Here is a 104,422-nt window from a genome sequence, read left to right as displayed (position 1 = left end):
CTCCTGTTTACCTGGCATCAGAAGCTTTAGGCAACAAATTATGCAGTCTGAGCAAAATAAAATGGCTAAAGCTCTGGCTATAAAATTTTAAAAACAAAACATTTATGTAATACAGTAACAAAAAAGAACCCAAACCACAGATTTGTCAATACTTTTAGCACTGTTTCCACAAAATGAAGCAGTCTCCTTGGCTGCAGGGAACCTTTATGGCTGGTCGGTACCAGTAGCATCCAGAAGAGTTGGCTGGTTATCTGAAAATCCTGAACATCTGAAATACGGGCATATTGCTTCCATTCACTTCTAAGATACTAGTTTTAAAATATCCTAACTTAAGCCACATAAATTTTATCAGACAAACCCCATACTTTTATTTTATATACTCTACACTGGCAATTCCCTACTTTCCTACCCTTTCTGAAACTCTGCACCTTTCTGATTATTATAGCCATAGCAGCTTATTTATTCAACATGCTTAGTTTGTGCCTTTGTTTTGTTTTTAAACATGCTTGGGGACTAAGGGAACCAGGCAAGAGGTTAGAGGGTGAGCACTGTCATGCTCTCTATTCCTGACAGTTTGAATGTCTTGTGGTTGCCCCTGTTTATCTTCTAGCTCCCATTTTCAATGGAAGTTAAGATAATCTTTAATTAGAAAATGAAAACTAATAATCCAAAAAGTAAATTCAGGCTATTGGTTTAAGTCTCTATTGCTTCATTAATAAATGCATATATAATATCTATCTACTAGTCACCACATAACACTGGACATTTTCAATCATGCATTAGAATATTAGTACTCTAAAATCAGAATTCTGGGCCTGCCACTATTTCTTGCACTTTCATTCAGACCCAGTTTTAATAAACATGCAGAAAAGACCCCCTGATTCAGAGGAATTAGGGGAAATAACAAGGATGCATACAGTTTCAACTGAAAATGTGGGTTAATAAAGTGATTGCTTAGAAATGCAGGCAGGGCAGGTGCTCCACATCACAATGCTGCTTCAGAATAGAGGTACAAAGTCACACACAAAAAGGTGAAAATCAGGACCACTACTTAGTTACAAAAGGCTTAATTGCGAATCCTGGCCCTTTTGGGTAGAGAATGATGTGAAAACTCTGGGAAAAGAAAGAGAATTGAAAGATGTACAGTCTTTTGGAGCAGTTAAGTTTTCTTGGCCATTTATTGACAGCTATAGCATAGAAGAGCATACGTGTATAGATGGTGAAGATGCTCTTAGGCAGAATGGTTGGATTCACATTAATGAACTTTATCTGCACAGCCCCCTGGGGAAAAGGAGTTTATGAACAGCAGAGCTGATATAATGTAAACTCAAAATCAATGCCCTGAAATTTAGCATAGATTTGTACTTTGAAAACTATCAGCCAAGGAATTCTTCCAAATAGGGTATGGTTAATAGCCAAGCAATGTTCTGAATAAACTAGAAGCAATTTGCTTGCACCAGCAGCACCATGAGAATGTAAACTCCTGGAGGCCAAGGGTCTCTTCATATTTTGCATATCACAGGTACACAGAGTAAACATGAGACCACAACAACATTGAAAAGTAATAACCACATACCTAGAGACTACAAAAACTTGTAGCACATTTTAGCATTTACAACTATTAACGTGGCTGTTAAGGGTAGTCTTTGTTTTAAGTAACTAAATTGTTGACATCACTATAATACACAGCGGTGTCCTCATGATCGTGCAGATGACTAAATATTGCTTGGTTATTCCAATGTCTCTAGCACCAAATGACGGCGTAGGACATTTAAAGAGGAGCTATAATCAATTTAATATAATAGCCTTCTCCCTATCCTCTGGAGTTACCATATAAGAAATATTCAAGAGGCACTATTTTCTTAAATCCGCTCCACTTTTAGTTTTTTCCCTGGGAAAACAAGGGAACATAGACCCAATCTTTTCAGGGACCTTCAAGGTGCTAAATGGCCAAAATGAACACAAGGTAAAAGGGAGTAAGAAGTCAGCTTCCATTCCTCTATTATATCCTGATGTGAGGTGTGAGATCCCTCAGATCAAGAAACTAGTTTGCTGGGCTCTTATTAAAGAGTCACATGCCGGGGCGCCTGGGTGGCTCAGTCGTTAAGCGTCTGCCTTCGGCTCAGGTCGTGATCCCAGGGTCCTGGGATCGAGCCCCGCATCGGGCTCCCTGCTCTGCGGGAAGCCTGCTTCTCCCTCTCCCACTCCCCCTGCTTGTGTTCCCTCTCTCGCTGTGTCTCTCTCTGTCAAATAAATAAATAAAATCTTTAAAAAAAAAAAAAAAGAGTCACATGCCAAAGTCCTCAACACATGTACATCAGACAAGGTTTATAAAACCAACATGCTGTCTTTGGCTATTCCCTTCAATCCTTTGCTTTACATCTTTAAATTCTAACTCCCCTAAACTAACCAGAGGCATAACGAAAAGCCAGCTATCCAAGTTCTTGGTTTGTTTTTAACCCAAACACACACACACACACACACACACACACTTTTCCATTCTTAAAATGCACCCAGAGAATGAAAGGAGAAAAGAAAAGGTGACAGAGCACAAAGTCGCCTATTCTATAAATGCCTGTTGCTGAAAAGAACATCAGAAGCAAAATCCCCACCTGATGGCTTCAGTGGGGCTACATCGGTAGGAGTACATTTGTTTCCTGGTTAACCACTAGAAAAATTTCATTCATTGGCTCTACCCCTCTGCTTTAGGAAACAAATAGGGTCTCTAACCTTTACACCTACACAAAAGTTGCTATTTCTCACACATGATTTATTCATATACATTCAGCTTTTAAAGTACCTTTTATATGTTCTTTGCCTAAAACATCTTCCTTTGGTGCAACTCTGTTCATCACCAGAGCTTCACCAACTCAAGTAGTAATATTTTTTCTATTGTACAACTTTGCTAATACAATTTACTATACATGCAAAACTGTTATTGCTACAAAGATTCTACCTCTTGAAAATTATTATTTGTTTTATGGCTTTTATTTATTTATTTTTGCAATAGGAAATATCCTTTCCTATGTACTGTGCTATTTTGCATTCATTCATTACCTTTTCAGAGGTATTTTTAAAAATATTTAAATGCTTTTTGGAAATAGATTATCCCAGGCACTAAACTACTAGAGCCAAGAGTACAACTGCTTTAAAAAGTACACTCTGAGAATCTAAACCTGGGTCCCTGGATATCTGCTGCTACAGAATCTATTTGTTTAAGCTTGCTTGTGTACTGGAGACACACCACATTCCTTTTGCATTTCATATCATGGTAACTGTAAAATCTGTGTCAAAAAGTCCTGAACTCTCCTAATACTGAGACTTAAAAATCACCTCCGAAAACTGCCCTTTCCAAGTTCTCAAGGCAGCTTTTAGAGGTAGGAGTTTCTTTTCCACAGAAAGCTATCTTATGCTTTCAGAACAAAATCATTTATTTTTACAAGCAGAAAAAAGTGAAAGCTGTCTGAGGTGGCTTACTATAACCAAGCAAAAGAGATAGTTATTACATGGCAACCTGCTTAGGCTCCATCTAGCTACACTCCAATTCTTGTGGAAAGGTCTGGAATGCCATCAACACGCAATTCAGACTGTGAAATAGGAAAAGCCTGTGACAAATTAATGTAGGACACTGAACTACTGACCAGTGTTCTTCCATAACAATTAGCATGCTGCAGACAGGAAATGTAAATGGTCTGCAGATTAGAAAAGCACTTGACTAAGATAGCATTTCAGTAAGACATGCAAAATAAAAAAGTAATTTCTTGATGCAAAGGAGTGGATTAAATAATAAACCTACAAGACACACTGTGTGAAAACAGCATAAGAACAATCTCATCTCAAACTAAGAGAACAAAGCAGAATCATGAAATGGGGCCTCATTTTGATTTGAGATTTCATAAGACACAAAGGCAGCTGGTTTCCAGCTACCTCAGGAAAAGCTTAAATATCCTCAAACACAGTATTTCACACTGTAATCCCACAGTTCTATTCATAAATGAGTCTTTTTGGCCTTAATCTCCTTTCCCCAGGGAGAATATCATGATTCCGATATTTATGAAAAAAGAAAAGGTCTCGATTTTCCACTCATTTTACACTATTGGTTATTATCAATAATTCATCCTGAAGTTTAAATTATTACTAGGCTCATGCACTAACCCCTAACATGGCACTACAATATGCTACCAAGCACTAATGCTTACAAAACTATACACATCTCAAAATGGAAGACATTGGTGATTTTGTTGTTCTTAAACAACTTGTAACATTTGTCCACAAGTATTAAAATATACATATATATATATTTCTATTGCACATATCCCGTTTTTGTTTAACTTTTTAAAAGAAAAACTGCCAGCTGACATGATGAGCAGAGAAGGAAGTAGGCACAGCTACTGATCAAGGTGTAGTCCTGCCTAAAATTACAGCTTTTCCCATCAAGAAGGGGACAAAATAGCCCAGGGGGAAAAATGTAGGCATATTAAGCAAACACTGGGCTAGTACACTGGCATAGACCCATTTTGTTAGATACTATCTGGTGACAACCACTAAAGATGCAAAGAACAACTTGAACGAGAGCATTCAACAGTGGTTCCTTTAGCTATGAAATAAATACAAAGCAACTGGAGAAGATGAGTCTGATACATACTCAAACAAATGGGCCAGAGATGGTTTCACTTGGTGCTGATGGTATAAAGTCCCTATCCCCTGCCAAATGGTCCTACCCAAAACACTGCAAAAAGGACATGGGGAAGATGGGTAACAGACAACTAAAGATATAAATTCTCAACATACCAATGGAACTCAGTTCTGTCTTTAACAATTCCAAAATAATTAAAGAAAATATCAGGAAGTTGGCTGAGAAGTTACTTAGAGAAACATTTAAGTTACCTTTATCCAAAGTTACTTCTATGTTTCACCACTCAGTATTTGCCCTCAAAGGAAATTATATTTTATCTATATTACGTAATTATTTTACTAAAAAGCTTTCTTATGTCAATTCAAAGAGGTTGACCAATTTAACTAATCATTAAGAGTGCTCAACAATTCCCATTTTTGGCCATTTCTATCACTGCTAAATTTTGGTAAATCTGCCCTAAGTTTTTAGCATCACAGCATGTATGACCCTAGGCAAATTCCCTAAATCACAGATATGATCTAGGACAATTTGTTCTTAATTGCATCTAAGAAGTTTCAAATTCTTTCTCACAAAGACTCATAGCTTCCTTCTTCTTATATAAAGACCTGACAATTCATACAGTGGTCCTCTGTAGATTTGGAAGCAAGAATAGCTTTACATTATAGTCTGTTCATCACATGGTATAAGTTTTAAGGAGAAGAAGAAAGATCCATATTTTTGTTGAACTATTTTTCTTGTTTGAGTTTTTTTCCAGACCCCGAATTTCTTCTAAATCAACCACAAATTTGGGAACATTGCTACTGAAGTCCATTCTCTGATCACAGTTTGGTTACAACCAGGGAAAGTTACCTGAGCCCCAGCCTTTACAGCCTAACATTACACCTCACCTAAAAAAATAAACCAAACATCTGAATACCCATCTTGGATCAAAGGAACAAAGTTATTTATGTTTTTAGAAAACTGGAGCTACAGAACGTAAGATGCCATAAAGTTAGATGGAGCTGCATAAGGCATTTTTGCTTCCTTTTCGCAGGAGAAAGGAATTATCTGCAAACTCTTTTGTTTTCCCCATTCCTTCATGCCCAAAGTTGAAGGCAGGTCATACTAGAGGATCTGCCATATCTTCTGAACAGAAAAACCACTTAAGCCACTTGTTCCTGCCTTAGCAGCAGGGAAAACCAAGTCTCAAGTGCTATGTTAAGAGTCCACAAAAAAGAATGAAGTAATTTGCAATATAGGAGCCTCTCATCTGAGGGAGGTGAAAAGGGTTCCACCAGTGGACTTGAAGCTATTTTGTTTCCTTTTCCAACCTTTCAGTAAACTCAAGCATGCATTCATAGGGTTAGCAAATGTACAATGTGATCTTTCCTTAGAAAAATGAAAAATCATTTAAAAATACGAAATGTCCAAAGACTTCTGAGACAGAAGCCAACAAAAACTTCCTGCTCTAGGAGAAAAATCCCTCTTCACATCCAAACTGTAGATTTACACATGTAAAGATGTGTATTTTACAGAGACTTTGTTAACCTTGCATCCTCTTGTCTTCATGCTTCTTTATCACATCAAAGGTTTTATTGCAAAATTGGATCTTTGTTCTTTTCCAGCAAATGTACTTCAAAGGATGAGTCAGGATTTAGATATTTAATATCTGTAGTTTTTAAGCATATCTTTCATTTCATATTAGAACACATATTTGGAATTTATTCCTTGCAGATTCAACTGTGCTTATGACAGTGGCTGAAACTGGAAGACATTTAAAAAAAAAAAAAAACCTGATGTCATCCATACTTGCTATTTATTTAGTCTTCTTGTTTGGAACAAAAGGTAAAGAATTCACAAACACCAACATCTAAGCACCTGTTTCAAATTAAACATCAGCCTCAGCTTCCAAAATAACTTCTTTATAATTAAGCAAAAAGCAGAACATGCATGTCAGTTGCTTCTTTCTTCCTGGAGAAGTTGGCAAGACAACTGCATCCTAGGAGCTTCTCAATGTTGAATCTGAGAAGTGGAACAAAAAGAAAAGCAGCCTTTTCCGATCCAAATCATGGAGGTAAAATGTGTAGAGAAGAGATATCCACATTTCAGGAATAGGGAAAGTGGCTGGATAAAAGGACTACCTACTCCAGGAGACAACACAGAATACCTGGAAATAAAAAATAAATTAAAAACAGGGAGGTTAAGGCAGGTACTTCTGCATGAGCTCATGTTTAAAAATGATATTTAAAAACACATAGAAAGAAAATACATTTTAGATTACACACTGTCTAAAAGAAAATGTCCAACGATAACACCAAATTCAGTATTGTCATCAGAAAAGCAGCAAGTCAAAAAAATATATAAGCATAATACAAAAAAGTTAGATTTATGTAAAAACTAAAAAAAAAAACTAAAAAAAAAAAAAAAGAGATAGACATGTCCAAGGGTTCCTGGTTCCTCAGTCGGTTAGGGCATCTGACTCTTGATTACAGCTCCAGTCATGATCTCAGGATCGTGAGATACAGCCCTGTGTCAGGCTCAGCACTGAGTCTGCTTGAGATTCTCTCTCTCCCTCTCCCCCTCACCTGCTCGCAGGTGCTCTCTCTCTCTCAAATATATAAATCTTTAAAAAAAAAAATACTACAAAGCTGTAGGTAATCAAAACAGTATGGTACTGGCACAAAACCAGACACATAGATCAAGAGAATAGAATAGAAAATCCAGAAATAAACCCACAATTATATAGTCAATTAATCTTCAAAAAAGCAGGAAAGGGGTGCCTGGGTGGCTCAGATGGTTAAGCATCTGCCTTCGGCTCAGGTCATGATCCCAGGGTCCTGGGATCGAGTCCCGCATCGGGCTCCCTGCTCCTTGGGAGCCTGCTTCTCCCTCTGCTTCTCTCTCTCTCTCTCTCTGTCTCTCATGAATAAATAAATAAAATCTTTAAAAAAAAAAAAAAAAAAGCAGGAAAGAATGTCCAATAGGGAAAAGATGGTCTCTTCAATAAATGGTGTTGGGAAAACTGGACAGCTATGTGCAAAAGAAGAACTGGACCACTTTCTTACAGTATTAACAAAAATAAACTCAAAATGTATTAAAGACCTAAATATGAGAACTGAAACCATAAAAATCCTAGAAGAGATCACAGACAGTAGTGTCTCTGACATCAGCCACAGTAACATTTTTCTAGATAGGTCTCCTACAGCAAGGGAAATAAAAGCAAAAATAAATTATTGGGACTACATCCATATAAAAAGCTTCTGTACAGTGAAGGAAACAATCAACAAAACTAAAAGGCAACCTACTGAATGGGAGAATATATTTACAAATGACATACCCAATAAAGGGTTAGTATCCAAAATATATAAAGAACTGATACAATTCAACACCAAAAAACCCCCAAAATCCAATTAAAAAATGGGCAGAAGACATGAACAGACATTTCGCCAAAGACGACAGATGGCCAAAAGACACATGAAAAGATGCTCAACATCACTCATCATCAGAGAAATGCAAATCAAAACTACAATGAGGTATCACCTCAAACCTGTCAGAATGGCTAAAATAAAAAACAAGTGTTGGCGAGGATGTGGAGAAAAAGGAACCCTCTTGCATTATTGGTGGGAATGCGAACGGGTGCAGCCACTGTGCAAAACAGTATGAAGGTTCCTCAAAAGTTAAAAATGAGGGGCACCTGAGTGGCTCAGTCGTTAAGCATCTGCCTTCGGCTCAGGTCATGATCCCGGGGTCCTGGGATTGAGCCCTGCGTGGAGCTCCCTGCTCGGCGGGAAGCCTGCTTCTCCCTCTCCCACTCCCCCTGCTTGTGTTCCCTCTCTCGCTGTATCTCTCTCTGTCAAATAAATAAATAAAATCTTAAAAAAAAAAAAAAGTTAAAAATGAAACTACCCTACAATCCAGTAATTGCACTACTGGATTATCTACAAAAAAAAAAAATACAAACACACTAATTCAAAGGGACACATGCACCCCTATGTTTATAACAACATTACATACAATAGCCAAATTAGGAAGCAGCTTAAGTGTTCACTGATAGGTGAATGGATAAAGAAGATGTGGTATATATACATACACAATGGAGTATTATTCGGCTATAAGCTGAATGAAAGTCGAAAGGCCAAAAAGCTGAACAAGCCAAAAAGAATGAAATCTTGCCATCTGCAACAACATGGATGGAGCAAAAGAGTACAATGCTAAGTGAAATAAATCAGAGAAAGAGAAATACCTTATTATTTCACTCACATGTGGAATTTAAACAAAACAAATGAGCAAAGGAAAAAGAAAGAAACCAAGAAACAAGATTCTTTTTTTTTAAGATTTTATTTATTTATTCGACAGACAGACAGCGAGAGAGGGAACACAAGCAGGGGGAGTAGGAGAGGGAGAAGCAGGCTTCCCGTGGAGCAGGGAGCCCGATGCGAGGCTCCATCCCAGGACCCCGAGATCATGACCTGAGCCAAAGGCAGACGCTTAACGACTGAGCCACCCAGGGGCACCAAGAAACAGATTATTAACTATAGAGAACAAACTGATGCTTACCAGAGGGGAGGTGGGTGGCAGGATGGGTGAAATAGGTGATGGGGATTAAGGAGGACATCTGCTGTGATGAGCACTGGGTGAGGTATGGAATTGCTGAATCACTGTATTGTGCATCTGAAACTAATATAACACTGCATGTTAACTATACTGGAATTAAAGGCAAATGTAAATTAATTCAGAATCAAATCAGGAGGAAGAGAATTATAGAATTTGCATTTGTTGCAAAAGCAGCAAAAGTAAGAGTAAAAAAATAGAGAATATCACAGAAGGGCCTTTAGAACACCATGGGCAACAGAGCTGTTTCATTATATAAGCTTACTCAGGCCAATTCAAAGCTTACACCAGCCATTAGACTGTTCTGTAGTTCAATTATTATTATTATTTTTTAGGATTTTACTTATTTATTTGAGAGAGAGACAGAGAGAGCAAGAGAGGATAAGCAGGGGGGAGCAGCAGAGGGAAAGGGAGAAGCAGGCTCCTTGCTGAGACTAGAGCCTAGGACCCTGGGATCATGACCTGAGCTGAAGGCAGACGCTTAACTGACTGAGCCACCCGAGCACCACCTGCAGTTCAATTCTAATGGCAAGATAACTGGTAGTAATGTTGAGGGGGAAAGAAGATACAAGCTAGTTCCTTCCAGGAGGAACTATGCTAAAAGAATTCTATGTAAACCAAATAAGCATCAAAGATGAGCACCTTTTCCTAACAGGGAACCTATCTAGACTGTCTTATAAACAAATTCCTTCAGCAATACTTACTAATAAAAATACATACATTCATCATATATAAACTCCACCTCCCCCCCATCTATATCTTTATATCAGGCAATAATGCTAGAATATCATAAGCCTGTTCTCTCTTCAAAAGACCCAATTTCGGGCTCCTGGATGACTCAGTTGGTTAAGCATCTGCCTTTGGCTCAGCTCATGATCTCAGGGTCCTGGGATCAAGTCCCGCATCAGGCTCCCTGCTCAGCAAGGAGCCTGCTTCTCCCTCTCCCTCTTCCACTTCCCCTGCTCATCCCCCCCCCAAAATAAATAAATAAAATCTTTAAAAAACAAACAAAAAACCCATAATACCCAATTTCACATTCACTCAGTCACCATTCATTTTATTCACTCTAAACACAAATATGGATCACAAACTATAGGACCTACTAAAAAGTGAATGAGTAGTAGTAGCTTAGTATGAAAGCCATAGTTCTGACCATGACCTACAATTCCCCCTAAGGTCTACACCACCTTCCACCATATCTCTTCTGACCCCAACTCTATTTCTTTCTTTTTTTTTCTTTTAAGATTTTATTTATTTATTTGACATAGAGAGACACAGCGAGAGAGGAAACACAAGCAGGGGGAGTGGGAGAGGGAGAAGCAGGCTTCCCACGGAGCAGGGAGCCTGACGCAGAGCTCCATCCCAGGACCCTGGGACCATGACCTGAGCCAAAGGCAGACGCTTAATGACTGAGCCACCCAGGTGCCCCCCAACTCTATCTCCTCCTCCATCATGTGCTCCAACCACACTGGACTCCTTGCTCTTCCTGGAATGTCAGGCATACTCCACCCTTATAGCCTTTGTACTGGCTATTCCCTTTGTGAGAGGACCCTTCCCCAGGTATCCACATAGCTAGTCCTCTCACCTCTTTACTTAAATGTCATTTTCTCAATGAGGCCTACTTTGAGCCAGTTTAAGATTATACTATCCCTCCATCCCATCCACAGACACACTTCTACCATTCCCCTTTACCCTATCTACTTTTCCTTTTATCCATAGCCTGTAACACTATCTAAGTTACTTCATAAGGTATTTATTATGTTTCTTCATTTACCGTCCTGTCTAAAATGTAAGCTCCAGGGGTGCCTGGGTGGCTCAGTCGTTAAGCGTCTGCCTTCGGCTCAGGTCATGTCGAGCCCTGCATTGGGCTCCCTGCTCAGCGGGGAGTCTGCTTCTCCTTCTCCAGCTCCCCCTGCTTGTGTTCCCTCTTTCTCTGACAAATAAATAAATAAAATCTTAAAAAAAAAATGAAAATAAATAAAATAAAATAATAAGCTCCAGGGGTGCCTGTCTGGCATGGTCAGTGGAGCATGCAACTCTTAATCTCAGGGTTGTAAGTTTGAGCCCCACACTGGGTGTAGAGATTACTTAAAAATAAAATATTTAATACATAACATAACATAACATAACATGTAAGCTCCATCAGGAAGGAAACTGTTTTGTTTACCAATGAATCCCAAACATCCAGACTAGCATGTGACCCAGGTAACCACTTGATAAAAATTTGCTGAATGAATGAAGAGCAGGGCTGTTAAATACATTTAGCCAACATGAGTTAAAATGTAAATAGGTTCTAGAGTTAAGTGAGGAAACCAAAACTATACACACTGATCTACAAAATCTTCAAATACATCCCTATAAAGTTGATGACTTACTAGGCACTTCTAGGTCTTTGAGGTCACTTGTTTAGTGCTATTGATTATACAAATAAAGTAACTTTGTATTTGACTTTCTGGGAGGACAGAAGGGGAAATCAGAATTTTTAATGTAGTACTTGGGCTAGCCAGACCTGCCTCAAATGACTCTGGGTGCAGTCAGCTTCTAAGATGGGCCCCAGTTATCGTTGCCTCCCGGTATTCACACCCTCCTACAGTCTCCTCTAACAATGAATGAGGGTATGATAAAGAATTTGGCCTTTGTCCTGGGAGAGAAACTCTAAATCCTTGGAATTTACAGTAAATGAGCCAGAAGAAATTACACAACAGAGTCCTAAATAATTAATGGGTCAAAGAAAAAATGACAAGGGAAATTAGGAAATACCTTGAGATAAATGAAAACAACAACAAACCAAAAATTATGGGATGCAGTAAAGCAGTGCTAAGAGGGAAATTTATAGATCTAAATGCTTACATTAAAAAAGAAAGATCTCATGGGGCGCCTGGGTGGCTCAGTCGTTAAGCGTCTGCCTTCGGCTCAGGTCATGATCCCAGGGTCCTGGGATCGAGCCCTGCATTGGGCTCCCTGCTTCGTGGGAAGCCTGCTTCTCCCTCTCCAACTCCCCCTGCTTGTGTTCCCTCTCTCGCTGTGTCTCTCTCTGTCAAATAAATAAATAAAATCTTAAAAAAAAAAAACTCAAATCAGCAACCTAACTTTACACCTTAAGGAACTAGAGAAAGAATAAACTAAACCCAAAGCTAGCAAGAACGAAGGAAAAAATAAATATCAGAGCAGAGATAAATAAAAGAGGGAATAGAAAAACAGAGAAAACCAACGAAACCAAAATTCGGTTCTGACAGGGTTGTGAGAATCCCTGAATTTGCAGCCAATTGATCAGAAGTGCAGGTTGCCTGGGAATCCTCCTAAGTGTGGCTGCCTTTTAAAGTGAGGGCAATCTTGGGGTACCTGGCTGGCTCAGTACATACAGCATGCGACTCTTAATCTCAGGGTCATGAGTTCAAGCATTATGCTGGGCATGGAGCCTACTTAAAAAAACCCAAAAAACCACCACCACCACCACCACAAAACCCACAAAGATTAAAGTGAGGGCAGTCTTGTTGGGAACAGGGCCTCTGACTTGTAGGGTCTGCATTAACTCTGGATGGTTAGTGTCAGAACTATATTGCAGTACACTAGTTGGTCTCAAAAGAGTGACCAAGTGAATGAGGAGAAAGTGATGATGAGTGACTTCTGAGACAATAGATGGAGCTGTGACTTCTGCACTGTTCTCTTGGACTGCTTATTCTGGGAGAAGCCAGATGTTGTACATGAAGACATTCAAGCAGCCTTGGAAGAGGCCGACACTGGAAGGAACAAAGGCTTTCCACCACCAGCATGAATTTATCAGCCACGTGAAGGAGGCACCATGGAATTAGGTAACTGCCACCCCAGCCAATCTTGACTGCAACCTTAGAAGAGAATCCAAGCCAGAAAGCCCCAGTGTTAAACTGCTCTGTAACTCCTGACCCACATAAACTGTAAGAGATAATACATGTTTACTGTTGTTTTAATCCACTAAATTTTGGATAATCTGTTATGCATCACTGAATAAGTAATACACTTTGCTTCCTTGAAGGACAGAAAGAATGATATATCATGGGAGTTAATTACTCCTTTCTTAAAAAATAAAAATTCGGGGGCACCTGGGTGGCTCAGTCGTTAAGTGTCTGCCTTCAACTCGGGTCATGATCCCAGGGTCCTGGAACTGAGACCAGCATCAGGCTCCCTGCTCAGCGGGAAGCCTGCTTCTCCCTCTCCCTCTCCCACTCCCCCTGCTTGTGTTCCCTCTCTCGCTGTCTCTCTCTCTCTCTCTCTGTCAAATAAATAAATAAATAAAAACTTTAGAAAATAAAATAAAAATAATAAAAATTCGGTTTGCTCCCGGGTTTCAGCATCAAAAAAAAAAAATCTCCTTTCTTACTTTGCTATGTAAATTCAGAACACATTTTACAAAACACAATGGCTATCCTTATCATTCCAGTTAAGTTTTTAAGTGTCTTATTAAAATAGTGCTGGGTCAGGGCACCTGGGTGACTCAGTCAGTTAAGTGGCTGCCTTTGGCTCGGGTCGTGATCCCAGGGTCCTGGGGATCGAGTCCCACGTGGGGCTCCCTGCTTAGTGGGGAGCCTGCTTCTTCCTCTCCCTCTGCCCCTCCCCACCGCTCATGCTCTCTCTCAAATAAATAAACAAAATCTTGAAAGAAAAAAAAAAATAGTGCTGGGTCTGATGGACAGTTTCTGCCCCCAGATATGGATAGGCTCTACTAATGTAAAATCACTGCCTGAGCAAAAATTTAACTTCTCAGTCATTCAACATTACTGAGTGCTTCCTTTCTTTGAAAATTTTAAATTATTTACTTGAATAGGTAACAAAAGCACTAACAGGAAAAGGTACAATAGGATATCCAATGTTTTTTCCATATCCATTTATTTATCTATTTTTATTTAAATTAAATTAGCCAACATATAGTACATCATTAACAGATGTACATATGTACATCGTAACATTTCAGATGTAGAGTTCAGTGATTCATCAGTTGCTTATAACATCCAATGCTCATCACATCACCTGCCCTCCTTAATGCCCATCACCCAATTCCATATCCTTTTAGATATCCTATGGCTACATAACATCTGTGTAAGTAGATTTATTTTCTCCCCACAAATGAAAGTATACTATATACCATGTTCTGCACCTTGCTTTTCCCTTTAATGTATATTAGTGATCATTCCATATCAGAATTAAAGCTACCTTTTTTTTTTTTTAAAGATTTTATTTATTTGAGAGAGAGCATGTGAGAAAGTATGAGTGGGGGAGGGGCAGAGCGAGAGGGAGAAGCAGACTCCCCACTGAGCAGGGAGCCCAACGTGAGGCTCAATCCCAGGACCCCGGGATCATGACCTGAGCCGAAGGCAGATCTTTTTTTTTTTTTTTTTTTTTCCGAAGGCAGATCTTAACCGACTGAGCCACCCAGGTGCCCCAAAGCTACCCTTTAAGTACAGAAGCACCTACATTTATTTACATCAATTCCCTGCAGATAGATATTTAGATGTTACTAATATTGGGCTATACCAATGTCAAGTTTCTATTACTATCTACCTGGATTTATTTATTTTTTTAAAAAGATTTATTTATTTGAGAGAGAGTGTGTGTGTGTGCACACAGCACGCACAAACGGGGGAGAGGGAGAATCCCAATCAGCACAGTGCCCAAAGTGGGGTTCAATCTCAGGACCTGAGATCAGGACCTGAGCCAAAACTGAAACCAAGAGTTGGACACTTAACCAACTGCACCACCCAGGCGCCCTCTATCTACCTGGATTTAATTAAGGTTCTAAATTCAAGCAATAAAGCCTCTGTTCTAAAAGCATATGATAAACACTCTATCACCTAAATTTGTCCCAGCCGTTTTTATTTCTTTTCTTTTTCTTTTATTCCTTTCCTTTTTTTTTTTTTTAAAGTTTTTTTTTTTTTTTTTTGGAAAAAGAGGATGGGGGGGGGGGGGGGGTCAGAGGGAGAAACAGACTGCGGGACTCGATCCAGGAACTCCAGGATCATGACCTGAGCCGAAGGCAGCTGCTTAACCGACTGAGCCACCCAGGCGCCCTATTCCTTTCCTTTTGTACATTGTAATACAGATCTTCCTTATGATCTGATAAACCCAACCTAAGCTGAAAATATCCTAAGTCAAAAATGCATTTAATACACCTAACTTACCAAACCTCATAGCTTAGCCTAGCCTACCTTAAATGTGTTTCGAACAGTTATATTAGCCTACAGTTGAGCAAAATCATCTAACCCAAAGCCTATTTTATAATAAATTATTGAATATCTCATATCTCATATAATTTATTGAATACTGTACTGAAAATGAAAAACAGTTGTATGTGTTTACCCTTGTGGATCACGTGGCTGATTTACAGCTGTGGTTTGCTGCCAGTGTCCAGCACCATAAAAGCATCACACCACATATTACTATCCAGGGAAAAGATCAAAATTTAAAAACTGGGGGCGCCTGGGTGGCTCAGTCGTTAAGCGTCTGCCTTTGGCCCAGGTCATGCAGGGTCCTGGTTTCGAGCCCCACACTGGGCTCCGTGCTCCGCGGGAAGCCTGCTTCTCCCTCTCCCACTCCCCCTGCTTGTGTTCCCTCTCTTGCTGTGTCTCTCTCTGTCAAATAAATAAATAAAATCGTAAAAAAAAAAAAAAAAATTAAAAACCAAAGTATGGTTTCTACTGAATGTGTACTGCTGTCACACCATCAAAAAGGCAAAAAATCGTTCAGGCGAACAATCATTAAGTCAGGGACTGTCTGTATAGCTGGAATTTTTTTACTTACCTTTTTTTAAAATTTGTTTTTATTGTGGTAAAATACACATAATATAAAATTTATCATCTTCACCCTTTTTAAGTGTTCGGTTCAGTGGTATTAAGTACATTCATATTGTTGTGCAAGCATCACCACCTTCCACCTCCAGAACTTTTTTCATTTACAAAACTGAAACTCTGCCCCCATTAAATAATAACTCCCAATTTTCCCTTCCTGAAGCCCCTGGCAACCACCATCCTACTTTCTGTCTCTATGATTTTCACTATTCTTTTTTTTTTTTTTTTTTTTAAAGATTTTATTTATTTGACAGGGAGAGACACAGCAACAGAGGGAACACAAGCAGGGGGAGTGGGAGAGGGAGAAGCAGGCTTCCTGCGGAGCAGGGAGCCTGATGTGGGGCTTGATCCCAGGACCCTGGGATCATGACCTGAGCCGAAGGCAGACGCTTAACGACTGAGCCACCCAGGCGCCCCTTCACTATTCTTAAGTACCTTTATAAGTGGTATACAATATTTTAATCCTTAAAGCAGCTGTAATTGAATGATTTCCATGTAATACAATCAATGTATATGACTAAGTAGATGTTATGAGTTGAACTGTGTCCTCCCCAAATTCATAAATTGGAAGTCTACTCCCTAGTACCTCAAAATGTGACCTTATTTGAAAATAGTCAATACAGTCATTGCAGATATAATTAGTTAAAATGAGGTCATACTGGAGTAGGGTGGGCCCCTAATCTAACATGACTGGTGTCCCCATAGAACTTAGGACACAGACACAGGGAGAATGCCATGTGAAGACTGGAGTCATGCTGCCACGAGCCAAGGAACTACCAAAAGTTAGAAGAAAGGCCTGAAACACATCCTTCCCTAGTACCTTCAAGGTTGATTTTGGATGTTTGATCTCCAAAGCTGTGAGACAATATATTTCTGTTGTTCTAAGTCACCTAGTTTGTTACAGCAGCCCTAGGAAACCCTGTTTTACAGATAAAGTTGTCAATTATTAAAGCACATATCACTTTTTGCTCTTTGAGCAATAGAACATACTTACATCTGTGGTAAATTCAGAAGATAGCAACACTATGGCTAGACTCATACCTAGAAATATTAATGGTGTAGTGAAAAGCTTTAGAAATTAAAGATTAGGGCGCCTGGGTGGCTCAGTTGGTTAAGTGACTGCCTTCGGCTCAGGTCATGATCCTGGAGTCCCAGGATCGAGTCCCGCCATCGGGCTCCCTGCTCAGCAGGGAGTCTGCTTTTCCCTCTGATCCTCCTCCCTCTCATGCTCTCTGTCTCTCATTCTCTGTGTCTCTCATTCTCTCTCGCAAATAAATAAAATCTTAAACAAACGAGGGCGGAGGTAAAAAAAAAAAAAAAAAAAAAATGAAAAACAACAAAAGAAATTAAAGATTAAAATATCAGTATTTATCTATAATTAAAACAAGTGAATATATCCTAAAATTTGCCTAGTAGCACTTATATTTTATCATTTGATCTTCAATCTAATTAAAGCTGTATCTTTCTTCTTTATCCAATAAAAATTACTGGTTTGGGCAAATGATCAAGTTTTTCTTTTTTATACTTGATACACTGCTTTTGTTGAAAATACAAGATTTAGCTTAAATATAAGTAATTTCTAGTCAATGGGGCGCCTGGGTGGCTCAGTCGGTTAAGCGTCTGCCTTTGGCTCAGGTCATGACCCCAGGGTCCTGGGATCTAGTCCCACGTTGGGCTCCCTGCTCAGCGGGGAGCCTTCTTCTCCCTCTGCCTTTGCCCCCTACTCATGCTTGCTCTCTCTCTCTAGTGCTTGCTCTCTCTCTCAAACAAATAAAATCTTAAAAATTTCTAGTCATTTTTGATGTTCATTTTCTGTTGAAGCTTATTGTTCTACTTCTATCTAGCTATTTTTCAAGCTGCTTAAACAGTATCTGGAAGCATTAGCGACTATTACTCACTTGCCAAATCCTGAGTTCTGATTTTTGCTTTCTTCTCAAGATGAATATAAAAGCACCTGGAAGCCAAAGAAAATGTTCTTCCTGTGATAAGGAAAAATAAAAACAACATTATAGTAAGGATACAGCCCTCACTTGTGCTATGTGCTTCTTTGTGCAAAACTATTCAAATGAAAAAAAAAAAAAAACTATTCAAATGAACCAAGCTATTTTTAAAAACATCACGATGGGGCGCCTGGATGGCTCTGTCATTTAAGTGTCCAACTCTTGGTTTCCACTCAGGTCATGATCTCATGGGTCTTGGGATCTAGTCCCAGGTAGGGCTCCAACCTCAGTCAGAGGTAGGTGTGTGTGTGTGTGTGTGTCTCTGCTTGCAAGATTCTTTCCCTCTGCCCCTGCCCCCACCCGCAATCTCTCTGACTCTCTCCCTCTCTAAAATAATCTTTAAAAAAATCATTATCAAAAACTATTCAAAAGGAATAGTCAGAAAGAAGTTACTCTCTACCTGCACTGGCACTAATTTTATAAAGGTATCAAAACTCTTGAATAAGTGGTTCTCAAGTTTTTATGGTACTCTCTTCCCACTAAGAACCTGATGATGCTGTGGTCCCTCTTCTCACAAAAGACCTTTGCTTTAATATAGATGACCACACCCCTCTGTTGTAAGGTAGGAATAATATTCTGTTTCTTTCCTCTGCCCTACATATCTTGTTTCTTCTTCTAGATGAAACTGAAAAAAATACTCCTGACAAAAGAGAAAGGTCTTATTTATAAGGAAGCTATTCTTTACGCGGTATTTCCAGCTTTGCTAAATCAAGGACCAGCAAAGAGCACACCAGAAATATTCATTCCTATTATGACATATCAGTGGAACTGCACCCAACTAACATGCCAATTCTAAACAGGCTTCACTAATTCAGAAACCTAGTAACAGGAAACTTTCCAAGAATTTAACTGAAACACCGAATCAGGGGTTATAAAAATCCAATTTATAAAAAGAAACCCCATATACAAGAACCGAATACAAATGACTTGACAGTATTATACTTGACAACCCCACCACATTATACAAATTACGTTCTAATAATATTTCCCCAAACTCTTTCTCATTATCTCTATAAATGATAAATAAAAATTGTACACTGGCTCTTTTAATTCTGGAAAACAACAACGGTGAATTCTACCGGGACCTACAGTCAGTCGAAATTAATGCGCCATTAAGCAATTACCAAGTCATACAAGGACAAAGATGCTTACTCGGACCTTAAAAGTTTGAGGGGTGGGAGGGGGAAATGAATGAATAGGTAGCAAGAGAACGTGAACGATACAAATTAAAATCCCGGGGGGAGAACCTATTAAACCAAATCTCAAGGTCAACGGACCAGGGACACAAATTACTCAGGGCCCCAGTAGGCCTCGATTGATACCGGAGACTCAGGCAAAACAGCGAACACGAAGCCGTGAGGTGAGGAATATAAATAAATCAATAAAATAAAGGTATTCTTTAAAAAATAAACCGCTGGACGACGCAGCGGCTGGCAGATACACACCCGCGTGGGTGCAATCACCGGGGAACAAGCCGAAAGCACAAAGGCAGCAAAAAAAGGCACTGAGAAGGACAGAGGCGGGTAGAAGACGAAGTGTTGGTGCGACACACCCCGCAAGGTTTGTACGGCCGCCCGAGGCTGCTCGGAAGGAAGCCCGCGCCAGGCCGAGGCCCGCGCCCGCCGCAGGCAGGGCTCCGCGCGCTCCCGTCCCCCGGCCGGGCTGGGCCGCGCCACCTCCTGCTAGTTCCCCGTCGCCCGCCTTCTCGGCTTACCTCGCACCGACCAGGAGAAGCACTGGACACTCCGGGGGCCTTCCCGCCCCCGGCCCAACGGCCGGCTCCCACCCGCACGCCTCACTCCGCCATCTTCGCTCCTTCCCAAGTCCGCCAACCCTGCGGCAGCCGTTTCCACAAGCCCCGCCTCCGCTTCTGCCGCGGAGTCCTGACTGGTTAACGACTTGCGCAAGCGCATTGTCTTCCCGCTGTCGGCTGGTTGGAATGTACGTCTGTCAATAGTGCTGACCCCACTCTTTTCGATCATTTTTTTGTGGGATTGGGTCCCAGGGTTGAGGTAACGGGGGAAAAACGTTTTTGTAATTCACTTGTTAGGAATGTAAAATTATTTCCGCGTAGAACTTGTGTCACTTCGTGGAAAGGTAGTCTGGCTAGGCCGCATGACAGTTTTATAAGACACCGTTAGGTTCAACTATACTGCTGATAATTTCATTCTCGGACCGGGAGCTTTTAACCCCGGACATAATACCACACCTAGGCAGACAATTTAATAGCTCCAATTTGTATCTCATTCTCTCTGATTCGTTTCCATTCGTAAGGGGCCCAAACGTCAGACCGCTGTTTCCAGCTCTGGTCAATACAGGAGAGCAAATTCGTTTCTTTCGTTTAAGGATTCTTCTGGAAAATGTCAGACCGTTATAACTGACAATTTTGTTGCTTCCTACACTCAGCTGTAGGGCTCTTGGGATCCTATCTAAAGGGATTGTTTCAGGGGCGCCTGGGTGGCTCAGATGGTTAAGCGTCTGCCTTTGGCTCAGGTCATGATCCCGGGATCCTGGGATCGAGCCCCGCATCAGGCTCCCTGCTCAAGTGGGGAGCCTGCTTCTCCCTCTCCCTCTGCCATTCTCTCCACTTGTGCTCTCTCGCTCTATCTGTCAAATAAATAAATAAAATCTTAAAAAAAAAAAAAAATAAAGGTATTGTTCCAGGAGAGGCAAGTAGGGTAATTAGAAGTTGCTATTACACGGTGCCAATGGTGGCTCCCAGGTATGAGATGTAGGTCCTCAAACACCAGTAAGGCTCTCAAATGGGCTGCTTCCTAGAAATATGGATTCCTAAGGCTGCACCTCCCTGAGATCCAATTCCCAAAGTCCTCAGATGAAGCTAAGGAGTTTTATTTTTACAGAAGCTAATGATAAAGGGCAACTAAGGGAAAACCTTCACTTAAAATGGGGGAGCCTGCCTTGCTCAGTCAGAAGAGCATACATACTACTCTTTATCTCAGGGTCGTGATTCAAGTCCCACTTTGGGCATGGAACCTACTTAAAAAAAAAAAAAATCATACTTAATGGTGAGCCTTCATACTTTCCCTTTAAGATCAGAAACCAAGCAAGGACACAGGCTCTCTTCACCTCTATTCAACATTGTACTGGAGGGTGTAGTCAGTGCAAAAAGGCAAACAAAAGGCATCCAGATTGGAAGAAACAAAACTGCCTTTATTTGCAGGTGACACGATCCTCTGTTGAAAATCATAAGGAGCACGCACAGAGCAAAAACAAAAGTACTGGAATTTCTATGTTTAGTGAGGTTGCAGAATACAAGATAAGTATACAAAAATCAACTATTTCTCTACACTAATATAAAAATTGAAATTAACAACTGCATTCATAATAGCATCAAAAAGAATAAAATACTTAGGAAAAAGTTTAATAAAACAAATCCAAGATTTATACACCAAAAATATAAAACATACTGAGAGAAATGAAGATCTAAAGTAAAGAGACGTTCCATGTTCATGGTTTGTTAGACTCAATACTAAGATTGCAATTCTCAAATTGATTAGAGTCAATGCAATACCTAACAAAATCCTAGCACGGTGTGTGGTAGAAATTGACAAGCTGATCCTGAAATGTATAAGGAAATACAAAGGACACAGAATAGCTAAGCCAATTTTGGAAAAAAAAAAAAGTCTGAATTACACTACCCGATTCATAACTGACTACAAAGCTACAGTAATTGAGACAGTGTAGTATTCACGAGGATAGGCCTACAGAATCAGCAAAACAGAATTGAGAGACCAGGAACAAACCCTTACATTTAGGATCAATTTTTGACCAAGATGCCAAGATAATTCAATGGGAAAAGGATAGTGTCTTCAATCCAGGATATTGGCAGAGTCAACTGATATTTAGTTCAGTTATTAAAATATTAAAATACTTACACACTTCGCATTTCCCATTTCCCCAGACCCAAGGTTCCCTTCTCTGCCTCCTCTTATACTCAGGACCCCCCCCCCATACTTACCCCCTATCCAGCAACTGAAGGGTTTACTGCCTAGCATAGCAGAGGATCTATCTCTAGGACTCAGCTCCAGCCATACATTCTGATAGATCAGTGCAACACTAGCTAAAAATAACTTCCCATTATAGATGTTTTTCTTCCTAGGGCACAGGCAACTAGGAAAGAACCAAAAACAAAACCATAAAACAGTGTCAACTGGGATAATACAGACTGTTTCTCATTTATCTCTCATTTATTTCCTCCTTCTTAACAATCATGCCCTTCATGTTAAAAAGTTTGCAGATGTACCTGTGTGTTCCTTAAAACAAAAACAAATACAAAACAAACACACGCACACACAAAAACAAAAAATAAAAAAATATTTTTTAAAGATTTTATTTATTTGTTTGTTTGACAGAGAGAGAGCGAGCACACAAGCAGGGGGAGCAACAGGCAGAGGGAGAGGGAGAAGCAGGCTCCCGCTGAGCAGACGTGGGGCTCGATCCCAGGACCCTGAGATCATGACCTGAGCCGAAAGCAGACGCTGAACTGACTGAGCCACCCAGGCGCCCCCCAAAATAAAAATATACATTATTAAGATTTTATTTATTTGAGAGAGACACTGCAAGAGAGGGAACACAAGCGGGGAGCATGAGAGGGAGAAGCAGGCTTCCCGCTGAGCAGGGAGCCCAATGTGGGGCTCGATCCCAGGACCCTGGGACCATGACCTGAGCCAAAGGCAGACGCTTAATGACTGAGCCACCCAGGCGCCCCTAAAAAATATTTTTGTAAAATAGTGTTATATATACAGGGAGAACCTAGTTATTATGTTATGAACCAATAGGCAGCAATTCTAGATCTAGGTAAACCTCTTGTAATTTAGGAATTCTGCAAGATTCCTGACAAAAATGTCATTCAAGATTTTGCTTAAGCAATTCTAGCAACTAAGGGCTAGGGAATGCACTAGTTTTGGCAATATCCTGTTCTTCATTTGAATAATAATTATTAAGAAATTCTTCCTTGGGAGTGCCTGGCTGGCTCAGTTGATGGGAGTATGAGATTCTTGATCTTGGGGTACTGAGTTCAAGCCCCACGTTGGAGATAGAGATTACTTAAAACTTTTTTAAAAAATCAATTTAATTAAAAAAAAATTCTGGGGTGCCTGGGTGGTTCAGTTGGTTAAGTGTCTGACTCTTGATTTCAACTCAGGTCATGATCTCACCATTGTGATATTGCATCCCACATTGGGCTCCACACTGGGTGTGGGGTCTGGCTTAAGATTCTCTCCCTCTCCCTCTGCCCCTACCCCCACCTTAAAACACACACACACACACACACAAAATAAAACCTGTTTCTGAAGAGGCTGTCCTGGCTGGCTCATTGGTAGAGCATGTAACTCTTGATCTCGGGGGGTTTTGGGTTCAAGCCCCATGTTGGGTGTAGAGATTACTTAAAAATAAAATCTTTAAAAAAAAAAAAAAGTAATTGTGTGTGTTTTTTAGGGAGTAAGATTTTCAGAATAAAACACTAAAAATCTGTTTAATGGTGCTTGATATCTATTATAGCAGCCAAGTGAACTTATTTGATTAATTCTTATTTCTGCAACCACATTCAGGTATAGGATATAACAATTCACCTACCTGGTTCAGTTCTTAAATAATTTAAGACTGCAAAGGGTGGTGAGAAGTGTCAAGACCATGTCTCCAAAGTCTTTCTAGTTTTGAGAAGAGGTCAGAATCTAGTGCTTAGAAGACTGAAGAGAATAGAGAAGAAAACTGAGTCTTGGCATCTCAAGACCAAATCCTTGATCAGCTTCTACCTCGGGTTAAGATGTCAGGCTAGTTGCTTACTCCATCTTAAAAGACATGAGGCTCCTCATTGTGTTCTGCTCCATCCCAGAGCTGGGAAGAAACTGCCTGCAGTACCTCACAAACTTACAGGTAAATCTCCCATCACTCCTTGGTGTAGAGGAAAAGAATCTCTAAATTGAAGTTTCTACTAAGCTAGATGTTAAACAGATCACAGATCTGTATTAGAAAATACCAGCCATCTTTAGTTTGAATCGTTTGTTGACTCAAAGCTCAGTCAAAATGTGAATTTAGGGGCGCCTGGGTGGCTCAGTCATTAAGTGTCTGCCTTCGGCTCAGGTCGTGATCCCAGGGTGCTGGGATCGAGTCCCACATAGGGATCCCTGCTCGTTGGGAGCCTGTTTCTCCCTCTGCCTCTCCCTCTCTCTTGTCTTTCATGAATAAATAAATAAAATCTTTTTTTAAAAAATGTGAATTTAGGGAATTTCAGTCCAGTAATGACTTCCTTCCAAGCAGTTCTGCTCTCAGTGTTTGGGAAATAGGATAAATACCTGGTTTATAGTATAAGAAACCCAGTTTGTAAAGATAGTCCTGAGGCATCTCTGCAATGAATGTTTGCTCTAAATCCTAATCAACACAATCTATTCTAGTATTTTATTTTTAAAGATTTATTTATTTTAGAGAGAGAGCACGAGAGAGTGGGGGAGGGATAGAGGGATCGGGAGAGAGAGAATCTCAGACTCCACTGAGTGTGGAGCCTGACACAGGATTTGATCTCACGACCCTAAGATCATGACCTGAGCCAAAATCAAGAGTGGGTTGCTTAACCGACTGAGCCACCCAGGTGCCCCATATTCTAGTATTTTAAACACAGAACTTGATAACATGATTCTAAAAGCAATTTGAAAAAAATAGATGACATAAAGACTATTCTGAAAAGAAGAATGAAGGTAAAAGAAAGTAATTCAATTACTTGTGGCAGTTTGGCATTCATTTCTTTGGAGACATATCAAAAGCTTTAAGTACATGTCCAAACCTTGACCTAGTAATCCCACTCCTGTAAAATCTTTTCAAAGAAAAGAGCTATGTGGAGAAAGGTATTCATTGTATCATTAGAACAGATAAAATTGGAAACAATAAACAAGGTAATAATGAAATACTATATCAAGTCTGTAAAATGTAACCATTAATATAAGCTAGGAAGAACAGGTAACATAGGGAAATAATACATTAATTTTGTTGTTATTTTTTTATTATGTTATGTTAGTCACCATACAGTACATCATTAGTTTTTGATGTAGTGTTCCATGATTCATTGTTTGTGTATAACACCCAGTGCTCCATGCAGTACGTGCCCTCCTTAATACCCATCACCGGGCTAACCCATCCCCCTCTCTCCTCCCCTCTAGAACCCTGTTTGTTTCTCGGAGTCCATAGTCTCTCATGGTTCGTCTCCCTCTCTGATTTCCCCCCCTTCATTTTTCCCGTCCTTCTCCTAATGTCCTCCATGCTATTCCTTATTTTCCACAAATAAGTGAAACCATATGATAATTGACTTTCTCTGCTAATACATTAATTTTTTAAAGCTGATATAATCTTGTGTTATGTTCCATTTATGTTCAAATATGTAATGCATGGATAGACCAGAAAGGAACAAGAGAAATCAAGTTGGTTAAGGGGATTTTCCTCAAACTGTATTTAATGCTGTAATATGTTTATAACATTTTTACAGTATTGATTATGTTCCACTTTAGTCACAAGACTGCTGTTCCTTTGGCCATGGCCAGTAACATTCAGTTTTTCCCAAAATGGACCGCTTGGTCCTTCATCTAGTTGCCACTTTCACTGAATCCTAACAGACTCAAAGTGAAACAAAGCTTAAACACCATAGCAAGTCATTTGGAATGGACTTTTCAGGCAGATGGATGGGAAAAGAAGAGGGTATCGTGTTAGAATTTGTATAGCTGATTCCAGCTATTATTACTGCTTTGAGTTCAGTGGCATGCCCGTAAACCTAAAGAGAGATATTTGCACCTTACAGACGAAGTAGTCACGGAGTCTTTTTTTTTTTTTTCCTTAAGTAGACTCCACACACAGCATGGAGCCCACTGTGGAGCTCAAACTCATGACCCTGAAATCAAGACCCAAGCTGAGATCAAGACTCCCCAAGTCACTGAGTCTTGAAGATGTGAAAAGCCATGTAATGATAGCTGGGTATAATGTGTCATTGAGGCTGCACATGCTTGAGGGGGTGGATGACTTAATAACAAGCAATAAACACATACCCCATTTTTAGGCCTTTTCTACATTTAAAAAGCCCGGGAGTCAAGAACAGAAATGGAATCCTACCTGGAGTGAGCGGGAAGTGGCCAAGGTAAGAAACCTGTGCCCAGGGGCACTCAGTGCTGGCCCCTAGACAAACACCCCCACATCACAGGTCCAGGCAGCAGCAGAGCAAACATGCATTTGACAGCACAGACATAAACCCGAGTAAGGGAAACACGGTTTGGGATTTCAAACTTGAAGGAGGGGACTGAGCTTTATAAAATTCTTAAAAAACAGACAACGGGCGCCTGGGTGGCTCAGTCGTTAAGCGTCTGCCTTCGGCTCAGGTCATGATTCCGGGATCGAGCCCTGCATCGGCTCCCTGCTCCGTGGGAAGCCTGCTTCTCCCTCTCCCACTCCCCCTGCTTGTGTTCTCTCTCTCACTGTCTCTGTCAAATAAATAAATAAAATCTTTAAAAAAAAAACAAAAGAAAACTTAGACAAAACTGACCCAAGTTATTTTGTTTTAACCACAAGTATTTATTGATGGATCGAAGAATACAATATTAATGGAACAATAAGGCACAACCGTGGATTAAAACAGTTTGCTATACAGCCAAAAGGAGGAAAAAGCCATATCTTAGGAACTTTACATATGGAAGTCAAGGAGCCTCTGAAGTACCTCTCTAACAGACGAGTGTCAGAAAATTCTTCCCTTTTATCCATTTCCTATATTACATCACTTGATCACAAAGTCAGACTGATACTTCATCCAGAATTCCTCAGTCATTTATACTTGAGTCATCCGGCCTGGCCACTCCTGTTTCCCACTCTTCCCGATCCCTTTGCAGCATCTTGTTTTTGTTTTTAAGCAATTCCCTGCCAAAAGTATTCCAAAGCAAGGAAACAAGGCCTTCCAAAGCAAGGAAACAACCAAGCGAGCAAGCAAGGAGTCAGAGAAAATCAGCCAAGGGCAGATATATAGACAAAGAGACTCATAAAGACAGGAGGACAACAGCCTGATTCACTGAGGTCTATACTAAGCCGTATAGGCAGAGAAGTTGCTCTGGCTCATGCAAAGGCCTGTAAATGCCACCTCAGTTTGTGCCACTGGTGCCAGACTCCTTGTTTCTAAGAGATGAGTAGTGGTTTGCAAGAGGAGCTGGGAAGTCAATGTAACCAGGCAGCTTATGATAATAATACATTCAATGCTCGGGACCTCTTCTAGGAGCGGACTATGGCTTCCAGCATTAACATTTGCCAAGTGTAAAATTCGTTGAGAATTTTGTGCAAAACTTCAAGACACTGAGGACAATCTTTAAATCTCTCGGACTGGGATAAGTTAGGCACTTCCGTTAACACTGCTCATCCAATTGGGAAATGTGACGTGAAACACATTCTAGGGCACGTAACACTGAGGCATAAGCCATGCTGCAGAAGTTTGGGGATACACCAGGCTTTCAGAGTGCCCGGGCTCCTTGACCAAAAAGCCACGAGAAAGGCCCCAAGCACAATGTCAGGGCAGCCATTGTGGTGGTGATGGTTTCTGAAAACTAAGCAAACCTGCCGGCATATGGCCCTTTCCTGAAGAGTCACCACTGTACTAACAAGAGTAGCCACGTAGTTATGTAAGTTGAGAATCAGAGGCCAGAGGTAGAGCGACCTGAGCAAGCCACGTGGAAGCCTTGGCTCTACACCTCTCACCAAGGCCACCACCTTTCAACAAGAACATCTAACCAACAGCCCTTTGATGACAGAGCAGAGTGCAGGGGACCAAGAGATGACCATTCTTTTGCGAGAAGTGTTGGTTATGGAAAATCTCCTGTAGAGGCAACATCCCAGAGACCCATTTAAGAATAAAGGTAGACAAAAACCGCCAGACCGCCCACTATCCTGCCAAGTCAGAAATACGCTTAACAGGCATAGCTTGGGGGGCCAAGTAGAAGAGAGGGGCTGAAGCTTAATGAAGAGCAGGGAGACTGAAGAACTAAGTGACAGAGAAGTAGGAAGGAAAGGACATATAAAAAAAGGACGAAGGAGCATGCCGAAGCCTGGCTGGCTGGAGGGAAGGCAGCAAGGCTGTCTTCTACATCCAGTGAAAGAGCTTTGCTGGTTGGTTCTTGGCATGGATTGCCTCTCTCACTTTTTCAGATGGGATGGACATGTGGCCTTCAGCAGCGAACCAGGGGAGATGATATTTAGAAATGGAGATAACTGGTGAATGATACTGAACAGAAATAGACTGGGGTACCATTCTGTAATGCCCTGTTTATACACCAAAGGCAAGTTTACGTTGACAGAACATATTTGGGGTTGTCATGCAACAGCAGTAGTACTTTGGGAGAAGGGGAATGATGGGGTGGAGGTGGGGCTGGTGGACAGGCGGATTCTCAAGTTCCAGTTCGTAAATACTAGAAAGCAGGGAACAGTCTGGTCTCAGTCCTTCAGTGAAGAAATCGGATGCTCATTTTCTGTTCTACGTCCACCTTCTCCAAAACCTGGGGGGAAAAAACCCCCCAAAACCCAACTATGGTTATGAAGGTCAAAAGAGGAGATACTGCCCCAAGTTCTTATTGGAATGTTTTTCTCCCTCCCTCCTACGTGACAGAATTTTCAAACTTTTTCAGACTTTTTCAAACCAAGAGGTGATGGACTGACCTTAACAAATTCTGTGAAAGATATGGCACTGTCCCCATCCTGATCAGCCTCCTGGATGGTCCTGTCTGCAATGCTGCCCAGCTGCTCATCTGAGATATTTACTCCAACCATCATGCGTAGCACCTACAGGACCAAAAGCCAGGAATTACAGGAGACTTGGGGGTCAGCAGGACTCTTTTAAAGAAAAAGCCACCTCCACCCTCTTTTCCTTTGATGTCCTCAAATGTACAGACAGAAAGTGGAAACCCTTGTCTTCTCATCTAGGCCATTCTAGACAATGATATGAGCAGAACTCTCTGGCAAGGTCACTGGATAGAAGGCAAAGCCTCACTGGGGGAGAGTCCTTTGCATTTTGCTCTTTCCATTTTTTTTTTTGTAAATTTTTTTTATTATGTTTTTTTTTTTAAAGATTTTATTTATTTATTTGACAGAGAGAGAGACAGCGAGAGAGTGAACACAAACAGGGGGAGTGGGAGAGGGAGAAGCAGGCTTCCCGCGGAGCAGGGAGCCTGATGCGGGGCTTGATCCCAGGACCCTGAGATCATGACCTGAGCCGAGGGCAGATGCTTAACGACTGAGCCACCCAGGCACCCCTTTTTATGTTATGTTAATCACCATATGTTACATCATTAGTTTATGATGTAGTGTTCCATGATTCATTGTTTGCATATAACACCCAGTGCTCCATGCAGAACGTGCCCTCTTTAATACCCATCACCAGGCTAACCCATCCCCCCACCCCTCTCCCCTCTAGAACCCTCAGTTTGTTTCTCAGAGTCCATAGTCTCTCATGGTTCATCTCCCCCTCCGATTTCCCCCCCTTCATTCTTCCCTTCCTGCTATCTTCTTCTTCTTCTTCTTTTTTTTTAACATATAATGTATTATTTGTTTCAGAGGTACAGGTCTGTGATTCAACAGTCTTGCACAATTCACAGCGCTCACCATAGCACATACCCTCCCCAAAGTCCATCACCCAGCCACCCCATCCCTCCCACCCCCCACCACTCCAGCAACCCTCAGTTTGTTTCCTGAGATTAATGCTCTTCCCATTCTTTTTGTCTGGAACACAGATATGATGCTTTGGTGGTAGAGCAGCCATCCCAGGGACTGTGAGACGGAAGTCCTCTGTGTTATGCATGCCAGAGCAAGAATACAGAAGCCTGGTTCCTGGACATCACGTAGGCTCTGTATCAACCCAGATAATCTATCCCCAGACTTCTTGTTGCATGAGGCAAACTAGTTCCTTATTGGTTTAAGTCAGTTTGGTAGGGCTTTCTAGGAATCCCACATGAATGCAGTCCTCTCTGAAGCAGTGCATTAACCCAGCTATTCCTAAAGGACAGCCAAGAAACATAAAGATCTTTGAAGGTTTAAATACTAAACCCTTCTTTTTAGAAAAATAAGCACATTTAAGGGACTGTAGTCAAGAGAATTTAACACTGTTTCACCAAATTTGCTTCACACATAACAAAAAACTCCTCCCCCCAATTCTGCTAACATCTTTAGGGTATAAATATATTTTGAAAATTATTACTTTAAGCAAAATAAGCAACTGTAGTGATATGACTGTTAGTATGAAATGGGGGCCAGGGTGCTTTTGTGATGCCTCACATCACTGTAGTCAGCCACCTCTGTCTTCAGAGGTAAGAGCTGAGCTCTTCCATAGGAGAGAAAGACCTTCTGGCCCAGCAGCTCACAGGCCCCACTCCTTTACATCCTTCTCCAATCTCTTGACATAGATTTTTAAAAAGTAAATTACAGGATTTTCTGAAAAGAAAAAAAGAGCTGAAATACTGATTTGCATCAATACTGGTTATTTCTTTTTACAAATTGATTCTTGAAAATTGAAAGTTGTACATTTAGGGGTACAAAGATAGGCAAATGGAAGGATTAATAAAAAGAGACAATCTTGGGGTGCCTGGATTGCACAGTCGGTTAAGCGTCTGACTCTTGGTTTCGGCTCAGGTCATGATCTCAAGGTTGTGAGATGGAGACCCACCTCGGGCTCTGTGATCAGCATGGAGTCTGCTTGAGATTCTCTCTCTCCCTCTCCTTCTGCCCCCCCCCCCCCCCCCACTCTCTCTCTCAAAACAAGAAAAATTTAAAAAGAGGCAATCCTGGCAAAAATACTGAATGGCCAAGCCATTTGCCATCTTCCTTGATTGTGTGTGGCTGACTAGACAAGTCCATCCTCAAATAGCAGCTTCTGATCTCAGTCCAATTATTCTCTGAAGTGTTTTATTTTTAGAATTAGAGAACCGTATTGAGCACGTGTGCTCTGTGGGGAGAGGAGTGGTGTTGTCTGAAGAATCACTCATCCAGTCTGTTAACGAGGACAAGAGGGTCTAGAAGTGGCTTGATCCAGGTCCCAGCAACCAGTGGCCCTCGCTGTCTGCCACGCCTCTGTGCCCAGTCAGCACTCCACAGAGCCACTCAGGGTTCCAGTTGGAAGTTCATTAGCAAATAGGACTTTTATTATTACTACCTTTTTTTTTTTTAAGATTTATTTATTTGAGAGAGAAAAAGAGAGAGAGGGAGCACAAGTAGGGGGAGTGAGAGAGGGAGAAGCAGGCTTCCCGTGGAGCAGGGAGCCCCACGCGGGGCTCGATCCCAGGACCCTGGGATCATGAACTGAGCCAAAGGCAGACGCTTAACGACTGAGCCACCCAGGTGCCCCCCTACTTTACTTTTAAGGTGTTATCTTGAAATAGACAAATCTCCCCCAGAAAGTCCTGAATGTATTAGCTTCCTAGAGTCCTCCAGAATCATAAATATTAAAGAAAAGAAAAAAGGAGAACTTTCTCCCCTCTGAACTTGTATTTAAGGAAGTGGGGAAGACAAGAGGAAGGCAATGCTAAGAGGATGAAATGCTAGTCACTGCTAGTAGGAGGACAGGGAATTGTCCTCAGGAGCAACAAAGGACAGTGAGCACTTGGCTCTGTACACTGGCCCAGCAAGAGCTCCTTGACTCCTACATCAAGCCCAAGGACAGGCAGGACAGCAGCATTCACCTAAGTGTCATCAGAATATACCTGGATATCAATAAGCTGATATAACAATAATGGAACTATCTGACTTAGACCATCTTGCATAGTTTAGCTCTGCCAGTCAGCACCTAAAAGACATTAAACTGGCTTTTAAATAGCAGAGACATCTGTCTTTGAGAACTCAATGAGCCATTTCACGTTCCCGCAGGGTCATCCGGCTCTGCCTTATATCTAAAACAGTACTCTGCACAGGCAGGTGTTAAATAAACACTTGCTGAAAGAACAATTCCCGCCCAAAAGGACAAGCAGACAGAGCCCAAACAAGTTGTCCACATGCACGGCAGCTGTCACACATACCTGTAACAGCTCATCACGGGAAATCTTGTCATCTTTATCCAAGTCATAGAGTCGAAAAGCAACTGGTAGGGGAAAACGAGAAGTTACTGGAAATTAGCAGTGTTTTGCCCCTTCTCAAGGAAGTAAATACATAAAGAACACTAGACAGGAAACTGACAACAAGTAGTTTCTCAAGAGTAACTGACATGACCTCTAGAGCTTTTAGACATTATAACATTTAAGAAACTGAAATGCATCTCATAATTGATGACATCTTAACCCTGATAAAATAGGGCCCCTCTTCAGGCAAATCAGAAAACTTAATAAAAAGAAACAACTGGATGTTCTTTTTCTTACCTTAGAATGTTTAAAAACAAAAAAACAAAAAAACAAAAAAACAAATCTGTAAGTGGTTCTGGATATGAGGTCAACTCACAAAACCCACCAAGTCTACTGTGCACCACTCAGAGGGAGCCAGGAACAGGAGCCGTGCAGGCGAAGGAGCTGACTACACAAAGTATTGCTTGGGGAAAATGGCATTTTGGCAAATTTCTGCCAAATTTCAAGTAATTGTCTTCCATCTTGGAACTCTGAAAGTAAAGAACTTTACTTTTTTTTTTTTTAAAGATTTTATTTTTTAAGAACTTCACTTTTAAATAAAAATGCCAAGAATTTGATGGTCTCCTGGCCTTACCATGTTCCTCTCCCTTAAATATATATGTAAGTCTTCCGGAACCTAGGATAAATGAGAGAATTCAGAAGAGCAAAAATCATTCAGACAGGGCCACATTGCTGAAGAGCTACCAGGTGAGGTGTCATACCATTGGATGATTTTACTGGCAACTGTGAGAAATCGTCACACTGAGGAACTGACTGCCTTGTAATTATAGTTGAATGAAGTGTGGTTTTGAGGCTCTGAATCACAGTATGCTATTAAGGTTTTTGGGTTTTGGTATGGTGCTGTGAATACTAAAAGGCCAAAATCCACTGTTCTAGCTATTAAGATACAGATTTAGATCTTGTCCTCTGCAGGTCATGATCTAGTAGAGGAGAGCAACATACCTCTCACTTTAATACATATGCAATGTTATCATACGTATGAAATGCTAGGGAACAAAAAGTATGGCAGTTATGCCTTTCTGGTTCAACTAACATTTAAACATCGTCCTGAAAGACAAATCTGATGACGGGTGGGATTCTAGGCAGAGCTCATACTAGGCACAAAGGCATTAGAACATGGATGAATATCTCAGTGTTGAAACCACCCCTTCCCATGCCAAAAAGGAGTCCACTAAAAGTTGAAGTAAAAATTTTAGAAAAATTTAACTTACTTGTTGTAAGGTACATATTAGAATTCTAGAGGGGGAGGGGCACCTGGCTGGCTCAGTTGGTATAGCATGTGACCCTTGATCTTGGGGTTGTGAGTTCAAGTCCCACATTGGGTGCAGAGATTATTTAAATAAATAAACTTAAAAAAATTCTAGAGGGGGGAATGACTGGGAGACTTTCTCTAATGTTTGTTTTCTTCAATTTGGTTAGTTGATTAACTTTATCAAATTTGAGAATTTACATGCTTAGGAGGTTTAGATTGCAAAGGAAAGAAGATAAGGATCATTACTATTCCTAAAGGAATATATGTTTATTTTATTTTAAGATTTTATTTATTTACTTGAAAGAGAGAGAGAGCGAGCCCAAGCAGGGAAGACGGGCAGAGGGAGAGGGAGAAGCAGATTCCCCGCTGAGCAGGGAGCCCAATGGGGGGCTCGATTCCAGGACCTGGAGATCATGACCTAAGCCAAAGGCAGGTGCTTAACCGACTGAGCCACCCAGGCACCCTAGTAATACCTAGAGTGAACACACAGACACACACATACCTATATATGTTGTCAAGTTTAAAATACATAAAATGTGTTATTTACTAAGCACTCTTCAGGATGATTTCGGAATGGAAATCTGTTTGCTATATAACCCATAAACATCTGTTTCTGAATTTTTTTATTTAAACAACCATTTATTTTCATTTTTTTTAAAGTAACCTCCACGCCCAATGTGGGGCTCGAACTCATGGCCCCCAGATCAAGAGTCACACGCTCTACTGACTGAGCCAGCCAGGCGCCCCTGTTTCTGAATTTTTTAATCAGGTAACTATTATAAACACATCTCCTTCTGCCAAGGTATTTACAGAAGCCTGAACTGCTAATTTTTTTTTTTAAGATTCATGTATTTATTTTAGGGAGACAGAGAGAAATCCTTAAGCAGACTCCCTGCTAAGCGTAGAGCCTGACACAGGGCTTGATCCCAGGACCCTGAGATCATGACCTGAGGTGAAATTAAGTCAGATGCTTAACCGACTGAGCCACCTAGGGGCCCCTGAAACAGCTAATTCTTAAAACTCAGCTGCCAAGGACTGAATGTTTGTATTCCCGCCAAAATTCTTATTTTGGAACTCTCAATCCCCAATGTGATCCTCTTAGGAGGTGAGGCCTTTGGGAGGTAATTAGGTTTGGATCAGGTCCTGAGGGTGGGGTCCTCATGATAGAATTAATGCCCTTATAAAAAGAGGAGACAGGAAATTTCTCCTCCTCTCTGTCTCTACCTCCCTCCCCATATGAGGATACAGTAAGAAAAAGGGGGCTCTTCTGGGTGCAGCAGGAGGACCCTCACCAAGAACCTGACTGTGCTGGCACCCTGTTCTCAGACTTCCAGGCTCCAGAAATTTGAGAAACATCTGTTGTTTAAGCCACCCAGTCTATGGTGAGCAGAGGAAGATATCAGCAGAGAGGTAAATACAGAGATTACCCGATAGGACCTTTGAAGAAAAACCGCAGCATTAGTAGTTGTTTCTTAACTGACCTGGATTCCTATCAGGCAGTTCTGGCCCTGAACCAGCAAAAACATTTTCCCCAAGATAAACGAATGGTCAAATGCGTAAATGACTGAGCCATTTTGTTAACATTTCTCTCTTTACTCTTCTCATCTCTCTTTTATCTCCCCATTCTTGGTCCTATGATTTGGACTCTCCCAATCCAGAGCTATCTTCTTGCATCTCTGGTTCCATGGCTTTAATTAAACGCTTTCCAGTGCTTGTGATTCCCAAATATGATCTGCTTGTGATTCCCTCTGCTCTGAGCTCCTGACACTGATGTCAAAGCGATATGGTACACTGGTTAAGACTCTGGCTCTGCTGAATTCTGGCTCTGGGGGTTACGGGCTATGTGAACGTGAACAAGTTACTTGAACTCTCGGTGCCTCAGTGGCCCAAAAGGGGTAAGCAAAATGAGGGTAACAGAATCCACCTCACAGGGTTGTAAGGACTGAAGGAATTACACACAAAGGGCACTTTATTTTTTTTTTTTTAAGATTTTATTTATTTTGGGGCGCCTGGGTGGCTCAGTTGGTTAAGATTTTTTTTTTTAAGATTTTATTTATTTATTTGAGAGAGAGAGAATGAGAGAGAGAGAGCATGAAGGGGGGGAGGGTCAGAGGGAGAAGCAGACTCCCTGCTGAGCAGGGAGCCTGATGTGGGACTTGATCCTGGCACTCCATGATCATGACCTGAGCTGAGGGCAGTCATTTAACCAACTGAGCCACCCATGTGCCCACAAAGGGCACTTTAAAGAGTGCTGCGCACACAGTAGGAGCTCAATAAATATCACTTACCTTCCGTTACCTCCCTCCCCTCTTTTCACACCACTCACCTCTTTCTTGGTAATGCTTTGTTCTCTGAACATTCCAAGTACTCATTTACCCTGGTTGTTCCTGTGCCCAGAGCTCTCTTCTGTTCTTTGCGTGGCTGGCTCATTCTTAGCTCAGAGAGGCTTTCTTTCACTCACAACTCCTTCTAATGCAGTGGCACCCCTAACCACTTTCTCACCTCACCTTATCCTTTTCCTTCACAAGACTTGCCACAACCATAAAGTTTTTCTTCAACTGTCATTTCTTTTTCTTCTTGTTTTTTTTTTAAGTAGGCTCCACGCCCAGAGTGGAGCCCAACACGGGGCCTGAACTCATGACCCTGAGATCTAGACCTGAGCTGAGATCAAGAGTTGGACACTTAACTGACTGAGCCACCCAGGCACCCCCATCTGTCATTTTCCATGTAGTCTGTTTCTCTTATTAGATCATAAGCTCTATGAAAGCAAAGACCTTATCTGATTTATGCATCATTGTATCATGGGACTAAATTAGTGCCTGGCATACAGTAGTTGCTCAAACATTTGCTTAATGAAAGACCAAATGAATGATCTCAGTCAAATCTTTACCTTTTGATCACTGATTCTTCTTTAAAAAAAGGAGGGGGGGTAAAATATACGTAAAATTTACCATTTTGACTCTTTTACAATGTACAAAGTACTTTCACATGGTTGTGTAACCACCACCACCAACCATCTCCAGAACTTTTTCATCTTCCCCATGAAACTCTGACCCACTAAACAGTAATTCCCCCTTTCCCCCTATCCCGGACAACTTTCTATGAATTTGGGCTACTCTAGGAACCTCATATAAGAAGAATCAAACAATATTTATCCTTTTGTCTGACTTACTATTTTTTTTAGTATCATCCATGTGCATGTAGCAGAATCTCCTTCTTTGAGGTCAAATAATGTTCTACACTGTATGTATATAACGCATTTTGTGTATCCTTTCATCTTTCAATGGACATTTGGGTTGCCTCTACCTCTTCGCTGTTGTGAATATGCTGTTCACTGTTTCTTCTTGGCTACTCTCCCTAACTCCACTTTACAATATTCCTCATCCTCCAAATAAAAGAGCTTCATGCAGACCCCTTATTTCCCACATCACTCATTATGTGTTATAAAAAACTTCAGGGGCGCCTGGGTGGCTCAGCTGGTTAAGGATCTGCCTTCGGCTCAGGTCGTGGTCGTGGCATCCTGGCGCGCGTGGGGGTGGGGGTGGGTAGTCCCTGCTCAGCACGGAGTCTACTTCTCCCTCTGCCCCTCTCTCCTCTTCCTGCTCATGCTCTCGCTCTCTCTCTCAAATAAATTAAAAAAAAAAAAATTTTTTTTTTAATAGTGAAGAGGGTTTGTTTTTTTTTTTAAAGATTTTATTTGACAGCGACAGAGACAGTGAGAGAGGGAACACAAGCAGGGGGAGTGGGAGAGGGAGAAGCAGGCTCTCCGCAGAGCAGGGAGCCCGATGCGGGGCTCAATCCCAGGATCCTGGGATCATGACCTGAGCTGAAGGCAGATGCTTAATGACTGAGCCACCCAGGCGCCCCTCAAATAAATAAAAAACCTTAAAAAAAAACTTCGATCATTTAAGAAGACAATTAGAACATCAACAGGGAAGCTTATAGACCTCTCCCTTACCACACCTTGAACCACCGTAAGGTGGGTGGTACCTTTCATATAAGACATCATAACCTCACTGATCCGAAGCGGAGAGCAATTAGGAACCATTCCTCGGAGACAAACAGATCAGTAGTACCATGTGTGCTTGGGCCTGTGCCTACAGAGGTACAGTTCAGCCCTGGTGGCTGCCCTTAACACTTTCACTGCAGCATGAAAAAGAAATAGGACCAAGTGTGCTCTCAGAGTTCCTATTCTATGCAAAAGATGGTTCATAATCAAATTTGGTTCTAGAAACTCATATTTTTTTTTTAAGATTTTATTTATTTATTTAATTGACAGAGAGAGAGACACACAGTGAGAGAGGGAACACAAGCAGGGGGAGTGGGAGAGGGAGAAGCAGGCTTCCCGCCGAGTGGGTAACCCGATGTGGGGCTCGATCCCAGGACCCTGGAATCATGACCTGAGCCAAAGGCAGTCGCTTAAGCAACTGAGCCACCCAGGCGCCCCTAGAAACTCATATTTTTAAGCAGATAAATGTGGAAGGTAAATGTATTTTAGTGGCAAATATGCTGTTAGATGTACAATGTTCAATTGCTTAGTCTACACCAAAAGGTGCTGTCTTGCTGCTTCTTTAGCTCTGTGGGAAATTCAGAGAAAACCAACATATAAACAGAAGTAGACATACAAGACTCCTCCTGTAGCTTTGGTTTCATCGATCTAATCACACGAATGTGATCCCAACAGATAGACTGCAACAGAATTCTAATTGGTTTTCAGCTCTCTGTAAAAGTTGGTCTGAAAGCCAAGACTAAAGTAATGGAAAAACTATGTATAACGTGCACAGTACTTTGCTATTATTCTATCTCATTCTAAAGTTTGCCATTTCTGGGGATGCCTGGCTGGCTCATTTGATAGAGCATGTAACTCTTGATCTCAGGGTTATGAGTTCAAGCCCCACATTGGGTGTAGAGCCTACTAAAGAAAAGAAAAGAAAAGAAAGGGAAGGGAAAGGAAAGGGAAAGGGAAGAAGGAAGGAAAGTTAGTTCACCATTTCTGTGGCATTCAAACCTTCTTCCTTCCTAACAGACTCTCATCCACAGCTGTCTGTCTCTGTCCCATCAGATGTGAACAGGGAAACAACACAGCCTAGTTGCTGATGAAAGCCATCATGTGACCACAAGGAGTCAGGCCTTTGGATGAAGCACATCCTAAGGATGGCAGAGCAGAGCAATAGAAAAAACCAAAATTAACTCTGACACTTGCCTCACCTGTTTTGTAAAGTGAAATAAAATACTTTCTTATTGTTGAATCCAGATGAGTCAGCTAAAGGAATCCTAACTGATACACCAAGTAACTACCAAATCTGTTTGGAATGTTTTCGTCAAGGTCAGTGTGAATTAATGTACTTAGACCATAGCAATTTACAAAGGAAATGAACTACAAAGAAAAGACTAATCCATGTGTTGCATAAAATATCTGGATCAAGCCATGGGAATACAAAGCTAAAGAAGTGTAATTTTTTTTTCTTTTCTTAGTATTAACTGCTTGCTGATTTGAAAGGTCTATAATGCAGAAATTTTAAAAAACCACAAGGGGTTCAATTTGTTTTACCTACTAGTTTTCCTATTTTTCTATTGGGGTAAAATACACATAGAATTTACCATCTTAACCATTTTTTTTTTTAAGATTTTATTTATTTATTTGACAGAGACAGAGCGAGAGAGGAACACAAGCAGGGGAAGTGGGAGAGGGAGAAGCAGGCTTCCCGCGGAACAGGGAGCCCGATGTGGGGCTCGATCCCAGGACCCTGGGATCATGACCTGAGCCGAAGGCAGACGCTTGACAACTGAGCCACCCAGGCGCCCCCCTTCTTAACCATTTTTAAGTGTATAGTTCAGTGGCAATAAATACATTGACATTGTTATACCATCATCACCACCATCCATCCCTAGAACTCTCTTCATCTTGTAAAACTGAATCTCTATACCTATTAAATAATAACTCCCCATTCTCCTCTCCCCCATCCCTGGCAATCACCATTATATATTCTGTTGATTTTGACTACCTCTAAGTACCCATATCAGTGGAATCATACACTATTTGTCTTTTTGTGACTGGCATCATGTCCTCAAGGTTCATCCGTATTGTAGAATATTGCAATTTCCTTCCTTTTTAAGGCTAAATAATATTCCATTCAATGTATATAGCACATTTTTGCTTATCCACTCATTTATGGATGGACACTTGAATTGCTTTCTCATTTTAGCTATTATGAATAACACTGCTAAGAATGTAGCTATAGCAATATCTCTTCAAGACCCTGCTTTCAATTCTTTTGGAAACATACAGAGAATTGGAAGTCTGAGTCATGGTAGTTCCATTTTTAATTTTTTGAGGAACCACCATACTGTTTTCCACAGTGGTTATACCACTTTGCATTCCCACCAACAATGCACGAGGGTTCCAATTTCCCTACATCCTTAACAACACTTGTTATTTTGTTTTTGTTTTTTTAAAGATTTTATTTATTTACTTGAGAGAGAGAAAGTGAGAGACAGCAAAAGCAGAGGGAGAGGGGCCAAGGGAAAGGGAGAAGCAGACTTCCTACTCAGCAGGGGGCCCGACACAGGCTCGATCCCAGAACCCTGAGGTCATGACTCCAGCCAGACAGATGCCCAACCGACTGAGCCACCCAGGCGCCCTTATTTTCTGTTTGTTTTTTTATAATAGCCATCATAATGGGTGTAGGGTAGTATCTCGTTGTAGTTTTGATTTACATTTCCCTAATAATTACTGACGTTCAGCACCTTTTCATGTGCTTGTGGGCCATCTGTATGTTTTCTCTGGAAAAATGTCTATTCAAGTCCCTTGCCCATTTCTGAATTGGGTTGTTTTTGTTGTTTTAGGAGTTCTCTATATATTCTGGGTATTAAGCCTTTATCAGATATATGATCCGCCAATATTTTCTCCCATTCTGTGGGTTGTCTTTGTACTTTGTATTGTCTTTTGAAACAAGAACACATTTTATTTTCATGAAGTCCAATTGCTTGATTTTTAATTATGTCACCTGTGCCTTTGGTGTCACAGCTAAGAAATCACTGCCAAATGCAATGTCACGAAGGTTTTGTCCTATGTTTTGTTCTAAGAGTATTATTGTTTTAGGCCTTACATTTAGGTCCTTGATCCATTTTGAATTAGTCTGTGTCTATAGTGTTAGGTAACGGTCCGAATTCATTCTTTTGCATCTGGATATCCAGTTTTCTCAGCACCATTTGTTAAAAAGGCTGTCTGTTCTCTTTCTATTGAATAGTCTTGGCACTCTTGTCAAAAATCAATTGACCCGGGACGCTTGGGTGGATCAGTTGGTTAAGTGTCTGCCTTCAGCTCAGCTCATGACCGCAGGGTCCTAGGATCAAGCCCTGTATAGGGTTCCCTGCTCAGTGGGGAGTCTGCTTCTCCCTCTCTGTCTGCCCTAACCCCCACCCCCGCTTGTGTTCTGTCTCAAATAAATAAAAAATAAATAAAATCTTAAAAAAAAAAAAAGCATTCTACTACATGTCCTTTTCTTCTTGACCAGGAATTACCTGTAATTCATATGTAAATATCTCGTTAAAAAAATTCTTCCAGGGGCCCCTGGGTGGCTCAGTGGAACAGCATCTGACTCTTGATTTTGGCTCAGGTCATGATCTCGGGGTCGTGGGATTGAGCCCCTTTCCAGGCTCCACAGAGCCTGAGTATGGAGTCTGTTTGTCCTTTTCCCTTTGCTCTTCCCCCTGCTTGCGCGTGTGCTAACTCTCTCTAAAATAATTAAAATCTGGGACGTCTGGGTGGCTCAGTCAGTTAAGCCACTGCCTTCGGCTCAGGTCATGATTCCAAGGTTCTGGAATCGAGTCCTGCATCAGGCTCCTTGCTCAGCGGGGAGCCTGATTCTCCCTCTAGGCCTGCTGCTCCCCCTGCTTGCTCAGTCTCTCGCTCTCTGACAAATAAATAAAATCTTTAAAATAAACTAATTAAAATCTTAAAAAAAAAAATCTTCCTTCTGGGGCACCTGGGGGACTCAGTCCATTAAGCACCCGACTCCTCTGATTTTGGCTCAGGTCATGATCTCAGGGTCGTGAGATGGAGCCCTGAGTAGAGCTGTGTGCGTCTCGGGTAGTCTGCTTCTCTCCCTCTCCCTCTGCCCCCCCCCCAACTCGTGTACATGCGTGCGCTCTCTCTAAAATAACTAAATAAAATCTTTAAAGAAAATGGTTAAGATGAAAAATTTTAGGGCAACTCTCTCGGGTCCCCTCCCTCTTTGGGAGCTTTGTACTATCACTCCATAAACTTTGCTTTGCTGCCCACCAAAAATTTTTTAAAAAAAGATAAGTTTTATGTTATATGTTTTTTACTATAATAAAAAAAAAATCTTCCTTATGATAATGATTTATGGTTTTCAGTGCCTCAAACTTCCAGGTACTTTCTTATAAATGTGCTTTTGTCTATCTCTGGGATCCAAAATCAAATATGGTTCCTAAAATGTATTCTCTTTAGCATAGAGTGGGATTCCATTATTCTCATTCTAAAGGATACATTTCTGTTCCTGTGGTCTGATATTACATGACCCTGAGGTGAGGGTAAAGGTGCTGCAAGCCAGGCAGTCATGGTGTACAGTGGGTGCATCTTAGATTTATCCCTTAGGTCTTGTTCAAACATGGACCCAAATGCAGCACTCTAGTATATCCCTTACAGCATTCATTTTATTAGATTTAGTCCAACTCTTTGCAGCCTATCATTATCTCTTTTGGTTCTGATTCTGTGGTGTCTTGTATTCACTATGCCTCCAAGTTTACAGTCAACCAGAAACTTGATATATTTACTTATTACAGCTTCAACGAAAGCCACTGATGAAAAGAAAAACAAAAAGCTAAAGGAGCCCCGCAACATACCACTGGGAACCTCTGTCTGGTCTAACACAAATTCATACCTTTTGGGTGTTCTAACCTACTGCTCCATTGTATACAACAAGATACTGAGAAAGACTTTATTAAATGTTTTTCTGAAAACTATTTTATGTCAACAAATGCCATGAAAGAAATATGCAAAGAGAAGCACATGAAGGTATTTCTCTATTGCTTTCTCCAATGTACTGTTGGCCATTTTTTGGTTTACTTTTTATTTTGGAGTAGAGATTCACAGGAAGTTACAAAAAAAATACATAGGAAGGTCCCCATATACCCCTCACCAGTCTTCCCTGGTGGTTAATATCTTGCATAACTGTAATATCGACAGTGGTACAATTCAAAGCTTATTCAGATTTCACTGTGTGTTTCTGTGTAAGCACACACGTGTGTGTATAGTTCTAAGCAATTTTACCACCTATGTAGTTTTGTGTCACCACCACCACGTTCAAGATACAGAGCTGTTTGAAACAGACTCATAAATACAGAGAACAAAATCGTGGCTGTCAGAAGGGAGATGGGTGAAATGAGCAAAACAGGTGAAGGGGATCAAGAAGAACTTCTAGTTATAAAATAAATTATTCACAGGGATGTAAGGATGTAAAGTACAGCACAGGGAAAATGATCAGTAGTAACTGTAATAACTTTGTATGGTGATGGATGGTAACTACACTTACCATGGTGAGCCTTTCATAATGTATATAAATGTCAAATAGCTATGTAGTACACCTAAAACTACTATATTGATGTCAACTATACTTCAATAATAATAATAATAATAATAATGATAATAATTAAAAAAAGAGGGGCGCCTGGGTGGCTCAGTCGTTAAGCGTCTGCCTTCGGCTCAGGTCATGATCCCAGGGTCCTGGGATCGAGCCCCGCATCGGGCTCCCTGCTCAGCGGGAAGCCTGCTTCTCCCTCTGCCACTCCCCCTGCTTGTGTTCCCTCTCTCGCTGTGTCTCTCTCTTCAAATAAATAAATAAAATCTTTAAAAAAAAAAAAAAAAAAATTAAAAAAAGATACAGAGCTGTTCCACAGCCTCCAATGTTACATCCTGTTATTTAATAAATAATTGGGATGCCTGGGTGGCTCAGTTGGTTAAGCGTCCAACTCTTGGTTTTGGCTCAGGTGATGACTCTGGGTCCTGAGATGGGACCCCGCATCAGGTTCTGCACTTAGTAGGGAGCCTGTTTGGGGATTCTCTCCCTCTGCCCCTCCCCCTGCTTGTGGGCACATGCATGCGTGCACACACACTCTCTCTCTCTCTCAAATAAATAAATCTTTAAATAAAATAAATAACAAAGAAGCACATCTATTACTCTCACAAAGTTGCATGAATACTTTGGCAATTGGGGCACCTGGGTGGCTCAGTTGGTTAAGCGGCTGCCTTCGGCTCAGGTCATGATCCCCGAGTCCCAGGATCAAGTCCTGCATCGGGCTCTCTGCTCAGTGGGGAGTCTGCTTCTCCCTCTGACCCATTCCCCTCTCACGCTCTCTCTCACACTCTCAAATAAATAAATAAATAAATAAAATCTTAAAAAAAAATACTTTGGCAATTGTATTTTGATATAATTGGTTTCCTTTATAATCCTATGTATTTGATTTTATGCTTTCAAAGTATTCTGAGGGGCGCCTGGGTGGCTGTCGTTAAGCGTCTGCCTTCAGCTCAGGTCATGGTCCCAGGGTCCTGGGATCGAGCCCCGCATCGGGCTCCCTACTCGGTGGGAGGCCTGCTTCTCCCTCTCCCTCTCCCCCTGCTTGTGTTCCCTCTCTCGCTCTCTGTCAAATAAATACATTAAAAAAAAAAAAAAAAGGATTCTGAGATGGGGTCAGTAGGATTCACTAGACTGCCAAAGGAATTCATGACTTAAAACAAGTAGAGTCCCCCCTACCCTCAAAAGTAGAGCCCATGCTAGAGAGGGAATTCAGGTAACAGGTATGATTTGGTCTGATGACCTTTAAAGTCTCCTCTAATCCTGGATTAGAAAAGCAAGCATAGTTTCATTCTGTGCTTTCATAACAGCACAGAACGTCTCTTAACTGTCTTCTCCTTAACCAACTCACTTGATTCACCGATTCTCTCCCTCCCTTTGCAAATCATTCCAACTGATGTGGTGGCACACTGCATACTCTTAGCTAATGGGCAACACCTAAGTGTCTACTCCATCAGCTGCGTTGGATGTTCACCAAGAGTCAGGTGTATACACTGCCCTACAAGCTATTTGTATTGTTAATAAGAACTATATATAATTAATAAACAGTGAAACATGTATGTGAAAACAAAGTTATTGTTTCGTGAAATTTAGATTGATTACTTCTGAAAGACTCAAAATTAAGTTACTGGAAAAAGAAAACAAACACCTGCTGCTAACATAAAGTGTGGCAGAATAAGTGTAAGAGATTGAGGAAAAATGTAAACAACAGAAAGATTCTATTTTTGGAATGCTTTACGAGTATCTTTAAGCTCTTTTTCCACTTAAAAGAAACTGCAACCAGAAACCTCAGATTATACATTATAAATGTGCTCTGTATAAAAAGTTACACGACTCCCATCAGCAGACTTTTATGAAAACAAATAAAACCCAAAAACTCTTAGTCCCACACCAAAAGATTGGACAGTGAATGTGTTTTTAAACATTTTAAGGTAAATTTAAAAAAATGAAATCTTGCCGTCTGCAACGATGTGGATGGAACTAGAGGGTGTCAAGCTAAGTGAAATAAGTCAATCAGAGAAAGACAATTATCATATGATCTCACTCATATGCGGAATTTAAGAAACAAAACAGAGGATCATAGGGGAAGAGAGGAAAAAAAAAATAAAACAAGATGAAATCAGAGAGGGAGACAAACCTTAAGAGATTCTTAATCATAGGAAACAAACTGAGGGTTCCTGGAGGGGAGGATGGGGTAACTGGACATTAAGGAGGGCACTTAATGTGATATAATGAGCACTGGGTGTTATAAGACTGATGAATCACTGACCTCTACCTCTGAAACCAATAATACATTATATGTTAATTAATTGAATTTAAATAAATATTTTAAGGTAAAATAAAATATTAAACCATGTATCCTCTTCTGTGATTCTATGCTATACCTGGCTTTTTCAATTATTATTTAAGCCCTGGTCTGACAACATTGAGTAAGAAAATTTCTATTATGCTAATGTCAGAATCAGGCAAACTTGTACTAAACATATGCTGAAACTCTTAACATGTGGAGAAACAGGCTTGGTCTCAAGTCGTATTTAGTCTTGAAAGAAGAAATTAGAATTCACTAACAAACATAAAGTATTCAATACATTTGAGAACAATTCATTGGAGTTCTATTTTCTTCTACATTGTTTTGTTTGTACTTAAGTTTTCTGGTCTTCATTAAGGTACATGATACCGTGTTAAAGAAGAGCAGTATTTTACTATTTTGGTTCAAAAATCTTCCCCATCCTATATAACAAAACTTATTTCAGTGCTTCTGAAACTCTTTACCCGAAATATCAAGAGAGTAAAATCACAGTCCCATAGCTAGGGAGATCTGACGATGTGGCCCAAAGGCTACAAGTTAAAAGTTTAAGTCTCACATACCCATCTTTCTTCTTCTTCTATTATTTTTTATTTTTTTAAAGATTTTATTTATTTGACAGACAGAGAGAGACAGCGAGAGAGGGAACACAAGCAGGGGGAGTGGGAGAAGGAGAAGCAGGCTTCCTGCTGAGCAGGGAGCCCGATGTGGGGCTCGATTCCAGGACCCTGGGATCATGACCTGAGCCGAAGGCAGACACTTAACGACTGAGCCACTTTCTTCTTTTTTTTTTTGTTTTTAAAGTAATCTCTCTGCCTAACATGGGGCTGGAACTCACAATTCTGAGACCAAGAGTCACATGCTCTACTGACTGAGCCAGCCAGGTGGCTTGCATCTTTCAAATGTGTGTAAATCTGGCATTATTTTCTATGAGTTATCTATATTTGTTTCACTATTTAAAGGCCTTTTATTTTTCTTTAAATCATCCAATAAAAACTTGATGGGCCCCATTTATTCTGTGGCTTCGAAGACCTCTCTGTATACCACTGTGCACTCTTGCAACAGAAGCCTGGGCTCAATCAATGCAATACAATTTCCATTTCCATTTCAACTTGTGTTGGAATGAAAAGAGAAATTCAATTTCAATTTCTGGAGAAGCGTTGTAAGGGATTGGGCAATCCCATACATGAATCAACAAGGGCAGAGGGAAATCTAACAAACAGCCAAGGAAAGGAGGCAAGAGGCATGGGGACAAAAGTTAAATCTTGCACTAAGCCAGCTGTCTAAGCCTACTTGAGTCACATCCAGTATCCATCAAATTCTAAGATCAGCTGAGACTGCCATTCTTCCTTGCACGTGGGGCTAGGTCTTATTCACTGTTGTTGCTCTAGCATTCACCGCACTGCCTGGTGCACGGTAAGCATTCTATGAATTTTAAGGATTAATATTAGCAGCTAAGTTCTTATTGCCGGGTACTTCACATACTTTAACTCATTTAATCATCACAACATCCTTATGCGAAACCCCTTAACATCCCATTTTACACAAGAGGAAACCAAGGCCCAAAGATTTTCAATAATTTGCCCAAAGTCACATGGCTAAAAAGCAGCAGAGCTGGGATCCGAACCCAGTCTCTGTAATTAATCACTATGCTCTTGTAAATACTTGCTCAATGAATGAATGAGTAAATAAATGATTTGTAAATGCAAATAAAAGCAAATATTTTAAGCCAGAAAACTTTATCTCCTTACAGTGCAGTTTGTTGCTTCGGCTATTGAGTGGTTCTGGTCCATTCACATCTTTGCTCTTTTCGTTATCCTCAATAGGTCGAAAATGAGCCAAAGTTCTCATGAATCCACGGAAGTTTACCTGGTCCTCTCTGATTGGGAAACAGAATAAACAGAACACCATCTCAATCAGGGTGATTCTTTCTTATGAATCCAATATATTGGCAACAGTTTTAGCTAGAGTGGCCTGAAAGTCCATTTAATGAGGTCTTTCCCCATATGCACGATTCTTTAGGACTCATAAAATACCTTCATTAAGCATCACCCCCACCTTGTGAGGTAGGTATTATTTTTCCCACATTATAAATGATTAATCAGACGTAGAGAGGTAACAGAACTCAGCAGAGTTACCTACTCAAGTTCCTTGTAGCTCTTTTCCCAAAAGGGATTTCAAGTAGCACTAGGGCTACACTATCAGGCAAGCCAGCACTTGAACTCACTGCTTCAAACTCTATAGCAAGCAGTAAAAATTAGCTGTCAACCCAATGACTTCCCAGCCACCTCGCATGTTTCACCTGCACTCACATACACCTAGTGATATTTTAAGGTTGAATTATACTATGGAAATGCAGCTTTTAAAATAAATATTTTGCTATAAAAGCAATAAATACATTTTTGGAAATTTGGGGGGGAAAGTAGAAAGAAAATACCACTCCTAGCTCTAGCAATTACTATTATTGTTAATATCTTTTCTTTTATTCATTTTTCTATGCTTTTTGGATAATTGTGAACATACTGCATATACAATTTCCTATCCTGCTTTTTTAAACTTTTAAGCATGTCTTCAATCAATATAAACACTTTGAAACATTTTAAATGTCTGCAAAATAATTGTGTTACTTATTATGATTTTATTATCCCCTCACAATTGGATAGATTTCTCATGATCATAATGTTGGGAAGACTCTTGTATAAAGCTTTTCTGGTACTTAAGACTAGAAAAAAATCTTTCTATTGTGCCACAGGCAAATCAGTAACCCTGTGAGAAATAATTCTAAAACTTGAATGAACAACATACTTCAAAGAAGAATAACCAATGTGACATAGTTATTTATCGATGGCAATCATGGAAAGAACAAGTTGCATGGTTCCTGTGACTACCTAAAAGTAAATTCCAGTCTTTTATTGCACCACTGAATCGTTGTGCTATGTCAGGTCTCTTAATGCCAGGCAGACACACACATCAGACTTCCTAAGGGTGGATTTCAAAAGCTAGCTCATGAGCCCACTGTACTCAAAAGAATGACTGTTAGTTTTTCAAGTTAGCTAGGTTGCTAATGGAGCAGTAGATCTGAGGAATCAAGTAATGTGGAATGAGATTTGAGTCATATGCCAGAACAACAGATTAATGAGTACAAATATTATTGCCATTGGTCTGAGTAAAAGGAAACTAAATATCAATGCTCCACTTTCAAATCTCATTAAAAAAAAATTCCACTTGCATAAGACTAGATAGAGAAGAAACAAAAAACCCAGAAACTGAATATCTGTATCTTATTAGAGTAAGAAGCAGAAGTGCAGCTTGCCGAGAGCTTAGTAGTGCAGCCCAGTGCAGGCCTCAGCTTCCTCCTGTACACCTGCCTAGGGTCCTCAGCAGAACATTGCATAGGACAGCGGGCGACACTGCAGTCAAAACCGCTTCCCACAAACTGCTTTTTCTAATAACCAGTGGTTACTACGGAATTCTGAAAAAAATGTTGGCAAAATGACTCTACTGGGTTTACTTTTCATTGCAAAGGTTTGGATACAAAGCATAGATGTATAAGTTATCTCCGAACAGGGTCAATGCTCTGCATGGGCTAAGGAGGAAGTAGGAAAAAAACGCCAAGATTTCAGCACAAAAACCACACCTGAAACAAACAGGGCAGTTCACGGAGAGAAAAAGGAGAAAATGAAGATGGGGGGCAGGAGATTCCTCATGGTCAACACGAATCTGAAGAGAGCAGGTCTGTTTGATTCAATTCCTATCTTCACACAAACTAGCTGCTAGTCTTCCCCCTGTCACTCAGCTTTACTGAATGCCCAAATTCTCAACTTGCAAATTCTTTTGCTCTCAGTTTAGAGTTCTAAAATTTCCTCTCCATTTTATCTGATAATATCTTCACTGACATTTAGTCTCATTATTAAGAAATTGGCAACCACTGAACTTTTTAAAGTCCTTTGGGTCATACAGATAAGTCACAAGGAACCAGGAAGAAACTGTTGAAGAGATTACTTAAAATAATATAACATAATAAAGCTTTATTCAGAAAAAGGTACCTAATCAAATTGATAAATATTTACTCAGTACTCTGAAGTCAGTGTATTAGGTAGTGAAGCATATCAAAAGCCTAGTTCTACATTAGACAAACCCAAGTCTATTGACAAACTGTGTGTGTGGTGGAGGGGACTGTATCCTTAGCCAATGTTGTAAAAGAAAAATAAAGGCTGTGGAAATGTTCCACATTAAAGGAGGCCAAAGAAACATGACAACTGACCCAGCCTGGATCCTGTACTGGACAGGGGGAAAGTGCTATAAAGGAGATTAAAACAGGAATATGATTGATATATTAGAATAAAATAGACAATGGGAGAAACAGGTGAAGGTGGTCAAAGGGTACAAACTTCCAGTTATAAGATGAGTTAAGTTCTGGGGATGTCATGTACAGCATGACAGACTATAGGCAACAATACTGTGTTGTATATTTCAAAGTTGCTAAGAGAATGGATTATAAAAGTTCTCATCATACAAAAACAGTAACTATGTAAGGTGATAAATGCATTAACCTTACTGTGATAATCACAATATGTACATATATAAAACCACTGTGCTGTATACCTTAAACTTACACAATATGACAATTATTTCTCAATAAAGCTGGAAAAAAGAATAAAATACATAATATTTTACATTAGTATTACAGCAGCTGATAGGTGTTGTAGGTGTAAATTACACAAAAATTTCAAAGACTTAATATTAAAAAGAATGTAATATATTAGTCATTTAAATATATTGATTATATATTAAATGATAATATTTTAAATACATTGGATAAATAAAATATATATATTGACAGGGTTAACTTGTTTTTTACTTTTTTTATGTGGGTACTAGAAAATTTATAATCCTGTATATGATTTGATTAAATTTCATTGGCTGGAACACAAGGAGACAGAGAGCACATGCCAATGAGGCAAAAGGTTAACGATGTAACAACAGATGCGTCCGGGTGAAAGAAATACAGGAGTTCTTTGTATTATTTTCAATTTTAGCAACTTTTCTATAAACTTGAAATTATTTCCAAATAAAAGTTTTAAAAAATTTTAGTTTTACATTAAAGCTAAACAGAGATTAAAGACAGAATTTTGAAAATAGGCTCATATACCTATTTGAAGAGATATTCTAGATACGACCAAGTTAAGGATGCCCAATATAATCAGGAGGATCATGGTTTAAAATGACCCAACCAATAATATTCCAGATTTGCCTCAGAAAGGAAGCCAACAACTGCAGGGACTCACCCCTCTGGAAAGAAGGCATTGATAATCCGGTCCCCCAATGGGTTGATGGCAAGTTCTGGAATTCGCTGGAAATCTTCCCGGCTGCCAAGAGAATCACCTTGGGTTAGAGACTACTGGCCCTTAGCAGAAACTCATTCAGTCATGCAAGAGTACAACCTAGCAAGAATATTACCTCGTGGAATTTACTTCTGTGGCAAATTATACCAAATAACTGCAAAGAATAGCACTTTAGCAGCTGCCAAGTGTTTCTTGCACCAACTCAGGAGTGGAAGAAGCCAGATTTGACTATGCCACATTCCAGTGAATTCAGCACACAAGTTACGTCAATAAAACAACTAACAAGCAAATACTGAGCTGTCCCTGTAAATCATTCTTTGAACATTACCATTTTGTACTTAGTTATTAAGTTTGGAGAGTGAACAGCAATGCAAACTATCAACACCACAGAGCTTGTATATAGTAGCAAAAATCCTGTACCCTTGGTAAGATCTACAACACCTATGAAATGCAAGCAATTCTTAAGGCAATGTCCAAGGAAAGAATAAAAGTGTGACAACTAATTGATTTCCATCCTTCCTTGCTCTGATTCTGGCCTTTTCTCCATTGAGTCTCCAGACTCAGACCACAGAAGTATTTAAGCCTTGAACGTGGCAAGAGCAGTCATCCTCTCACAACTTGGAAGCTATGCTGAAATGAATATTATTAGCCACCATTCATCGTACACACATCATGTGCCGCTCTGGGTATACACATTATCTCATTTCTTCAGGCCAACATTTTATCTGTACCCTTTTCAAGTTGAGGAAACTGAGAGTCAGTGAGATAAAGTAACTTGCCCAGGGCTATGAGCTAGTAAGTGGCACAACTCGGATTTAAATCTAAATTTAAATTTAAGTCACAGCACATGTTCTTTTTTCTAAAAAAAAAAACCAAAAAAACCCCACATTTCTGGGGCGCCTGGCTGGCCCAGTCGGTGGAGAGCGTGACTCTTGAGTTTGAGGCCCATGTTGGGTGTAGAGATTACTTAAAAAGAAAATCTTAATAAATAAAATAAAATGGAATGAAATAGAATAGAATAGAATGATTAAAAAACACAGGGCGCCTGGGTGGCTCAGTCGGTTAAGCGTCTGCCTTCGGCTCGGGTCATGATCCCAGGGTCCTGGGATTGAGTCCCACATTGGGCTCCCTGCTCCACAGGGAGCCTGCTTCTCCCTCTGCCTCTGCCTCTCTCTCTCTGTCTTTCATGAATAAATAAATAAAATCATAAAAAAAAAAATCCACACACTTCTTGGGGTGCCTGGGTGGCCGAGTTGGTTAAGCCTCGAACTTCAGGTCAGGCCGTGATCCCAGGGTTGAGGGATCCAGCTGCACCAGGCTCTGTACTCAGCAGGGAGTCTCCTCCAGGTTCGATCCCTCTCCCTCGCCAACCTCCCTTGCTCTCTCTCTTTCACTCACTCAAATAAATAAATAGATAAAATCTTTTTAAAAAATTATTCATTTATTTTAGAAAGAGAGCAAGAACACGAGCAGGGGGAGGGGCCGAGGAAGAAGGAGACTCCCCACTAAGCAGGGAGCTCAACTATGGGCTCAATCCCAGGACCCTGGGATCACACCCTGAGCTGAAGGCAGACGCTCAGCCAACTGAGCCACCCAGGTGCCCCAATAAATAAATACACACACACACACACACACACACACACACACACACACACACACTTCTTTCCCATATTAAACATTCTGAAAGAAAGGTGCTCTCCCAAAAAATATTCAAAAAGTGTTTTCTAAAAACTTCTTAGTTTATATTCTGTGCCAAGAATATAAAGCTGTCTATAACATATCTGTGCTGTACTCCTCAAAAATATGAATGTCATGAAGGACAGAGGAAGGCAGAGGATTGTTCCAGATCATAGGAGACTAAAAGACATACAACTGAACTCAATAATGATCTAGGCTAGGAATGACATTGCTACAAAGGACATTACTGAGCCAATAGGTAAAAATGGAACACAGGCCATACAGAATATGGAATTATATAATAGTACTATATCAAAACGAAATTTCTTGACTTTGACACAAGAATGTCACACTAAGGTATGTGGCAAAATACTAACAATTGATAAATCTGGGTATCAGGTATGTGGAAGTTCTTTGTATTATTCTTGGAACTTTTCTGTAAGTTTGAAATTATTTCCAGGTAAGAAGTAAAAAAAGAAGAAAAATAAAACTCAAATGAACCTGATTCTTGCCTTCAAGACGTTTACTAACAGAAGAGATAAAACTTATTCCTCTACCCCCTTTTACCAAGTGCTAATGAAATATCCTTATTTTAATTAATTTATTTTTTTAATCTTTTTTTTTTTTAGATTTACTTATTCGTCAGAGAGAGAGCACAAGCAGGGGGGAGCGGCAGGCAGAGAGAGAAGCAGGCTCCCCGCTACACCAGGAGCCCGATGCGGGACTCGATCCCAGGACACTGGGATCATGACCTGAGCCAAGGGCAGATGCTTATCCGACTGTACCACCCAGGCATCCCAATATCCCTATTTTATCCAGAAGCCTTCAATACTCTGTTTCTCTTAGAACGGTTTAACATTTAGATGGTGCTGAATTAATTCAAGAAGCTCATCTTCAACACATCTGGTGGTGACACAGGTCAAAACTGACCTGGGTGGGCGCCTGGGTGGCTCAGTCGTTAAGCATCTGCCTTCAGCTCAGGTCATGATCCCAGGGTCCTGGGATCGAGTCCCGCATCGGGCTCCCTGCTCTGCGGGAAGCCTGCTTCTCCCTCTCCCGCTCCTCTCTTGTGTTTCCTCTCTCGCTGTCTCTCTCTGTCAAATAAATAAAATCTTAAAAAAAACTGACCTGGGGACTAAATGTAAAGCTCTGGAACAATAACTCTGAATTCTAATCTTCCTTGATCACTTTGGGTAGTAATTTTTACATCAGTGAATGAACCAGAAGAAGCCATTGCTTAAGATGATAAAAGATAAAGGAAATTACGGAGGTCCTGATTATTTGATTCCACAAACATGTACTAAGCTCTTACTACATAATTCGTTCTGTAATACAAAGTCCGCATTATCACCCAAAGTGGTTCCTCTTCTTTGACAGAGGTTAAGAAACAGTAACTACTCCCTTTTAAATGAAGATTAAGGCTCATTTGAATTGCATAGCCACATACCTCAGCTTAATGTCTAACAAGCTGGAGTAATTTTAGCTGAGAAAAGGCACAGTTTAAATACCAGGTCTAATATCAAGTGGTGAGTACACAACCTAGCCTGAACTTCAGTCTCAAAAGGGATCTAGTCTTGGAATTCCAATGTCAGTAAGACCTAAACTTGTCCTTTGACACTTTTTTTCTTAACTCTACTCTTGGAATTTAGATTGTATATACAATGCAGTTCTATAAGACCAAGAGGAATACTGTTGATAGTATCAAAATTAAAATGAAAGAGTACAAAACAATAGTTTGTAAACTGCTAAACAATACAGTTTGTTATTATTAGTTGTTCTATAGTAGAATGGAGATCATCTGGGCAATTTTTCTAAAACATAGCTTCTTAAATTTGTCCACTAACACGAACCTAATAGAGAAAAAATATAGACTCTAAGCAGTCTACACACAAGTAAGATTTGTTCAAAATTTGTGTGTACTCATAAAAAAGCATGCCAATATTATATTTTACCTTATAGTATACCTAGGAAAATCTTCCTCAAAGATATTTTTTTCCCCTCAAAGATATTTTAAGAAAAGATACTACACCTAGAAGTAGGCAAGTCTAAGAATAGAATCATATATAACAGCATTCTTTGTGGCCAAGAAATTCCCAGTGAAGAGTGGTTTTCCAGACCTTCACAAGCACAGGGATGTTTGAGAGACCTATAGTAACCAGAAGTGTCAGCCGTCTACACTGATCTTCACTATGCAGGTTCCTTCTCGTACCTGGAAAATCAGCCTCAGTTAACTGTTCATATTTCAGGCCCCAGGGTCGATGGTGAGATGACTTATGCATAATGAGGACATTAAAATCTGTTAAAAGGACATACTTGTGGGAACATATTCAATTAAGAAAAGTGTTCCAGGGCCGCCTGGGTGGCTTAGTCAGTTAAGCGTCTGCCTTCAGCTCAGGTCATGATCCCAGAGTCCTGGGATCAAGTCCCATGTCCGGCTCCTTGCTCAACGGGGAGCCTGCTTCTCCCTCTGCCTGCCGCTCCCCTTGCTTGTGCTTTCTCTCTCTCTCTCTAAGAAAAGTGTTCCCTATTTAAGTGATATAATAGAAATAAATAACTTATTATTTAGATTTAACATGGAAATGATTTCCATTATTTGAAGCATTTAATTAATATTTTATTTATTTATTTTTTAAAGATTTTATTTATTTATTTGACAGAGAGACACAGCCAGAGAGGGAACACAAGCAGGGGAAGTGGGAGAGGGAGAAGCAGGCTTCCCGTGGAGCAGGGAGCCCGATGTGGGGCTCGATCCCAGGACCCTGGGATCATGACCTGAGCCGAAGGCAGATGCTTAAAGACTGAGCCACCCGGGCGCCCCAGCATTTAATTAATATTTTAGTTTATTTATATTTTTTAGTAATCTCTACACCCAACGTGGGGATACTTTTTTCTCTACCTGCTCCCCTCCACAAAGGGTAATCATTATGCTGACTTCTAACATCATACATTAGATCAGTACAGAAGATATTTGTTTTTCTTTAAAGGTTTATATTTGAGAGAGAGAGAGAACGCGCTAGCAAACACTAGAGGGGCAGAGGGAGAAGGGGCGGAGGGAGAAGCAGACTCCCTTTCCCTATGTGAGGCTTGATCCCAAGCAACCTGGCATCACGACCTAAGCCAAGGCAGACACTTAACTGACTGAGACACTCAGGTGCCCCAGTACAGAAGATATTTAAACAAAAGAAATCATCTTTGTATTCAGATGCTGATGAGATTCTCATCTTGACCTGACCTGCAAAGGACGACTGCAAGACCCTTTACAAGACAGATACTCAGGGTGCCTGGGTGGCTCAGTTGGTTAAGTGTCTGCCTTCGGCTGGGGTCACGATCTCAGGGTCCTGGGATCGAGTACCGCATGGAGCACCCTGCTCAGTGGGGAGTCTGCTTCTTCTTCTCCCTCTGTGTGCTCTCTTTCTCTCAAATAAATAAATAAAGTCTTAAAAAAAAAAAAAAGACAGATGCCCATTTCAGGAAGATCAATTTCAACAGCAGTGGTAGAAACATTTTACCCAAAATAATAGCATCTGAAGAAAATAAGATTTGTGAGGTTACAATATATTTTTATATTCTATGAAATACAAATCTGAAAGATGATCCATGTAAAAAGGAAGTCTATAGGAAAACTGCAAATCATTTGACAAATACTGTTTACAATATTCCCTTCTTGAAGAGGCCCAATTCACTTGAGCATATTAAAGATGCCAGGAAATCCCATAAAAAAGAATCCTGTTAAACCATGCTCACGAAGTTCTGCATAAAGTTTAGTCGATAATTTTTTTTCTTCTTTGTATACAACACCTATTGGTAGACCAAAAAACTAGTGTCCTATTAAACATAGTTTGGGGCAAATCTCTGAAAGCACCTTGGAGAAGCTCCATTTCTAACCTAAGCCTTCCATAGTTTCTGCTTTATGTTCCCACTGGGACTGACACTACAAAGCAATACAAATGCTATGGATGGTACATGCCTCTTGCTCTGTAGATCTGGCTTCAGGCCCAGGCATGGAGCATCATGGAAGAGGAAAGTGAAGAAAATGTGAAAAGGAAATTATTTCTGCTAAAAGCCTTCTTAAGAAAGTGGGGCCTGTTGCAGGTAACAAAAGATTGGTCACTTGCGTTTGGCTAAGCACCCTGATGGGTTCTAGAAAGATCAAGACAGGACTTGAGCTGGGTTTGGCAGTAAAGGCTAGAAAGAGCCATTATCATACTGTAGTATAGAAGATTTTAAGAGTCCATCACGTATTCTCTAAAGCTGGAGGGAGTAGAAGAGAAGATGCGGCTGAGGAAGAGGGTAAGACAATCTAACAGATGGCCAGAGGCAGACATGGCTGTCGCCAGGAAGCACAGCCAGAGTGAAATCCCTGATAGTGGGTGGTCCAACAAAATGATTTACATCTAATATGCTCGTTGTTTACTATGTAATTTCTTCTTGTACTCAAGGTGGCCTGGGGCTTCTCCCATATTTGAATCCACACCACATGGAGATCAAAGCACAAATTTAGGACCTAGTGCTTTGTAAAGCTGAGTACAAAAAAATCAGTTAGATCCAGGTAGCTATGAAATAAAAAATTATCTTATCAGTTTCTACCACCTCTTCTCCAAGAATATGTAGAAACAAGCACTGAGAACAGTGCCTCACACATCAGACAGTCAATAAATACCTATCAAATGAGTGAATTAGCTCACTGGCATTCCAGAGTATGAAACAGTATTTTAGGAATTGAGCAAATCTTAGCTAGATTTTATTTATTTATTTATTTATTTAAAGATTTTATTTTATTTATTTGACAGAGAGAGACACAGTGAGAGAGGGAACACAAGCAGGGGGGAGTGAGAGAGGGAGAAGCAGGCTTCCCGCTGAGCAGGGAGCCCGATGTGGGGCTCGATCCCAGGACCCTGGGATCATGACCTGAGCCGAAGGCAGACGCTTAACGACTGAGCCACCCAGGCGCCCCCTTAGCTAGATTTTAATGAACAGGTAAATACTAGCTGACACCTGCAAAGTTTTCATCCTTTCTAAGAGACAGCTCCTTTTATAAGAGTCTTTCCATTGTTTTTCAGCACATAATGAAAGTGATTAAAACACACACACACACTTACATACCACTCAATTTCCACAAAGAAAAGGACTCAAAATGAATGTGAATTCTATATCTTTACTCAATGGTTAAATCTGAATTTATGAGGAAGATGTAACCCCAAACTCAAGTAAATTATTCAAGTATTAGGGCTGAAAGAAAAAAAAAAAAAAAGATTTCTGGGGCACCTGGCTCAATCAGTCCATAGAGTAAGCGACTCTTGACCTCGAGGTTGTGAGTTCAAGCCCCACATTGGGTACAGAGATTACTTAAAAACAAAACAAACAAACAAAAGATTTCTAGTCTATTTTTTCTTTTCTTTTTTTAAAGATTTTATTTATTTATTTGAGAGAGAGAGAGCGCAAGTAGAGGGAGAAGCAGAGGGGGAGGGACAAGCAGATTCCACACTGAGCCCAGAGCCAGACGCAGGGCTTGATCCCATGACCCAGAGATGATGACCTGAGCCAAAATTAAGAGTCGGACGCTCAACCAAATAAGCCACCCGGGCACCCCTGTTTTAATTTTTCAAGTGCAAATCTACATTGTCTCTTCAACAAATGGTACAGGGACAGGTAGATATCCACATGCAAAAAAAATAAAGTTTGACTTTAACCTCACACGATATATATATACATATATATATATTACATATATACACATACAAAATAACTCAAAATGAATCAAAGACCTAAATAGAAGAGCTAAAACTATACAACTCGTGGAAGAAAATATAGGAGTAAATCTTCATGACCTTGGATTTGGCAATGGTTTCTTAGCTATGATACCAAAAGCACATGGACCAAAAAATAAATTAGACTTCATCAAAATTTAAAACTTTTGTGCTTCAAAGAATACTACAAAGAGAGTACAAAAACAATCCACAGAATAGGAGAAAATATTTGCAAATCATGTATTTCATAAGGATCTAGTTTCTAGAATATAGGAAGAACTCTTACAATTCAACAACAAAAAGACAAACCAGTTAAAAAATAGGCAAAGGATTCGAATAGGAATTTCTCTAAAGGTATACAAATGGTCAACCATGAAAAGATGCTCACTATCAACAGCCAGCAGGGAACTGCAAAGCAAAACCACAATGATACACCATTCACACCTACCAGGATAGCTAGCATCAAAAGACAGTAAGTGTTGGTGAGGATGTAGAGAAGTTTGAACCCTCAATACACTGAAGATGGGAATGTAAAACAGTGCAGCCTCTGTGGAAAACAATTTGGTGTTCTTCAATAAATTAAGCATAAAATTACCATATGACCCACAATATTACTCCTAAGTGTAAGTCCAATGAGAATTAAAACATATGTCCACACAAAAATGTTCATAGAAATACTATTCATAATAGCCAAAAGGTGTAAAAAACCCAAATGCCCATCAAGTTATCAGCAGATAAACAAAATATGGTATATGCATACAATGAAATATTATTCAGCCATAAAAAGGAATGAAGTATTGATACATGCTATATTGTTGAAGAACCTTGAAAACACCATGTTAAATGAAAGACGCCAGTCACAGAAGGCCACCTATGTATGATTGCATTTATATGAAATGTCCAGAGAGAGAAAGAAGTAGATTAGTGGTTGCCCCTGCCCCTGAAATAGGAAGTGACTGCTTACTGGGTACAAGGTTTCCATCCGGGGTGATGAAAATGTTCTCTAACTAGATAGTAGTAATGGTTATATAACATTGTGAATGCACTTAATGCCAATGAATTGTATACTTTAAAATGGTAAATTTTATGTTATGTATATTTGCCTCAATATAAAAAAGAAGAAAAAGCACCCAGTGTGGTCTTTGCACATGGTAGGTATTCCATAGTTGTTGACATTAATGACTATACAGCATGGTTTGAGTCCATCCCAGCTTCCAGTGACAGCAGATTTTGCCCTGTACAAACATGGCCCTATGGATTTATCAGCATTCTCTAGCTATTCTGTCTGAGGATTATGTACAAAGGCATAGCAACTGTATTCCTTCCCCCTTTATACCACATCCCACAACTGTGCTAAAAGTCTTCTAAATAATTCCCAAACTACTTCTTGCTTTCCTGCCAGCCACTAGAAAAGCTAACAGCTTCATTCTATATTAGTTAGTTAAAGCTGAGCTTGCTACTGAGAGTTAGGGTGGGAGGTAATGGTAAGGAGAGATTTCATTGGACTATGATAAGACAATTACAAATATGAAGTGGTACAATATCACATTACTCTGAAGTCATATAATTAACTCTAGACAAGAGTTTCTCAACTTTGGCATGTTTGATATTTAGGGAAGAATAATTCTTTGTTGTGGGGGGGCTGTCCTGTCTATTATAGGACATGTAGCCGCATTCCTGGCCTCTACACACCAGACATCAACGCACGCCCCAGTCATGACAATCAAAAACGTCTCCAGATATTTTGTTGTCTAGGAGCAGAAGAGCCCTCAATTGAGAAGTAGACTAAAACATTGAACATCTTATCTAACATTAATACATACAAAGTGGTGTACCTTAGGGTTATGGGGCTGGACTGGAAAATGAGAGGAGAGGGCAAAACAATCTAGACCACCCTGGATTGCCATGGGTCGACTTCCTGAAAGCTAACGTGTTTGGGAAAGGGCCATGGGAAAACTCAAGTAGAGAGAGCTGAGATTTTCAAAAGGACCAGAACAATGGCCACCCAAACTTAGCGGAGTTAAGAGTAAAGGCAGAAAGTACCTAGTGATAAATGTAATGCCATTCTTCCGCTTATTTAACTTCCTTGTGAATCCATGATGTTCAAAGACAGTGAAGAACTGGTCCCTGCTCTCTGCACTCTAGGTGCCTATCACCTCTGCCCTGGGGATAAAGGCACCTGTTCAGATATTGCCCGAAAATAAAGATGGGAACTACCTACCTGAGAGTCCCGTTCTCTCCTTTGTCCAGGCTGGTGAACCGGCTGTAGAGGCGGGTGATCTGACTGTGGGAAACTAAAGAACACAAAATTAGTCCCAGCTGGCGAAGTCACCCTCCACTCAAACGGCCCTTCAGAAGTCAACTGCCTTTCTGGTCCCCAGCCCACCACACACTTCAAAGAGAGTAAAATGGGGAGATGTCTCAACTCTAACTCATTTCTAGAGTGTCAAAACAGAAATTTTAAAAGCTAAAGAAAGAAAGGAATTAGAAAATAAATAAACTGAAAGCAATCAAAATTGACTCTCAGGAATGAAGTCTAGGCTTCATTAGGACTATGTATTAAATGTCAAGTGGTTAAGATTTACCAAAACAAAGCCAAATTTAGTTTAAAAGGAAATTGTAAAACTAACCTTTTTTACTTTTCTCACCTTTTCACCTGACTTAGAGGCTATTAAATGTATGCTTTGATTAAAAACACATACCTATTAATTAGTTTGATGTTTCAGGTTGGCAATGCCAGGCTAGTTAACTTGTACAGATTAGGGCAGATTCTATTTTTATCTTATCTTTTTAAAGATTTTATTTTTAAGTAATCTCTATACTCATCATGGGGCTTGAACTCACAACCCTGAGATCAAGAGTCGCAAGATCCACCAACTGAGCCAGCCAGGTGCCCTGGGACAGATTCTATTTTTAAAATCTGGCTTGCTCCTGCACCAAGCTTTCGTGGCTTTCTTTTCCCTCAGGACTGACATTTAGGTAAAAGATCACAGGGTCAGGTCATCCTCTTTTCTGTGATTGCATGAGCTCCACTGAGCTCCCAGTAAAGGAATGGGCTCCCAGAAAGCAAATTAGGCAATCTGTAAAAAGATCAGGTTGTCAAGAGATGATATCTACAAGGAAGCTATTTTCCTCCTAATTTTTTAACTCAAGCACAAGCTGGCAATTAAAATGAGGTAATAACCGCAGGTACACGGTAAGAATTTGAAAATGCATAAAGGAATTTCTGGGAAATAGTTTAGTTTCCCGGCTGATGGGAAGTAGGAAGGGAGAAAAAGGAGTTATCAAAGGGTAAAAGACAAGAGCCAAAAAGGGTGTGGTAAGTGTGGACTTTGTCCTAGGCTGTACCTTCAGGGGTTTAAAGGGGTGGCTGAAGGCTTTCTGATAGTAGCCCTCCTCCCCCAGCTCAACCAAATCTACTTGCAGTTTTACAAACAATGGGACAAAGTAAACCGGGGCACAGCGGGAGAAGCAGGAAGTGAATGGCCTGGAGCTAGGATGAGAGGACACACTAGGGGCAGCAGTGAATTCTTCAGCATCAGATTTCACCCCAAGCTGGGCTGTTGGGTACTAGCTCTCCAAAAAGAGCAGAGAAGAAGAATCAATCCCAGCCAGCCCAGAGCCAGCCCAGAGCCAGCCTAGAGCCGGCAGGTGCCAGGCGCTGAGGAGGCAGCTGTGGACCCACTCAGTGCCAGCCAGTGCTCTCTGGTGGGGGTCAGGTAACAGGCTGATCCCATTCATGGCAGCACCGCCTACCTAGTGAGGGATGAACACAAAGCGCTGCGGAGAGAACTACGGGAGTCCAGGAGAAGAAAGCACTTGACAGAGCGTCTCATACCGGGGAAGCACTCCAGGTTAGCCACTAGCGTCATCATGCTCACACTGTGAGCCGGAAGGTGCAGCTTCACTGCTGCACTTATAATTAATCTCTCCCTTTCTCCTGACTCTGGCAGCTACAGCCGTTTTCTTCAGGAACCTGACCTGTTTACCCTGGCTCTGGCCTCTGGCCTCAAAGGATGCTCTAGAACCAAAGTTCCCTTTAGTTTAACAAAAATAAGTCAGTTAAAGAATGACTAACTTTCCCAAAAGATTTTTTGAAAGAACAAAACTTGTTCTCAGTCTCAACACCACTGTTTTCATTTCTTTATATACCATCTAATATCAGCCACTTGTACACTTTCCATAGTTGGAACAGCTTCTCATTTATTCACTCATAATTATTCTGTGTTGCTTTGGAGTCCTTTTTAATAATTGCAGGATATTTAGTCCACTGGTTCAGTTTTTAGTACTTAGACTATTATATATTCAGATTACTCTCCTTTTAACAAGGAAAACATTGAATTGTATTTCTTTTTATACCAGGTTTTTTTTTTTTTTTAAGATTTTATTTTTAAGGAATCTTTACACCCAACATGGGACTCAAATTCACAACCCTGCAAGAGTTGCATGCTCTATGGAGTGAGCCAGCCAGGCGCCCCTTTTTTTGAGAAAATAATCCATGCACATTGTAAAAATGCAGATAGTACAAAAGTGTACACAATAAAAAGTCTCCCTAACAACCAAGTTCCTTAGTCTCCCTTGCCAAAAGCAAACACTGTTACAAGCTTTTTGTGAATCCTTCTAGAAATTCCATATATGTATATATAAGTATGTATAGCTATTGATACAATTTTAAAACTGGCAGGGATGTTGTCATCTAGTCCAACCCATTCAACCAACAAATGAGCCATCAGACCTCTTTCTAATCTAGATCATCTCAAAGAACCTCTTAAAGTATGATTCTAAAAATTCCCTAAGTACTGGTATGGTATTACATCCCATATTTCAGAAAAAAGATCAGCTTATGGCTGGTTTCCTTAAAAATATGGAATGCCTGGGGCACCTGGATGGCTCCATCCGTTAAGGGTCTCTTGGTTTCAGCTCAGGTAATAACCTCCCAGGTTGTGGGATAGAGCCCAGCATCAGACTGCAAGCTGGGGGGTGGGGCATCTGCTTGAAGTTTCTCTCCCTCTGCACCACACACGCGCTCTCTCTCAAATAAATAAATAGATAAATAAATAAATAAATCTTTTAAAAAACATATGGAATGCTTCACAAATTTTCGTGAACCATAAACCTGGTATCTTCCAGGAGGAAGGAGGCTATATGGAAATCAGTAGACAAATGTACAAATAAATGTCAACTTTTAATACAACTCAATATGGTCAAATCTCAATCTATGTCCTAAACTTCAGAATTAATGTTTATTTTTTTAAAGATTTTATTTATTTATTTGTCAGAGAGAGAGAGCACGCACGCGCCCACAAGCAGGAGGAGCAGCAGGCAGAGGGAGAAGCAGGCTCCGCGCCAAGCAGGGAGCCCGATGCGGGAACTCGACCCCAGAATCCTGGGATCGTGACCCGAGCCGAAGGCAGACGCTTAACCGACTGAGCCACCAAGGCGTCCCCAGAACTAATGTTTATTAAGAAGAAAGAAAAGGAGGGGCGCCTGGGGGGCTCAGATGGTTAAGCGTCTGCCTTCGGCTCGGGTCACGATCCCAGGATTCTGGGGTCGAGTTCCCGCATCGGGCTCCCTGCTTGGCGCGGAGCCTGCTTCTCCCTCTGCCTCTCTCTCTCTCTCTCTCTGACTTTCATGAATAAATAAATAAAACATTTTTAAAAAAATAAAAAGAAGAAAGAAAGAAAAGGAGAAAGAGGAGGAGGAGGAAAGCAAGCTTTAATCTAGGTGCTAAATCCACCATGACAGAGAATATAAAGCAATCTCCAAGGTGTAGAGCTCAGAGCAACTTCAAGGAGCAGAAAGATATTGGAACTGCCACAAATGAAGTCAAGAAAATTTCCAGTAAACTCTTCTCACCAGAAGGTACTAGGCTAACAGGACAGGTGCCCCAAGCCTGCACCAATTCTCCGTAACCCAAAGGAAGTCTCTGGAGTTGACCTCCCAGAAAAGGCTGTGGACGTGGTCATGTCTTGAATGAAGCTATATTTCTCTCCACTAATGGGCAAATAATTATTTTATACTGTTGAAAGATTACTTGAAAGACCCTGCCAATCTGACCACAAAACTCTCTGTATCACTGCCTCATGCTCAGAGGACAAAGGCATTTCAGAGAAGTACCAAGCACTAGGCAGGAATGACAGAGGGAAGAATAAAATGAAAAGGGAGTAAGAAAAAAGTTATTTTTCCCTTGCCTTTATCCTACATCTTAATACAGAAGAACAGACTGATAACCTAGGTAAAGCATACTACTACAACCAAAGGTAACTCCAGATAAAAGATTGAGAAGTTGAAGTGTTGAATCCCAACCATTCCACACTCCAACACTTCCTGTTTCCCCTGGCATAGGGCTTCAAGAGCTGGCCTATTCTCTAAGGGAAGCTATAGATTAAAAGAGACTTAAAAGACATTAAAACAACAAGAACAAACCACCTTCTTATAATTTGGGAAATTTGAATATGGACTAAATGGTAGATAATATTTTTAAATTACTGTCAATTTTCTTAGGTGTAATATAATACTGAGGTTATGTAGGAAGAAAAATCCCTATTCTCAGGAGATACATGCAGATATATTTAGGTGAAGAGTTCTGTTATTTGCCATTTAAATGGTTCACCAAAAAATATATATACACATATAAATAGATAAAGCAAATACACAGCTAAAGCTATATATATTTATCTATATGTAGATAAAGCAAAATGTTAACTGTTGAATTGTGGTGGAAGGTATATGGACACTACTTTAACTTTTCTATATATTTCAAATTTTTCATAGTAATTTGGGGGAAAAAGTACATAGCTTTACAAATCACTTAACCCCAAACCAGCTAAAGGTGTTAGTTGTAAGTACATTTCCATTTCAAGAGGAGCCAGAAGATAGCACCTTCAGGCAACACGGCTTGGCAGGTGAGGGCCATGAAGGGGTTCTTGCATTTTGAGATAGCAGGAGCCTGAAGCTGAACTTCCGGGTACATTCTAGTCCAGGAAATTATTCTCAAGCAATTGCCTTTGCCAGGCTTGTGCTCTTTGTCGAAACTAGAAAAACCCACACTAGTTCTATCATCACTATACCTTCTCAAACAAACAAAACCTCACCAGCCTGTAAAACTTACTTTCTAAACCTGTTCAACACCATCCCTGTACCACATGACACACACCAGAACTAGAGACTAAAATTAAATGAATGTAAAAAAATAATAATAATAATTAAATTAAATGAATGGGCATTCATTACTACTCCATTGGTTTGAATTGTTTCTCACAGATTAAGCGGCTGTTTTTAAAAGATGGTTTTAAGTAATTCACAGCCAGTTTATTGCTACAGTTAAGTGAACTAAGAGTGGAGATTACAGAAACTCCCAAGATCGTTGTGATTTTCCCCCAATGATAACTTATTCAGCTGGGCTTTAATATATGAAAATGCTGATGTGTGAAAGAAAGTAACAGAACAAAGACAATATAGCAAATGTTTTATGCAACACAAAATGTTTTAAGGAGCGCCTGGATGGCTCAGGTGGTTAAGCATCAGACTCTTGATTTTGGCTCAGATCAAGTGATCTCAGGGTTGTGAGATCAAGCCCTGCATTGGGCTCCGAGCTGGGCATGGAGCCTTCTTAAGATTCTCTATCTCCCTTTCCGTCTGCCCCTCCCCCTCCCCCACGCTGCCAGTCTCTCTCTCTCAAAAAAAAAGAAAAATGTTTTAATTTTTTTAGACAGTGTTTTTTAAACTGTTAAAAACATTAAGATGTCTACTCCTTTAAAAGCTTTATTTCTATAGAGTTGGGAAAACGACTGGATTTCTAGTCCAATGCTCCCTGAAAATAGGAAAAGCATAAAATGCTGTCACCTCTCCACTTATATAGCCCTAGACATAGTTTTATAACTAGCACATACAAATATTTTCCCAGTAAGATGAGTCTTATCTATGGTTCAAAATAATAGCTGACACTTACCTGATACTTATATATCAGGCACTATTCTAAGTAGTTTAAATAATTTATCTCATTTAATCCTCATAAGAATCCTATGAAGTAGGTACTATTATTATTCCCATTTACAGATGACAAAACCGAGGCTTACAGGTAATTCTTACCTAGAATTAGTCTGCCAAATACTTGAGAGATTACATTTCAAATACTGGCTAAACCAGTCATGCAAGAATTCTAATCAATTTAGACTTACGGAAAATATGTTTAAATATAATCAATTCCAATGCAAAGCTTTCATATTGACTATGAAGTCAGTTTTCCTCAATTATGCCACATTTTCTTACTGGCAAAGGGAGTAATGAGATGTCATATTACTTGTTCTTAACTTGAAGTGTTTCTGATTGATAGTTCCCTAAACTCTTTTTTTTTTTTTTTTTTTAAAGATTTTATTTATTTATTTGAGACAGAGAGAATGAGAGAGAGAGAGCACATGAGAGGGGTTAGGGCCAGAGGGAGAAGCAGACTCCCTGCCGAGCAGGGAGCCCGATGCAGGACTCGATCCAGGGACTCCAGGATCATGACCTGAGCCGAAGGCAGTCGCTTAACCAACTGAGCCACCCAGGCGCCCCAATAGTTCCCTAAACTCTTAATGGAACAAGAAGCAGATGAAAATTGGACAAATTCCACTTCTCCACCTCCCCCTCAGGTATCTGTTTTTAGTCTTCTAAACCTTTTGCATCATGTTAAAATTACTGCTTTAAAAATCAACTCTGCTGGGGTGCCTGGGTGGCTCAGTCATTAAGCGTCTGCCTTCGGCTCAGGTCATGATCCCAGGGTCCTGGGATCGAGCCCCACAAAGGGCTCCCTGCTCAGCGGGAAGCCTGCTTCTCCCTCTCCCACTCCCCCTGCTTGTGTTCCCTCTCTCGCTGTCTCTCTGTCAAATAAATAAATAAAAATCTTAAAAAAAAAAAAAAAAAATCAACTCTGCTGATGGACACTAACCAGATAAAGGGATGGCTCAACTCCCAGGGCAGAGGAATGACTGTGTAGCAGGCTGGGGGAGAATGCTCCTGGAAGCCACCCAAAATGCCCTAGGTTAACTTATCTGAATCTAATTCATCCATGCCTGTATCAGAGCCCAATTCCTATCCTCTCCAAGACCAGCCCACAGACTCAGTCTTCCCAGAGTCTGAAGGTACATGGCACACCATTTCAGCTACCTTATGTCATAATGCTAATCCTAATTCCTACGGGCATCTTTTGTCACCATCTGCTTTGAGTACCTAGCATAGTACTAAATACAGACAATGCAAAAATTCAGTAACTACTTGCTCATTTGGCTTTCTGGCTTAACATCCATTTGCACTGGTTGTGGTTGAGAATCTTCTTCAGGCTTGATGCACTTTTTGGCAACTAGGAAAACAGGTCTTCCAGGAGTATATAGGTCTGTTCCTTCACAAGCCACACAGTAAAATAACTCCAGTCCTATAGAGTCCAGGGTCTTTCCATTTTGTCAAATGTAAATAAGCCCAAATGGGATTGGTGCTCCCTTCATCTTGAGGCAAAAATAGCTTTTTCCCATCCTCACTATGGCTTGCACTTCATTATGTGACTTTCTATTTTAAGTATGAATGCTTTAACTCTGGTGTCACCTTAGACCTAAAGTAGTTCTTATATTTACAAGTGTGGCCAGAGGTCATGACCACAAAATTTAACAAAATGCTTGCTGACTCCAAACTGCCTATATTTCTACTCTTAAAGAGTCAGAATGAGTCATCAATTGACCATAAGGTCAAGTGGCCAAACAAGTATTATACATTATAACCAGCTAACTACTTTCTGTCTTTCATCCAAAATCAGTAGGTGGTGCGCTTATCATCCTTAAAGGTATTTATGGAGAGGCTACTGGCCATCTGTTAGGGGATGCTAAAAGCAGTAAACCAATCTGACAAGGGTGGGGCTAGATTAACATTCCTTCCAAATTGAAGATTCTAGAAAGTTAAATTTGTCTAAAAGCACAGGACAGCATTCAGTTTCTCTCAGGCCACCACTGCCTGTGTAATTCTGTAGTTCCCCCAGCACCCTTCAACATTACCTGCATATGGGCCACTGAGTTACTTACTGGTCACCTCATCACATTAAAGACAGGTTATCACGAAGAGACAGAGCTCAGACAGTTACATAACTTATGTAAAATACAAGAGTCATAATGGATTACTGAGAAAATAGTGTATTCATTATCAAGGGCTATACAAAATTGTGTGATGATGTTACACAGAGCTTCTCAATTCCCAAAGCCCTGTGGCCCCTATGTTCAGGTTAATGAGGAAGAGACTGGACTATAAAAAATCAGTTCCTAGTACAAATTTGCACTGAGATTTTGGAGCACATCCAATTTCCATAGCGACTGCATAAAGTACGCCAGCATAGTAGAAATCAATAGATCTGAAATTAGGACAGCAAGCATCCTCAGTGTAAGTAAAAAACTGGTGGTCATAGTATCCGTGCTTTTTTTTCTCCACAGGTTCAGAATGAAAGAAGTCTCATATTCTCAGACCCCTCATTCTTTAAAGGTCTCCTGTTACCAGGTCACGTCTTCCAAAGCCTTACTATAGGATCTTGTTTTCTGGATTTATTTTTCCAGTTGCGGAAAGAATTTATTTGTGATTTCCCGCAGTTGACAGTGATTTTAAGTGCTTGCCCAGAAACGTCACAGGAACGGATTATGTTTTCTACAGGATCCATCCAGAGCTCCTGAATTCAAGGTTAGTGAGAAGGAAAATAAAAGAAAGGAGTTCGGGGACTTTCATGAGCAGGGGGAAGAGAAAAGAGCGGTGCCTGTGCTCTAAGGGTGATCGCGACTCCTGCCTCTGAGGGGAAGGACAGCCCCACAGGAGCCAGAGCCCCGCTCCAAGTAGCCGTAAGAACAGGTCCTCCAGCCCTCGGCCACGAAGCTCCAGCGCTGGAGGCTGCCCAGTACCCGACAACCGCCGGGCACCCCAACTCCGGACCTCAACGACAGCCGCCGTCGGTTCTGAGGCCAGCCAGAGGCACCCGGCCGCTTTCCCACCCCCTACCCGAACTCACAGCCGGTCTCCTTCTTGATCTCCTCGAGCTCTTCGTCCCGCAGTAACGTGGAAGCCCGAGACCCCATCACCGAACCGGGAGCTCCTTCGGGAGCAGGGGCGTCTGAAGCGACGGCGGCGGCAGGAGGGAAGGGAAAAAGGCCCAGGGGTCAAGATGCGAGAGGGCAGTGTTTCTACTGCGGACCCGGGAGGGAACCCAGGGGTGGCAAGAGGGGGAGGGCGGTCCCCAAGAACCAGCCAATGAGGAGCGAGGTTTTGCCCGGCGCAGGAGCCGACGTCGGCGCTTCCAGCTCCAGCCCCCGAATGAATCAGCCCAGCGCAGGGCCGGGTATTCCTAAGGACGGACCACGCCCCCGGAAGCGTGATGCCACCGGCCTTAAAAAGGCAATGCCACTCTGGCTCTAGCGACCGCAATTAAAAGGGAAACGCCATCGACCCACAGTTTTATAACGAACTAACCTGAGGCAGGCAGCATAGCCAACCCGTTTCTCACAGAACTCTAAAAGTGGACACCCCACCCACAGGTGGCAGGGATTGCGGAGAGAAGCCATAAAAATATAGCAAATGTCTCTTGGGGCAACTTTAGGGTGTGTCTCTTGGGAACTGCATGCCGGGAGTTCCACCTCCTCCTTTTTTCTGGAGGTCCTCCGTCCTCCTGGCCGCTGGGGGCGCTCGGGAGCCAGCCTCCGGGGCGCGCGCCGATTGGCTCCTCGGGAAACAACCGGGACCTCTGGTTGCGCCAGGCTGGCGTCAGCTCCTCGGTGTGGGTTTTCAGTCCCGTGTACTTTTCTCCTGTTTTTTCGTCTCTGTCCTTTGATAACCGCCAATGCCGGCTTGGAACTACCAGAGAGTTCTTCCTTAACAGCAGTACCTCCTTTTTTAGTTCAGTACTGAAGCTCGAGGAAGTCACCATTTGGCTGAAACTGGGACAGGATTTCCCAAACTTCCTTCGGGAAAAAATAACCTGACGGTGGACGAGATTGAATTCCTAGCGTATGGCCCACCGTTTATTTGGAGTTTCTTATTTTGTCTTAAAAATGAGGAATTTTGCATTTTATTTTTATGATATTTTTGTTTTCTTGAAAATGTTAAAAACGCCACCCGTTAACTAATTTAGCCCTCTCCGTGAACCAGTTCTTTTCCTGTGGCTTCAATGCCTTTTCACCCCCTCCCACCCTTCTGAGTGTTGCTTTATGCATAACGGGTTTGAGATAGGGAAGAATCAAATTCTAACAACTGTCATTTTGTGCCTAAACTACTTTTAAGCTTTACCTACGGTTTTGACGACTTAGCACGAGGCCAAGGTTCTAGTCTCACTAAGTTGTTTTCATGATTGACCGGCTCTTGTCTGATCTAGTGTTGTCCCCCTTCAAAGGCACTGACATGGCAGCCGGATTGGTCATGCATAAATTGTGATAGTTCTAAGTCACTTATGCTTTGGTTGGTAACAGTGTCAGATTCTGGAAATGTTACTAATGTAGAAGAGGCCAGAAGAATTTAGATGGTAGATATTTCTGGGTGAGCAGCTTATGGTAGCAAGTATTGGCAAATATTTTGCCAGCATCAGGTTTTTTTTTTTTTCCACTTGTTATTTTAGAGTTTCTTTCTCTCTCTCTCTCTCTTTTTTTTTTGTTGTTGGTTGGTGTTAAAAAGATATATGAATGTGCCATTTAAAGGCCTCTAAAATGTTCTGCTTGTTCCATTTAGCTAAGGTATGAAAGGTAGTATTACCCCATTTTATAGACAAAGAAGTCAAACCTACAGTGCCTGAAGTTTTACGGCTTTCAGTTTCCCATGTCTAAATTAGAGTTGATGCTTGCAATAGTCCTTTTCTCATTATTGTTCTGAAAAGATGAGCAAAACTGAATTACTCTCATATTTTTCTTTTTCTTGTCCCTTCCAGGTATGGGGAAAGGGAAAATAACCTCATTCCCCCAAAATATTTTTTAAATCCTAGATCTCTTTTATTTTCAAGTGTTTGGATACTTAAAGAAGATTATTTGAAGACTGCTTTTGGAATCAAATAGCATGGATCCCAGCAGTGACTACCATTTCCTCAATCAGATTTTGTGGAGAAGGGTGAAACTCACGTTGGTTTGTGGCATATTTGAGGGAGTACTCCAGCATGTGGACCCTAACAAGATTGTTGTCCTGAAGAAAGGTCTAATTTTATTTGTCATTATCTTCTGCCTTTAAGAAATTAATAGTTAGGTTTGGGTGAGGGCTCTGGGGGCTTCATTAGCAACTGGGAGGGAGACATTCCTATTCTAAGGAAGAGTTAAGAGGAAGATTAGAATACTGTTTTCCCTAACAGAAAACATAGCTGCATCTGCGGGCTTGTCCCCACTTTTATACTTTTATTGACATGATAGTGGAAATTTTCGGTGTATAGATTCTTTTTCATTGGGTGCTTCTTATAATTTCTTACTATATGCATATTGAAATTAGAAATAACCGCTCTATTAGATAGAATTACTTTTGGCTTCAACAGACAGATTCACAAAGACGGGTTAATTTTTGTCATGCAAAAAGAAGTCCAGAGGTAGGCTGCTAAGGAATAGTGCAGTGGCTCAAAGATGCCAGGAGGGACCAGGTGTCTTGTGGTTTTTGCCACTTCAGGGATCATGTATTATCTTCATGGTCACAAGGTAACCTCTACACCTCCCAGCTTCAGTTCTGTTCATTGTAAGGGACGCAACTCAGGAACAGCGAAGTGGAAGAGATGCATAGGTCAAGGTCTATGGGAAGGAGCTCAGAGTTTCCATGCCTCTTCTGGGTGTACCACCCTCCTAGTTCCTACATGTGTTCACCTTTAAGATCCAATATATAGTTTTTATTTATCTAGAATATTGACTTACTAGGGTAGTTGTTTACCTGGCATAAGTTTCAAGTTCACAATTGAAACATGTATAAATGGCATTTGAGAGATTAGTGTTATTGTTAAGCCATATTATAGGTTAAAATAGACCTTTGTGGGCCAGGGTGGGACTACATCAGACTTTTGAAATATTAATTCGTTCAGTAATCATTTATTGATAGTTTTGTATCACAGGCACTGTGATAGATACCAGGGATATAGATAAGAATAACATGGTCCCTGTCCTTAAAAAAACTTAGTCTGGTAAAGAGACAGATAAGCAAGTAGAAAGGTATAATGCAGTGTGATATCCTCTCTGATAGAGTGATGCACAAGATGCTATGGAAACACAAAATTTCAGTTAATTTAGATCTGGGAGTGGTAGGGTTAGGATAGTGGGGAAGGTGTCCCAAAGGTGAGTAAGATTTAACTGGATGGAAAAAGAGTAGAAAGTGTTTTAAGCCAGTGGTTCTCAAACTTTATCTGTGTATCAGAATCACCTGGGGGACTTGTTAAAACAGTTTGCTGGGCCACTCTCTAAGAGTTTCTGATTCTTAAGGTCTGGGGTGGGGCCCAAGAACTTATATTTCTAACAAGTTTCCTGGTGATGCTGACGCTCAGCTGGAGAACCGCACTTTGAGAGAACCATAGTTTTACGCAGAAGTAGCACCATGTACAAAAAATGTAGAGACGTGAAAACTTGGTTCATTCAGAAAACCTAAGTAAATTTCCTTCTGGGGATGTGGTGAGACTTAAGGCTGGAGAAGTAGGTATGGGACTGATGAGAAGGCCTGAACATATTGTAGCATTTGGACACTTCTGAAAGCAATGAGGAACAATTTGAAAGATTTATTTTTTTTAAAGATTTTTATTTATTTATTTGTCAGAGAGAGAGAGCACAAGCAGGGGGAGCAGCAGAGGGAGAGGGAGAAGCAGGCTCCTCACTGAGCAAGGAGCCCAATGTGGGACTCGATCCCAGGACCCTGGGATCATGACCTGAGCCGAAGGCAGATGCTTAAGGACTGAGCCACCCAGGCGTCCCGAAAGATTTTTTTTTTTTAAAGTAGGCTCTAGGCCTAGTGTGGGGCCTGAACTCATGACCATGAGATCAAGAGTTGCTTGCTCTACTGACCAAGCCAGCAAGACACCCCACAATTTGAAAGATTTTTAAGTGGGAGGCTTCTAAGTTTTAAAACTTGTTGCCTGAAATTGTTAATGCTGTGTTATTTAGGAACCATGCTCAGCTGCTGGAAACAGATTATGTCCAGTGGCTTAAACAAAGTAGGAGTTTATTCTCTTATATAAAAGAAGGCAGGCGTCCCAGGGCTGCTGTGAGTCTCCCCAGAGTTGGCAGAGATTCAGGATTATCCATCTTTCTGCTCTACCATCTTCATGGCTTCAAACCTAAAGATCATGTTACGGATAGGAGGAAGAGGAAAGAGGGGTTAAGAGGGTGTTCCCCCCAGCTGAGTCAGTCCCCTTAAAGAGATGCCCTGGAGGTCCAAGAAACCACCACTGTCTGTGGGGAGACTAAGCTCGTTGCTAGCCTGCATAAATGGCATTGAGTTGAAAACAAGATATGCCACATGCTTGTTCAACAAAGCATTCAGTCTAAATGAAATATTTTGGTATATTTCTCTCTAGTCTTTAATTACATAGATTTTTTATAGTTGACATATTAGGTATATATTTTTTTACTTAACATGATAAAAAGCATTTTCTCATGTTACTTGAAACTCCAATTTAATGGCTAAACTTTTTACGTTTTTAATTTTTTTCTTTTTTTTAGAGAAAGTACACGTGAGCAGAGGGGGAGGGGCAGAGGGAGAAAGAATCTTAAGCAGGCTCCATGCTTGTGCAGAGCTGAGGTGGGGCTCTATCCCAGGACCTTGAGATCATGATCTGAGCTGAAGGCAGACGCTTAACCAGCTGAGCCATCCAGGTGCCCCTAACATTGGATTTAAAAAAAAAAAATGCTGATGTGTATCTTTCTTAAATTTTTGCTAGTTGTATAGGTAAAAAATGATATTTCATCTTGGCATGTTTAAAAAATATTTGTAAAGAAGTTGAAAATATTTCTTTACACTTGTTTACGAATTTTAGGTACTATTTGGACAAGGCAGGAAGTATTTTCACTATGACAGCAATGTGAAAGAAGGACTGAAGTAGGGAGAAACTAGAGGCAAAGAGCATAGATGGAACTATTTTGACAATCAAGGGATCCAATAAAGGGAACATGATGGGGGTCAGAGCTAAGGCTCAGCAAGGAATGGAAAAGAGAAGGCAGATTTTAGAAATACGTAAGAGATGGGATAAGTAACCTGGTAATCAATTAGATAATTAAAGAGCAATGGAAGGGTGCCTGGGTGGCTCAGTCAGTTAAGCATCCAACTCTTAATTTTGGCTCAGGTCATGATCTCAGGGTCATAAGATTGAACCCCGCCATCAGGTTCTACACTGAATGTGGAGCCTGCTTAAGATTCTCTCTCTCCCTCTCCCTCTCCCCAACCCCACAACATGTGCTCTTAAATAAATAAATAGCAATGGAAAATGATTACTACATTTATGACTCAGAAGATTAGGTATATATTAGTTATTAGTTGATAGAAATGGGAAGAGGAAATTTGTTGGTTACTGGGAGAAGATAATGATTTCAATTTGAGAATCTTAGAGTAAGTCTGCTATTAGTTGGAAATATGAGTGGAGCTCAGAGAAATAATCTGTGCTGTAAAAATAGTGGATGTGGGGGTGCCTGGTTGATTCAGTCCGAAGAGCATGTGACTCTTGATCTCAGGGTGGTGAGTTTGACCCCAACATTGGGTGTAGAGATTACTTACATGAAGGAAGGAAGGAAAAGGAAAAGGGAAGGAGAAATGGGGAGATCAGGATGTCAGAGGTGGTAGAGGCAGTTGAAGAGACAGGAAGGAGCAAATGAGGGAGACAATGTAACATTGGTTCACAGTTGCGTATTAAAATACCTGAGGCCTGGGTTTGAATCCTAACTCCGTCTTTTATTAGCAGTGTGACCTTGACCAAGTTATTCAACCTTTGTGAGTCTCAGATTCCTACATAACAGAGATAATGAAATGCCTCTCTCGTTATGTTACTGGATAATTAAATGTAGGCAAATAATTAGCATGGTGCCTAGCTCTGAGTCGGTGCTCAGTATAGTAGCTCTAGGAAATTAGTAGGAAAAGAACTAAACTTGAGATATGTCCTATAAGCTAAAGAAGAAAGGAAAGAACTGTATTGTCAAAGGATACATGGGAGCCAAGGATGATAAGACTATAAACTTCTTTTTGGATTTGAAAAATAGGCAGTTGTGGGGTGCCTGGGTAGCTTAGTCAGTTAAGCCTCTGCCGTAGACTCAGGTTATGATCCTGGGGTCCTGGGATCAAGCCCCACCTCCGGCTCCCTGCTCATCGGTGAGCCTGTTTCTCCTTCTCCCTCTGCCCCTCCCCCTGCTCATGCTCTCTCTCTTCCTCTCTCTCTGTCATATAAATAAATAAAATCTTTAAAAAAAAAAGAAAAGAAAAGAAAACTAGGCGGTTGTGATTTTTGACCTCAGTAAGAATATATTCAGTGGAACAGTGAGGGTGAAACTGAATTATTTTGGATTGCTGAGTGATACGGAAATATACAGCCCTGGGAGCACTTACATCTAGAGAAATGACACCATATTGTAGTTATGACATCTAAACTTCTCCTAACCTCTTACCTGTTCACAGAAGAGCCTCTATATTTGGGCCAGGAGTTGGGTTATTATCCTTGACAGTATTTTTGAGCATGTAGCATGGCATGAAACAGGGTATGGACTCTAGAAGTAGTCAGCTGCCTTAAAATTTTATCTGGAATTAGGTTGAGTAAAAATCAATAGAAATGTAATAGGTAGTCCTGAACCTCAAGGGCCTTAGTATAGTCTTGGGATAAGTTTAAATTCATACTCCTGCCCTTTAAGTTCATCTCGGACCATTCGGAGGTTCTCTCTGTTCTTTATGCTACTTGTTTCAAGGCTATAGCTTTGTAATTTATTATTGACTCTTCATTTCTTGGGGAAAATAATTTGGGGATTTTTTGTAAAACTCAGATATGGCACCTTTAAAAAAAGATTTATTTATTTATTTGAGAGAGAGAGTCAGTGAGTGGAGGGAGGGGCAGAGGAAGAGGGAAAGGGAGAGAATCCTCAAGCAGACTCTGCACTGAGTGCAGAGCCCAACACAGGGCTTGATCTCAGGACCCTAAAATCATGACCAGAGCCGAAACCAAGAGTTGGACGCTTAACCAACTGAGCCACCCTGGCACCCCTAGATATGGCACTTTTGAGAGGCATTATTTTCTTACAATTTTAGGGAAATACTATTTTTTATTAACTGAATGAATCGTTTTCTGTAACAGTGAAGAATGTGGAGACTGGTCGAAGTGTTCCAGGAGTGAAGATGTTTTTTGGGCATGAGATTCTGAACGGTGAGAGCTGCATGTTCCATGACTGTGGGTATTGGGATTTACAGTAATAGTAAACTCACTGCTCTGCCTCATTCCAGTATTTGCAAAAATATGAGATGTTGTATTGCCTTTAATATTGCACTTACAAACTCTTTAAGTTGGTATTTGAGAATTGACCTTTATCTTACTTTTTCAGTGGGTACTATGAGCAGAATAGTCATAGAGAATTTTAATCATCTTTGTTTTACAGTGTGAGGACTGCTGGTACTCGTTACTAGAAACTCAGCCAGTGGGTAGTTAGGAATCTGAACAGCAAGGAATTGTCTTTTGAATTTGACACTATGGAGTCACAGTACATTCACTGTCCCTTATCTGAACCCTGGGGGCCAAATGTTTCAGAATTCAGAAATCTGGATTTTTGGAAAATCTAACACAACGTATACTCTTTATATTATATAACATCTCAAGCAGATCTGGGAAACACTCTAATAAAACACATTTCTACAGGGAAACATGGATAATCATTCTAAATGGAATAAAATAGGACTATAAATAGTATGTCAGTTTTGCTGCCAAAAGAGGTACAGACAATTTTTAGTTTTCAGAGATTTTTGGATTTTGGAATTGCAAGATGCAGCTCTCTTCTTCATTTCTGCCAGCAAAAACCATTTAACAAGAGTAGGTCCAACTGTTTGCCAAGAAGAGTAGATGTGGAAGCTTTTTGGTCAGCGTGCTTCAGCCAAGCCAAATAGGATAAAAGAAAAGGGGAGCAAGAACTGTTCTTACTTTGAAGAACTCAAAAGCAGAAAGCCCTCCAAGGAGGAGTAAAGATCAGTGTGGGGTGGAGGAGTGGGGAGAGCGGGAGATCTGGGACCTTCTAGAGCTGTTCATTTCTTACCAGTGGGGCAGATAGAGAGGAAAGGAAAGGAATCCTGTAGACCAGAGACTACTGCTGCTTGAAAGATTACTTTGTTTTGTGAGGGAGGTAGAATTGAGAGAGAGATGAAAGTCTCACCAAATTAATGACTGCCAATCCAGACTTATTTCAAGGCAGACAGTTCCAGACAGCTATCCAAGGGTCCCTTCTCACAGAGTATGCTACTATAAACACTCTTTGTCCCTTAACACCTTTTTATAATGGCTTTGAGGGTGGTGGTAGTAGTGGGATTCTTTTTTTTTTTTTTTTAAGATTTTTAAGTAACCTCTACCCCTGACATGGGGTTCAAACTCAACCCTGAGATCAGGAGTCCCATGCTCTACCAACTAAGCTAACCTGGCACCCCCCCCATAGTGGAATTCTTATTGTGCTTTAGCTATTAGCCTTTGCACTGGATCAGAGCTAGGCTGTGGATGGGTTTGTAAAGAGAAGCAAAGGAATCACTACTACCATCTCCCTAACTTCAAAGAAGGCCAGCTTTGTGAACTGTATACATGGATTTCATCTCTTTCTAGATTCTCAAGACTTGGCCTTTGTTCATAATTTTTAGTTCAAAGGACAGCCTTCTCCTTCTTTGCCCTGTGGTTCAATCAGCCATGGATTGAGACTTTTTCCACTCTCCCTGAAAAGCACTTTGAATAAGAATTATTAAAATGAAGAAGAATATTAACTGGAATTTAAATAAAACCTTGAAACAAAAATAAATTAAATAAATAAAATGAAGAATAATAATTGACTAGTCAGTATTTTTAGTGACTTTCACTTTCTCTGCCCCAGATTCAACACCCCGATAATGCAGGGGAAAGAGACATTTGGAAATATAGTGGCCCCTGAGTGGATCTTCTCCGGGTAGTACCTAAGTATACTTAATTGACTCTAAAATGCTGTTAATTATAAATTATACTATTACCTTTCACATCCCAAGAAAGAAAAAGTAGCTGCCAATTAAACTGTCATGTGCACTTACTGTAAATCATATCTGATTTCAGAGTTGTTTAAAATGTGCATCTTAGAATCAATGATACGCAATATTGCCCTACATTCCCTGCACTGTTAGGTTAAAAATAAAATTTTTCAGAATCTGTGGAATGTTTCGTATTTCTTTGGTGACTTCTAGTCTAGCTTCTATTGCCTTTCATGTTGCTGAACTGTTTCAATTTGCAACCATGGCGCCTCGGATAAACCTCATTGGCTAGGTTACTGCCACTGTGCAAAACTCACATCACTGAGCTGTTACTGCACCAGCCTGTGAGAGTGAAAGGGACTGATCTGGGAAGGATCTGAGAGGAAACCCCCAAACAGTACATGGTGTGAGGGAAGATGCATCAGGGTGGGAATGAATAGGAAAGAAAATCTATCTCTAGAACCAATCTGTATGACTACGAGGTGCCTTGGAACATGTAGAGAGCTTTCTAATCCCCCTGAATGACCAGCGAAGCTAGGTAGGAACATAATGTTAGGCATCTTCAGTACTTTGGATAGGCTCTTCTGCTCTTTATTGCTGGCCAGTGAAGGACTCCATGGACTAACATTTCATTTCCAATTACTGTGTGTGGTACCTAGTCAGACTGTGGTAGAGGGAGACAGGGGAGTGGTTAATTGGGTTCAGATTGGAAACTGTTGGAAGCCATTTGGTTATTTTACAGTGGAACTACTGGATGAAGTAGAACAAGGTGTGATGAGAGAAAAGGCATCTTCTGTCAGGTATGGTGGAATAATTTCCTTAATGATGATTTTACTCAAGTGTACACATCAGGGTAGAAAGACTTACCTCTAATTCATTAGCTGTGTAATGCCTCAAATGGCCTGAGGTAATAGAAATGAGAAGAAATAGATGGATATTTGCTTCCATCTTTAGATGTTATCTTCAAATCAGTGTAAAAGCAGTGGATGAGTGGGTCCTCTATGAAATGGAGGTCCAGATTCTTTACCACCGATGTGTGGCAAAATCTGTGTAAGCATCAGCAACAAAGAACAAGTTCATCTGAGTGTTGTTTTTTGTAAGCGTAGTCTAAATACAGAAAGAACCAGGATGGGTAAAGGTGAAGACCTGAACGTACGTGAGCCTCTTTCTCCTGCCTCTGAGGCACTAACCACCTCTCTGCTGAGTGACCTCAAGTACAGCCCATCAGGTGAGTACTGGGGCTCTGAATTGTCTAGGCTCTCTTCATTGTGGTTCACAACTCTTTAGAGTTGGCATAACTCTGAGTTAAGGTTCTATATGGAATACTCAGGCCATTGCTTCTAGGCTCTGAATGAAGTTAAAATATTGTGATTCATTTATTTATTTAATAATTGAGGGCACACTATATGCCAGACATTGGAGATACCAAAATATGGTATCTCTGCCCTCATTGAGTTCTGGTGCAGAAAACAGACACTAAATAAGATAAAGGAGAATAATATATAATATGCTAGTGCCAAATGCTAAGGAGAAAAAAATAGAAGGAAGAGAAGTCTGCGAAGAGGGTGGTTTTACAATTTTAGGGTGTTCCGGACAGGCCTCACAAAAATGGTGACATTTGACCAAAAGCCTGAAGGAGATGAGGGATCGAGCTGTGTGGATATCTGGGGGAAATGTTTTTTAGGCAGAAAGAAGAATGAATATAAAGGCCCTGAGATAGGAACATGCCAGGATCTTGAAGGAACAGCCAGATCAGTGTGATCAGTGCAGTTGGAGCAAGAAGAGGTAGTTGGAGATGAAGTGGGGTAGGCATACCATGGAGGTCATTGTAGATGTCTAATACTAGACTGTCTGTTTACTATTTCTTTTGTTTTTTTAGACTGTTTTTGTTTACTGTTGATTGATGATAGATCTTAAAATCTGGTAGTGTTAGTTCTCCAACTTTGTTCTTTTTCAGAGTTGTTTTGGCTATTTGGTATTTTTTCCCTATTCATTTCCCTATGAATTTTAGAATCAGGTTGCCAATTTCTACCAAAAAAAAAAATCCACTGGAATTTTTACTGGGATTGCAATGACTCGATACATCAGTTTGGGGAATATTGGCATCTTAACAATATTGAGTATTCCAATCTATTAACCCAGTATATCCCTCTAGATCTTTAATTTCCCAACAGTGTTTTGTACTTCTCGGTGTATAAGTCTTATACATCTTTTGCTGTGTTTATCCCTAAGTATTTCATATTTTATACTATTATCAATGGTATTTTAAAAAATACTTCTACTTCCTATTGCATGGTTTTGAGCAGAAGAGTAACATGATCTGACTTCTGTTTTAACAAAGTTACTCTAGATACTGTATGGATACTGAGAGAGGAGGAAGGTAAAAGCATGAATACCTATTAGGCTATTGAAATAATTTTAAGGCAAATTGATATGGTAGCTTGGACCGTAGTGGTAGCAGTATGGTCGGTAAAAAGTAGTGGACTTCTGGATGTATGTTGAGGTGTAGCCAACACAGTGTACTCGTGTATTAGATGTGGATGTGAAAGAGGAGAATCAAGAGTGACCTTGGGGGTTTGGGTCTGAGTAGCCTGAAGTATGGAGTGCTATTCAACTGACCTGGCAACAATTCTGGGCAGAACAGGTTTTGGGAAGATGATTAAGAGTTTAGGTCCACCGAAGTTTGAATGTCGGCCTAGAGAGGAGGAGAAAGGTCTGAGATGGAGATACAAATGTAAGAATTCGCCAATAGATGATATTTACAGTCTTGAGACTAGATGAGATCACTAGGATAGTGAGTATGGATAGAGAAAAAGAGGTACGTGGACTGTGTCCTCTGCCACTCCTAAGTTTTAGAAGTTGGAGATGAAGAGAAACTATATGGTATGCTATACCTCTAATCTTTTAAATTACATGATTTAAAACCATAATTAAGGACCCAGAGAATTCCAAAAGTGTGAACTATGGCCCATCTCCAGGACTGATTTATTTTAAACCATTTGTTTTTATTATGAACATCCTTTTAAAAGTACATGTCTTGAAATATTTAAGACATAAATCTATGAGGAAGGAAACATTACTGGATTTTCACAGGAAATGATTAAATAGTCTAATTCATAAGATTATCATTGGTGGGGCTTTTATTTATTCTCATTTGAGAAACAGGATGCTAGAGTGTTCACTGTGTGTTGGGCTGACACAGGTGATAATGAAATAATACTAGACCTTTGAGCTGCAATAGAGGAGGAGTTTATGAGGATGGCTAAAATGAGTGGGAGGGTTATTCTATTGCCAAGGAAGACAAATGTGTCTATTACCATCGTTCTCCTGCAGAGGAAGAGGAGGTGACATATACAGTCATTGATCAATTCCAGCAGAAGTTTGGTGCTGCAGTAAGTATTGCCCTTGATCATTCCGAGTATTGTCTGCATATGGGTATCATGTTTGTATCTCATAAATTTCTCTCTTACTATAAGATCATTAGTGCTTTCCCTAATAAATTCCCAATAAAATATCTGAGTGCCTGCTAAATGTCAGGTATTGTTCTGAAGTCTGGGGTAAAATAATAATAAAGACAAAGTTCTAACCACCAAGGAGTTTATATTTTTTTTTCAAGATTTATTTATGTATTTAAGTAATCACTACACCCAGTGTGGGGCATGAACCCACAACCCCAAGATCAAGAGTTGCGTGGTCTTCCAACTGAGTCAGCCAGGCACCCCAAGGAGTTTACATTTTATTGCAAGAAAATAAACAAACAATGTCTATCAACTGGTGATAAGTGTTATGAAGAAAAATAAAGTGTGGTTTGAAGAGTAGAGGAACAAGGAGTTCCTATTTTATGTAGGGTGGACAGAGAAAATCTCTGAAGAGGTGACATTGGAACAGACGTTTGAAAGAAGTAACAGAGCTAGTCATGTAGATATTCAGCTAAAGAACTTTTAAAAAGCATGATTAGCGAGTGCAAAGGCCCTGAGCTGAAGCACACTTAACTTGTGTGGAGGAACAGCAGGGAGGCAGGACCACGGTGCAGAAGAGTGATAGGAAATGGAAGTGGTCAGGAGGCAGATCAGGTAGGGTTTTTTAGACATGGTAAGGAGTTTGAGTTTGACTTGAGTAAGAAGGAAAGCCATTGGCAGTTTTAGAGGAGAGTCTGAAATATTTTTACTATATTTTTAAAAGTCCATTCTAGGCAATTTCTCTATAATCATTTATGAATTTCAGACATGACAGTAACTATTCAGTAACTATTCAGCCTAGCATACAATTCACAGGGGAGTCATTAAGCTTCTAGACGCAAGCTTATGCATTTCTTTAAGGGAGAGTTAGCTTTCCACAGATTCTTTTTTCTCTAACCACTTAAGTAAGATACAGTTCACATACTATTAAATTCACCGATTTAAAATGTATAGTTCACTGGATTTTAGCATATTCACAGAGATGTACATCCATCACAATGAATTTTAGAACATTTTCTTTTTTTTTTTTTTTAAGATTTTTGTTTTGTTTTTAGAGTAATCTCTACACCCAACGTGGAACTTGAACACACAACCCTGAGATTAAGAGTCACACGCTCTACTGCCGGAGCCAGCCAGGTGCCCCTAGAACATTTTTGATACCAATAAAAGAAACCCTAGACTTCATAACTATCACCTCCATGCCTCCCCCCACCGTCCCCCAGCCCTTGGCAACCAATAATCTATTTTTTGCCTCTATGGATTTGCCTGCTTAGGACATTTCACATATTATTTTTATTTTTATTTAGAGAGAGAGCATGCACATGTGAGCAGGGGAGGGGCAGAAGGCAAGGGAGAGAGAGAATCTTAAGCAGGCTCCATGCCCTGTGCAAAGCCTGAGGAGGGGCTCCATCTCACAACCCTGTGATCATGACCTGAGCCGAAACCAAGAGTCAGACACTTAACTGACTGAGCCACCCAGGGGCCCCTAGGACATTTCATATAAATGGGATCATACAATATGTGGTCATTTGTGACTGGCTTCTTTTGCTTAGCATGTTTTCATGGTTGATCTGAGTTAAAACATGTATCAGTAAATTTCACTTATTTCTGTTGCCAAATAACATTCTTTTATATGGATATACCATATTTTATCCTTTCACCATTTGGGTTCTTCTACTTTCTGGCTATTATGAATAACGCTGCTATGAACATTCATGTACAAGCTTTTGTTAGCACATATGTTTTCATTTCTCTGGGATAGATACTTAGGAGTGGAATTGCTGGGTCATATAATAACTCTGTGTTTAACATTTTGAGGATTGGCCATTGTTTTCCAAAGCTGCTACACTGTTTTACATCCCCACCAGCAGGATTCCAACTTCTCCACATTCTCACTAACACTTGTTATCTGTCATTTTGATTATAGCTACATTAGTGGTGTGAAGTGGTATCTCAGTGGTTTTGATTTACATTTCCCTGATGGCTAATAATGTAGAGCATTTTTCATGTGCTTGTTGGATGTTTATATATCTTCTTTGGAGAAATGTCTATTCCTTTGCCCATTTTTAAGTAGGCTCTACTCCCAATGTGGCCCTTAAACTCACAACCCTGAGATTAAGAGTCACATGCTTTACCAACTGAGCTGGCCAGGTGCTCCTCCTTTGCCTTTTTTTTTTTTTTAAGGAGCCTCCACACCCAGCGTGGAGCCCAACATGAGGCTTAAACTCATGACCCTGAGTTCAAGACCTGAGCTGAGATCAAGAGTCAAACACTTGACCAGCTGAGCCACCGAGGTGCCCCTTTTGCCCATTTTTTAATTGTGTTGTAAGAATTCTTTATATATCAACAGATTCTTCAAAGGGTCCGACAACAACGAAAAATGAGATAAGAAACCGGAAATTTGAAGAGGTAGTTGGAAATTCTTGTCAATAGAGAAGTGCAGCTTTTGTTCCCAGTTCCACAGCCTTCTTGCTGTTGGTTGAGGGTAGAACTGAAATTCAGTCCCCCTTTTTCATCATTGATGGAAAATACTCAATGTAGAAACACTCTGTGCTCACTAAAGGAAGATATCGTGCTAGTGAAAGTTACCGTGCAATCTCGAGTAATTTACCTACCTGTAAAATGGGGAGAATCTTGTATCGTGTAGGTATTTTCATAGATTATGGGTTAAGGATTTTAGAATGATATAATGTTTTGAAATAGGATAAGATTATAATCAAAGATCAGGATGTGTTCCTGTAATACCACTATATCAGTTTTGAGTAACCTAATGAACCTACGACTTTAAGGGACTTGTTGAGTTCTTGTATCTCTCATTCTAAATAGTATAAACTGTGGGAATCAGCCACTACATGAGTTCCCTTCAGGTACAGTAAACTGCCCTGTGTTAGGGCACTGTTCTTTGCATGAGGAATCTGATCATAAAGATAGAAATCTGGTCATAAAGATAGAAATTTTTTGCTGTAGCATCAGTGGTAACACAAGGTACCTGAGTTTTCAACTTGTATTAGCATTTAGGATATGAATGATTTATTTTCCAGTTGTGTTATAATTTTGCAAAAACAAAAAAGAAATTAGAAATATTCAGTGTGCTCTGTGTGTGTCTGTGTGTGTGTGAAAAAGAGAAGCTGACTTGTGTTTTGGATTAGTCCAGTTTTGTACGTTTAAAACATATTATCCACTTGGGCTTTTTTTTTTTTTTAAGATTTTATTTATTTATTTGACAGAGAGATAGAGAGCACAAGTAGGCAGAGCGGCAGACAGAGGGAGAGGGAGAAGCAGGTTCTCCGCAGAGCAGGGAACCCGACGTGGGGCTCAATCCCAGGACCCTGGGATCATGACCTGAGCTGAAGGCAGATGCTTAACCAACTGAGCCACTTAGGTGCCCCTATTAACCACTTTGTTAATTGCTAGCCATTTTACTTGTGCCATTCTTGATGTCATAATCGCAACATTTATTCTCTGGAGATTTCCTTCCTTTTTCTCACCAGATGCTCCACATCAAGAAGCAGAGTGTCCTGAGTGTGGCAGCCGAAGGTGCTAATGTGTGTCGTCATGGGAAACTATGTTGGCTTCAGGTAAAAGATATTTTCAACTTTTTATTTTGAAATAATTGTGGATTCACTGACAAATTGATTTTAATTGTCTTCTTTATGTCACCTCAGTGTCACTATCCTATAACTTGTTTGGAATGTCTTTCACTCTTCTAGTACTGAGTTTATTCTTTTCAAGAGGAAAGAGCTTCTGTCTCTTCATAGGTTCACTTTTATAATCATCATTGCTGTCTCACAGGCTCTGCTTGAGGTCTTTCCCAGCTCTTTTCTCTCACCTTAGATATGTGAAGAATTTTAGGGGCGGCTGGCTAGCTTAGTCAGTGGAGTTTGCTACTCTTGATCTCGGGGTTGTGGGTTCAACTTCCATGTTGGGTATAGAGATTACTTAAAAATAAAATCTTTAATTTTTTTTTTTAAGTAAACTCTACACCCAACGTGGGGCTTGAACTCACAGCCCTGAGATCAAGAGTTGCATGCTGTAGGGGTGCCTGGGTGGCTCAGTCGTTAAGCGTCTGCCTTCGGCTCAGGTCATGATCCCAGGGTCCTGGGATCCCGGGGTCTTGGGATCGAGCCCCACATCGGGCTCCCTGCTCCGCAGGAAGCCTGCTTCTCCCTCTCCCGCTCCTCCTGCTTGTGTTCCCTCTCTCGCTGTGTCTCTCTCTGTCAAATAAATACAATCTTTAAAAAAAAAAAAAAAGAGTTGCACACTCTACCAATGACCAGATGCCCCCAAAATAAAACCTTAAAAAAATATATATGAAGATTTTTTTTTATATATGAAGAATTTTTATCTTTCTTTCTGGTTGGTAGCATTCCACAGCAGGATTCTGCCACATCATTTTCATTTTCCTGGGCCTGGGAGTTGTCAGGTGAGGGTCCCCATTGTGTCAAAAGAAGTTCGTAGTGAGCCTCAAATAGCTATAGGTTGGGCAGCCACCTTTGGATCAAACTCAGCAGCATCAGTTTTTAAGGGGGGTGGGGGAGCCAAGAAAGCAGACTGAATCCCCAACCAATGTCTTCTGTTCTTTGAGTCGGGACCTACCTCCACCTACTGAGAGACTATATTTTATTATGATTGGCAGTCTGCCCACTTCTCAGGGCTACATCGAGGTATCTACCCTAAATAATTCAAAATACAAAAAAAAGTATGTGAGAACCTAGTGATCTTGGCATCATTTTCTGGCGAAAAATCAGAAACCACTTAAGTAGTTAACAATAGGAAACGTTACTGTAGATTTGATAGATCTTATGCAGCTGCCAAAAATTGATGACGAGTGCAATGTAGAAAAATATTTGCCAAGTTCTGAGTGGAAGAAAGCAGGATATAGATTGGAATGCATATTATCAGAGCCATATACATTGTTTGCATATGAAAAATGGAAGGGAGTATTGTATGGCATGCCTTGGCTCACTGCAGAAATGTCTAAGCCATCCATGGGCTTGGTTCTGTTCTAGTTGATGCATGTACAGTGGTGAATCCAGCATAATCTGTCCTCTCACAGAGTTTGCAATCTAGCAGAGAATTATTTTTCAAACTTTTTGAAAATCTGAAAAAATTCAGTTTTTATAATTAAGGAGGTAGAGAAAAAGAGCAAGGAGTGACTATTTTAGGTATCCTATTCTAGCAAACAATATGAAAGTTCCAAGAATGGGTGTCAGGTAGGCCTGGCAATTGTAGCTGTATCAATACTTAGCTCCTAAAATGACAAAGATGACATCAGACTGCCCTGTCGCTGGCTCTGTAGACCTATTAGGGTCTCTTTGCCTTCATTCCCTGACTGAGTAGATGATCCAGCTATAGTACTGCCTTTGTGAATTTTATGATCAGAAACAATCTAAAATTCTTATGATTGTATAAAATTGATCTAAAAAAACAGTGTCTCACATCCTACCATTTGTGTCAGTTTATTTGTTGTCTACTGAAAACTGCTAGAGAGGGGCGCCTGGGTGGTTCAGTTGGTTAAGCATCTGCCTTCGGCTCAGGTCATGATCCCAGGGTCCTGGGATGGAGCCCTGAGTCGGGCTCCCTGCTCAGCAGGGGAGTCTGTTTCTTCCTCTCCCCCTGCTCATGCTCTCTTTCTCTCTTTCAAATAAATTAATAAAATCTTCTAAAAAAAAAAAAACTGCTAGAGAGCAGGGATCTTCTCTTATGAATAATTTTATGTAACACCCAACACAACCCTGCATATTATGAGACTCAGAGAAATAGCATGTTGTGTTATCAACAATGAAATGCTGTTCATTCCTCTTAAACCTATAATCCTTTGAATATTAAAATGTCATGGGTGAGATGTAAAACATTAAATTTAGGACTGTAAAAAGCAAAAGGCTATATCCACCAGCTTGTCTCTTTCTGTGATTGAAAAATCACAATGAGGGGCACCTGGGTGGCTCAGTTGATTAAGCGTTTGACTCTTGATTTCAGCTCAGGTCATGATCTTGGGGTCGTGGGAATGAGCCCCGTGTCAGGCTCTGCACTTGGCATGGAGTCTGCTTGAGATTCTCTCTCTCCCTCTCCCACTCCCCCTGCTCATGCTCTCTCATAAGAAAGAAAGAAAGAAAGAAAGAAAGAAAGGAAGGAAGGAAGGAAGGAAGGAAGGAAGGAAGGAAGGAAGGAAGGAAGGAAGGAAGAAAGGAAAGAGAAAGAAAGAAAGAAAGAAAGAAAGAAAGAAAGAAAGAAAGAAAGAAAGAAAGAAAGAAAAAGAAAGAAAGAAAAGAAGAAAGAAAAGATCACAAATGATAATTTCTTTTCTTAAGATCAATTTAAACTTGTTTTCCCTACGAATCACTGAATGCCTGTTGTTTTCTTTAAAAGTGAGGGTGTGAAATATTTTATCACATATCTTTCTTGATCCTCAGATCCCCTTCCTTAGTTCTTTTATATCCTATAATATGTGTGTCTAAATGGTCTATTGTAGGTGGCCACAAATAGCCGAGTTTACTTATTTGACATTTTCCTTCTGGGAAGTCGTGCTTTCAACAATGGACTTCAGATGGTATTAGAAGACAAGAGAATTTTGAAGGTGAGTGTGTAGGCTGATTCCCCCACTAGTAAGATTAGCAATCAGGATCTAATTACTCTGTCTTCTGATTCCTTAGGTTATCCATGATTGTCGTTGGCTTTCTGATTGCCTCTCTCATCAGTATGGAATTTTGCTGAATAATGTCTTTGACACACAGGTACAAGCAGGGATTCAGTCCAGCATATGTGGCTCTTATAGAAAATAGGCCTCATTTGGTGAGTGATTGAGTCTTTTTGTGTGTGTGTGCCTCATTCCTGCCTTCTTCTTCATGTAAGTTGTCTATACAATAGGTGAGAACATTTGATGAACTCTAAAAGCACTACAGAAAAGTTACTTAAAAGTATTTAGGGGGTGCCTGGGTGGCTCAGTCGGTTGAGCATCTGACTCTTGATTTAGGCTCTGGTCATGACCTCGGGGTCCTGGGATGGAGCCCTGTGTTAGCGAGGAGTCTGCCTATCTCTCTCCCTCTGCTGCTCCCCCTGCTTGCATGCTCTTTCTCTCTCAAATAAATAAATAAATAAATCTTTTAAAAAAAAGAAAGTATTGGGGATTTTTCCCCTCATTTTGCTCCGGAATTTGTCAAATAAGAAGAAAGCTCTGGGGCACCTGGCTGGCTTAGTCAGTAGAGCATGCAACTCTTGATCCTGGGGTTGTGAGTTCAAGCCCCACACTGGGTATAGAGATTACTTAAAAAAAAAAAAAAAATCTTAAAATTAAAAAAAAAAGAAGCAGCAAGATCCATACTCTATAGCATTCAGAAACTTGAACAACTTGGGTCATTCAGAAGTCTGACATGAGATAGTGTGAGGTGAACAGTCACAATCTGTGTGTTTAGTGTTAGTGTGAGGTGAACAGTCACAATCTGTGCCTTTAGCTCATATTTATCAGTTAAGACTAAGAGCTAGTTAGCATCTACCTCAGAGATGCAGGTTGTCTTAGATATGCCCCAAAGCCTATTCTGGGCCAAAATAGTCTGATTATCTATGATTCTTCTCTGCCCTAGAGAATCCCAGAGAAATGAGAAGTCCTTAGTCTATACTAACTAGCTCTTAGAGCTGATGTGTTTCTGGTTTGGCTATGAGAATAGTAAAACCACTAGCTTTCATTATGTCTTCTTTATGTTCTTCTAGTCTTCTAGGTTTATGCCAGTCAAAGGGGACATGTTGAATACACAAGTCTAGAGCCTTTGGAGAGGGGTTAAAATAATGAGTTAGCCAGTTATTTTTTATTATTATTATTAAGTGATCTCTATACCCCTCGCCAATATTTTTGAGCAGAAATTCCTAAAAGTTCAACTTTATGTTATTAAATATGGTTCAAGTTTGCTCTTTATGTATCTTCCCATAATGAACTTTATGCCACTTCTCTTGTTGACATGTTCCTTGGGCCTTCTTTCAGGATTTTTCACTATATAGATATTATTTCTAGCTTACTCCAAAATGTAAGAGAATTGTTCATTGTTCCCCTGAGACCGTTAGGTTTCTTGATTAGACCCCATATGAACACGTTGGCACATCTTTCCATATTCACTTTTCAGATTTCCATATTACAAGAAGCAAGAATTCAGAATTTTTCCAATTTTTTCCCTTTAACACAGTGTATTCGTTTCTTATTGCTATTGTAACAAATCACCACAAATTTAGTAGGTTAAAACAACATAAATTTACTCTCTTACAGTTCTGGAGGTCAGAGCTCTAAAATCATTTTCACTGAGCTAACATCAAGGTGTCAGCAGGGCTGTTTCTTTTGGAGACTCTGAGGGAAGTCTGTCTCTCTGCCTTTTCAGCTGTTACCTACATTCTTTGGCTTGTGGCTCCTGCCAACTTGAAAATGTACCACTGCTTGCAATCACAAACTGGTCGTCAGTTGGTGGGCTGGACCAAGAAAACACACATAAACCCAGTGACATTTGGCCCTGGCCAGGAACTAGAGGGAGATAGATAGTTATATTAGTATATAGAATTCTTTTTTATTTTAGTTTAGTTTTGGCAAAACTAATTTTTCCTGAAGTGCTTAGGACCCTGTTGGTGTTTGCTCAGTGGCAGTGGCGTGGGGTAGAAGGTTAAGAAGGAGCGGTTATTGAGGGCTAAAGGAATCAAGAAGTCTGGAGAACTTCGAGTTTTGCATGGAAATGAGGAGAGTTGGCATGAATGTTTTCTAGAGTATCGACTTTTTTTTTTTTTAAGATTTTTTTTAAATTTATTCATTTGACAGAGATATATATAGAGAGGAGCATGAACTGGGGAGAGGGGGAGAGGGAGAAGGAGAAGCAGGCTCCCTGCTGAGCCAGGAGCCCGATGTGGGGCTCGATCCCAGGACCCCAGGATCATGACCTGAGCTGAAGGCAGATGCTTAACCATCTGAACCACCCAGGCGCCCCTAGAGTACTGACTTTTTTTATTGAAACCTTTTTATTGGTCCCAGTAAGAGAGACTGCCCACTGATTGCCCTGAAGCTGAAGTGTTGTGAAAGCACATTTGTCTTTTATTTATTTATTTATTTATTAAAGATTTTATTTATTTGACAGAGAGAGACACAGAGAGAGAGGGAACACAAGCAGGGGGAGTGGGAGAGGGAGAAGCAGGCTTCCCGCTGAGCAGAGAGCCCGATGTGGGGCTCGATCCCAGGACCCTGGGACCATGACCTGAGCCAAAGGCAGATGCTTAACGACTGAGCCACCCAGGCGCCCCCACATTTGTCTTTTAATAGTACTATGATATTGGCATAAAGAAGTGTGAATGTGTATGCAAGAAAGAAAGTAAGATAAAAATTGTATTTGTATTTGGGGAATGACATAATTTTCTTTTTTTCTGGGAAAGAATCCCCTTAAAAAACCTCTAAGTCTTAGAAAAGGTGGTCAGTTGATTCTGAATTGTTTGTTTTCAAATAAAGAGTTTGTTCTTTTGTTTGTTAAAAAAAAAAAAAATGCACCACTGCAGTCTCTGCTTCCATCGCCCCATCACCTCCAGTGACTGTAGCCAAATCTCCCTGAACCTCCCTGTTATTACATTTAGGACCCACCCAGATAATTCAAGATAATCTTCCTATCTCAAGAGCCTTAACTTAATCACTCCTGCAAAGTCCGTTTTGCCATATAAAACAACGTTGACATGTTCGAGAGGTTAGGATGTGGATGTCTCTGGGGGCATTATTTAGCCTACCATACACAGATAAATAATTAGTCCAATTCTTAATTTTTTTAAAGATTTTATTTATTTATTTGAGAGAGAGAGAGAGCATACACGCAAGCATGGGGGAGGGGCAGAGGGAAAGGAAGAAGCAGACTCACTTCTGAGCAGGGAGCCCGATGTGGAGCTCCATCCCAGGACCCTGAGATCATAACCTGAGCCGAACAGGCAGATGCTTAACTGACTGAGCCACCCAGGCATCCCAAGATTTTATTATTTTTAAGTCATTTCTTCACCCAACATGGAGCTCAAACTCACAACACTGAGATCAAGAGTTGCATGCTCTACCAACTAAGCCAGCCTGGTGCCCCTCCAATTCTTAATTGTATTAGCTTTCCTTACCAAAACTTTGCCAGAGTTGCTGATAAGTGATACAAATAATTCTTGAAATTTATCTTCCTTTTTCCCATTGCCTAAAGGCACCAAAGAGTAATAGATAACCATAAGGCAGGCAAACAAAAGGAGTGGAAAAGAAAATAGACAAAGATACATTAAAGTTGGGTGATCCTTTTTTTTTTCTCCCCTAATTTTTCAGAATTAGTTGACTGAACAGTTTTTCTGATGGCATTTTCTATCATGTGGGTCCTTGGGGAGAATGGTATTTAAAGACATTTTTCTAAATATATTTCTGCTATTTCTGCCATGAGATAGCTATGTATTCTACAGACAGGTTTTTATTTTGTTTTGTTTTGTTTTTTATGCCACAGGTAGCAGATGTCCTTCAATTTTCCATGGAAACAGGTGGATTTCTTCCAAACTGCATCAGTTCTTTACAGGAGAGTTTAATCAGACACCTTAAGGTAGCCCCTAAGTGTCTCTCCTTTCTGGAAGAAAGACAAAAATTGATTCAGGTGAGTACTGAAGATGTCCCATTAATTTTTCCAAGGGTTTTGTGAGCAGGATCATCAGCATATTATATAGACATATGCTGGTATGTAAGCATATGAGCATTGCCAAAATTTTAGCTGGTTCAAATGGGAAGATTGTTTGTGATTTCAAGTGGATAAAAGCCAGGATTCAGATTTAGTGGTTATCAGAAAGTACTCTGGAGTAAATTTACAATCCTCCAGGGGAGGTTTTTGTTGGGATCGTTGTTTAAGGTGATGGAACAAAAACCATCCCAATTATTTCTCTCAAAGTAAGATAAATTTTCCTTAGCTCCTAATAGCCTCACCTACACACTTAGGTCATGACAATATTGGCTACAGTTTTGGTCCTATAATCAAGTCTACTCTCTTCAGTTTTGAATGAGAAGCCCTGATCGATTGATCGATGGATTGAGCTTTCTCTCTCTCTCTCTCTCTCCCTCCCTCCCTGTCACCTTGTCTTTTTCCTCTCACATAAGCACACTTAAAGTATACATACATAAGGGGTGTGTGTGTGTGTTTTCAGAATATACTGTCATTGAAGAAAATGATGGTAATAGTGTTTTAAGTTAAGCAACTCTTAGATAAACAGTTATCTTTAAAGTTTTGCTTATTATTCAGAGAAAATTGTTTTGGTATCTCTAGGAAAATCCAGAAGTGTGGTTCACACGACCTCTTTCACCTTCCTTACTGAAAATTTTGGCCCTGGAATCTACCTACCTACTACCCCTTCGTTTGGTACTCCTGGATGAGATGATGTCTGACCTAACCACACTTGTGGACGGGTACCTAAACACCTACCGGGAAGGGTCTGCAGATCGCCTGGGAGGCACAGAGGTAGGTGCGGTTCTCTGTGACTGTGTTTTTAGGACTTCCATTCCTGCCCCATTGCTCATGGAGGGCACAGTGATACCCCCTCTTCACAGCTACAGCAAATCACGAGGCTGACTTGGTAATAAATATTTGAAGGGGCTATAGCTTGGGCTTCATTCATCTCCTTGAGTAGTTTTTCACAATATTAAGTTATATTCTGTCAAAGAATGGATAAATTTAAGATTTCATTACTAATTTATAAGAAGCCAGCACAATGTAACAGAACTATAGACCTGGAGTTGGCAAACTATTGCCTTAAGGCCACATCTGGCCCGCAGCCTGCTTTTGTACAGCTCACAAGGTAAGAATGCTTTTTATGGTTTTAAAGGATTTTTTTTTTTTAACAAAAAGTATGCAACAGAGATCATTTGTAGCTAAAATAGTTACTGTTTGGCCCCTTATATAAAAGGTTGCCATCTGGGGACACCTGGCTGGCTCAGTCAGTGGAGCATGTGACTCTTGGTCTTAGGGTCATGAGTTTGAGCCCCGTGATGGGTGTAGAGATTGCTTAAAGGTAAAATTGTTTAAAAAAAAAAAAAGGTTGCAGTCTGCTGCTATTGCTGCTATTAGCCCTTCTTACTTAGGAATACTGAAGCAAAATCCTAAATAAAATAATAGCATTTTTGATATGATCCCTACTTAGATGTATTATACTTTTCTTTTAATGTGTTGCTGATTTCTACTTGCAAGCATGGTACAGTGTTAGGAAACTCTCCATTTTCCTAGAACAAAGAAAGACTTATTATCTCATATATGCTGAAAAAAATGTAACCTTTCTGTACGTTGCTCTCACTGTTTAGCAAAAAAAGAGCAACATAAAAATCCTTGCATACCTTGTTCAATTGGAGAATTTAAATGTGTTTTATTTATCATTGTAAAACCAAGGAGTTTTATAACTTTTTATATTTTGCTCTCACTGTTTAATGCTGAAAAAAATGTGATAATATCCTATATACATTACTGATTAAAGTTGGAATACATGATAAAACATATCGCAAGCAAGAAGTCTACATAAAGTTTAATTGGAAGCCCTAAAAGCATTCCCATTAGTATCAAGAAAATACAAAAATTGTGATTACCACCACCACTTTAACATTTTTTGAAGCTATTAGCCAATGGAATTTTTTTTAAGATTTTATTTATTTATTTGTCAGAGAGAGATAGCACAAGCAGGGCGAGTGGCAGGCAGAGGGAGAAGTAGGCTCCCCACTGAGCAGGGATCCCTATGTGAGGCTTGATCCCAGAACCCTGGGATCATGACCTGAGCCGAAGGCAGATGCTTAACCGACTAAGCCACCCAGGCGTCCTGCCAATGAAATTTGAAGAAAAAAAAAAAAGACAAACTATAAAAAATGAATAGGAGGAATCAAAATTATGACTTGCCTATGATACAACTGAAAACTGTAGAAAATCAATGGGAAAAGATTACTACAAACAAAAGAACAATTTAGTAAAATGGGTACAAATATAACATGAAAATTGATAGTTTTCTTGCATCCATATACACAGCAAGAAAATATAATGGGAGAAAACGTCCGTTTATAATTGTAACAAAAAGATAAATTACCTAGAAATAAATCTTACAAGAAATGTGAGATATAAAGAAAACATTAAAATATTACTGAATGGTATAAAAGCAGACTTAAATGAATGGGGACACTAAGCATTTTTAGCTATACATTACTCCTAAATTTACTTTTGAATTTACCTCTATTCCAAGAAAAATACTAACACCAGCATTATTTTGGCAAACTGTGATTATAGTGTTTATAAAGATAAATATATATAAATAAGAATAGTCCTGTCAGATATTAAGTCATATAAGTGGTACATTAAATAAAAATCATTTGGGGGGCACCTGGATGGCTCAGTTGGTAGATCATGAATCTCTTGATCTTGGGGTTGTAAGTTTGAGGCCCATGCTGGATGCAGAGATTAGTTAAAAAAAAAACACCCAACAGTTTGTGACTGGTACATGTGTAGGCAGATCAGTGGAACATAGTAGAGAACCCAGCAAAAGATCCAATATATAGGGGCGCCTGGGTGGCTCAGTCGTTGAAGAACATCTGCCTTCGGCTCAGGGCATGATCCCAGGGTCCTGGGATCGAGCCCTTCATTGGGCTCCCTGCTCCACGGGAGGCCTGCTTCTCCCTCTTCTGCTCCCCCTGCTTGTGTTCCCTCTCTTTCTCTGTGTCTTTCTCTGTCAAATAAATAAATAAAATCTTAAAAAAAAGATCCAATATACATTTGCCAGTATGGGGGCACCTGGGTGGCTCAGTCAGTTCAGCATCTGCCTTCGGCTCAGGTCATGATCCCAGGGTCCTGGTATCAAGCATTGGGCTTCCTACTCAGCAGGGAGTCTGCTTCTCCCTCTCCCTTTGCCTGCCGCTCCCCCTGCTTGTGATTTCCCCTGCTATCTCTCTCTCAAATAAATGAATAAAATCTTTAAAAGAAAATATCTGCCAATATCGTTGGGATAAAGGTAGAATTTCCAATTAATGAGAAAAAGATAATCAATAAATGGCTATAGGTAATTGACTAACCATTGTACGGGAGAAGAGTCAGAGTTGGATTACCAAAATAAATTCCTCAGATCAAGTATTTATGTAAGTAATGGGATTATAAAATTATTAGAAAAAACAATTAAAAGAAAATTATTTCACAGTAAAGAATGCTTTTCTTCCCACCCCCCCACATTCATTGAAGAATAATTGACAAAATTAATTGTGTATAGGGTGTACATTGTGATGATTTAATATACATATACATTATGAAATGATTATCAAGACTAAGGTAATTAATGTATCCATCATCTCACATAATTAACTCTGTGTGGGTGGTGAAAATGCTGAAGATCTGCTCTTAGCAACTTTCAAGTATACAATACCAAATTATTATAGTAAACATGCAATACATTCAATCCTCAGAATTTATTTATTTATTTTTTTACAGTTTATTTTTCTTGTAATTGAAAGTTTGTGCCCTTTGACCTCCATCTCCCCCTTTTCCCCTCCCCCTAGCCGCTGGCAACCTCCATTCTATACTGTTCGTATGAAATCAGCTTTTTTTTTTTTTTTTAAAGATTCCACATATAAGTGATACCATACAGTATTTGTCTTTCTCTGTCTGGTTTATTTCACTTAGCATAATGCCCTTTAAGTGCATACATGTCACAAATGGCAGGATTTTCTGGCAGGATTTTCTTTTTTATGGCTAAATATTCCATTGTGGGTATATGTGTATGTGTGTGTGTGTGTGTGAGATCTGTCTGTCTATCTATCTATCTATCTATCATCTATCTATCTATCTCACATCTTTTTTATCCATTCATCCATTGATGTAAACAGGTTGTTTCCATATGTTGGCTATTGTGAGTAATGCTACAGTGTAAAGGGAGTGCAGATATCTCTTAAAGATAGTGATTTCATTTCCTTTGTATATATACCCAGATGTGGAATTGCTGGACTGCATGGTAGTTCTATTTTTAATTTTTTGAGGAACTTCCATACTGTTTTCCATAGTAGCTGTACCAATTTCTGTTCCCGCCAACCATGAATAAGGGTTCCCTTTTCTCCACATTCTTGCCATTATTTTGACAATAGCCATCCAAACATGTGTGAAGTGATAACTTATTGTGTTTGGGGTTTGCATTTACCTGATGATTAGTGATCCCAAACACCTTTTCATATACCTATTGGCCATTTTAATGTCTTCTTTGGAAAAATGTCTATTCAGGTCCTTTGCTCATTTTTAAACTAGATGACCATTTGCGTTTTTGCTATGGAGTTGTATGAGGGAATGCCTTTCTATGCAATGCAGACATACTCTGAACTCATAAAGGATTAATAAACTTGACTTAACATGTTTCTGTGGTGAAAGTACTATGATGAAAGTCAAAAGGCAAGCAACCTGGGAAAAATTATTTGCCTCATGTAACAAAGAGGATATTTTCTTAATATATTCTTTACTATAGCATTTATGTAATGACAGAATACTGGAAACAACTAACTATCCATTCATATGGATTTAGTTAAATAAATTATTGCATATCCATACAGCCTGTAAGAATGCTAACAGGGAAAAATCCAAGACAAATTTTTTAGTTTAAAAATTCAAGATGCAGAAGAATATATAATACTATGTTACCATTTGTGTAAAAGAATTTTTAGAAAGAGTTATAAAAATAAATGGTTGGGGGAAAACTAAAATTGAAAAATGCAATGCAATGAAAAGATAAACATTTAGTAACGGATGTATATACACAAACATGATTACAGATGCATAGACTATCTGTGGAAGGCTAAGTATGAAACTGCTTTCTAGAAGATGCACTCGCTAAGGCAACTGGGAACAGGTTGGAAGGGACACTTACTTTTCATTGTTAATCTTTACACATGCATACACACATGTTTAACACGCAATGCACAACACACACACATAAACTGTGGATTCAAAATATTTAACTTAATCAAAAATAATACTACTATAGTTGAATACGCTAGAGGGAGCCATAAGAACACATTTGAATTGATCCTCACTTTGCTAAATACTGTTAAGTATAGCAGAAGTGATTTTAAGGACCATATTCAGAAGTTTAGTTATAGTAGACTTATTTTCCCGTTCTTTTCTTAGCCTACATGTATGGAGCTTCCAGAAGAACTGCTTCAACTCAAGGACTTCCAGAAGCAGCGCAGAGAGAGAGCTGCAAAAGAATATAGGGTGAACGCACGGGGCCTCCTAATAAGGACAGTGCTACATCCAAAGAAATCAGTGACAGAGACCGCGGGGAAAGTAGGGGTTTCCTTACTTTGTAAAAACTCTATGCTAGTTGAAACTCCAAGTTTTACATCTCATCCGGATGTAAATTTGCTGAAAGAAGAATCTAAAAATAAACAAACTCTGACAGAACCTCAACATCTACCTTCCATGAAGGAAGAAACCAGTGAGGATTTTATCAACAAACTCATTTGCTCTGAGTCAGAGATACCCAGACAGGAGTTTCAGACAAATTTATCTTTGAAAGAGGAGATAGAACAGTTACTGATGGTGGAAAACAAGGAAGACCTAAAATGCACAAAACAAGAAGTTTCAGTGTCTCTTTCCCTTCCTCAGGAAACTGGAGTGTCTCCAAGTGACACCTTTCATCCTCTTAGAAAAGCTGTGCTTCCCACACTTCCTCCCTGTCCAGCCTTGGAGAAAACGGATTCTTGGATAAATCTCTCTCCAAATTTATCTTAGAGATGCGCGACTTATTCTTGAGACCATGAAGGTGGCTCATTTCCTCTACCAATAAGGCCTTCCTCAGTGCTTAAGTTTGTCATGTTGTAAATTTAGTTTTGCCTCAATCACAAAGAAAGGAAGGCTTCAGCAAAAATTATATCCTTTTGCTTACTCCTACATGCCTAGAATTTTATTAGAAGGGAATGAATAAGTTAAATAATGGAAGAAGTAAATGTTTTGATTATGTCACTGTGCAGAAATGTTCCCAGTGGTCAGAGTGGTCAGAGTGAATGATTTCTCATAATTTGGGTTTAGAGGATTTGAGGAGGGGAAAATTCCTGGGCTTAGTATCTGGAAGAATCTATACTTTTAAACTTTTTTTTTTTTTTTTTTTTAATGTAAGCTCTATGCCCTAAGTGGGGCTCGAACTCACAATCCCAAGTTCAAGAGTTGCATGCTCTACCAACTGAGCCAGCCAGGTGCCCCTACTTTTAAACTTTTGTTGTATTTTTTGGTTTGAAAGGGATTGGTAAAACTTGTATGGGTAAGTTTAAAAAAATTGGCACCTGATAACTACTAGTACTTTTTTTCTTTTTTTAAAATACTAACTCTAATTTGTCAATTATACATCAAAAAAGCTGAAAAAATACTGACTTTAGTCTTGAATTTTAATGTTTTGTCTGTCTTATGTCATAGACAAACACTAATTAATGTTATTACAGGAATCAATATCCCAGTTTTAATTTCTTTTGATTCCATTTACTTTTAGAAGGTTTTGTCCATTTTTGTAACAAAGCAGGGACTTCTTTTGAGTACGTCTGTTATGTAAACTTGAAGTTTGATTCCCCTCTATTTTCCTGGAGTTGGCATACTTTCTTTTGTTTTTTTATTAAAAAAATTTTTTTTAAATTTTATGTAGGCTCCACACCCAGTGTGGGGCTTCAACCTATGACCCTGAGATCAAGAGTTGCATTTTCTACTGATGGAACCAGCCAGGTGCCCCAGTTTGGTATACTTTCTTAGGGTGAAAGGAAGGCAACTTGTACTAAGCCCTTTTTATATTGAATACTTGCAAGTTGCTCACATTCTTTTGTGTACAATAACCAATAAACCTGTTGTGCTACTGGATTCTCTCTTTTCTTCATTAGGTCACAGTAGGAATAAGGTGGAATATGTATAGATTTCTAGGTCTAGAGCCCAGACTAAAAATCTATAAGTTGACTCTCATAGAGGACTCTATTATTTATTGTACTTATGGGAAACTTTGGGACAACCTACAATTAGGAACATCCTTGTCTGCACTAGCCGATTCTGAGTGCACTGAAAAAATAGCTGTGCCCTTCCAAACTCCAGGATGCAGATCTAGTCTAAACTAAAGATGAAGGCAGGTCCAAGTGCAGTCAGCTCATCCCTGCAGTTGTGGTGTCTTACTTTGTCCTTAGTTTAGAAGGTCACTTGGGGCCAAGGTGGTTTGTGGTTCATCTTGGGTGAATACATCTTCAGGTTGAGCCCAGAATGTGGTTAATCTTGGTTTACTCTGGAAGGGGCATGAATTCTTGTGAAATTCCTAGAGTTGATTTAACTTCCTGTGGAACCATTAAATTATCATACACAACATATATACATAAAGACTACAAAGAAAAACAAAATAGGGGCACCTGGGTGGCTCAGTCGTTAAGCGTCTGCCTTCGGCTTAGGTCATGATCCCAGGGACCTGGGATCGAGCCCCGCATCGGGCTCCCTGCTCAGCGGGAAGCCTGCTTCTCCCTCTCCCACTCCCCCTGCTTGTGTTCCCTCTTTCGCTGTGTCTCTCTCTGTCAAATAAATAAAATAAAATCTTTAAAAAAAAAAAAAAGAAAGAAAAACAAAATATTCTTCATATACAAAAAAGGAATTCTTGTTTCATTAGGTATGTTTGGCTATATTTGAGAATATAGGGTGCTGGGTGGCTCAGTTGGTTAAGCAACTGACTCTTGATATCAGCTCAGGTCTTGATCTCACAATTGTGAGTTCAAGCCCCACGTTGGGCTCCACGCTGGGCATGGAGCCTACTTAAACAACAACAACAACAACAACACAAAAAAAAATAAAAACCACTGGACTGTGTTAAGCCTTTGCTGTGCTGCTCAATATGGTAGGCACTAGTCATATGTGTAGCTATTTAAATTTAAAATTAATTAAAATTAGAAATTCAGGGCGCCTGGGTGGCTCAGTTGGTTAAGCGACTGCTTTCAGCTCAGGTCATGATCCTGGAGTCCCAGGATCGAGTCCTGCATCGGGCTCCCTGCTTGTCAGGGAGTCTGCTTCTCCCTCTGATCCTCCCCCCTCTCATGCTCTCTGTCTCTCATTCTCTCTCTCTCTCTCAAATAAATAAATAAAATCTTTAAAAAATAAAATAAAATAAAATAAAATAAAATTAGAAATTCAATTCCTCATTTGCACTTGCCATATTTCCAGTACTCAATAGTCCCATGTGCCCAGAGGCTATGTAGTATTGAATGTCACAGGTGAAGAACATTTCTATTGTTTGAGAAAGTTCTTTTGGACAGTGCTAGTTGAGAGGTACTTTGACTCGCAGAACTAAATGAGCCTTTTGGGTTTCTTCACAGTATTTTCTCAGTGAAACATTCATATACCTGGGCTCCATATCCTCATTCTAGCCTGGAGTGCCAACCTAAACCCCATGTATGCACCCAGCTCCTACCATGAAGTTCTGTTTTAGCTAGAGTGAAAAATTCGTGCATTGTTCAAGCCCTGTTGCTGGTACTGTGTGCGATTATGCAGACTTCTTGTCTAAATTTTGCCCAGAATTTTGGGAAATCCTAGGTTCTTGTCCCAATCCACCACTGAGTTCTTTTTTTTTTTTTTTTTTTAAGATTTTATTTATTTGAGAGAGAGAGAGTGAGAAACAGCATGAGAGGGGAGAGGGTCTGAGGGAGAAGCAGGCTCCCCGATGAGCCGGGAGCCGGATGTGGGACTCAATCCCAGGACTCCGGGATCATGACATGAGCCAAAGGCAGTCACTTAACCAACTGAGACACCCAGGCGCCCCACACCACTGAGTTCTTTGTATTTTCTAGTTGAGAGTTAATAAACCACACTACTTCGTTTCCCAAGCTCTTGGGGTCTTGTTTCAGTCTACACTAATTTCATGCATCTCTTCTACTCCGGTCTGACTTTTCTGATATCACCTTTATGTACATGACCTACAATTAGAGCTTCTTACAAGTAATCTGACCCTTTTACTTTGGGAATTAGGAAATGGAGTTAAATGACTTCCTTGGGCAAAAATGCAGAGAATAGAACCAGTGTTGTTTTTTGGTCCATTCAATGTTCTTTCAACTTTATGATGGAAAGTCACTGCAGCAGCTTTGCCTCCAATCTCGCTGTGGGCTTGGATAAATCCTAACATGACACAATAGAATTTCAATGCCCTACAGACCTTTCATTGTTTTGACACAAGGCAAGTCCCAGTAGCAAGCTGAGATGAGGCCTGGGTCAAAGTAGGGAGCCTCAGGGTGATTAGTGAGGTATACTTATCATAAAGGCATTTATTATAATAGTAACACAAATAAATACTTTACAGGAAATTTAGAGAATAAAGAGAAAAAAATAACTATCATCCCACAGTATACAACCCTTCCCAGTATTTTGGCATTTTTCTTTCAGTCTTCTTTCGTTTTTTTCTCTCCCTCTCTCCCTCCTCCCTCCCTCCCTCTCTCTTCTCTCTGTGCTCCCCCACACTTGAAACAGTCATATCATAACATAAATACACTTACTGTGCTTTTTATATCATGTATTTTTCCCTTTCATTATCCTAACAGACAACAGTAGGTGTTTAATTTGGAATTTAATTTTACTATAGTAGGTGTTTAATTTTAAAATTTATATACTATTAAAAAGAATTTAGAAAATACAGGAAAATAAAAAATTTACTCTTATTTCTCTAACTCAACAGAAAAAGGTAACATTTTTGTTAATTCCAGTGTTTATGCATAGGTTCCCCCCATATTGTTGTAATCATACATATGTGAATATATTCTACCCTATGAGTGTTCTTCTATGCTGTTGCACAACCTTTGTTAAGATTTTCAATGACTGGGGCGCCCGGGTGGCTCAGTCGTTAAGCGTCTGCCTTCGGCTCAGGTCATGATCCCAGGGTCCTGGGATCGAGTCCCACATAGGGCTCCCTGCTCAGCGGAAAGCCTGCTTCTCCCTCTCCCACTCCCCCTGCTTGTGTTCCCTCTCTCACTGTCTCTCTCTCTGTTGAAAAATAAATTAAAAAATCTTAAAAAAAAAAAGATTTTCAATGACTGCATAATATTTCTTTTTTTTAAAAAAAGATTTATTTGTTTAGAGAGTGAGCACGAGTGGGGAGAGGGGCAGAAGGAAAGAGAGAGAGAGAATCTCCAGCAGACTCCCCATTAAGCCCCAATGTGGGGCTCGATCCCAGGACCCTGAGATCATGACCTGAGCCAAAACCAAGTGCTGGACACTTAACTGATTCAGCCACCCGGGCACCCCAGTGACTGTATAATATTTCTAAGAGAATGCTGTATGGTTTATTTAACTATATTGTGGTACATTCAGCTTGTTTCCATTTCCTTATTTCATGCTTTTTCAAAGCTACCTCAAACCTTTTTCCATGTTTTGAATCATTCTGTTAGAGTGAAATTGCAGAAATAGAAACAGCAGGTCATAGAGGTTTTCTTGTTTTTGTTATTACAAAAATATTTTTTAAAGCTCTTGCTAAGTTACTTTCCAGAAGTGTTAACCAATTATATTGCCACCTCTAATTTTTGTAATAATGATGTACCATTGAGAGCATTAGATTTTTTTCTTGAGAGACATGGCATACTTTTGACTTTCAAAATTCTAACTTCTTCATTTATACATCTGAAAGATTTCCTGTCATATTTTATAACTTACCTGCATTGGATATTATGAAGATCAATGAGAACATAAATATTGGGGACATTTGAAACCCAATAAATGTACCCGATCTCTAAGTAAGGACAACATTATAGGTAAAATATTTAAATCATAGAAACCCTAAAATAAAATGAAAGTCTATATACTCATGATAAAGTGTATCTTGGACATGTCTTCAGAGCTCTCTTTAGGGATATCATGGAAAGAGATGTTTACTGTTACATGAAACAAGAATCTTAGTGGCATTGGTAGGTTTACCCTAAGACACAGTTTGATACCTTCTGTTTCGCATACTCTTGGGATTTGAGCCTGTGACTCTACAATTTAATACACCTACTCAAACAGGAAGAGCTGTCAAACTGTAATCAAGGCATAATCAGCAATCTGAACATAAGTCATGGCAAAAAAAAGCCTAGACTATGCTTCAGTTCAGTCAATCATGAGCAGCATTTCTTAAACAATGGGATGGAATAGAAAATATCAGAGTGCATTGCACATAGTAAGGGAAAATTTTGTTTTGTAAAACTTTCTTTTCCTCGGTTGTGTGCCTGGGGTAGGTGTAATTTTACTGTTGGTTGCAGTAAAAAAAAAAAAAAAAAAAAAAAAAGATGGGGCGCCTGGGTGGCTCAGTCGTTAAGCGTCTGCCTTTGGCTCAGGTCATGATCCCAGGGTGCTGGGATCGAGCCCCACATTGGGCTCCCTGCTCAGCAGGAAGCCTGCTTCTCCCTCTCCCACTCCCCCTGCTTATGTTCCCTCTCTCGCTGTGTCTTTCTCTGTCAAATAAATAAATAAAATCTTAAAAAAAAAAAAAGTTAAGCGTAGAAGAAATTTATATCTTCAAATACTTATACAATAAAACAAAGATCTAAAGTCAATGATCTTAGCTTCTAAAGCTAGAAAAGGAATAGTAAACTTGTAAGTAGAATATAAAATGAATAATGTGAAGAGTAGAAATCAATAAAATTAAAAGTGGACAGAGAAAAGCAATAAAACCAAAACCTGACTGGCTGAAAAGATCAATAAAATTGCTTAACCTGGGGTGCCTGGATGGCTCAGTCG

The 104,422-nt window shown here is 40.2% G+C and overlaps 3 protein-coding genes across 5 annotated transcripts; 1 reads left to right on the top strand and 2 right to left on the bottom strand.

The window, feature by feature from the left end:
• Positions 1 to 6,262: 6,262 nt before the first annotated feature.
• On the bottom strand, positions 6,263 to 19,972 carry LOC116640512. The gene is made up of 3 exons (XM_032417559.1): positions 19,759 to 19,972; positions 17,943 to 18,023; positions 6,263 to 6,782 (listed from the first exon to the last, which is right to left on the bottom strand). The coding sequence occupies exons 1-3, from the start codon at positions 19,955 to 19,957 to the stop codon at positions 6,757 to 6,759; spliced, it is 306 nt and encodes a 101-aa protein (XP_032273450.1). The 5' UTR covers positions 19,958 to 19,972; the 3' UTR covers positions 6,263 to 6,756.
• A 6,616-nt stretch (positions 19,973 to 26,588) lies between these two features.
• Positions 26,589 to 69,409, bottom strand: CHP1 (calcineurin like EF-hand protein 1). Its single transcript, XM_032417297.1, has 7 exons — positions 69,110 to 69,409; positions 60,317 to 60,389; positions 50,615 to 50,695; positions 47,078 to 47,205; positions 32,075 to 32,136; positions 28,731 to 28,853; positions 26,589 to 28,570 (listed from the first exon to the last, which is right to left on the bottom strand). The coding sequence occupies exons 1-7, from the start codon at positions 69,174 to 69,176 to the stop codon at positions 28,517 to 28,519; spliced, it is 588 nt and encodes a 195-aa protein (XP_032273188.1). The 5' UTR covers positions 69,177 to 69,409; the 3' UTR covers positions 26,589 to 28,516.
• A 447-nt stretch (positions 69,410 to 69,856) lies between these two features.
• EXD1 (exonuclease 3'-5' domain containing 1) lies at positions 69,857 to 98,780 on the top strand. Of its 3 annotated transcripts, XM_032418008.1 has the most exons (12): positions 69,857 to 69,871; positions 71,084 to 71,269; positions 76,361 to 76,429; positions 78,992 to 79,049; positions 79,356 to 79,477; positions 81,583 to 81,641; positions 85,199 to 85,285; positions 88,180 to 88,284; positions 88,361 to 88,441; positions 92,180 to 92,323; positions 92,984 to 93,175; positions 97,844 to 98,780. In XM_032418008.1, the coding sequence occupies exons 2-12, from the start codon at positions 71,137 to 71,139 to the stop codon at positions 98,447 to 98,449; spliced, it is 1,656 nt and encodes a 551-aa protein (XP_032273899.1). In that variant the 5' UTR covers positions 69,857 to 69,871; positions 71,084 to 71,136; the 3' UTR covers positions 98,450 to 98,780. The 3 variants fall into 3 exon arrangements, with proteins under 3 accessions (XP_032273899.1, XP_032273901.1, XP_032273900.1); XM_032418010.1 differs by lacking the exon at positions 85,199 to 85,285; XM_032418009.1 differs by lacking the exon at positions 69,857 to 69,871 and having other exon boundaries at positions 71,030 to 71,269.
• Positions 98,781 to 104,422: the final 5,642 nt, after the last annotated feature.

The sequence above is a fragment of the Phoca vitulina genome, unplaced genomic scaffold (assembly GCF_004348235.1).
Source record: "Phoca vitulina isolate PV1807 unplaced genomic scaffold, GSC_HSeal_1.0 scaffold20, whole genome shotgun sequence".
Lineage (NCBI taxonomy): Eukaryota > Metazoa > Chordata > Mammalia > Carnivora > Phocidae > Phoca > Phoca vitulina.
Note: the sequence above shows the minus strand (reverse complement) of the source record. Positions and strands in the feature narration are given on the sequence as shown.

Bases quoted from the DNA above. Each gene is read 5' to 3' on its own strand.
- LOC116640512 (XM_032417559.1), bottom strand. From the start codon at position 19,957: ATGCGCTTGCGCAAGTCGTTAACCAGTCAGGACTCCGCGGCAGAAGCG. The intron at 18,024-19,758 runs GTAAGCCGAGAA...TCCTTATCACAG, and splicing joins CTTCTCCTGGTCGGTGCGAG to GAAGAACATTTTCTTTGGCT. The intron at 6,783-17,942 runs GTGAGTAATAGT...TTTTATTTCCAG, and splicing joins CAGAACTCAGGATTTGGCAA to GTATTCTGTGTTGTCTCCTG.
- CHP1 (XM_032417297.1), bottom strand. From the start codon at position 69,176: ATGGGGTCTCGGGCTTCCACGTTACTGCGGGACGAAGAGCTCGAGGAG. The intron at 47,206-50,614 runs GTGAGTCCCTGC...TTTCCCAATCAG, and splicing joins AATGCCTTCTTTCCAGAGGG to AGAGGACCAGGTAAACTTCC. The intron at 28,571-28,730 runs GTCAGTCCATCA...TTTTCCCCCCAG, and splicing joins CTTTCACAGAATTTGTTAAG to GTTTTGGAGAAGGTGGACGT.
- EXD1 (XM_032418008.1), top strand. From the start codon at position 71,137: ATGGATCCCAGCAGTGACTACCATTTCCTCAATCAGATTTTGTGGAGA. The intron at 79,478-81,582 runs GTGAGTACTGGG...GTTCTCCTGCAG, and splicing joins CCTCAAGTACAGCCCATCAG to AGGAAGAGGAGGTGACATAT. The intron at 93,176-97,843 runs GTAGGTGCGGTT...TTCTTTTCTTAG, and splicing joins ATCGCCTGGGAGGCACAGAG to CCTACATGTATGGAGCTTCC.